This window comes from Rhipicephalus sanguineus, chromosome 2 (genome assembly GCF_013339695.2).
Source record: "Rhipicephalus sanguineus isolate Rsan-2018 chromosome 2, BIME_Rsan_1.4, whole genome shotgun sequence".
In the NCBI taxonomy this organism is placed as follows: Eukaryota; Metazoa; Arthropoda; class Arachnida; order Ixodida; family Ixodidae; genus Rhipicephalus; species Rhipicephalus sanguineus.
The window spans coordinates 125,090,801-125,234,979 of record NC_051177.1 but is presented as its reverse complement, the minus strand read 5'-3'; the positions used below and the strand labels follow the sequence as shown (position 1 = coordinate 125,234,979).

The following is a 144,179-nucleotide window of genomic DNA, read 5'->3' as shown; positions in this document are numbered from 1 at the left end:
AGTACTTGAAATTGAAACAAGAAATAAAAAGGTTCAGAGCACGGAGTCAAAAGAGGATGCACGACGGTGATATGAAATATTGGTAGGTTGCGCGGTGTTTTTTTTTTTTTGCCACATATTTTAATCCCTACGTTCATAAATCGACGTTTACTGACTCGTTCACGGTCGTCTGAAAGTACGCTGAACATAATTAGTGCAATCATGCTAACGCAGATAAATACAAAGATATCGCATCGAAAGTCGTAATAAGATTAATTTGCAATAAAATAGTGTAAATCACTTTTAACGGTCGACTCTTGATAGGGCGTAGTGGAATCACTGTACTAAAATGACACACAGGGTCCCTTATGCATTTGCCTAAGATGACTCGAAGGCGAAAGCCATCTTCTTTTCTTCAGTCCGTGTATTGTTCGTTCCCCGTTCCCCTCCGAATGCTTTCTCGACGTAACGTGGTTTTGCACTGCCTCCAGGATCGGAGGCGTTGCAAGCTTTCTAGACAACACGTGATTTTGCATTGCTTCCGTGATCGGCTCACCAATCACGGAAGCATTGCCAAGAGACGATGTTATGTGATGACGTCATCATATGACGTGACGTTATGACGTCACAAATTTTGGTGGTCTGTAGTGTCAGGATGACGTCATAAGGTGACGTCATCATGTGATGATTTTTTTTGCATCGCTAGTGTTGACACTGCCGACGCGGGACGCCGGCGGTCAATCATCGCGTTTGATGGGGAGTGTGTCTTTCACCTAAAAATATTCAATCTTGTTGCAGCGCGGTAAAGAATAGGCAACGTGCAGTGGAGTTTTCCAGTGTGACTGCAGTGTAAAAACGCACAGCCTAGCGGATAAAAAAAAAGCAATTTTGAGACTGGCCCGGACAAAAGAGAACTCGACGCGCGCATCTCGCCCTCTGCCTGAGCGGGCGAACTGCGGCCGGGCTAGAGGGGGGACGCGTGGGCTCGTCTGTTTTCTGCGTGCCCCTAGCGGCCAATGCCAGCGAACTTGGGACGGCGTCTGCGGCACGGTTGCCACTGACTTTCCAGTCAATGTCGCCGAACGACTAGCAAAAAGTCGCCAAAAGTCGCCATTTTCTTCAAATTTCGCCAAAAAAGTCGCCACTCTAGATATGTGTGGCATGCCGAGTAATAAAAATTGAAAATTGTGTGTAGCCCTGTAGAATACACTACCATCCATAACTCCTAAATTATACTGACGTTTTCCAATGTCAGTGGCATCGCCAGCTTTACCATGGGAGTGCTTGGGGCGTCTGGTTCTCCGACTAGCCGTGAGATGGGCTTGTTGGCGCAAGGATTACCAGCCGTTATGAATAGAACGCTCATGATATCCTTCCATCGCATTCAGCTCGTTGTAAAGGTGAGAGTGTGGTAAACGACGTGTGAAAAGCGCGACAGCGTTGTTCGTAGACAGCTTTGTGTCCCCATAAGTGAAATAAAAGCTTCAGTGAAGGTAATATGACAGACGTCTTAAAGGAACCAATCATTAGTGATTCTTATACCTTTTGAGTACGAACTATAGGATACCGGGCGCCCCTGCCCATTTCTTATAGTAACTTAAATGAAAGAATGTAAAATGGTATATCGCAATTGCTTTACTGCACATGCTCGCCGAGAACAGCAGTCAATAATTTTTTATTGCACACACGCCACGCAACCGCCTATCGGCCATAAATATCCCTAGGTACTTGACTCCGACGCACTTCCCGGTTATCACGGAAGGGACACTATTGGTAAATGTTGGAAGCCCAGGATAATTCGCCGTCATTTGGCGAAGAACTTCCTCCGAAATAGAGTTGTTTGTCGACGCCTTTTACCGCAAACGAAGGCCACATTTTATCCCTGAGATGGACTCCGAAAGGTCCAGCTTCATCTTATTGCGAAGTGCCGTGTTAGTCAAGGTTACATGAGAAAAGACTCTTTCCGCTTCGGCATTTGACATCGGAAGTGTCAGGATCCTGATGGCTCTAATGGCGAGCGCTGAGAGAGAGCATACACCAACAGCGTCCCTGAATGCTAGCGCCTCATACCGAAAGCTTGTGGTGGAATTAGTTTCAGTTGAAGCGAATACAGAGCGAAGCAGTCGCTACAAAAAACGCCAGGCCTGCGCGGAAAGCGCAGCACAGTCACAGCGAAAGCTGGAAGACCGGCATTTCTAGAGCCCGTTGCAAACTCTCTTGTGGCTACTAATAAAAGTACACCAGCAACGTATCCACTACGGCACCAATTTTTGTGAAGCTGGGAAGCACCCATCACGATATTATTCGTCATTCTGCGGAGTAGCGAGGTACCATCCTTGAGGCATTATGTGCACTTTGTTGATGCGACGGCTGATGACGATGAAGAATTATGGCTGAGTCCTTTGTAATGGGCTGGAATCTTTAAACGACCCACTAGTTACGTAATTCGCATTGTGTGACCCCCGGTCGTTATTTAAATCTTCCACCACGCTTTATAACATACGTTAACGTGAGAAAAATGGAGAGGGGGAAATAACTTTATTGAGACCCTGAGGAAGTGGATCATGAGAGCGTTATGGGCTTCCTTGGCAACCAGTAGAAGTGCACTTGCGAGGAACCCACTACGCTATAAATCATAATAATTTTTGAGAAGTAGGAAAGCAGCCACTATGCAATTTTTCGTCATTCTGTGGAGAACCGTGGCACCCGCTAAGCACCTCTAAGACATTATGTGCACTTTGTTGATGCTGTGGCTGATGACGATGAAGAATTATGGCAGAGCCCTTTTTAATGGGTTGGAAGCATTCAACAACCCACTCGTTGCGCAATTCGCATTGTGTGACGCCTGGTTACAGAATTCGCATTGTGTGACGCCTGGTTGATGTTTTACTCTACTACCACGCTACATAACATATGTTAACGTGGCCCGTTCCCGACATGAAGCCTGTATGGGGTCTTTTTGCGAAGCAGTTTCAAGCACCGGCATGGCTCTGAGGTAGAACACTAGGCTCCAACGCAGAGGGCCCATTCTCGAACCTCGTTCCATCCTGGAATTTTTATCTCGTTTTTTTTTTCTTATTTCGAGCGATAGTGGTTACGGACACCAGCGGCGGCGGCGGACAACTACGGCGCCAAAAACGGCCCTTGTTGTGATCTCATAACAGCTTTCGCTTTAAAAAGAGAGAGATGGCGTGCGCAGCCTTCCTTCAGATAAATCATACAATATGATTGCAGTGCAATCATACGTCCAATAATCGAACAACGTAATTACAAAGCAACAGAAATCACTTTATCGAAAGTACTGCGTGACCTTTACAGTGCCCGCACTACGCTTTCTGTGCGGTCAAACTTACACTACACATTCGCCTCGGTGCAGTTTCTGAAGGCTGCCCAGAAAAGCCGACTTCTTGGTCTGCCAGAAAAGTATGTTAATAACAAAAATAAACTCTACATACAGAAACAGGGGGGGGGGGTACTGCAGCAGTGGCGAAGTGGACAAGCTATTCATAAAAGTTTGAGCTATGATCGGAACACACGGCCTACCCGTCGTTTAGCCACTTCAGGAGCGAAACTTTAGTGAAGTTTAAAGCACCTAAAGAACTTAGTCCAACACCACCGTCTCGCGGCACGCGAAGCAATCCGCTGACTTACATTTTGTTGGGAGTTTGCTGGGGGAGGCGCCAGTACCCCCGGGATCTGGATTAATTGAGGCGATCCACACGAGAAACAGAATGGGCATACTGGATTACGTGTAAAGTGCGCCTTCTACTGGTGAGTCCAAAACCAAGAAAAAAAAAAAGAAAAAATGTCAATCATTCGTTAGGAAGACAATGAGCATAGAATGCACAACTCAGTGGAGACCTAAGCCGAAAATCGCCAAAAATTCGCCATGTCGCCATGCACAATTTTAGGTCACCGCGGGCTTCTCAAATTCGCCAACTTGGCGAAAAGTAGCCACTTGTGGCAACCCTGGACTGCGGGCAGCGCAACTCCGTCTGGCAAAATAGAGGAGGCGTGACCTCTAGTCAGTGGACGGTGCCTATAGCTATTACCAGCCAAAGGGGCCAATAGAATGGTGGGAAAGAGCTCTCTTTCCCCTCTTCCTGGACACATTAACCCATTTTTACTACTTTTTACCAAGCTGTACTGTAGGTGTCAAATAAAACATGAACAGTGGCGCGCGTTACCCAAGCATTAGCAACTGCGTAGCGCACGCCGTCCTGCCATCACCATTGACAGGCCTGCATACCCGATTAGGCAGCACTGCATGATTGAACGCACGAATCTGGCTCACGAGAAACAAACCGCATAAGCGTATCTATCTCAAATCATAAGGGTGCGAACTGTACCACGCGCACCACTGCTGGCGTTTCATTCGGAGCCGATAGTACGCGTAACAACTTTTAATGTGCATCTATATTTTATAACTCTCCCAATATACGCTAGTTGTCCTGAATAACCCGCTGGTCGATGAAGTTATATATTTTATTTTGCCCGCAAACGTTTTGAGTCCGCGTGAATACAACTGGGAGTGGAGTGTGAATTTTCGTTCAAGTGAAGTCTGTTTCCATAACGCTAAATTTTACGGATAAGCCGTAAAATTTATCGCGCTTCGATTCGAATTGGATTACTTCTGAGCATTTCTGATATGACATGACGTGTGCTTGGTATTTAGTCCAGTAAACAAATAACTAATTTATTACCTGCTACTCCGCCAAACATTTGCTGCGGGAATGTGCGGCAGGCGAAGTTGTGCAGAGAAAGCAGCTTGCAAGGTGTCGACACTGAGCTACGTAGCAACGTTACTAGAACAAACTCAGTTTCAAAGCTCCGTATCTCCGCCAGCGGAGGAGGGTGGTCCGAACGGCGGTCGCGAGAACTAGCGGTGCTGCAGTTCCGTCTTGCGCCACTATCGGTGCGTCTTCTGCTGCCACGGCATAACGCTGCGGTCCGCCGCGCAGTTGCTCGCGGCAACTGCGCGGCAACTTTCTTATTGTACTAATTAGGTGGATACTTAGGTGGATATGCATAAGGTCGTCTGTATGCTTTGGCCTGCGTGCGTTGTTCATTGATTGGCTAAGAATCGATGTTCGGTCTATATTGCCACGCCCACTTCTTGTTTTATTTTGATGTATTCGGGTTTGACCAGCAAGGACGGTTATCAACGCTCGACGCTGTCCGCGAAGCAATGTTCGAGAAGCTTCGCGATTGTAGTAGATCGTTTTGGTAAGATTGCGCGCCGCACGCGAATGTTCCAGGTTTATCGAGAGATAACGCCGCCACCAGCAATATCGCTGGAAAGTTCGATAGCGCCTGTATAAAAGCCGACGCGCTTGACCGCTTGTCAGTTGATCGGCGGTCGACGCTCTGTTCGCCGCGATCAGTGAATTGCTGTAGTTTGACTTTCAGTTTCCCGGCCACAAGTTCGACCAAATAAAGAGTTTCATCTCGGACCTGCTGACTGCTGCCTTCGTCGACGTCACGACCCTCGGACAATATTTGAGCTGTCTACATGTCGCGCTTAACTTCCAAGCATAGGAGTTTCTAAGCGAATGAGGATTTTCAGCGTAATTTTTATAACTACCACCACAATTTTAGCCGCTGCTGTATTATCTAGACCAATTAAGAACAACCCAACACGTTTGTAAAAGCCTTTATAGTGTACAAAGAAGCGCACTTACTCGAGATACAAAAACGTTCGAGAAAAACAGTACTTATGTTGTCTACAATTTATTCAAAAAAACTTTCTCGAAAAACATCACCAATGCTTCGCAATGTTCACAAGACACGTTTTCGCGACGGTTAAAGGGATACTGACCCAAAGTCGGAAAATTTTACGAGAAATCGGTAAATGAAATCTCAGCGTGCGATTACATCGAATGGATGTCGTCTCTGAGCAATTTTTTCAGCGGATAGTTCTATTTTCGGTGTCTCATCTTACTATGTGGCATCCTTCTACGGTGCCTTAAACAATTCGAACAGATCGGCCGTGATGTGAGCACCGAGCAGTTATTCGCGCGTACTCTGTCGCTAAAAGAGTCGTCAGTATTCAACTTCAGTTTTTCAACTTCACCGAGCAGATGTTCAATGCCCGCGGCACTTCTTACACTGTACGACAGCCGTTTGCGTTTCGTGCTGTAGCTGTTCATTACGCAGTTAAACGGCTCGTCAACTACAATTATCTTTCGCACAAGTACGTCTCCGTTCCCGAAGCAAAGTGTGAGTCTGGGCTAGTTGGTATTCCATTATTAAACTGCTCAGCGCAAAAAATTTGACACGGTACACATAGAAAAGACGAGGACCAGCGCTGGTCCTCGTCTTTTCTATGTGTACCGTGTCAAATGTTTAGGCTGAGCGGCCCGTTCCCGAGCCGGCGAGTGTAAAATACTGCGCACATCTTGTTCGATACCTCGTCGTAAATTCTCTCGAAAATCCACTGCTTTGAAGGCATAGCGACAGCTGACAACTGATCGAATGTCAGTGTGATGCAACTCTCAGTCTCGGTAGCGTATATAGGTAATCGCCTGCCTTTCGTTTTGCTGTTCTCTTTCTGGCGGCTCCTCCAAACTGTGTACTGGGCTTTCGCGGGACGCCGTGCGTTTTGGGGGGGATTTGCGCCTAAACCCCGAACATTTTGGCTTTGAAATGTGGGGTGGAAGTGCTGGGAACAAGCGCGGCACGGCACCGGGCGCGAGTTCCCACTTTCCCACTTCTTGTCACGCAACGACACGACGATAGTGCTTTACAATGTCGTCACTCTCAAAATAAACATCACAGACCTTGCATTTCGCAGTAAGTTTTCTATCTTTGCGCTGCAAAGCTTGAATGGCGTAGGGTCTTTTGGAGGTCCGAAGAAGTGCCGTGAGGCGGATCGAGTCGTCGTTGCGGTAGCCGCTCTTGCAGCCCGGCGCAAAGCAAGTCGGCGTACTGCACTGTGAATCTGTTCGCCCTCGTTACCCTTCGTACATCATGCACGTGTCTTCGTACAAGACGCTAAGCCTGGTCAAGAACAGTCGCAAAAATGACGAGCTAACAAAGCGCAGACGACGCTGTAACCCACGTGCGCTCGTACATCGGCGGCGCCGATCACAACAAGCGCCAGCCGCGGGAGCTAGACGTGACTGCAGCGCCACTAGTTCTCACGACCGCCACGCGGACCGCCTCTCCGGCGGAGCTTTTAAACTGAGGGCCGCGTCTCGTGCGCGCGGGTGGCAGGAGACGGTAGGTGGGGTAAAGCGTTCGGTTCACCCATATAGCCGCTTAAAACCGGCTTGACTTGGCTTGAAGTGTATAAGTAGGTGGCGGCAGAGTAGCGTTCAGGCTAGTTCAGGCCGCCGTTTATTTCTGCGTGGTGTGGTGGGTGTTGGCAGAGAAGGCACTACTGGTGTTGGTTTTGAGCGTGAACTGTGTGCGAACCGCCTCTGGCCGTGGTGTAACCGTGGGGACGTGGTCGCGTTGTGTAGAGTGTTGCAGAAAGTTATTCATGTGCAAGTCGTTGCCGCTTTTGTTTCTGCGATGTCCCCGTGTTCAGTGGACCGCCGCCAAATCTATAAGCAACGATAACGAGCGTGAGATAAAGGCCATGTGTTATGCGATTTGTGAATGTCTGTAATAATTGGTTCTTGATGGAAAGGAAGAACGGAGTGTCTAGCGTTACGTCTAGACGTAACTATAGGAGCCGTTGCAGTTACGCCTGGACGTAAGAATAATCCAGCGTGAGATTAGACGCGCCGAACCGATCGGCTCTAGTGGCGCAGCGGGCTAGTACGTGTCGTACTCAGATCTGCGAGGACGTTGGTTCGAACCTCGCTGTTGTCCTTCTCTCTTTTTTTTTTTAGTAAGTGCTCCACGGGCGCCGTAATATTTTTTGTTTAAGGAAATCGCCTTGGTGGCAGCGGTGGACGCCCCAGCCCACGTCGTCGGCGCTCCGTACTCTTGCTGTAGTGACACGAGCCACTCGAGCAAAACAGTGGAGCGACGACGGCGCACCGCGAAGCGACAGCGTCCCAGTGACACGAGCCAACCACTGAGACTGGCAAGATAATTATTAAACTTAAGTGCGCCTTGTGAATCACACGGTGGACGTAACTTTAGCAGCTGATTATGGCGCCCTGCGTCGTCTGCTAGCCACACCGTGTTCGCTAGTGTGCGAACGTCCTGCGCGCGTCCTCAGAGGGCAGCCTATTCCGTTGTGTTAGCACAGCATCAAATGCTTGTACGTATGTCTGCACGATATAAACAAGCATTTCAATTTCCAAGGCTTGTATGCAGACTAAAAAGTGAGGAGAAAGACACGCAAATTGGGCAAGTTGGTGAGGTTCCATGGTAAAAATATAAAGCAGCGCTTTTTTAAACACAAGACGAAGGAATGGAGGGACACATACGTCTCTTATTTCCTTCGTCTAGTGTTTAAAAAAGCGCTGTTTTATATTTTTATTAAGTGAGTGCATGCACGTGTCGGTATGGAGGTGTGAATGCAGAATTTTTGAAACACAATTATTATTTTATCTTATTTATTTAATACCCATAGCGCCCATACAGGCATTACAGTGGGGGGGAGGGGGTGTACAGAAGGACAAACATGAAAGTTGCAGGTACAAATGAAAATGTAGATTATTCTACGCCGACACAAACGTACACAGCTGCGTCGAACACAGCTATAGCATCAAAAATGTCGTATACATTGGGAAAACAATCTAAAATAAACAGAAAGCACAGTGATAATAGTTAATGGCAATGCGAACAGTAATTACAACAAAGCGCGGCAGTGGTAAATATATAGTACAGCACAAGATGCAAAGGAAGCACTAAAAGAAAACAACACAGTTTACAAATGGGATACAGTATAGATCATGGTGATTACCAGGCGTACGCATGATTTCTTTTAAGGCTCACTGGTCAAAAGATTCAATCATTTTTATTGCAGAAAAGAATGCGTAATTAGACGAAATTCCTACAATTGTGGAAGGAAATCGATTCCACTGACTGATAGTTCTGGGAAAAAAAGAGTTGCCGAAGGACGATGTTTATATTCTCTTATCTTGTGTTCGTGATCTTTGCGTGCTGATGTGTAGTGAGGCCGGTTAATGTATACGTCACGGGGAATTCGAGTATGAAAATAATATATGCGTAATAGCTTCAGTCGAAATGACGCTCTTCGGATGCTGCAGAGACTTCCATTTTAATATCGCCTTAGATTCCGTTGCACTAAACTGTCTGTCATACATGGGTATATTAAGCACATATCTTGCCGCCATGGACTGAACTTTTTCTAATCTTTCTTTGTTTGATGCTGTTGAAGGGTCCCACACGCAGCACGCGTATTCCAGCACTGATCTTACGTATGTTTTATATAATAACTCTCGGGTTTGCTGTGGAAATGCACGTGTATTTCGTCGCAAAAATCCCAAACTCCGACAAGCTTTACCTACAGTATAATCCACATGCCGACTCCATGATAAAGAGGGGCAAAAGTAAACGCCTAGGTATTTGTATTCGCACACCATTTTTACCAGTGAGCAGTTTATTGTGTATTCGAATTCACCTGGACTTTCTTTTTTCTGGTGAACCTCATGCACACCGTTTTTTAAGCTTCAGTTTCATTTCCCATCGCTCACACCATGCGTTTATCGCACATAAGTCGTTTTGGATCACTGATCAGTCGGTTTCAGAGGCAATTTTGCGGTATAATATGCAGTCGTCTGCAAATAGCCTAATATGATATTGTACGTTTTCGTTAATCTCATTGATATAAAGTAAGAAAAGAAGGGGTCCCAGAACCGATCCCTGCGGCACCCCTGACGTAACATCAGTTATTGCAGACTGTTCGCCGTTTCAACTACGCATTGTCGCCTCTCACGTAAATATTCAGCAACCCATGCAATAACTTGGGGATTAATGTCAAAGCTGGACAGTTTTTGTAGTAATAAATAGTGCGAAACGGTGTCGAACGCTTTCTGAAAGTCGAGGAAAATAAAATCAACCGAAGAGTTATCGTCCAGTGCTGCTGCTAAAACATGTGTGAACTCTACCAGAATTGTGTGGCGCACGATAGTTCATGTCAAAATCCGTGCTGGTTTGAGTTCAATAAAGAATTACTATCTATATGCTTAACAATGGCGGTATATAAAACGTGTTCAAGAATTTTGCAGCACACAGAAGTGAGTGAAATGGGGCGGTAGTTATTGATAACGTTGCGCGGGCCAGATTTATGTATAGGAGCAACCAATGCCATTTTCCAATCAGTCGGGAGAGAACTGTGTTTTAAGGACTTTTCGTAAATGACTGTTCGCAATCTCGTGAAGTGTTGGCGATTTAGAAATCCTTGTGATACCAAGCATGAACTATAGTCTGCAAAGGCCGGTTAGCAGTAAAAAAGACCTCAAGTCACGCACTTCTAGAGAGGTACACGGATTCATGCAAACAGAAAAGCAGAGTGCACAGAGTTCCACTTCAACTATAATTACACAGAAATACAGGCTTTTTTTTTTTTGTAGCCGCTACAGCAAGAAGTATATTGGTTCAGTCGCACAACACCATTTATATTGTAGTATGGGCAGAACACAACCTATATAAGCACGTAAAAATAAAGCAAGAAAAAAAAAACATCGAGCACAGTGGAAAACACGACTGTCGCCGAAGGCCAGTACCCCATTGATTGGCAGATTGCACTTCTCACACACGTAATAGGAACGTTAGGACGGCTTCGTGCATTAATGTGGCAATGGAGGGCGTATATACCACCATTGGGCTGTACTCAACGCGCTTTCTTGGATATGTGCAACACTTAATTGGATATGTGCCGCCGACCGCCCATCCATACTACACTGCTAACGCCGCGACGGTGAGCCCAACCTCGCACCAATGTGTTGCGAGTAGGCCTAGTAAGGCTGCACCAACATAACTGGACGGAAGGAGGCTTTCTAAAGACGACATTTATGTGTACACACGCCGGGCAGCTGTACCGATTGTTATTGTATGGACGTAACCCTAGTGGACGTGTGATACATCAACACGGGCACGCAAACTGTACTTACATCAAGTTCGATGGAGACCTGCAGTTATTTCACTTTTATTTCACTAACCGTGATTGCCTCAAACTGAGGTTGACCGCCTCAACGAAGCTAAGGAAAAGGCAGCACCCGAGACGATGGCTGAAGGCAGCGTGGCTCTGGCGGAGGCCGAAATTAACGTCTTCCTAAAGTGCGTCAGCTGGTCTGTCTCGACAACAGAGCTGCTGATACGCGAAACAGTCCGGCAAAACAAACCACGCACGTCTCAATACATAAGTGATGCTGGTAAATCGGTGATACGACAGTGATACTGAATGTATGGCCGCTTAATTCAGCGAGCGGCCGTGCTGAACGTTACAGTTACAGTGGATAGGTGTAAACGTCTAACCTTTCACACCGACCACAAGGTGACCACCCCTAACTTACGTCAAATATTCTCAGGGACAGTAGATTGCAAACAGCAAGGAGTTGTTTTAGTCTGCGCATAGGACGCGTAACCACGGAGGCAGAATTGCACCGTGGACAGTTACGTCTGGGCCAGGGGCGTAGCCAAGGGGGGGGGGGGGGTTGGGGGGGTTCAAACCCCCCCGAAATTTTTCAATTTTGCATGCGTATATACACACGCACACATACAAACGCACGCACGAACATACATAAAGTATGGTTGAACCCCCCCCCCCCCCGAAAAAAATTTCTGGCTACGCCCCTGGTCTGGGCGTAACGATTGCGACGGCTACAGTTACGTCTGGACGTAACCCTAGCCGCACCGTTAAATAAAAGTGATGGTTCAAGTACACTTCGCCCAAATGACTTTCCAACTGTAAGCGATCGATCCACGCAAAGCACGCACTTACCACACATACACGTACGCCACAGTACAAGCTGCGAGTCAGACAGACATTCACAAATCACGTAACTCATGGCCTTTATCTCATACTCGTACAGCTCGTTATCATATCTGATAGATTTGGCAATGGTCCACTGAACAGGGGGACATCGCAGGAACGAAAGCGGCAACGACTTGCTACGACTTCTACAACATACACAACGCGATCACGTCCCTACGGTCAGAGGTGGTTCTCGTTAATGCGCACAGTTCACGCTCAATATCAACACCAGTACAGTAGTGCGTAGTGCCGTGCCTCCCCTGCCAGCACCCACCACGCAAGCCACACAAACGGGCCACGCAGAGCACGCACTTACCACACATACACGTACGCCACAGTACAAGCTGTGCGTCAGACAGACACATTTCACAAATCACGTAACACATGGCCTTTATCTCATGCTCGTACAGCTCGTTATCATTGCTTATAGATTTGGCAGTGGTCCACTGAACCGGAGGACATCGCAACAAAAGCGGCAACGATTTGCTACGACTTCTACAACACAAAACAGTTCTCGTTAATGCACACAGTTCACGCTCAATATCAACATCAGTACAGTAGTGTGCCTCCTCTGCCAACACTCGCGACGCAAGCCACACAAACGGGCCTGAACTGCCTGAACGCTACTCTGCCGCCACCTACTTATACACTTCAAGCCAAGTCAAGCCGGTTTTAAGCGGCTATATGGGTGAACCGAACGCTTTGCCCACCTAACGTCTCCTTCCACCCGGTGGAAGGAGACACTGCCTAAACTGAGTTTGTTCTAGTATAGACCTTTTCACAGGAGCAGCCTCGAACCAGTCAGCTGCAGGGGTAGAGGGTGTAGAGGGTATGCTCTCAGTGTTGCCATCCTGCTTTGGGCTGCGCCACTGCCGTGTTTGTGTTGCTTTGGTACGCGTTTGTGTGACTGTGTTGTGCGCCCGTCTCCGATACGAAGTGATTACCATGGCAGAAAATTTACTGCATTCGCATAACAAGTCATCTGGCCATCACTGTGTCGTGTACGAGTGAACGAACAAGCAGCAGAAGAGCGATATTTTAGGTGCAATCGTGTATCCGCAGCACAGTACGCCACTCGATGAGTGCAAGTGTGGCATGAGTGCAAGTGTGGCATGTTCGCGCTGCATCGTTTTCTTTCGTCGCCTGAATTGCGGCAGCAGTGGGTGGCTTCAGTAAATCGGAAGAACTTCCGCGTGTCGCCATCGTCACGCCTCTCTTCCCGGTATTTCGTTGGCGGCAAGAAAACCGACGAGAACAACGTTCCCGTGCAGCACCAGGATAGGAGGGCACGCAAGCTACTGATGACTCACCTAGTAACTCGTAAGAATGTTATGGATTCGTACTTCATATCGTCCATAATATAGCGGCCGACACGGCTGCAAGCTCCACCTTGTCCGGTTACGCATGTGCAGCCTGCGAGCCGTACTTGACCGGAGGGCCTCGCGGCAACCCACGCGCGATGGGACCTACTGTTCACGGCTTGCGACGGTGTCGCATTCCCCTTCACCAGCACGACTTTTTCCTTCACATTGTGCTCCAGCGACTGACCCACCCAGCCATACTGCACGTAGTTGTGCGACCCCAGTGCCTCGTAGTTGCACACCTGGCAAAGGCCCCTCACATTCGCCTCAACGATATATCAACAATGTTCACTCGCCGTATTCCTGGCCAATCACACGTGTCCTCGACCTAGTCTTCGACGTCGTTGGGGTGAATGTAGGTCAAGGTACCTGTGAAGAAGAAGGATTATGCGGTGTTTACAGTTTACAGCTGACAAACTTACGCGTCGCGAGCGAGTATGCGCGGAGGTTGAAACTGATGAATGATCCGTAGACGTTTAGTACGCCAATAAAGAAACTCGGTAGACAGCTGCAAGAACATTCTAGTTACCGATTATTAACACTTCACGCCGTGATCGACCTTCTACTCCGCTTGTTGCTACTGCTGCCGACGACGAAGCAGACGCGGAGCTCATTCTTCGCCTTGCAAGCGCGAATGCGCGCCGCTGAACGGTTCAGACAGCGACGAATCGGTCAGTGGCAGCGACGATATCAAACAAAACAGTCTAAAGAAACGAAAAATCAGCAAACACACGCTTTAGCAGGGATCTCACCCCAACGGATAGCGCGCCGGTTCGAGTACGCGCAGCCCAAGATGGCGATTTCGCCAATCTTGCACGTTAGGCGGCGCGCATTTCAATATGGCGCCCCCCTGGCGTGAGAATTTGAAAAGGAGTATAGTGCCTGGAATATACTGGCCATAGAGTTTCCTAAAATGACCTAGAGGGAACTCTGGCGCTGCGATCGTTCAGCCACCATGGGAATGATGGGTAGTACACGGATTTGCCTAGTCTTCGTACTTGCGGGCTTCGAACGCACTTGTGGCTTTGTTTATTGCTGTGTTTTGGTTTTCTTTCGGATAAAAGAATGGATCGTTGTGAACTTCGTGACCAGATTTGAATCGGTGAGCCTAAAGAAGTTAAAGTGGTGAAGTGAAACTGCTGATTTTTGCTGAAGTTTGTTTTGCGACAAAGCGGATGCAGGCGACGCCGAGCCAAACGGAGCCGAAAGAACGAAGTTTAGACAAATCCGTGTACTACCCATGATTCCCATGCTGGCTGAAGCGCGATGCATTGCAGCTCCCATAGACACTAGCGCCAGAGTTCCCTCTAGTAAGTATTGTAAGAAACTCTATGATACTGGCTAGTGTGCTGAGCGCGCGCTTTGGCGTGGCCACCGCGCTGATGCCTTCCCACAGTCACCGCATGGCGGCGCTCCGACTCGCTAAGGTCCATCGCGCGTCGGCGGCTCCTGCGCTTGCGGCTGCGTAGCACGGCGCTTTCTGCTGCGAATACAGTGTTCTTCGTTCCTTTTAACACACTCGACAGAACACTCGATCGGAAGAAGGCAATCTTAGCGGCAAATTGCTGCCCGCAGAGAATCCTCGACTGGTTGGGCACTACAAAATGAAGGTTTCACACGTCCCTCACGGTCGTCTGCTAGCTTTCGCGATACTGTGCTTCACCACCAAAGCGAAGTAGAAAAGTCACAATTAATATACTACGATACACCCAACTTGCCAGTTGAAAACACTCAGCTAAGGATGACACGTTAGGTGCAAGCAATCGTGTCGTAAGGATGGCTCACGGCAATTTCGAGCGCGATCAAGTACGACTCGGATTCTTCGCTGCTACACGTGAACATTCGATGGCGATAGCAGGGTGCTTTGAAGGGCCAGTTAGTACATCTTATTCTGTTGAAAACAGCGCGAAGACTGGACGAAGGCTAAGCAACAGCGCTTATGTTGTTTGTTATCCTTAGCCTTCATCCCGTTTTCGCGCTGTTTTCAACGCAGCGATTTTACTTGAAGTCGATCCAGTCAATTGCAATTCGCACCGCTCAGTCGTGGTCATATTTTATATTAGCGGCGCGTCACACTCGGTATGATGCACCATCATGGACTTGCAGAGTGTAATATGCGCCGAGGTAGTCGGATCGGTGGCTACGATAATTCTCACGAGCAGATATTTGACTCGAAGCAGGTCGACAGTAATCGTAAATTCCAGTGTAACGCTGGTATTACACAAATACACTAATATTTCTTGCAGACATTATGACACTAGTTTTTGCACATTGTTCGCTTTCACAAACAGGATGAATATTGCACACCCAGTGCTGCAGATATCAGCATAGGCCTCATACTCTCGGATCGGTTGTTTCGATGTTTCTTCAGTTCAGTTGTGGCTACTGCATTGTTGTATCTACATGAGCAAGTCTGTAGTTAACAGAGCATCGTTTATACGCAAATGTAGGGTGGGGTAGGGTCACTTTCACTGTTCTGCGTTTTCCATGCAGCATGGCATCCGTATTTTCTAGACCGCATGCCATGAACACAAGCCAGTCTGAATAGGATTCACTACTCATGCATTTTATCTGAAAGGTACTACTCACTTCACAAAAAAAAAACACAAAAAAAACATTACGAATGTGTCTGGAGCTTAAATTTCATTTTAACAGAAGGTAACATAAGTCCAAAGAAACCGAACAGGGGTCATTAGTCAAGATCGACGTCTCAATTAGATAATTTCATTAGTCTAGCATTGTGATTAGCTGAAATATTGCCTGAAAAAATCAAGTGCGAGGCACCTTTGTGAATATGGGCTTTTGTTTTTAACCGCAATGAACTAACAGTTTAAGGCGGCATGAGACTTCCTTTGATAAAAAAAATTCAATTTTGGGATTTCAGAATTACCTGATACAACATTTATTTATCTTTCAGAAAATATATCGCATTTGGGTACTCGCAGTTTCAAAAAGAATTTTAGGTGCTTTTTCTTTGACACATTGACAGGTAATGCTCGCGTACCCCTACATTATTTCTGCGTTTTTCTCAAAAGAACATTTTTGTAGTTTCTGTACCTCTTTCTTGAGAACTATTGGGCTTAGAAAACAAAAATTTCCACGTGGTAACTAATGGCATTTACATAACTGGCACTAGAAGCAGTAGCCTATGCGTATTTGTATTTTTAGTACAAAAAATCAGTCATAAGTGGCAATTTTCATAAATCAACAAACGTAAGAAAACATAAATCTAGTTTTTGTTGTACGCTCACAATTTTAGTTCCACTTCTGTAAAGCGTTAGTAGCTACCTTTATGCAAAATTGCAATGGTCTGCAGTTGGCAGATCTTATTTAAAAGTACACTAGTAGAAAAACAAACACAAATAAAAGAATACTAAACAATTTCAAACCATTTTTGAGCTTTAATGCAACCTGCGTCCACCTTAAGATACCTCGCAAATTTTAGTCATAGCTTTCATTACCACTGCTGTACAGCCAAGCTTTGAAACTCACTTTCGAAGTTTCACCCCACCTTAATAACTGAGAATATAATCTGACTTTCACTATGAAAAATCCCACTGTTCCACAACTTAACCATCAACTTATCAAACATAAATAATGTTCAAAACACGCAACGCACACATAAATGTAAACAAACGCTCAACAGAAGAGACACAATACAAATAGTCATAATACCAGTTCTTAAATCAGCAAAATACAGTGAAAAATGTTAAACGGGCAGCGAAATACTCAAACAACTGCTTAATACAAACATATTAGTGAAAAACCCCATCTGTATTTCAACAGAAAATGTGATAGCCACTCCGACACAGCGGAACGAAGCATGTTTTCTGCCTGCATTGATGCTTCTCCCGTTGCATCATTACTGTTTGCAGTTCTCATTTACTCGTGCGTACACAAAGGACAGCGCGAACACGATAAAAGCAGCGCAGACGTCACTAAGACAAATTCGGACACGAGGCACTAAAACCCTAAAACTGCGGAGGCCAAACCGGCGCGCGGCCTACACCTTTGCGACAAGCGTCGCCGCCTGCCGGCGAAAGTTGGAAGGCATCACCGGCCCTGCCACCTCCTCCCATAGGAAACCCCCTCCGCTCAGCACACTAGCCAGTATATTCTAGGCACTATAGTTCTAGTAACGTTGCTACGTAGTGTGGGTCCGGCCATTTGGAGGCTCACAGGGTAGAGCACGCCTGTCTCGCACCCAGGCTGCTGGCGAGCCGAGCGGATACTCTCGCACCCAGACGCCGGGCTGACCGGGCTGCCGAGGCGCGCGCGGTCTGCACCAAGTAAACAGGGCAAGCTGCAGTTCTGAGGCTTTAAAGTGCGAAAAAGTACCCGTTCACGCCGCTTCAGCGTGTAAGAGCTCGTCTGGGCACTACTGCGTTGTCTTTGGATGCCAAAACAAGCAGCGCAACAAGAGGATATTAGCGTTGTCTGCGACGATTACGACGCGCCACGGAAATAGTGCCGGTGTGGTGTTTTCAGCTTCGCCGCGAGTGGATAACTGTGATTCAAGCAAAAAAACTAGGAGCCCAGTGAAAATGCTCGAGTAAGTACACTAATTGCGTGTATTCTGCAGTGTGATGCCCACTTATTTCATTTTGTGAACCTAATTTGCGTGACACGCAGCTGGGTTGAAGGCAGGCGCGAGCTTTGTGTGGGGGTGCACTTCATACCTTTGGGCGTTTCCTTTGACGAAAGTCTCGTGCAAGGTAGTGCTTTCAAGCACAAGCAATCAGCATGCTTTACCACTTTCACCGTAGTATTAAGCTTTAGTGATTTGATGGCATCCACGCCTTGGAGATTTCGTCTTCAAAATGTAATAAATGGCACGGTGCTCCTCAACAGCTGGTCAGAATTTCGTGCTTTCATTGCAGTGTTTGATGTCCCCAAATTTATTTGGACACGAGGCATCCAGCTGCACATAATACATATATTGGCACGTAAGTAAACAGTAGTCGCGCCAGTGTCCTTTACGTCGCAGGCGTAGCTAACCGGCATAACTAAGAGTAGCACAGTTTCGCTTGTAAAGCATCATCGTTACAAGAATAAAATCGCGCAGGTAGCTTCCAAATGGGATCGCTGAACGATACTGCAGGTTATACTCTCTGATAGCACGCTTTTGTGAGCAAGACGCATCATTGTAAGAGCGCTCGTGAAACAAAAATTACGTTCCGCGAAACTACCCGTAAAGCGTACTCTAATTATTACGCGATGCATGCTGAAATGATCACATTCCACAAAACTTTGTGCACAACTTGTAATATGGCGCAACAAAACATCGTTTCACTCTTTCGCGAGCTGCACTGCAATTACGATTCACGCGTACCACAGCGAGAACGTTTTTTTTACAAATGTAACAGCGTACGTATCTGACGAGGTTGCTTCCGCAGCCCACTCAGCACGTACTGTATACATTGTGGACTTGCATGAGCAAGATGTTCTTGATGTTCCAATAAAATCAGCGAAAAGTCCAGGCTAGAAAAGACGCCAAACACACTCTCCGACGGGCTAAGTTTCGGGAGTTTCACGTTTGCTCTGTGTAGCGTCTGCTGGCGTGGCAGCCCGCGCATGTTTTTCGTCGCGTGTGCGATAGATGGCGCGACACGCGATGCAAATATGGCGAGGCGCATGGAATTCTCTGTGTTCTGGTTTATAGCGTCTCTGTATATGCTCCCTAGGGTATTTGCTCCCGCAGGGAGCAAATACCTTAGGGAGCATATACACTGTCACGCGCGTTTATAAGCTTTATTTTGATGTATTCGTGTTTCAGCCACAAGAACTGTTAGCAATGCTGGTCGCAGACCGCGCCGCAATGCTCGAGAAGCTTCGCGATTATTTGAGACCATTCTGTTAAGATTACGCGCAAGACGCGAATAGTCAAGCTTATTCGAGAGCTTACGCGAGCACCAGCGATAACGTTGGAATGTTCGATGACTGCTTTACAAAAGACGACGCACTCCCCCAATGATCACATTGTTCGACGGCCGACGACTGTTCACGCCGCTTTCAGTTTACAGTGTGAATCGCTTGCACGTTGCACTTTCATTTTCCGGGAAAAAGTTCGCCCAATTAAACAGTTTAGTCTTGAACACGCCGACTGCTTCCTTTGTCACGGTCACGACCACGTAACAACATACGGGGACTCTATTCGCGCCACCCTCGAACCTCTTTTAGATTTTGTCAGAACGCATGTTATTTCACCAGTTAAAGATCCTGCTCCTAGCATCGCACTGTGCACTAGCAACGCAATTATTCCCATTCCCATTACTCGTATTCGGGCGAAAATGCATCCCATAAACAAAATATACAATCAATCAATCAATCAATCAATCAATCAATCAATCAATCAATCAATCAATCAATCAATCAATCAATCAATCAATCAATCAATTAAACACGTTAGTAAGTAATTAATTAATTATTTACCCACTGTGCAAATAAACTTACACCTTGAGCAACATTTCATAGTTTGTATTTTTGTAATTTCTCATGTACAACTGCAGTAAATATACTCCTATCTGAAGTGTATCAACAGGTCTTTATTCAACATGACATGTGCTTAGGGCAATGCGTGGTTATCATGCGCGGTCACATACTCACATGCACATGGGCCGAAGTGGGGGAAAAAGCGCTCCTCTTCAAGGATGATGATACATTCATCGCCAAACGCTTCCCTCTTTATTTCGTCTCGGATTCTGGCCTTAAGATATATCGCGTCTCGATCACCTGTCCTTGGCTAAAGCTCCTCGCAATGACACTGTCTGTACGTGCCGCACCACATCAAGCGCCTTCGTCTCTTCGCTCGTGTTGAAAGTGCCATGGGTAATTCTTTTTTTTTTTGCGAATACATTCCGGCGTTCGCCACATATGACCGCTTTAAGACGACGAAGGTCGTGTGGTTTATTCCTTTGCTGCTTGCAATATGAAATGTGGGCACAATATTTCTGGGCGTTTTCAAAAAGGCCGTTCAATTTCTCAAGGATGTCAATGTAGCGCGTTTATATTATAAGGTACGAGCCCAAGTGACAATACCAACATGCAAACTGTGCCAGAATAAATCCAGTATGCTCAATGAGCGAATAAAAAAAACAATTATCGTGTACCTGAACGTATTATAGACACAACGGCAACGACCACGTGGTATGATAGTACTATAAGTATCAGTGTAGAAATAAATCGTGCTGAGTGTTATAAAACAGTTCTGCGAAGAAAGAAATGTGTCTTTAATGCCCAATTATTGGAGACATTAACCGGTGGGAAGTCTTCCAAAACCACCTTACGTTTACGGCCTCCCTTCCCCTTTTCGAAAACTTCTTTTGACATTTCACTCATACGTATACGTTACATGCATACAAGCACACGCAGGTGAAAAGTGTAAAACCTCCCTCCCTCCCCGCCTCTTAATCCCAAATCCTGGCACCCTCTAAAACAATTTCTATGCCATTCCAGTAATTCTATACGTTTCCTAACGGTAGCCTATAGAGTCCATATCTTTTCCATGTACTTGCCACGCATTTCCGTAAGAATGTTACGAAAACATGAAATTATTGGAATATTGTGTGCACGATTAGCAATGCCGACGACACAGCTATGTTAATAATAGCTATGTTAACGAAATCGTTTGATTACACCGCCAGCATACTGTGAAAAGATTGTGTCGAATTCGATACTACAAATGAAACAGTCAGCGAACGGTTTCAAGCGTGTATCCATATCCTAAAAAGCGCACTGACGGGCCCTGCAGTCGCCGTCACGGCGTCACATGAGCAGTAACGTCACGAACGACGTCATACCACCGCTAAACTTTGAATAAAAGGGAAACGTTCTGCCTGGTGTGGCATAAGTATCGCTATTTTGTCACTGTCAGTGGCTGGCCCGTGTCACTGGGAAGGTCAGCAACCTTTGTCGTGCAGCTTCGCGGTTCTCACGGTTTTTCCAACGTCGCTGCTGCTATAATCAGAGTCTTCAGTGACGTCTTGCTCTACTGATGACGTCATGCGTAACGTTTCTGCTAAGGTCACGGGACATGGACCAGAAGTTCCGTTACTGCGCTTTTAAGGCTACGGAAACGCGTGGTTTTCTACTCCGACGGCAAAAAGAAATATGCGCGGCACTGCTTTCTGTCGCCATTCAGCGGCTTTTATTAATTCTTGGGGTCTTACCTCCCAAAACCACGATATGATTATGAGGGACGCCGTCGGAAAGGGCTCCCGTGTAATATCGACCATCTGGGGTTCTTTAATGTGCACCTAAATCTAAGTGCTGATGTGGTTGGGGGTCTGCCCATAGGACCGGGGAGCAGCCAGGCCTCAGGGAGAAGTGGAGTTCAGGAGCCAAAGCTGATTACAAGAACGTTTATTTACATGATGATTTGGTGGCGTGTGGTAGCGTGCTTGGAGCGTCTCGACGCTCGCGTTATAAAGCCTGGGCCTTCCCAGGATTCCCAGTTGGAGAAAACAATTGAGTCCAGAGCAGTCCAATCAACAAGTTGTCTTCATCTGCGCCCCCTAAAGGAAAAGTAACGCACCGCCTCCTTCCCACACCGGGAAAGAGAGAAGCGGCGCGCGCGGCGCAGTCTTTCCTTGCCTCGATAGCGTCGCCCGCGCAGGTGACGGCCAGCTGCCGGTCGGGTCACAAAGCCACAATGACACCACGTAGTGTGGGAAAGGTGCCCGATGATGCTGAACAATCAGTGCACAAGTGAATGCCTATTCCGAGCAGCCATGACTGCAAATAGTTCATTTCCAGGCCATAAAACCGCCAAACTCAGCCAAGTGTGTCCAAAACGCTTGACGAGGTGCACTGACAGTCTTGAAGGGTTCAGGACACAACTGCAGTGTTGTCGCCGCATCTTGTTCACTTAGGGCAACGTTGAGGGCGAAGAAAGCAGGGCAGATGCCGCTATACCATTCCGACGGCCCAGCGGCGCCAAGCCGTGAAAGCCGATCATAACAGCGCACTTGCCTCAAGCGTTTCGCCTCTATCGAAATGGGGCCGCCGCGGCCGGGATTCGATCCCGCGGCTTTCGGGCCAGCACTCGAAGACCATATCCCCTAGACCACCGCTCCGGTGTCCAGCGCCTTCGAAAGAATCGTGGAGCTCCTTCCGAACAATTCAGTTTTGCAATATTCGCCGTCGTTTCGTTGCGCTCCTTGGATAGGCGCCAGTACAACTGCTGTCACCTTGAGCGGTTCTCAAGCTTTCCGCTCCGCTATCAATAGCAGAGAACCGCAAGCGCAATGATTATCATGACGATTAAATGAACTTTCTTTCTTGCCTTTGCTTAGCCTTTTTTTTTCCTTTTGGTGCATCACGCCATCGTCGTCTTTTTTTTCTAACCGTCGCTGCACCGGGGCCACCTCCTCATCCCCAACTTCTCACTCGTTATTTTTTAACGTTCTTCTTTGACCTAATGTCCACGTTAAATGAGATCACAGGCGCTGAACATTGTTGCCACGCTAAGAAAAATGCACTCGCAGCGACATTTCGAAATTTCAGAGCGTGACGATAATTAGTCGCATTTAGGTATCGTGGTGCAGAAATTTTGCCGATAATCACAAGGAAAGTAGCGTCAAAACAAGTACTCATGATTTTGTATATAGTGCGTTCCCGCATCCTGTTGTCAATATAGCGCCTGACAAGAGAGAAATTTTGCAATGAAGGGAAGGTGGGAAATATTACTGGTAAACAAGAACAAAATCAATTCCAGTTCCACGCCGTGAAAACCGACGTAAATCCACTCACATATACACTCGCGAGTGTATGTGAGTTGCAAGCGAAGTCACGGGCGTAAACATGATCAAAATCATCATCATGATCATATTAATTTCGAGCACCCCTATCATCATCATTTCGTGTTATTTATCTATTTATTCCCCCTCCCCCTGGTCACACGTGAACTGCGTGACGCGTACTACTACTACTACTACTACTACTACTACTACTACTACTACTACTACTAATAATAATAATAATAATAATAATAATAATAATAATAATAATAATAATAATAATAAGAAGAAGAAGAAGAAGAAGAAGAAGAAGAAGAAGAATAAAGCGGCGGCACAAGGTATACTAAGACAGTTTCGCTGCATAAAAAAACTGCACCGTTTTTTCTGAAAAAAAGACAGAGAGAATTATAATAAAACAAAATGTTGCCAGGGATCCTTCGAATATTCTCAGTGGTTGCTTGCATGCAACTATATAATTGACCGAAATGAGGAGTCCTGGCCATTGTTATCGATTTGTGGGTAGTTAACGCAGTGATTTTCTTTTTAAATATTACTATTTTGGGAATGAACTAACAGAAACGTGGAAAGAGCACTAAGTGAAGACTAGTCTGTGTTTTGGCAATGTATTGGCGGTAGGGGTGTGCGAATATTCGTCGAATATTACATTCGAAATATTCGTATTCGATTCGAAAATCGTGTATTCGAAAAGTTTCGAATATTCGATAACGTCGAATATTCGAAAAATTCGAATATGCGATTCGATTATCATGCATAAAATAACTCGTCTTCCACATTCCTGCTGCGTTCGTATAGCTAAAAATGTTGCCGAGAGGAGCGATAAATATCGTAAGTACACGGAGGCACGATATCTGCTTGCGACGAGCTCCCCAATACGTATGATTTGTTGCTGGCGCATCTCCGACGTGCAGCGCTGTTGGCGATCATGTGACCGTACATTTTCAATATTATGCGGCCGTAACGTGCCGCACTACCACTCGTTCACTATGCGGGACCACTTCTGAAGAAAGACAGTGACCCATGTGACTGGTGGCGGACTGTAGACGCCTTCAGATACCCCAGTCTGGCAAAGCTTTGCCCCATGTAACTCCCTATACCAGCCACTTTTGTTCCAAGCGAGCGTGCCTTTTAGGGGCGAAGCTCCTTAAGGCGGCACCCGTTCGTCCCTCGTAGTCGTAGTAGTAGTCGTAGTGCGTAACCATTCTTACGCTTTGACCTCCAAGGTGGTGCCGGTGGGAGACTTTTCCTGTGCGTTGTTGAACAATAAAAAATTCGCAGCGTGCGCGTTAACTAAAAGCCGAATTCTTCTGTCTCTCATTCCCCATTAGCAGCCATTGGCATGTTCCAGTAGGAAACGTTAGTAGAAGTAGAAGTGTAAGTGTTAGCTAAAAGCCGACTTCTTCTGTCTCTCATTCCCATTAGCAGCCATTGTTTACCTCCAAGGTAGTGCCTGGTGAGATTTCTCCTGTGCGTCATTAAACAATAAAAATTTTGTTCAAAACGCCGTTGATTGATGAAATAAACCAACGAAAGACGCCAGATGTTTTGTAAAAGCAAAACGAAAGAACGCCATATGTTTCTAAAGCAAAATGAAAAGACGCCAGCTGCTTAACGAAAGACGCCAGATGTTTTCTAAAGCAATGGTTTTCTAAACAATGAAAATTCACAGCGTACATGTAAAATTAAAGTGAGCTGCAAGTCGTCATAACTCATCGAACCTTTAGTATAAACGCGCCCGATCTCACGTCGGTGATGATGTACTGGGCAGAATTCACGGAAGATTCACGGTTTACCGATGAACCTCCGCAGCTTCGCCCACTCATCATCATTCACTCCGTGGATATTGCCGCGAGTCTTATATTTCATGAGTGTAAGCTTCACCCACAAATACTGTGGGCAACGCGCTGCGCAGGCCTCGCCGTGATGTGTAGGAAGCTTCGCGATTGTTTTGGAACAATCTGTTAAGATTGCGCGCCGCACGAGAATGTTCCAGCTTTGTCGAGAGATAACGCCGCCACCAGCGATATCGCTGGAAAGTTCGATAGCGCCTGTATAAAAGCCGACGCGCTTGACTGCTTGTCAGTTGATCGACGGACGACGCCCTGTTCGCCGCTATCATTGTACAGCGTGTATTGCTGTAGTTCTAGTTCTCATTTTCCCGGCCACAAGTTCGGCCAAATAAACAGTTTCAATCTGCAAACGCCGTCTACTGTCTCCGTCGACGTCACGACCACGTGACATCTGGTGGAGGTGCTGCTTCATGATCCGGACACCACCGCGGAGCGCAGACCCAAGCCCAAGCCGCGAAGAAGACGACTCTAAGGACAACACGAATCCTCGAACCAGCCGCCGGCAGAAGGGACTACAGCCAGAGTACGGGCTCCTTCCCGAAAACGCCAGGCAGCCGAAGACCGTCACATCAACCGCCGAGACGATGACTGACGCAGTGCCCCCTACGGCGATCGTGATGCAGCCACCCAGGGAGCCGCCGACGTTCCGTGGTTCGCCATGTGAAGACCCCGAGACTTGGCTCGAGACCTTTGAAAGGGTCTCAACATTTAATAACTGGAACTACGAGGACAAGCTGCGCCACGTATACTTCTGCCTAGAAGACGCCGCGAGGACGTGGTTCGAGAACCGAGAATCCGCCCTACAAACATGGGATCTCTTTCGGACGACGTTCCTAAGCACGTTCACGAGCGTGGTCCGCAAGGAACGGGCCGCGGCTATGCTGGAGACCCGTGTGCAGCTGCTCAATGAAAATATTGCCATTTACACGGAAGAGATGAATCGCCTGTTTCGACACGCCGACCCAAGTATGCCCGAAGAGAAGAAAGTGAGGTTCCTCATGCGGGGTGTCAAACAGGAACTCTTCGCTGGATTGATAAGGAACCCGCCGAAGACGGTCGCTGAATTCGCATCGGAGGCTTCCACGATCGAGAAAACGCTTGAGATGCGAACGCGGCAATACAACCGCAGCTTCTCGGCTACAAGCTACGCCGACGTTCAAGCCCTAGGACCCGCCGACCTGCGTGAGACGATTCGAGCAATCGTGCAAGAGGAGTTGCGAAAAATTCTACCTCCGTCGCAACCTCAAGTGGAGTCCATCGCCGACGTCGTGCGCCAGGAGATCCAGCATTCACTCGGCGCGCCTCAGCTAGCAGAGCCGCAGCCGCCAGCTATTAGCTATGCTGCTGCAGCCCGCCGTCATGCTCCTCCTCCACGCCCCCGCCAAGACGCCACACCGCCGCAGTACCGTCGCCAGATGCCGCCGCCGCCACCGACGCCCTACCGACCAGCTGTCGGCCAGCGCAACACAATGAGGAAGACCGATGTCTGGCGTGCCCCCGACAACCGCCCGCTCTGCTACCACTGCGGAGAGGCCGGCCACACGTACCGCCGCTGCCAGTACCGACAGATGGGACTACGCGGATTCGCTATCAACGCGCCGCGCCCGCAGCCAGGCGAACGGCCGCGCGACATCAACGACTACCTCACCGGAACACAGTGGCAAGAACGACGACCTTCCCGCTCGCCGTCGCCCGGCCGCTACATGTCACCGCACCGCCGGCCGTACACTGGCCCAAACCGGGGCCGGTCGCCTAGCCCGTATCCGGAAAACTAAGGGCAGCAACCGATGGAGGTGCGGTTGCTGAACGACGAAATGCTGAAGATCCTCCGCCGTCGACGACGACGCCGCGACGAAGTTCCTAGCCCCCGCCGCACGCCGAACGACGTCCTGAAGACGAAACTTTGCGACCGGAAGCAGACCTGACGACGCAACGCGGAAGCAGCGGTGCAAACCGACGCAGCCGTGACCCGACGCCGCGACGTAACCGCAACGCAAGACGGCGGACTAGCGACCTCGACGTTCTGATCGACGGCCACAACGTCACCGCTCTCGTCGATACTGGAGCCGACTATTCCGTCATCAGTGGGCCGTTCGCAGCACAGTTGAGGAAAGTTAGGACTGCTTGGGAAGGCCCCGAGATCCGGACCGCTGGAGGCCACCTGATAACGCCGATTGGTGTCTGCACGGCACGAGTCACCATCAATAACCGGACTTATCCTGCGAGCTTTGTAATTCTACAAAACTGCTCCAGGGATGTGATACTGGGAATGGACTTCCTAAGTGACTACGGCGCCGTCATCGACCTGAGGTCTGAGTCGATAACACTGAACTCAGACAAAGCGCTCCCGCCCCACGCGATGCCAGGCAACCATGCATTGAATGTGATAGAAGAGCAGGTGACCATTCCGCCGCGCTCCAGCGTCATTATTTCCGTCGGCACCGAAAAACCTGCGAACCTTGAAGGCGTCATCGAGGGCGATCAGCACCTACTCCTGAACCGTCAAATTTGCGTCGCACGAGGTATAGCCGAGCTGCGTGACGGTAAAGCAAAAGTAGTGCTGATAAACTTCAGCCACGAATATAGGCACCTCAACTTCGGTACGACGGTTGCCTACATCGACGAATGTGTAGCCGCCAGCGATGCTTTCGCCCTCTTCGATGCTGCCGAACCTGCTTCGACGAATAGAGGTCCCGAACCGGATTTTGACATCAACCCGAGCCTTCCGAAGGCCAAACAAGACCAGCTCAAAACCCTGCTCTTGCAATACAAGGACTGTTTCTCGTCGTCATTGCGGGTCCGACAAACGCCCCTTGCGAAGCACCGCATTATAACAGAAGAAAATTCTCGACCACTCCGTCAGAGCCCATACAGAGTTTCTACTCGAGAGCGCGACGCGATAAAGAAACAAGTCGACGAGATGCTATGCGACAACATCATCCAGCCGTCCAAGAGTCCGTGGGCGTCACCCGCGGTGTTAGTGAAGAAGAAGGACGGGACACTGCGCTTCTGCGTTGATTACCGGCGCCTGAACAAAATCACGAAGAAGGACGTGTACCCCCTCCCACGAATAGACGACACCCTGGATCGACTTCACAACGCGACGCACTTTTCGTCGATGGACTTCAAGACCGGCTACTGGCAAATCGAAGTCGACGAGAGAGACCAAGAAAAGACTGCCTTTATAACACCCGACGGCCTCTTTGAGTTCAAGGTCATGATTTTTGGTCTTTGCTCGGCACCTGCGACGTTCCAGCGTGTCATGGACACCGTACTGGCCGGATTGAAGTGGCAGACGTGCCTTGTGTATTTGGACGACGTCGTCGTGTTTTCCTCGACCTTCGACGAGCATCTCCGGCGGCTTGAGGCAGTACTTCAAGCAATCAAGGCCTCTGGACTGACCCTGAAGCCAGAAAAGTGCAGATTCGCGTATGACGAGCTCTTGTTTCTGGGTCATGTGATCAGCAAGTCTGGAGTGCGCCCAGACCCGCGGAAAACAGCTGCCATCGCCGACTTTGCGCCACCCACCGACAAGAAGGCCGTGCGCCGATTTCTCGGCCTATGTGCCTATTACCGACGCTTCGTCAAAAACTTTTCACGGATCGCCGAACCACTGACGCTTCTAACGAAGAATAACGTGGAATTCAGGTGGGAAACGGCGCAAGTGCAAGCCTTTCAAGAACTTAAACGACGCCTGCAGACGCCACCCATACTTGCGCATTTCGACGATTGCGCCGATACGGAAATACACACCGACGCAAGCAGCGTAGGACTCGGTGCCGTCCTTGTGCAAAAGACTGACGGGCTTGAAAGGGTTATCAGTTATGCTTGCCGGTCACTATCCAAGGCAGAAGCAAACTATTCGACAACAGAAAAGGAATGCCTTGCCATTCTCTGGGCTACGTCAAAGTTTCGCCCCTACCTCTATGGCAGGCCCTTCAAAGTTGTCAGTGATCATCACGCCTTATGTTGGCTAGCTAACTTGAAGGACCCTTCAGGTCGTCTCGCACGATGGAGTCTGAGGCTTCAAGAATTCGATATTACCGTCGTGTACAAGTCTGGACGAAAACACTCTGACGCCGACTGCCTGTCTCGTGCCCCTGTCGACACGCCACCGCAAGACGACGACGATGACTGCTTCCTCGCAACTATAAGTGCCGACGACTTCGCCGAAAGGCAACGGGCCGACGCGGAACTGGGGGGCCTTATTGAGTACCTCGAGTGCAAGACCGCCGTGGTTCCGAAGGTATTCAAGCGAGGACTGCCGTCGTTTTTCTTACGGAACGGCGTTCTCCTGAAGAAGAACTTCTCGCCACTTCGAACCGACTACCTTCTCGTCGTGCCCTCATCATTGCGACCAGAAGTCCTTCAGGCCCTACACGACTACCCGACGGCTGGACACCTCGGTGTTTCCCGAACGCTCGCCAGAGTACAGGAAAAATACTACTGGCCACGCCTTGCTGCCGACGTCGCCCACTACGTTAGGACTTGCCGAGATTGCCAGCGACGGAAGACACCGCCGACTAGGCCAGCGGGACTTCTGCAGCCAATCGATCCACCTCACCGGCCGTTCCAGCAAATCGGGATGGACCTACTGGGGCCGTTCCCGACGTCGACTTCCGGCAACAGGTGGATCGTCGTAGCGACTGACTACCTGACCCGCTACGCCGAGACAAAGGCCTTGCCCAAAGGGAGTGCCGCCGAGGTAGCCAAGTTCTTCGTGGAGAACATCGTCTTGCGTCATGGTGCCCCAGAGGTCCTCATCACAGACAGAGGTGCCGCCTTTACTGCGGACTTAACTCAGGCGATCTTGAAGTACAGCGACACGAGCCACCGCCGCACCACCGCCTACCACCCGCAGACCAATGGCCTCACCGAGCGTCTAAATAAGACCATCGCCGACATGCTCGCCATGTACGTCGACGTTGAGCACAAGACGCGGGACGCCGTCCTTCCGTATGTGACCTTCGCTTACAACACGGCCGTCCAAGAAACGACGCAGATGACGCCGTACAAGTTGGTCTAGGGAAGGAGCCCGGCGACGACGCTCGACGCCATGTTACCCAACGTCACCGATGAAGAAAATGTCGACGCCGCCGCTTACTTACAACGTGCCGAAGAAGCTCGACAGCTGGCCCGCCTGCGCATCAAGACCCAGCAGCACACCGACAGCCGCCGCTACAATCTTCGACGACGCTTCGTCGAGTACCAGCCCGGCGACCGTGTCTGGGTCTGGACGCCAATACGACGACGCGGACTGAGCGAGAAGCTTCTTCGACGATACTTCGGACCGTATAGGGTACTTCGACGTCTCGGCGTACTCGACTACGAGGTTGTCCCCGACGGCATCACGAACTCCCAGAGGCGCCGAGCTCGACCGGAGGTCGTGCATGTGGTGCGCCTTAAACCGTACTATGCTCGTTAGCGCACCTGAGGACTCTAATGTTTGCTTTCTTTATTAGTTTTCTTTAGTATTGCATGTATCCATGTTCTGTTTTTAAGCATTGGGACGATGCTTTTTCAGAGGGGGGCATTGCCGCGAGTCTCATATTTCATGAGTGTAAGCTTCACCCACAAATACTGTGGGCAACGCGCTGCGCAGGCCTCGCCGTGATGTGTAGGAAGCTTCGCGATTGTTTTGGAACAATCTGTTAAGATTGCGCGCCGCACGAGAATGTTCCAGCTTTGTCGAGAGATAACGCCGCCACCAGCGATATCGCTGGAAAGTTCGATAGCGCCTGTATAAAAGCCGACGCGCTTGACTGCTTGTCAGTTGATCGACGGACGACGCCCTGTTCGCCGCTATCATTGTACAGCGTGTATTGCTGTAGTTCTAGTTCTCATTTTCCCGGCCACAAGTTCGGCCAAATAAACAGTTTCAATCTGCAAACGCCGTCTGCTGTCTCCGTTGACGTCACGACCACGTGACAATATGCTGTGATTTTTCGATACCGTGAAGGCTCAGCATCTTGCTCAAATCGAAGTATTGTAGCTGCGCAGCGGCCGTCTTCTAGCGCTACCACCTTGCTTTGTTCTACCAACGCGTTGGTGGATGTGCGAGCTGCGTGTTTCTAATTAGCGCACCTGGTATGAAAGACTTCCACATGAATTGCGCCTGCTTCCTGCTCCGCAATGAACGCTCCAGGTTGTCAATAATTCTTAGCGATAAATATGCGCTGTTTTTTAGTGGCAGAAGGGGGGGGGGGTTGTCTCTGTTAGAAGGGAGCGCCTGCTGCCTGATCATGTGGAGCAACTCATATTTCTTCATGATAACATGTAGTCATTACTTTCATTGTGCCGTGATATTTGCTAGTGTTGTGATGTGCATTGTGCTAGCCTGGACATTGTGTTCTGGAGATAGCAGTTTATGCTGTGTTGCCAGTCAGGCTGTTAATGTTTTTTTTTTCAAATAGCTACATGTTAAATAAAATATTGTTACTGTGGAGGCATTCTTCCTTTGATATTCGACATTCGATTCGATATTCGAAGGTGGATATTCGTATTCGATTCGTATTCGAAAAATTTGATATTCGCACACCCCTAATTGGCGGTAACATTCTGTGCAAGGCGCATTGCGACGAGGGAGTATTTCTGTTTTGCTTCGAACATGTGTTGGTGTCCCAAGATTGCATCGAGGTAAGCTTTCGGGAATTGTATACGCACCGGAATTAAACTGCTATGAGCGCCACACTGGTGCTCTGACGTGATCAAGTGTTGTCGAACAAGGACTGTCAATAAAGCGAACGTTTGGGCAATGGGACCTACCTTCGTAAGAACCAGACAAATTCAGGTTTCGCTGTCGAAACATTGCTTCCAGCTCCAGCTCCAGCGACATGCTTTGTTCGGTCGCACTAGGCAACTATACTCGGTTACAACCTAAGAAAATAAATTATGGTAGCTTCGCACTAATAATAATAATATCTGGGGTTTAACGTCCCCAAACCACGATATGATTATGACAGACGCCGTAGTGGAGGGCTCCGGAAATTTCGACCACCTGGGGTTCCTTAACGTGCACGTAAACCTAAGTACACGGGCCTCAAACATTTTTGCCTCCATCGAAAATGCAGCCGCCGCGGTGGATATTCGATCCCGCGACCTCCAGGTCAGCAGTAGAGTGCCATAACCACTAGACCACCGCGGCGGGGCAATGGCAGCTCGCACTAGCGGTGCCAAGCCTGAAGGAAGTGCGGAGCTGGGCAACCTTCTCTGTTTCTTTTAAATGCGAATGCATTTCTTAGTCGGGCTATGTGAGGCATCCGGCGTTGTCCGCGGCGCCCTCTCCCATAGCAACAGCTGCGGGCGCGCGCGCTTATCCTCGCCCCTAGCAACTGGAGCATGTGGTGCGAGAGAGTGTGGGAGAGGGTAGGTGCAGCGCTTTGCCGCTCCTTCTCTCGCCGTTCGCTCTCTCTCCTCCCTGCGCCCCCCTCTCCCGTCCGCTCGCGCCTCACTGTCGACCGTTCGCTGGCTGGGCGCCTCTCAAGGCGATGGCAGAAGTCGGTGAAGGCGAATGTCTGACGCCAACGGTACCCTCTCTCGGCGCAAGAAATGCATTCGCATTTCCTCACGATTCCCTTCGGGGAGGTGGGGGCAATTTTTTATGTTTTTATTTCTCTCTTCTCTTTCTCTCTCTCTCTGTTTGTTTGTCACTCTCTCTTTGTTTCTCTTTATTTCTCTCTTTTTGATCTTTTTGTCTTGCTCTGTATTTTTTTCTCTCTCTCTCCTTCGTGTCTGTTTCTTTGTATATCTTTCTCTCTCTTTCTCTGTCTTCTATCTTTCTATCTCTTTTTCGTGTCTGTTTCTTTCTATCTATTTCTGTCGCTATGTTTTTTTCTGTATCTTTATCTTTTCATGTCTTTAGTTGCTTTATTTCTCTCTATTTTCCTGTTCCTTTTTCGTCCTATCGCTTCCTTTCTCTCTGTTTTTCTCTTTCTTTTCTGTCTCTTTTTCGCGTGTTCGTTTTCGTTTGACACTGCCACACGCTGTACACGGTAGTAGGGCTCGCCCAATTCCTGTGGTGCACGCCCACTTGAGGAGTTTTCTGGTGGCATCGCACAAACTACGGTGAGCTACAACAGCTTCGCTCTTAAAATGTCAGCTCCTCCCACGGCCGTCGCTGTCCCTCCCGCAGAGAATTTGCATAAACGCTCCATCCAATCGCGCTTACTTATTTGCGTGACGTCGAGCACTTCTCCAGTGCTTCCGATGGTTGACCGTTAGTCACGTTTGAGTTGTGCACGCCGCCGCCAGAGAACCGTGGAGTCAACGATGCCCGAAAACATAGGCGTGGTGCGAGTCCCTTGCACGTGCGGCAGGATGAGACGACATGATGGGAGGACGAAGCTGTGGTTCTGCCGACAGAGCTGACATTTTAATAGTTTGTAACGGAGTATAGAAGGTGTCGTGCTTCGATTATGGTACCCTTGGTTGATGGGGTTTAACGTCCCCACGCGACTCAGCGACTCAGGTTATGAAGCTCAACCTAGCGGAGAGCTCAGGAAACGGCGGCTCGAGTACGAAGGCAGCGGGGAAGACCACGGCCTCCGGAATGCCGTCGTTTGGTTTTGTAGCAGCTCGGTTAAGAGAAGCACAGCATTGCAGAGACACAGTGATGACCGCGCACCGCGTTCGCCGAGCCGTCCGTGTCTTCGTCTCGCTGGCGGAAAATGGTGGGAACGGGGGAGAAAGGACAGCGGCTTCGGAAGTGGTGCAGGGAGGACGCAACGTAGTTTCCGTCATGGTCACGACACCGACTCGGCTACGCTCCTGGCATGGTCTTCAAGTCGCCCTTTCGGCTGCGCTCCGAAGGCTCCTGGAGAAAACCTCTCAGCGATCCTCCTCCTGCCCTCAAGTATTATGTCTAGACTAACGAAATGTATGTGGTGCTACTAAGAACAGGGAGGAAAAAAAAGCGAAAGAAGCTTGGACAGGGCGCCAGAATCGTCTTCTTTCGTTTTTTTTAATCCTTGTTCATAGTTACGCCACAAATGTTTGGTTAAGCTATGCACCAGCTCGCCCGACGTCATACTCTGCTAAACCATATCTGAAATATCACACAATTCTAAGCTTCAATGCTCATTATTTGGTCGAAGGGACGTTGCTGACGAATTAAGAGACTATTAGTGCATACCTCGTATGCCTGTTTGTTTTTAGATGCGTAGCAGCTCTTTGACTAGCCTGTGTAACGCTGTCCGTCCGTCCGCACAAACGCGAGGCAACGCACTTCCCTCGGCGCAGGTGTTGGAGCGGTGCCAAGTAGGTCACGCCGCAGCTGGGCGTTGACGTCACGCACCCCTCGCACGCTGCCCTCGCAGGTGCGCGCGTACGTCACTCTCTCCCTCACCCGCCGGAGCGCCGCAGCTGCCGGCTGCCTCCCGTGTGTGCGTTTCAAACAAACGTTTACACCAGTAAACGCTACACGGAGTTTCGCTTCAAACGAATATTCCAGCGCTCACTGCGGCACCCGCGTTAGCGCCGTTCAACCCGTGACGCCACCCGTGCGCAACGCTGCTGCTTCGCATCCTATCAGCGTTCCCTTCGAGGAGATGGTCCAATTTTTATTATCAGTATTATTTTGCAGTTTATGTATGGTTTTTGTCTTCTCTCGTAAGGGAGTATTAGTTTATATTTTAAAAATATGCAAATGATTCAGAGCAATTTCTACTCTATATTATGGGAGAGATGCATGCTCTCGTCCCGGCTATGCTACAAGGGGGAGTGCATGTTTCAGGGTATGTGAGATGATTCCTCATTTTTCTGGCCTATGTCACGGTACCTAAACAACACGAAAAGGTGACACCCATACATAGACCCGTACGAGCCGCTACTTTTATATTGAAGGAAAGAAGATGAATCTTAAGGGCTCGTTTTCTTTGTTAGACACAATATTAATGAGAACTAACAGACATTGGAAGCATGAATGTCCTGGAAAATTTTCTCCGAGACATCGCTGCTCAGCCAAACTTAATATTTTACGTAGTAACGACAAGCCTTTAACTGTTTATATTGTCACGTGGTCGTGACGTCGACGAAGGTAGCAGTCGGCGTGTCCAAGAGGAAACTTTTTATTTGGCCGAACTTGTGCTTGAGAAACGAAAGTCAAACTACAGGAATACACACTGTACACTGATAGCGGCGAACAGAGCGTCGGCCGTCGCGGGGCTCATCGCGGGGACGCGCCGTCTTTTATACATTATGCATCGAACTTTCTAGCCTTATCACTGGTGGTTGCGCAAGCTCTGGAATAATCTTGACTATTCGCGTCATGTGCGCAATCTTGACAAAAATGATCTATACTCGCGGAAAACTTTCTGTGGCAATGCAGCCAAGGCTACAGAGCCGAATCACGCCGTTTCGTCAGTGTCGCTGTGCAGCTCAAAGTAGTTCAACAAAAAAAAAGAACCTTTTTTGTGCGTAACCTCATTATTTGTAAGTGTGCCGTTATAATTTTTAGCTGCTAATTGATCATTCCAGAAAATTATTAGTGATATTATGATAAATAGCGTTATATGTTACATTTTTGGGTTTTTTTTTTTAGTTGCCGCGTTCCCCACTGGCGTCGCATTAGCTCTCTTCGTTCACCATCATCGCATCCTTCAGAAAAAAAAAATGGCCTCTGCGTCGCCTGTGCCTTCTTCCTCCAGTGGCTCGCCAATTGGCTCGCCGCATAGGATATTCAAAAAGCTTGAGTACCACAAGCTGTCGAAACAAACCAAGCAAGTGGTCTGCAACGTGTACGCCCAAGTGAGACTGATGCAACCGGGACTCTCCGTCGCTTCCGTGTTTCGTTCGGTTAGCCAGCTTACCGGCGTGCGCAAGCGTACTGTCGCACGGCTCAAGGCGGATGTTTTAAAGGGTACACTGAAGACCCCGAAGCGTAAAAGGCTTCGTTTCACCGCTGAATCACCAGCAAAAGTTACTGGAAAGACAAGAGTGCAGCGGTACGATAGTTTTAACCTGTCTGCTCTTCACCGGAAAGTACGTACGTACATCAGTACTACATTCGCAGCGAGGCGCCAACGGCAGAAAAGATCCTCAGCGAGGTAATCGGCGACATTGACATGGGGCTACCAAAGCAGCTGAGTGTCAGAACGATGCGCAAGCTTCTGAATGACATTGGATTTGCATTTCGGAAGCGAAAACGTAACTGTGCACTGCTGGAAAGGGGCGACATAATCGTGTGGCGGCGGAAATATCTGCGGACCATTTGAGAAATGCGAAAGGAGAAACGGTACGTACAGTTACTGCTTCGATTTGTTGGACAGAGATATAAATGTCAACGACTCCATTAAAACACAAATTCCGCATGTAAAAATTCAGAGTTGAAAGAGTAGGAAGAGGAAATAACAATGGAAGGTTCTCGTACCGCTAAATATTTAATTTTTAATTCACCCGTCCTCATACATGTTGCCGTTCATCTTGATTTGTATTTTTTATGGCTTGCTTCTGCATCTGTGGCTCTTATTTGTATTTTGCCTGTTATTCTGGTTAAACAAGCGAAGGCACAAGTACGTATCGACGTGTTCTAATGAAGTATGGATAGCTCTGAATAAAAGTATTTTGTTATTCATGTGAATAGGTACCTTCTGCTAGCATTTTTTTTTGTATTTTTCACTACCACCCACAAACTGCAAATATCGGCCTGCCCGGTCTCAATTGACCCCTCTCGTTAAAAACAGAAACCTGGCACATTTTTCCTTTGCTTTCGCAGGGCTATATACTACCTTGACGAGACTTTGGTGAATGCTGGGCACACTAAGGAAAAGGTGTGGGAGGACGCCACTGTGTCGTCGCGTGAGGACGCCTTCCGCAAGGGTCTCACAACTGGGCTTCGCGCACCGAGCGGCAAAGGTGGTCGGCTCATTGTCCTCCATGCTGGAAGCGAAAACGGCTTCGTGGACGGGGCATCTCTCGTTTTCCGGGCGAAAAAGAGTGTTACCAGTGGCTACCACAGTGAAATGGATGGCCCACGCTTTGAGAGATTGGTTCAATAAACAACTTTTACCAAACATTGAGCCACGGAGCGTAATTGTCGTGGACAATGCTCCATAACATATATAGTGTTCAGCTCAAAAAGTTGCCCTCGACGTCGTCGCGCAAGGCCGAGATTCAGTCTTGGTTGACTGAAAAAAACATCCCGTGGTCTAATGACCAGTTGAAGCCGCGCGCGAGCTCATTCAGCTTGTTAACCAAAACAAGCACCGTTTTTCTGGATACCGGATTGATGCCCTGGCCAAGGTTGCTGGTCATGACATTGTTCGGCTTCCAGCCCTATTGAAATGATAGGGAGCCAGGTTAAGGCGTATATTGCAGCCAACAACAGGTCGTTCACTCTTGCTGGAGTCGAAAAACTTCTGGACGAAGCCATTGCCCTTGTGACTCCAGAAAACTGGGCGCGCGACTGCGCTCATGTGGTGCTTCTTGAAGAGGAGGCCTGGGAGCAGGATGGTGCAATCGAAAGCACGTTTGACAGCATCATAATTACTCTGGGATCTGACTCCAGCAGCTGCAGTGACAGTAGCGACAGTGAATTGAGTGGTATAGAGGAACTCTGGTGAACCCGGTGTGCGCTGGCAAGTGTTGGCGGTAACGCGTTACAAGTAACCGCGTTACTGGTAACGCGTTACTTTTTTCAGTAACTAAGTAACGTATTCGTTACTATTTCGGAACTGTAGCGGGTAACGTACTTTCGTTACAGTTTTTCGGTAACCTGAGGTGTCACGTTACTCGTTACTTTCAATCTCAATTATACTCGCAGTCTTACACAAAATTCACTCGTCTTGTAGGAGTGCCTTCCTCAGAGCTCGTCCGGCGTTATTTTGCCACTGCGGCGGACGGCTGTCGGTCCACCAAGCATTGACAAATTGGCATCGTATGGGCGTGTCCTTTCTCGCGCGGGAGAAATCTCACGGGGGAGCGAATTGCCCAAATTTCATAAACGGATTTGCTATAATTTCGGCTACCTTGCTATCGAGGTTCAAGTTGTCGTTGATTGTCGATGAAGCGAAGTGTATGCGGTCCTTCTAACCGTCAAAAGCGAGCTGTCGAGATCTGCTCGGCTTGCGGACACGCAAGACTCGGTGTGAGCTCCAGCACAACCGAAGATGTCTTCTTCACAAATCCCTTCTGAACATAATTGCCAAATGAGGATGAGCGACTGTCTGCCTTTTTTGCCGCATGGCATCGCCATGAGCGGGCTCAAGGAAAACTCTCCGCGCCTTCACCAGCTCTTCCTGAAAGTTAGGGGCGTAGCCAGAATTCAATCACACTTTATATATGTTGGTGCGTGCGTTTTATGTGTAACGTGTATATATACGCAAGCAAAATTGAAATTTTTTGGGGGTGTTTGAACTCCCCCCACCCTGGCTACGCAAAGTGAATACAGGAGTACCATACAGTGCGTCCGTCGAGCTCCTATTTAGCGTAGGTGCGGACGTATTCGCTAATAAGCGAGTCAAGCTGTCCGATTGAAGCCTTGAAAGACAGCTGTTGCTTTTATTCAACGGTTTGTAGTTACATTAGAAAACTGTTCCTCTACTACTCTAGCACTGTCTATAAACTTCTGATTCAAAATTAGTTTTGCTTCTTGATATTTGCAGCTGCGCCTACGTTTCTGGTTATTGAACTCCTGAGCAAGCGAGGCTGACCTAGGAACACTATCATGTAAGCAGTCGCAATATTTGCGGCAATTGTACAAGTCAAATAAAAAAAAATCTTATGTGCGCAAATACTTTTCTCCAGATTTATGCCATTTAAGCATTCCTTTATTGCTACAAACTTTGCGCATTGATTTTGGTAGCAGAAGCACGCTGTCATAATTAGTGCAAGTTTGTTCAGTGATGTTCTCATTTCGGAGAGGGTTGATAATGAAATCGATATTACTTTGTGTTTATTGACCCATTCCGAAATACAGCTTCCCCGCGTTCCACAGAGTACGAAGCCATCACATGTAATTATACAGGCAACTTTAGGCACTATATACGGCATATTTGTGCCAATTATTGTCGTTTAATCATTATTTGGGGTTACATTTTTGTTTGGGCGACAACTTTAATGTGATATATAAATATGAGTTTTATAAAGCATCTAGTGTAGGTTCTGGGGGCAGAGACGCACTGATTAAGATTTCTGGCTATGGAGTAACGGTGGAAGTAACGTCCGTTGCTTTTTTTCGGTAACGGTAACGGACGCGTTAACTTTTTTTAGTGGTAACACAGGGCGGTAACGCGTTCCTTTTTCTTTAGCGTAACGAGTAACGTATTTAGTTATTTTTTTTCGGTATCGCATACAACACTGGCGCTGGCTCATGTGATGCTGATTGTTTGTGAGATGCTATGTATTCCTTTTAAATGCGAATGCATTTCTTAGTCGGGCTATGTGAGGCATCCGGCGTTGTCCGCGGCGCGCTCTCCCGTAGCAACAGCTGCGGGCGCGCGCGCTTATCCTCGCCCCTAGCAACCGGAGCATGTGGTGCGATAGAGTGTAGGAGAGGGTAGGCGCAGTGCTTCGCCGCTCCTTCTCTCGCCGTTCGCTCTCTCTCCTCCCTGCGCCCCACTCTCCTGTCCGCTCGCGCCTCACTCTCGACCGTTCGCTGGCTGGGCGCCTCTCAAGGCGATGGCAGAAGTCGGTGAAGGCGAATGTCTGACGGCAACGGTACCCTCTCCCGGTGCAAGAAATGCATTCGCATTTCCTCACGATTCCCTTCGGGGAGGTGGGGGCAATTTTTTGAGTCCCAACAGCTTGGAACTATGCTCTGTCATTCTAAAAAACAGGGCGTGCAAACAAGGACTCAGGAAGGAAGTCAAGACACCACAAACGACGACTAACAAGTGACGATGGACACTATCCGCTTACGTGATTCTGGTTGCATGCAGCGCCAAGCAATCATTTAGTATGTTTGTTGTCAGTTTGTGAATTAGTCTTTCGATTGTCAGTTGTGGGTGGCACTTGTACTTCACACATAAAACGGCAGCTCAGTAGTGCAAACAGTGCTGAGTGATGCATCACATATCTTGTTTCACTCGAAACAAATGGTGGCAACATATTGATTACAACCCAAGAGACTGTAAACAGCCTTTCCAAATAGCTGTTACGGGTGGATGAACTGACAAGACTAGATGAATTATAGCTCAAGAGCTGCGAGATGGAAGTGAATTCCAGAAATTCATTGTCTCATCATCTGTAACTGTTTCACTCATCTGGCAAAAAAATACCACCATCAGTTACACTTCGTACGTGGATAATAATTAGTATCCACTTGCTCAAGTTTTGTTTGTCTCTTCGATTGCACATGTTAATTGCTTAAGTAAATGGGCACGTTGAACACAAATGCCTTTTCAAGTGCGTTTTTACAGGGCCAAATGACGAGGTCTGGCTTTGATAGATCAAGGTGGCTTGAAAGAAGGTTTATTCCTGTGACTGGTGTGCATGTGTGTGTGCGTTACTAGTTGAGCGACTTTTAGATTTTAGCCAGCTGATTATGCAGGAAATATATAACAAAACACCTTGTTTTAGTTGCTGCAATTTTTCACGTGGCACAATTTATTCCTCCTGACAAATACTCGCCATGTCCGATTTAAAACTGTCTGCAACAGGCCGTGGGAGCCCTGTGTGTTCAAGGGGTTTCCTTGCTGGTTCAGGAATAGTGTGTTTGAATACCGGCCACAGCCACAAAAATCGAAATTGTAATGTGGAGGGAAGAGGTATGGTGTAATTACCAGGCTGAGTATGGTTCAGAATGTTGGCGTTGGACAAAGTTAGCTAATGAAATGTGCTTTACGATGTCAGGAACCAATTATTGCTGGCGAAATGGTAGGTGACCATTTATTTTTGAACTTTAGAACCAGCGCTAATTGTGTAGACGTTCAGAAAGCACGACATTTTACAGACGTGCAGGGGTTTACAAGCCTTCCTGTTCTAAGTGAGTAACCTAACAAGTGCAACATACGATTGCTATCCTGAGGTGTACATAAGCGGCGCCATGCGGTATCGTGAGAAATGACCGCATGCCCGTGCGGTTTTATTGAAGGAGACGGAAACGGGCAGCGGTTGGGATTGAGCACAGGATTCGTGGGTTCTGCAGCGGCGCGAGGTCACTGCTATACGTTTCCCGAGCCGCGGAGCGTGTGGGCAGTGGGCCACCGATGCCTTTTGATGCCGGCGTAACTCAACGCGATCCAACCTGAATTTCACTTCGCGCCGCAGGACGTGTGAGCTGCTCCTCGGTATACCGCGGCCGCGCTATGTAAGCATGCTACAGGCGTCAGTTTTCAGCTCTAGATGAGTTTACATATCAGTGCATGCCCTAAAAACTGCAGCGCTGAAAATATTCACGTCATTTCTGGACGACACAGAATGGCACAGACAAATTAAGCGTAGGGAACGAAACGCCAATATGCCTGCACGCTCGGTAATCGTGGTTCAATGCAATCAACCAAGGAGCACATGCGAAGAAATGAACTACAGGAAATACGCGTCTGTCACGCCAAAACTGAAACCGAAACAAGTTCATCGGGGACTACTTTGGCGAAGTAACACAGAGCAGTTAGCTCCGCCCCCTAGCTTTCCCTTCATTGCCACAGAAAGTTGTCCCCGAGTATAGTACGATCTGCAATGTTCCAGACATTCTGGCGCGGCCCGCGCAGGACAGTAATCACACGTGCAACGGACCAGTCACACAAACATAGCAAAAGAAGCGCGCCTGGCAATAAGCGCGGTGTTTACGTTAGCCGAGAAAAGGTACTTGCCGTTCGAGCGGAAACCAGCTAGCACGACCGCGTTTCACAACAGAAGAGCAGGCGCGCTGCGGTTCTGTGAACGGAGCTCACATTTTAATAGGTTGTAATGCTTCGATTACGGCACCCTTGGTTGATGGTGTTTAACGTCCCAAAGCGACTCAGGCGACGAGGCTCTACTTATAGTGGAGAGCTCCGGATATGTTCGACTACCTGCGATTCATTAACGTGCGCTGAAGTACACGGGCGTCTCTAGCGTTTCACCTTCCCAAAAATGATATCGCCGAGGCCGGGATAGAAACCGCGTCTTTTGGGTGAGCAGTCGAAACCTCGGAGATGTGGAGATAAGGAAGCTGCTGCGCTTGCAGCGTTCGCCATTATCCCAATCACCCACGTATGCACAGATGCCGTTAATTCCGATGTGACATGCAGTGCCGGCACTACGATCTATGTGGCTTCATTGCCTAAATTCACGAGAGCATTGTCATAACTAAGAGTGTGTGAAAAGCAAATTTTAGAACTGAATCGAATATGAATCCAACAGTGATTGCACGCAATCGAATAGGAATGGAAATTGAATACTGAGGGAATAGTTTTCAAATGATAAGGCAACCGTCTCTGAAGCAACCCTACAGTAGTAAAGTTACAATTATCAAAACAGCGCTACAATTCCACAACCTTTATCTAAAAAAAAAGTGTGTGTGTGTGTGTGTGTGTGTGTGTGTGTGTGTGTGTGTGTGTGTGTGTGTGTGTGTGTGTGTGTGTGTGTGTGTGCGCGCGCGCGCGCGGGGGGGGGGGGGGGGGCTTTCAGTGTACGCAGTGTGCACGATTTGGAACTGTACTTTTCATTTCCGGGGTAAGCTGCGTAACACACACACACACACGTTCTATTAGTGCTTCGGTTCTTGTGCTTCATTCTTCATTGTGCGCAGTGAGCAGTATTCGAATACAGGGGGAGGTAAGGCGCGAAGACAAACTGAGCGTTTCTCTTCTTCCTTTAACACGAAAGTGTTTTATGCCGGGGTCCACCGAGACTTTCATCAAGTATTTCCTTCACGGAGATACGTCAGCAAAATTCACACATCAGATGACAAAGAAAAAAAAAAACTGAAGAAAAATGTTCCGAAGACGGGAGTCGAACCCACGACCTCCCGGACCGGGACTGAGAGTGACGGGTGATCTAACCACTGCGCCACAATGACACATGCAGGAGTCCTTTTTTTAGTCGCAATCATTGTTTATTATTATTATTATTATTATTATTATTATTATTATTATTATTATTATTATTATTATTATTATTATTATTATTATTATTATTATTATTATTATTATTATTATTATTATTCCCATTACTTGCTACTTATTGTATATATAGAGAGAAATAGATGCAAAGGAAGACGCAGGGAGGTTAACCTGGTAGTAATAACCGGTTTGCTACCCTGCACAGGGGTGGGGAAATAAGGATCCGAAAGAGGAGAGAGAGGGGGGGATAGAATGAAAATAAAACAAAAAAATGCAGAAATGCACACGTACGCAGGACATTCCTATCAGAGGCGTTCTGATAGACCGGTTGAACGCAGAAAGCGCAGTAGCGCCTGCAAAGCCTTCTTATTTAACGTTAAGTCCTCTCGGTGACGCGGGATTCTTTCTTCCGAAAGAGTTCGGCCGTCCAATTTATCAAGCGCGTAGCAAAGCGACTGCCTCTGCGAACAGTTTTGTGGACAGTCACACAGAATATGCTGAATCGTTTCATCACTTGCGCAGTGGTCACAAGCTGCGGTTTCGGCCATTCCTATGCGGAACGCGTACGCATCGGTAAATACGACCCCCAACCATAACCTGCACAGAAGGGTAGTGTCACCTCGGCGAGGTCCTTGAGGAATTCGAAGGCTGAGAGTTGGGTCTATGGAATATAGTCGTGCGTGTTCGAAGTGTGGCTCGTTCCAATGCGACGTGGTGCGTTGGCGAGCAAGCACACGGAGCTTTCTTGCAGCGTAAGTTCTGAAGAGCGGTATTGAGTGATTGTTTCCAGTATGGCCGGTTCATTGCCGATAATCCCGCAGTGACTTGGAAGCCATTGAAAACGTTATTTCATGCCCTTTCTCAGTTAAATGGTGCGTCTGTTCTGCAATCTCACATACAAGTTGTTGGTGTGGGCCGCGTCGTAAAGGTGACAGAAGAGACTTCAGTGCCGCCTTGGAGTCACTGAACATAGTTAATTTTTGTGCCCGTTCATCACTAATGGAATGTAGTGCGACACGAAGCGCCGAGAGCTCTGCTGCCGTCGGTATCGTAAGCTGGCAGATGATATCTGCATTTGGACGTCCGCCGTAACACGCCTACAGTTGCGAGCGAGAATTCAAAGAGCGGCCACTCAAACTGCCCATTACCTCCGTAACAGAGGCTTGGAAGTTTCTTCCGAGAAGTGCGCCCTCGTTGCCTTTACACGCAAGCCTATGAATAACTACAGTGTAATAATCAATGGTCAATCTATACCATATATATTCTATCACACAAGTTTCTGGGTGTCATAGTTGACTGCAGAGACATATCATGGAGCCATCACGTGTCGTACCTAAAAAAAGCGGTCGATCGGTATCTTATGACGACTAAAACTGCGCTAAAAACACAAAGACAAAGACGAGGAAAACAGGACTCTGTCTTTGTGTTTTTAGCGCACTTTTAGTCGTCATAATGAATCTTAACCAACTAGCCCGACTTGGTGCTCTACGATCGGTATCTCTTATCTGTTAAAGTTTTTCGCAAGGAAGACTTGGAGAATGTCCCCGAGTGCCATGCTACAGCTGTACAGGGTACTTTTTCTCGTCTTCCTGCGGTACAGCTGGCCTGGATTAACCAACGCAAGCAAAACAAGCCAACGAAAGTTACAGAGTGTTCAGGCCCAGGCACTCCGGATTTGCCTAGGCTTGCCTCTTAGTTCATCGACGGTGGCTTCTATAGCGATCGTCAGAGACCATCTCATCAAGACGCACATTGACGTTGAAACACTCAGAACACATATAAAGCATCTGGGTCGGACTCCCCGCCACCACCTAGCCTCTTTACCAGCAGACAGACCAGGCACACCTTTTTGCCAAATGGTAACTGCGTATCGTGAGTTTTTACCAACATGCTTCATGGCCGCCGCGAGACCTTCGATTCCTGCATGGTGCCTGACTCAGCCCAACATCAGGCTAACAATACCTGGCATCCGGAAAAAAAGCGGATATGTCGTCACCTGCCCTTAAACAGCCCGCTTTACTCCTGCTATATGAGAAGTACCAAGGCTATGTACACGTACACACCGACGGCTCCGTTTTGCCAAACAGCTGAACTGCAGCTGTTGTGATACCGATCAAAGCCACAACAATCAAATACTGATTGTATAATGTTCTATTTGGATCACGATGCCGATATTTTATGAGCATGTATTTAAAATATCGCCATTTTTTGTTTCTTGCAAGTTATCTTCCTGTTTTAATGTTTATTTACAAGACCTTGGGTAGCGTGTTTTTTTTTAAAAAAAAGCTCAATGATCCAGTAACACGCCTAACAGGCTATATCACTTTGTTTTGCCCATGCATCTGGTATGCACTCAGCTGAGCGTGGCAGTATTGAAAATAAAATAAATAAATACTCACATGCTTTTACAAAGGAACGTTAAGGTTACTTTTAAGCGGCAAAAAATAACCACATTTAGTTCAACTGAGGTAACCTCATATACAGCTGTAACTACAGCCTTCGAGACATTTTGTGACTGTAGGTTGAAATACAATAGTAAGTATAGTATTCAGTGAGGTATTTTGTCACCAGCCTTGAAATAAAATTGAAGCATAAAAATGAAACAATGTTTTATGAATTTACGTTATCCTAAATACTACGGCGATGATAGCAGATTGATGACATTTTTACGTCGGTAACACTGAAGTTTTAAGGAAAACCACCTTCATTCAATAATCACACAGCGGCGACAGTCTCATGAAAGCTTGGTCGGCATGTATCTGGCTAATTTTATAATAAAAATAACAAAATTTACACCTCGCTTTTCTAACGCTTCGTTCTCTCGCGGTTCTGCGTCGTTGCTTATTAATCGTAAAATATTAAGAAAATATCCAGTATTTCGAATACTCACAATTCGACGCGATTACTGAATCGAATGGAACGCTATTCGATGCATCGTTCGAAATTTTCGAATGTTCGCACACCCCTGGTCATGACAGAGTTTGCTGACGACATTCTTCTCTTCAGCGGAAATCTACCAAAAGGTCACTAATGCGCAGTGTTGTATGCGTTACCGGAAAAAAGTAACTAAATACGTTACTCGTTACGCTATAAAAAAAGGAACGCGTTACCGGTAAAGCCATTACTTGTAACGTGTTACCGCCAACACTGCTAATGCGATGCGCTTCGCACACCCTTTGTAAGCGCAAAGTTTGCTCAGAACCCACACAATCGAGCACCTTAGTCACAGTGAGCGTGCAAATAACTTGCTGTAATGATCTTGCCAAACTTTAGACGTTCGTCTGTGGCGAGTGTTAATGGCTGATGAAGCTCACGACAGCTCAATTTTTCGATTCATGCGCGCCATTGTCAGAAATAGCAAGAGCACGCTCGTGATGCACGTGGAGGAAGCGATTGCTTCCCAATGAATGAGGCCGGGCGCCATTCGTTTAATCGTCACGAGAGAGCTTACGCACACATAATCGTAATCGCTGCTCTTACGGTTATGGCTCGTGCATCCATTTAAGGGGAAATGGGAGATTATGGATGACGCTGGTGAAGCCAGACCGAGAATTGTCGGTCCGGAGAATATTCGGCATTTATTTGACCAGGTAAGTTGTGATGTAATCTTCAAAACAAATATAAAAAGAGATATAGCGAACAATGTGATTAAAAAGGCGGGGATGTTAATTGAAGGCTTGCGGTCCTGCACTGGGGAATGGTAAGGAAAGATAGAAGGGTAAGATAGGAAGAAGTTGCAGAGGGCCCATAGCACATTGTTATGAGACCAGAACACGAAAGCGTTTCATTTAGATAGGTTGTCGTTAGGCATGAATGCTGCAAAGTGGTGTTACCGAGCTGTGTTATAAACGATGAGGCACTGCGAGAAGCCGGACTGCGTTAAAGAATGTTCAGTTCGTTGAGCGTAAATCATTTGCTATAGCTGCGTGTGAACTGCCCGGATCCCTGCGGGAATACGCGCCACACCCTCACTACCTGTCCGTGAACGCCTTTCTGCACGTACCACAGCTTTCCAACCGCTTCAATGACGAGTCCATGGAGCACGTCAATGTTACGCAGAAACATGTTCAGATATCCAATACATATCGTTGGTTTGCCTACATTGCCGAAGCCACAGCCACGCGGATCAGCGACGGTTGGTGTAAACCAGAACACCAAGGAAGGCATGGACGCAACTGACGCAGCTTGGCCTACATTGCCGAACTCGCAGCGACATGCAAATTCACAGTCCACATCGGCAACAGTGAACACTGAATCTCCGACTAACAGTTGCCTGAAGAGGACAGACCAATCATCATAGTCCTTCAGTCACTGTGAGACACACTTCGCGTGTTCGTGGGCAAGCTGAAATCGCCATACGCTAAGTCCGTACAACAGGTACTCGATGTTCTATGTCCAGTAATTGTGAGCCTTCAGTAGGCACCATGATATGACTGTCTACAGTGGAACGTGATATGCCTTAGATCATGAGTCCAGTACTACGGAACGCTGCAGTGTTGCTTAACCTCACGCGTCTTTTTCGTATGCTCACGACCCCTATCTCAAACCGGACGCGCGTCTGGTTTACCTTCCTGCCTCCCCTTCCTTTTCCTCCTTCTCCTCTCCGTGGCTGCCTGCCTTCTCCAGCTCTTCTCGAAACTGGTGACTTGGGAGTAGAGAGCAAACATTTTAATTCACGCTGGTCCCCTTATTCCTCCTCGTCAAGGGATCGCTTCGTCGACGAGCCTTCTGCCCACGTCGACATCAGACTCATCGTAGCTATGAATGCTACTGCGACACCACCTTAACAAAAGTTAACGGGCAACTAATACGACAGACCGTAGCGGTCTCTTGTCCCCCTCACGGTCCTCACCTAATCCGCAGCTGCAAGTTGCTGCGGGCGTATGCGTCGATCAGTTTCGGTGGGATAGGTCACGTGTTTTCCGGACACGGGTTTGGTGGAAGCCCGGCGAGCACGCGTTTTTGCCACCTTAGCCGAGTAACGTTTTTGCGTTAAAAATAAGGAGGGAGTTGCTCGAAATAGACACACACACAGAAACACACACACACTCACGCACGCAGACGCACACCCACACGCAAGCACACACGCGCGCGCACAGACGCTGGAGTGTCATAGTCGTCCCACGAGGTTACTTTATCTCACAAGATTCGCTTGTTCGCTGGATCAACGAGGCTATCTTATGATTAGCCTTCGCTTTTTGATGTGAGGACTGTACCTTCCGACACTACAAGTTTGCAGCAGAAACCTTCTGGCTTAGGCAGAAGCCTTGTAGGTGTTTTGGTTCTCTGTGTCAGGCTTTGTCGCAGTAAATTACTGGTATGCGGTGAAACAAACTGTAGTGTGGGGGACCACGTGCGTTTTGCAGTGAAGCAGATAGAGGTGGCAGATGGACATACTTTAATAGGCATTACATGATTATGCACGCGCGTACGCGCTGTATGAGGTCTTATTAGTAGCACGTATGTGCCTAATAAGATTACAGGCAGACCTTCCGAGATGTTTCTCATGGTACCTTTAGGGCAATGTTTTGCCTCTGTACGATATATATCAACCCATAACGAAGCACAGGGCACCTGGTTTTCCTATACAGGCGCCAACGCAGCTACCGCGGTCAAATTTCGAGCAACACATCGTCTATTAAGTGTACTGGTAGGCCTTAAGGGCTCTTTATGGTGTGTCTGGGATGGCGTAATGTCTTTGTTTAGCCCACATAGCGCGTCCTTTATACGAGGCCGTAAGAAAGCCTATTCTAGCGGACACAGTGAGCGTGTAATTAAGCAACGCGTACGCGAGGCTTCATTGCCATCTCAAATAGAGGGCACTCAAATGGAAAGACACAAGGGTTAAAATTACCAAAACCGCGTCACAAACAGAGTATCAGAGCTTCCAGTACAGCCCCTAAAGGTCTCGGCGTGACCTCGTAGTGTGGCCGAAGAAGACGCGTACAAAAGCATATTATGGAAGAACGCAAAGGTACTTTCGTTGCGGTCTCATACACCGGGCACGTGCAATGAAGGCAATAGAAGCACTTAGGTCGTCATAATCTGCTGAGAAATAGCGCCGAATGCCTGCCAGACGGGGATCTGCTGTTACTACAGAGCGTGCCGCGTCCGCACATGCATATTTCAGGAAGACGTAGTAGGCTTCACGTCATAAAGGTAGCGCTAAAACGAGTGAAATGCTAAACGATAACGGACTGAACACAGCAAGAGCGATTCCTATCGAATGAAGTTTTACTTCCGAAAGGTGTGTATATAGTGAAAAAAAAATAGAATTTGTGGTGTTCTTTTGTTTCCCTCATGTTATATTCTCTTCCTTTGTCTTTATCTCCTTGATAGCGCTATATTTTTGCATAAATCAATGCCAACTCGCGCTCATTTTAGCCTTCCTATTAATTTACCTGGTAAGGCACGTCACAGTGCCAGTATTCTCTTTTTGATGTGTGTTACTGCTTCAAATATATGCTTCACCGCAAAACATTGTAGGCTTCACTGCATCGTAACAGTGCACTGCACACAAGCGCTTAACTTCAACTAAACGTTTATTGCAAGACGTCAGAATATATAGGGTGAGGGGGGGGGGGGGGGGGAGAGAAGAAAAGACAGAGGAACGAAGAACTACCCACCAAAAGCCCACATGTCGTGCCACAGAATACTCATCCATTATTATCAACCAAGTAGCGATAGAGTCAGTATTTGATATTAAGCCAAAAGTATCACTCAGGTCTGTTCGAACAGCTGCAAAAAACTTGTGCAACAGCCTTCAGTTACCTTATTTGGCCAAACAAATATTGAAAACTGATAAATTGGGCTTAGGTATGGATTTTAGTTGCAAGACGCACAAGGATGGCATGCCGTTTCGAGTGATTATTTCGTAAAAGGGTTCTTGGTAGAAAAGTGTGGCCCTTTTTCGATAAGAAAAGCTAAATTCTCTGCAAATTAATGACCCGTTTCACAAAAAGAATTCTGAGCAGATTGATACTTTTTTAGTATCTAATGCCAATGTAGCGGTTGAAGCGTCGTCCATCGATGTGAAAGATTTGTACTATTCTTTACCTCATGATATGTTTCTTGAGTTTGTCGAACAGCGTATACTTGAACGTGGTGCAGTGACCTTTCACAACACTTGTGGTATGTCAGTGCGAGGTTTTTTGGATCTATGGGCTTTATGCTTAGAGTCTACACTTGTTAATTGGAATGCAAGCATCTACATACAAAAACAGGGTATTTGTATTGGTTCGGCTATTTCACCCGTACTTAGTGATATTTTCATGGCCCACATGGATCGAAAGATTGATCAGAAGCTGTTAGGAACTAAAGTTGTGAAAATCTTCAAGTTTGTGGATGATAACTTGATAATTTTGAAATGTGATGCAAATGAGTTTCACAGTTGTGCTGATGTGACCCTTGAAATGTTTTAGACGGTTTGCCAGCCTTTAAAACTTACACATGAAATGCCATGTGGTAACACTCTCAGGTTCCTTGATCGTTCATTAAAATTTCAGGGTGGCCATGTGTGTTGGCTTTATGAGCCCAGGAGCAGAAAGCCATTGTTGCCTTTCTCGCCTGCACATAATAAGGTAGTCAAAAGGTCTGTTGCACGTATGTGCCTTTTTAATTCCCTTAAGAAATCGCGTTTTCACCTCATGCAGAAGAGCTTCGAGTTTCACGGCTGCAGGCAGCAGGTTACCCGATAAGACTGGTTATGGCTGTCGCGGAATCACTCTATAGGGACCTAGAGAAACAAAATCGGCCGCGTGACGACGCTTCTCTGCAGCAGCGTAAGACGACTGTTGTTCCCTATATCCATGGTGTGGCACACAATCTTAAAAAGATTGGAAATAAGGTTGGTGTAAAAATGGTCATGTCTGCTCCAGAGGAACTATCGAAAATATGTAGCGAAACCTGTCCCGCGCTGAAAGAAAAGAAGGGTTGCAAGATTAAGCATCGTATGACTATGTTGGTTGTCCAAAGTCCGTTGTGTATATAGTACCCTTGTATTGGGGTCGCGTATAAGTCGGACAGACTGAAAGATGTATTAATGAGAGGGTAAAAGAACATCACAATAAAATGCAAAAAGCTATAGATGGGCACTTGGCTATTCACTGTAAAGAGTGTGGGTGCGTGCCGTATTTTGACAACACATGTGTTTTATATCGTGACAGGGATTTGTTAACCCGTTTGATTGTTGAAGCAGTTGAAATGACACGTGATGACTTTGAGTGTGTAAGCGCAGCATGTATCTCGCTCACGCGGAAAGAACTTTGTTTTTTGGATGGTGTGGTTGATAACAATGGATGAGCACTGTATGGCACGACATTTGGGCTTTTGGTGGGTTGTTCTTCATTCCTCTGTCTTTTTCTTTTCTCCCCCCCCCCCCCCCCCCCTATATATTCTGCGTTTTGCAATAAACGTTTAGTTGAAGTTAAGCGCTTGTGTCTTTCGTGTCCTCTTGTAAAAGTTGTGCGCTTCCTACCAAGATGGATCCATACCAACTTGTCCGATATAATTGTTTATTAATAAATTGACCGTCTTTTAGCACGCATGCCCTATGATGATGTGCAAGGTGATGGCATTTGCAAAACAAAAGACCTCCATGTTGATAGCACCAATTAAAAATACCGCATGGTTGCTTCTCGAAGCGACAACAAATTTAAACATAAAGTGAGCTGTATTACAAAGTGCCGTTCTAGAACATAAAAAAAACCCTCTTATCATGAGATAATGCTTGATAAACCTGGAGAGTCGCAGAGAAAAAAAAATACGAGGTTGGTGACGAAGTTCCCGTAGCAGCCTACTATGACGTAGTCATGTCAATTATAGCCTCGTCAACTCTGGCTCATATATAATTATTTATGGCTAAAGGGGAACTGCAGTGTGTTCTGAAGGAGCCAATCCCTGAATTCAGCAAATGTCGATAAATTCACCGCGCCTGAACGCCCCAAAGGCAAGAACACAAGCCTAAATCCATGACGTCACAATGACGTACCAACACTGCTGTTGCTACGTGCTTCAAACCAACGAAAACCTAAGTTTAACCTTGATATTATTATATACTTAACACCACTTACCGTGAAACTACCTAAGACACACTAATCCAGAAGACTGCTCTATCATTATAAAACTAGCGTTGTTCCGTTTTGAGTCCTTTTAGCTCTAATTCATCCATTTAGAAAAAAGCAGGCGATTCCTTGAAATTCATGTATTTATGCTGTCAATCGTGTACACCTTTTATGCCGCTGTATTTTGTTTAGAAAATTGATGCATATTGTGACATATAGGATAGCTATATAAACACCAGTTGTTAGTTAGGCGAAATGTAAAATAGTCACGCGCCTTAGTATAGTACAAAGCCACAAAGGGTTAACTCATGATACAATCTGGGGTTGCCCCTTTCCTGGGTGTGTCGCCTGATCATCTAACTAAACAGGCGGTTACAAAATCGTACAGTGAGAACTTAATGCGCAACATCATTCACAAAGGCACTGTTTATGACCCATTTCTTTCGCGGAAATCTGCAGATTGTAATTACCTTCATGATAGAAAAATTAATTATCCACTTGTATTTGCAAGATCTTAACCCTTCTGCACTGATTTTATTGAATCGTATGTCGACTACAATTTAGAACGCTATATTGATTCCATGTTAAGAAAACAATAAAGATGTTGGAAGCAGTCTCCTTTTCCGGCTGATGCTCGACTTACCTCAAACACTCGCTGGTGTGACAATCACTGGAAAGCTTGAGTGCAATACGTAACAGAAGGATAAAGCAAAATAGAAGATAGAGAAAAAGAAAAACGAAGGGTAAGGTCAGAGACGTTAACCAAGCATGGGCTTAGTTGGTCACCTTACGCTTACGTGTAGTGGGGGAACGGAGGATAATAGATAATATAAAGAATAAAGAAGAAGAGTAATGAATATAATACATCAATACTTAGTGTGAACACAACACGAACATGCGCTGGCAGTTCACAAACGCTCGAGAAGTCCGGTCGATATCACAATTTCGTGGTTTTGCGCATGTACGAAACCGTGGGCCAAGGTCCTGGGATCTTGTTTTCTGAAAGTAGTCTCGGATCAAGACGATAAAATTTATACTTCAAACCTATCACGTCCAACTCTGGAGAGCTTGGACAGCAACAGTGGGAGCGGTCAATGAAGCACGAAGCTTTTGCACCACGTTCACCGCCACGTCGCATAGGATCGCGCAGCTGAACGTAACTGCGCGACTTCAGGCGAAGCCTCTTCCGTGTTCTTAGAGCACACCCTCCTCACTAATTAAGTGAGACTGTCCTCTGAACACGTGAGACCAATGTTGGACACGCCCACGCATCCATTTTAACCGCAAATGCATCTGGTGAATTGTATCAGGACGTATCACACTGTACCAAACTTACTGTGCGGCAGTTCTGCCGATTGAATCGACAATACATAGCGCCGGCTGTGTACGTAATACTTCGTATATAGAAAACACGGAGCAAAGGACCTTGATATGGGGCGCTGTCACTAACGTCCGCGTGGATCACTCTGCCCGATTTTTATAAGTATACAGGTAAATCTGACATCTGTACTCTTCATGGGATATGTATATTACGTTTCAAATGTACCGATGCTATATGTAGACATCATTTTCTCATCACGCTTCGGACGGCAATTGGTCGGTTGTGGTTTGAACGTTGTTCTTTAGTAAAACGGATAAAAAGTCCCCCCAGCCCGCCCCCATTTGCTTTAGATACAACGAAGAACATTTCAAGGATGTTAATGCACAGCGAATTTCATTTGCTGATATTACTGAACCTCTTTTCAGAATTTAACAATGTACAAAATAAGATAGAGATTTCCCTAGATATTTGTAACACGCACTTGCCTTAGCCTTGAAGCTATGATTCCGTCAGTGGTCTTGCATGGAAGTAGCATTATGACATTAAAAAATACACGTTTGAAATTTACAAGCTATACAGCATACAGTAGTAAAACGGAATCGAGAATGTCATTTGGTTAATGTGCCTAATCATGTGTTATAAGAGAAGTAAGGTTTTACCAATGTCGCATTGCGGCCTTCAAGCGAGTGGAATTCTGGTAAGCGCTATTGAGGACAGCATAACCTGCCCATTAATTATTTTAATGTTCTTGAAACCCCATTTAACCACCTCAACTCCATCTCTTGTTCTGACTGCACCAAGCTTGTTGTTTCGCTACGAAGAACTGTTTTCGGGTTGGGCCCTTTTCAAGCTCCGTCGCCACTCCTTACTGTGTGTACTGCTTGATGACTGATGTATATGTTGGTGTTGCCGATATTACTATGTTAGTGAACGAGCACATTTTTTATAGTGAATCTTCTGCAACACCTTAAGGACATTTCAAACATGTTTAGGAAATAAATAAAAGTAACAAATGTGACTGAGCTGTCGGCGTTATTGACCAGCATTGGGTCTTGCAAAGGGAAACAGTTCAGTTGGTGAGGAATTCCATCAGTAATAAAAGCATTCTATTACAATTACTTTCCTTTTCAAATAATAGCCACTGATCTGTGTAGCATTCCATTAACTTCAGAATTACCTGCTGCAGCCACGCAATGATGTTGACAATTGACTTCGAATATGTAATAGAATCTGATTATGACACAAAGTTGACGCCAGATAAAAAAAAAGCAAGGGTTCAGTGATCAGTATTCCCTAGTAGCACCAAAGGTTGACGCAACGTTGGCGCCACATTGGAAAGTTGCTTCAATGTTGTGGTAACATTGCGTGCTACTAAGGGTTAAGGCGTGTTACTGTTTGTTTTATATTATAAGCCAAATGAGAAAACTGGTAAACTAGAAAGCATGCTTCTGTAGCAAGGATTGTAGAGGTACTCAGCTTTTTTTATTTTAGCACACCCCTGAATCAACCATCAACAACTTAATGAATAACAAGGAAACAACAACAATATGCGCATTTCCGGTCGGTATCACAGATATCAAAATATGACACCCTGTAATGCACATGATAGTTTCTGTCAGCATTATTTCATTGATCACATTTCCATCAATTAGCAAAACTACAACCGCCGGGCTTCGTCACGATAGAGAGGCCAGGCTAGAAGAGTCTCCTGAAATGTCTCCTCAATATCACTGAAATTATAAAATGTTTGTTGATAGTGCAGGAGTAATAAGGTATGCATATGAGTCTTTTTGTTCAAATCACACGAGCAATAGTTCAGAACATCCAGGATAAGAATGTGTTTTTAAAACTCATCAATTAATCCCAGTCCTACTGAAGATCTGATGTGTTCACAAGACGAATATGACCAAACAATACTTAAAAAAAAGAAAAACATTTGAGGCACTAACAACGCGATAGACAGCTAGATATACCTTCAACTGTGAATTTGACAGAAAAGTTCAGACACATTGGACCCTTGAATAGTTCTAGAAGTCATAACTTAGCGAACTGTTTGCTCCGGTCCGTTTCAGTATCTATATGGCATTCACCACAATTACGACGACAATGACACGTTGTTTAACGCTTCTTTCGTGTTCCTGACATGTTGCACATTGTGTGCGGATGGCCAGAGAGCTGACTAGAGGCACGGTCGAGCAGTCGTTCACTTCGGCGACGCCGGCGACTCTTCCCTGAGGCATGTTTCCCCGTGGTTCTCAGCTGCAGTCTTCAGCTGCGTGTGGCTCGAGTTGGGCTCGGAGATGTACTCCAGTTTCAGCGTCAGCTTGAACTTTCGGAACTCCGCAGCGAACGACAGGGTGAACGCTATGAACGTCAAGACGACCACCCACTCCGAAATCGTGCTGACTAGAATGCCTTCAGGATACTGAAATGAAAACATTGCGAATGGTATCAAATTCCGGTAACACCACGACAAGTGCAGATGTTTGCATAATGGCAGGATTGCCTTCTCGAAGACAAGGTCAATGCGAGGTACACAGAACAACACGCTGCGGTTGCTACTTTGACTGCTCTATGATAGCCTCATGTATATATATATATATATATATATATATATATATATATATATATATATATATATATATATATATCTTGTAACGTACAAGAGCAACTCAAGCGAACACGACCCAACGCAATTCCCTCTTTGTCCTTCTCTTTCACCAGACACTCCTTCATGCGCCAGTCACTGCGTTGGTATGATCCACTACATTGTATATAACACACACACACACACACACATATATATATATATATATATATACACACTCTACATACAAATTCATTCAAGCACGTGTTGCCGACCACAGGGAATCAAAAACAGAATTGGTTTTCTTGTCGTTTCTTTTTGGATGAGAATTCACTATATAATATTCATCTATGTCAGGCGTTATCAGTACTTTCCTTTTTTGTTTAGATAGCGTTTTGTATTGCTTCACCTAATTTTTTGTTCACGCATTTACGTTGTAACCGACTGTGTGACCAATCCCCCGTGTGGGTAGGAGGTAGTTTCTCTGGACAACAACCACAGCAACGACGGTCGACGTAAAGCAATCAAGGGAGAAAGACAGATACACATTTTAACTGCGTGTTAGATTTGGTTGCTCCTCCGGTTAGTTCCTCAAGGTGCCAGTCAATCAGCAACTTAAATAATTTATCAATTGCGGCAGAACGAGATGCACCACATTAGAACCTTCGGTAACGCTCTTTTCCGGAGATATACAAAAAAAAATGAAATGAAATAGTGTTTTCCTAATTGAACTCGCTATTTCTTCGCAATGTCTTTTTTGGGATCAGTTCAATCTGGCTATTTCCAGTGAACTAAGCAGTCCATTACGAGCGCGTGTTTGTGACGCCTCTTACTTCCCCCGTATAACACGCCCCTGTCGGTTGTGCATAAAGATGAATCCAATCGTGCTGGCAAAAGTGTTCTTAGCAAACAGAGAGAGAAATTATTTAATGAAATGCTGGAGATAGAACGTATTACATATAGTTGGCACGTAAACAAATTAGGCTAGCCATTCAAACTTATTTCTCGCATGACAGTGAGTATAGAAGTAAGACGTATTGGTCATCAGAAGAATTCAGAGTATGCAAAATACAAACTTTTACTGCTTAGTGTAGCCAAGTGTTTCCGTCATAAAAGCGACCCACGTTTGAACGCCATTTAGCTAATCATGTAGTGTGTGCGGGAATATAATACAATATTGTGTACTACAATTCAAACAATGTAAATTTCAATAAATTAATGGAATAATGATTAACGAGGTTTGACAACCTTATGGTACATCCTGGTTATAAGAGTTCTAAAAAGTTCAAGTTTAAAAAGGGCGCCTTCAGCATTTGAACGTGTACAGAGTGAGGAAGGTTGCGCCACCGCGGGAGCGAACGTCAAACGAAGTCGCGTAGCGGACGCCTCCGAGACTCAACAACGCGCTGGGGTTTCCCGCGGAGGCCGTTAGGGGACGTGAGTTCCGCCAACGTTCGTCTATAAACGCTTTCAGCGGAGCGGCACAGCTCTCGGAGGCCTTGCGAAAAGGCGGGGATAAGGTGTACGGGTGCTGCTGCCGACCGCGAACATTCAATTTGCCGTCTTCTATCGAGTCAACAAAACTTACCCCATCCGTGACCACCCTTTGGGCGCAAAAGTACCGCGGCCCGTATGGTACATCGTGCCCATTTTGCGACGCTCCAATCAGCGACGTAACTGTCACACACCTATTGTGGACATGCACGGGTCTACAATTAAGCCGTCGTCGTCACCTACGTGCAACAGGCCTCAGGCCTGGCCGACCACCCGACCTTGACCGCTGGATTAGTGGACCTCACCACCGCTCGTTACTGGACTTCATACACGAAGCAAATTTATATGTGTATTTCTGAATAAATATTATGCCTAAGGGCAGACTTTCGAAAAAAAAAAGTCACTGTACTGGATCCCGCGAGGCGGACGGTTGAATGGAATTATGTAACGTGAAAATGTTAGCGTAATACATTTGCGATTTTTTTTTAAAGTTGACATTACCGAAGGAGTTGTAGCGCAAATACAAAGATGGCTATACTGCTTGTTTGCTCTTGAATGGGCGGGACATACACGACATACAAATTTCCATATCAGGTACAAGTAAAAAATAACGTCACGACGCTTTGAAAAACGTGGTATACGCAACATACAGCCACATAATCACTCACATCCAAGTTAAAATAACAGCCCACCTTTCTTAAATAACTCCAAAAAATGCGAACAATTTTTGTCTATGAAAACTTCCTTGATGCAAGAGAAACTGCCCTTTCTCTGGCAGTACAATATACCTAAGCAAATGAATTAACTAGACCGTTTCCTGTGTTGGGTCATATAATATATGCCCAGCTTTACAAACCCCGCTTTAGTCCACACTTATTCCATTGCGCCCTGAATTAACGCATACAGCGTATATCGGCAGTCGATTACAATCACACACAGAATGTTCTCAATTTTATGAGGGCGTTATGCATCTATTATTGATGCTAAGTATGATACGACATAGAATTATTCATGCTCAGTGTAATATTGTGAAGTAGAATGCTTCATGTCTAGTCGTCTGATTTTATGCTGGCTGAATGCGCATAGTCGGTAGTTTTCTTTGAATTGAAACAGGGACTAACCCCCTAGATAATTGACTTGAGAGCTGCTTTTTCCATTACACAGTTATAGGTTCCTCGCCACTATTTCAGATAAATTCTCGTTCGTCAGGGGCTCACTTGTGGTCACTAAATGATATGAAACAAACACAGAAATGCTATATTTTTTCTTGGCTATGCTAGGGCGCGTACCGAGGGACCAAAATAAAGTTTATTAATCCATCCATGCATTATATTGCCGGCCAATGACAAAGTGATATGCTAATTGATGGCGCCATCTCAGCAACATCCTTTACATGCACAAAGCGACGTCCGTCAGTGAAATGGAGTGCGCCGTGATACCATTTCATTTATAATTTACAACAGCTCTCTTTTTCTCTTGCTGCCTCAATCGTTTGTAGTAACTGTATACATACTACTGGTATTTGGGTCATTCCACGCCAACTGTCCCAGCGAGGCGCTCGACAAAAATCAACTTCTCTAAAAAATCTGAAAAAAATTATGCACATATAGACATTAGTAATACAGTATTTTCCCAAAATAATTTGAGCGGCAAAAAAATTTTGGGCTTGTGAGCGCTATTTGAATTTCATGAAATCCTGGAAAACGAGGTACGAAAAAAAATTCGCTATAAATAGACCGTCCCGGGCATTCTTTCAACACTTGCTTTCTTGCGTTTTTCGAGCATCGTGATTTCATTTTAGGGCAGTTCCTTATAGGAGCTTTATATTTTTTACTCCTTAGCGCGTAGGTAAAATTGAGTAAATTGTCGTGTTTTCTAGAATTTTTTTGCCAAAGACAATTACTGATGAAATGCGGAAATTATTTTTAGAAAACTCTCCATAAAATGTACTATCTGCTAGATTTTTTATTTTGCCTGTGTACGGCCCATAGGCTCTAAAATTAAATCCTGAACTTAGCAAAAACGCGACATTGGCCTGTTGAGACGTCTGTAGAACTCTAAGGTGGTACAAGGAAAAATAAACAGAAAAACGCACACGATTGAGAATCATAAAGACTTTGTCCAGAGAAAGTTTAATCAAAGTAGTTGCTGTCTTTGTTGAGAAAAAAATTTTTGAAGTTTTGTCCCACCATTGCATTGTTTTGCTGTGGGGACAATAGAAAGCAATTGAATTTGCTGCATAAAAAAAGAGGCAGTGTATTATAGGCACATGATTTTCAGTTTCTTTGTTAGTACGTTATACTGTTCAATAAATATCAAGGTGATATAAATAGACCTAAAATATAACAATGCCATTGGCTTAGATGTGCCACAATTCCCCCAATAATGAATCGCGTTGCTTATTGCATTGCTTACGCACACCGGAGGCGGCGGCGGCGGCGGCGTGCAACTACGCCACAAAAGTAATCTGCTATTGTGATCTCATAGCAGTTGTAAAACTGCATTTTACCAGACTGACAAATCCTACTTTAACCAAAAATCTGCTGCCCTCACCCACCCAAATTAGGATATCAAAAATAGCTTGGCATATTCCGTCCGTATAGGGTCGCGGACGACGTACGGTCGCGGACGATGTCCCTTGCGGTATATATAGATGAACTTCGTATGGATCCGCTATAAACGTCCACACTCACCCCTCCTTACTCTTGTTTACATGAACGTTGAGACTTAACTTATATTGAAGCTCCTTGATTCTGAGAGCGCCATGCAATAAGTAACGCGATTCATTATTGGGAGAATTGTGGCATATCTAAGCCAATGGCATTGTTATATTTTACCTCTTTTTATTATCACCTTGATATGTAATCAACAATATAACGTACTAACAAATGAACGGAAAATAATGCGCTAATAATACACTGCATCTTTTTTTATGCAGCAAATTCAGTTGGTTTGTATTGTCCCCTCAGCAAAACAATGCAATAGTGGGACTGATGTTCAAAAATGTTTTTTCTCAACTAAAACAAAAACTATTTTGATTAAACTTTCTCTGGACAAAGTCTTTATGATTCTCAATCGTATGCGCTTTTCAGTTTATTTTTTCTTGGAACACCTTAGGGTACTACAGACGTCTCAACATAGGCCAATGTAGCGTTCCTGCCAAGTTCAGGATTTAATTGTAGAGCCTATGGGTCGAACACAAGCAAAATAAAAAATTAGCAGATAGTGCGTTTTATGGAGCGTTGTATAAAAATAATTGCTGCATTTCATCAATAATTGTCTTTTGTAAAAAAATTTCGAAAACACGACAATTTACTCAACTTACCTACATGCTAAGGAGTAAAAAAATATAAAGCTCCTATAAGGAACTGCCTTATAATGAAATCACGATGCTCGGAAAACGCAAAAAAGCAAGTGTTGAAACAATGCCTCGAACGGTAGATTTATAGCGAATTTTTTTTTCGTACCTGCTTTTCCAACATTTCGTGAAGTGCAAATGGCGCCCACGTGCCCAAAAATTTTTTGCCGCTCAAATTATTTTGGGAAAATACTGTATTACTAGTGTCTATATGAGTGTAATTTTCTCAGATTTTTTTAGAGAAATTGATTTTTGTCGAGCACCCAGACTGGGACAGTTGGCATGCAATGACCCATTTACGAAGATATATCGCCATTCTGAAGGCTGACTCAAATTCCTGCGTTACGTGAGGATAGTAACCGGCAAATTCTAACTGAGACAAAACTTCTGGACGTTTTCAGCAATGAAGAAAATGAACTTATAAATTTTTGTGGGGTAAACAGACTCAAAGCAAATCAAGACATCGCAGTTGCAGTTTTTATTCACACGCCTTGACTATAGTGGAAACGTATTACCCAGTAAAAAAATCAGCACACAAGCACTCCGTGTAGATGGTTAACCAACGAAGCTGAAACGTACGGCCCCGGTGTTTATCACTGGGTTTATCCCGACGGTCCATTGAAATCTTCCTCAATTATTGGTTACACGCCTGTCCAGAAATCTCAGTTGGTGTTTACTGCCCGTGTGTTCCCTTCTTAACATTTAGTGGACCGGTAGTGTGTAGTGTATTGGGATTCACCCAACTTCTGTGGCACATACGTTTTCGCCCGCGGACGACTTCTTAATTTTTTGCTAGACAATCAGTGATTAGTGGGGCTTGCCCTATTTCCATGGCACATTAGTGCACTCTAAGAAAAAAAGGTGTCATTTGACCCTCTTTTTATACATGTAAGAGTCACATGTCTGTCACTCCCTTTAGAGAGGCAAGTTGACGCTCTTTAGGAGAGTCATGCCCTGACTCTCTTTTAGAAAGTCGTGCGTTCCACGACTCTCCTAAAGAGGGTCAACGTGCCTCTCTAAGGGGAGTACTACACGTGTGACTCTCACATGATTAAAAAGAGAGTCACAGTTCTTAGAGTGTACGCGCTAGGAGTTTTCGAGTACGTAGGAAGGACGAATTCTGGTTTCGCAGCAATATACAGCTTCCCCGTAGAAGTTCCAATGATTTCTTTCGTACAGTTTCTTCTCGATGTATGCTCCGTCCACAACCTCTGAGAGTCATACATTCATACTTCGTGGAGATAACAAATTTAGCACAGACGCTGTTTGAGAAGAAACAACAGTAGAAATGCTCACCTTTCTGGGACCATTTGGAAGCGGTCCCAGCTCCTCCGCTTGTCCTAAAGGACAATACGCGATCGCTGAAAAGTGCAGAAAAGTAAGACATAAGCTAACATGAAATCATGAGTCGAGACATCAATACGTACCGTTAAATTACTAGTAAAAATAGCGACCAGAACACAAGCACACTTAATGGTAGTCTTTATTATTTAAAGGTAAAATTCAGTTGCATTTCTTAGAGCGAAATGGAATGTTCTGGAAAAGGATAAGACCTGCTCAACACGGCCAACAACTGGCCGCGAAAGGTCACTACTAGTGACAAAAGGCATCAGATATATTTTACTCTTCGCGGAAGGAGAAAGGAACATTTATTACAAGAGCGCATCCGTACAGCATGTTGAAATAGTCCTTACTGAACCCATGCATTTGTATAAAAAAATAAGAAGGCAACCCCTACTGAAAAATATCATAACGTGCTCATTAAACCCATCTGTATTGTCGCGGCGTAGTGCTTGCTCCTGTGACATAAATTTACTCGCACCCGCTGACCAGCTGCAATCAAACCACGAATTCCTTTCTGTTAAACCACATGGTCTACAACAACGCATTGAGGCTTTCCTAGACATCGTGCTAATTAATTATTGCTGGGGTTTTACGTGCTAAAACAGCCATATGATTATGAGACACATCGTAGCTCCGGAAATTTCGATCACCTGGGGTTTTCTAAACGTGTCACTAAATCTAAGTACATGGGCCTCTAGCACTTCCACATCCATCGAAAATGCAACGGCGGCGGCCGGAATCGAACCCGCGACCATCAGGTCAGCAGTCGAGCACCGTAACAACTGTACTACCGCGGCAGCTTCTAGACATCGAGATCCGCTAAGATGACTGCATGGGCGTCAATCTCCCGTAACTTAAAGTTATCCGTATACCATCTCCCTCTCATCAGCGTTACCTCTCGCAACGGAAATTTTTACTGACAAATTTCCACGGGTGACGTTTTCACGGCAATCCCCGTCTCATGGATGTTTCGTGACGTCCTCACTTCCTTTCAAACCGCGTCACAGCGCGAACCAAGAGCGACTTGCAAATCACGCGCGCCGCAATGCCAGAAGCAGCCAGCGTGGCGACGCGTCGTTTTCTGTCAAAAAAAAGCGCGTGGTCCTCGCGCGAAGACAGCGACCTCGTCGGTGCTGTACGCAACTGACATGCTGTCACCTCTGCGCGCTGCTGCCTTCATCAGAGAGGTGTTTGCAAACAGGGTCACACGCCTTCCGGCCCTGGCCATAACTTTTCTCTCTCACGGACGCCACAACGCAAAGTAAGGGCGATCTGTCTAACGCCTCCAAATGCGTATTTACATAGGAATCCACGGGCTTTAAAAGGGTCAAGTGAAAGGAAAGCTACTGTCGTACGGAGGACACAGCTAGGCCGAAGAGATCCATGTTTTTAGCTTTTCTTTTTTTTTTTCAGGCTTCAGAGAGAACGTGCTTCCTCTCGTGAATTTTTAGGGCAGGAATGTCTTCACGTCGACTTCACGCATGGCTGGGACACGTGCAGAGCCACAAGCGTAATATGCGATAAGCTGCTATTTACGTAACACTAGCGTTGATAAGAGGTGTGCTTTATAAAGAGGCGGGAGCTGAGAAGTACGTACGTAACACATGGACGGAGTGTCACTTGAGATCCAAATAGAATCGTGGAAAGAACCAGGAGCTTAGAGGACACTCTGTCTCCCTTTATGAGTCGACACGTCGACTTCGGCCGTTTTTTAACGCGATAGCGCTATAGAGCCCGTGTCGCAGAAATTCCTGTCTGGTTGTGAGCTTCCAGACAGGAATCGTCGGTTCTTGGTAGTGAGCGAAAATCGCAGTGGATGCACACAGTAAACATCAGGGGCTCGAGCCGCATTGGAAGCCAGGTATTCTGCGTGGCAGTCGGGTTTCCACCAGAGTGCCAGGCTATGTGCTTGAAACTACATCGGAAAAAAGCGCTGTACAGGCGTCATGCGGTGCGAGGAGTCATGTTAACACAGGTATTATGGCGTTGCAGAAGAGTACAATCGCATCAGGCGTCACAATAGGTCGCCAAACTCACTCACGAGTCGACTCACTCAGACTCACTGACACATATCGACTCTGAGTGATTCTGGATCAGTAATATATTGGTGAGTTTGAGTGCTAGTGAGTGTGGTTAATAAGAAGTTTAGTGAGCCTGAGTCCGAGTGCGTCCGGTTGAGAAAAATTTCGGTGATTGTGAGTCCGAGTGAGCCCTAAGCGTAAAATATATTTCGTGAGAAAGTGTGAGTGAGCTCCACTTTTTGTTCCCGACCTATGGTCTTATCTACTCAACTTCGGCATTGATATCAGCCTTATGTCGGCTCACGTTTATACCTGACGCCTACTCACACATACTTCAATGCACTAGTGTTTACACACCAGTTTAATATTCATTGAGCAGAGGCTTGAATTACGGAGGGTAGAAGGGAAGTAGTTGCCTTGCCTCACCTCCCCCCGTAAACTCTTACGGGGGAAGTTCTTGATAGAATCACCTTGTGTGAGTCGTGTCTTTCAATAAAAGTGTCCTTACTGTATTTCAACCACTGACAACTCGTATTTGAAAGTAAGAGCTCAAAAGGCGTCGCATAGAGCACCGATTATGTGAGATATTGGTGTTAAAAAGCATTGACACCATGGTCGGAAAAGCTAATTATACGCTAACGGACTCATGAGTTGACTCATCAGACTCGGGTCGATCCGTGAGCCTGAGTCTCAGTGAGTCCGGGTGATTGGTATATTGGTGAGTTTCAGTCCGAGTGAGTCCGGTAGAGAAAATTTTTAGTGACCCTCAGTCCGAGCGAGTCCGGTTGAGGAAAATTTGGGCGACCCTGAGTCCCTGTGAGATCTAGGCGCAAGATATATTTCTTAGTGAGTCTGAGTGAGCCCCACTTTCCTTACCGGCCTGTGGGCGTCACATGATGTGAATTGCGCGAAGAGTGGTTGGTTTGACGCCTAATCATTACATGGCCTCTCAGGCATAACTGATCATCACGATCAGCTACAGCGCCAACAAAGTGTGTAGCTACGTATGCGTGCTTGTTGCCTTGGAGAAGGGTATTGTCTTCTTCGCTACTTCGAAAAATGATGAATTATTCCGTAGTGAGCACTTCGCAACTCCACTTGCAGTGTGCAATCTAAGAAAGTTTAAAACGGTCATTGTTATGCGCACATAGGTTTCCTTCCTCGCGGCACGGTTATTGTGCACACGGAGAAGCGAAGCGTGGCAAGCGAATCACAAGGCGGTGCGAACGGGACTCAATTACGCTTTCGCTTTCCGCTCTTGAAGGCGAAGCTCAAGAGTCCTCCAACTTTTTTTCTCTGCAAGCTCTCGCCACTGTCACAATCAGATGCCGATTGGCTAACATATGACAATTTGTGAACAAACGAAAGAGAAAGCCCGCGCCGAGGAATCGAGCATTGAATATGTTACTCAAAAGTACTGAAAGGAAAGATCCAGTAAGCAGAATTACTGTATTGGTTTCAGAGATGCTTTGTTTTAACCTTGGAGAGGCACGTGTCCTTTCATATGCCACATTAGAGACCGTCTGTGATGGGAGTCCATCTACTGAAGCTCACGCCTTTTCTCTTCGCGCGCAAGTTGTGTAGGATACGTCAAGTAGTCAGTCAAGTGGGCATCCTGTAAGCGGTTTATATAGTGTCAAACGATGCTGGACAGTTATGCTGCGGCTGCAATTAACAGACACTCTAGACTGTATTAACGCCCTTAGCATAATTGTGCTGTCAGGCATCGACACGTATGCGCTTTGGTTAGGATATCGCCTTTGTCCTGCTGGTTGGCCGGTCATGGTACAGTCGCGCTCAATATGACTTGCAACACGGGAGCGCGTGGCCTCACGACGGCGCATTGCTTCCACTAGCCATTACTTCGATACCTAAACGCTGTTCTCGCACTTAGGTATAATCCCAAATAAGAAAATATCATTTGGTCATTGAAACAAAAAATGTTGAAGTCATGCGCAATATTTGAACTCGTGAGGCTACGCGCTCCCGTGTTGCAAGTCATATTGAGCGCGACTGTACATCAACGCTATGCTACAAAAGAACTCGCGCAACGCTGTCAGCTCTCTCAAATTTGACTAACCGTTTCACGAAAGATTCGATTCTCATAGATTCCTAAGTGAGCGTTGAATCTGCACAGTGTTGCGGATCTGGATGACACTTTTTTAGCCTCTATACATCAACACTGGCGAGCGAGACGACAGGCGTAATAGTAAGTTAGCAAGAAAACGGGTAGCTGCGAGTTTTTTTGTTTTTTTTTTCGACTATTAGCAAGGCATGTATCCCGATTGCCATGAATATAGCAAACTAATTCTGTCGTCATATTGCCACGTGCTCACTTTGACCTTGTGGTATTTGCCCTGTTTTAAATATGTTCTTCCCCTAGTGACACCGAGCCTTCGCGCCATACGGCGCTGGTGGCCTTGCGGCGGGAGTACTGCTTTCCATAACTCCCGAGCATAATTCCTGGCCGTACGGCCTACGTGACCATGGTGAAAGTAGAATCATGCTTTTTTTTTTTTTCCTAGATGGAAGCCACTTGCCTGTACATGCTGTGCATTACGCTATTACGCGCGCTATTCGAAGAAAAATCTCGACGAATACCTCCGGTATGATAACGCGAAGCCACTTTTCTCGGAACGAGCCGGGAGTCACAAACCCGTGTACTCGCTACGTGGTGTGTGGCAGGTGCAATTCGTCAAAAACGCGACAGCCAAGAGCGAGCTCACGTCTCGCGGTGACCTTGCGAGCACTCAGATGGATGCTGCAGATGCGGGTGTCAAGTCTCGTCGCTAACGGCAAACCACAATGGGAGCCACGCGAAGCTCGCGGTGTGGGAAACGCGCAACGCGGAAGGGAGTCCTTGGTTTAGCACATGCTTCGTCCGTGTGTACGGTTCCGTTTGCATAACGTGCCATAACCAGCGGCTGCTTGGCAGCGGGAAGCGAGCGCCTGATTTTCTATTGTTTTCTCAAGGTTAAGGAGCGAGCTAACAGTCGCTCTTCCAATTGCGTCAGCTTGAAGGCGGAAAAGCGAAAAAAGAAACCCACTTAAGTACAGGCGCGTTACTAAAATAGAGGTCGCGACAGACTACAGCGCAACGGCGAAGTATTGAAGCTACCGTGACACTCCCAATGACCTACGGTACGGGTAAGCGCTAGTTGTCGAAACAAAGAGGATATCTGCATAGAAATATGCACAATGTCGAAAGGATATTAAACCGGTAATGTGTAAATTGCTTGTTGGATCCACTATCGATTATGCCGCCATGGTACGGTCACGGACAATGTAACATAACAAAACTGGAAGAATCACTTCAAAAGAAAGCCCTACGTTCAATTTTTTTCGCAGGTTCGACCAGGTTCAACTTTGTCTGCACTCCCTGAACCGAGCTTGACGCCACCTTCTGTATGTCGCGACGTGGTATCACTAAAATTTTTGCACAGCATAACTAACATGTCTTGCTGCACCTCGGACATAGCTTGATTATCTTTCGCCAAGCCTTCATGGTATAACGCTTTTAAGACCGGCCTTTGTGCAACTACAATGCGTTTGGAGCGTTTTTGAGTTGCGAGGACGTTCTAATCGAATGAGAATTGTAAAATGACTGCACATTTATTAGTGTGCTTTTGTGGCGCTGCTTTGCGTCATCAGTGAGGCAGAATATGGTACGTTACTGTAATGCACGGGGTTAGAATAGGTTAGGTTACCGACGCTCCGCCTCCGCCGCGCAGCCTCCTCGCCGAACAAGGAGGCGCGCTTTGCATTTTTCCCGACAGGCTGCGCTGGGTGTATCGAGGCTAGAATGGCAAGGAATGGGAAGGAATAAGTAGCAAGGACAGCGTTGAAATTAGCAAGGGGCTGAAACAGGGATGTCCTTTGTCCCCGCTGTTATTCATGCTGTACATGGTGAGGATGGAAAAAGCGCTAGAAGGTAGCAACATTGGATTTAATTTGTCACACAAACAGGTCGGCACGATGGTTGAGCAGAAGCTTCCAGGTCTATTTTATGCTGATGATATTGTCTTATTTGCGGACAGTCAAGATGATATACAGCGACTGGCAGATATATGCGGAAGGGAATGTGAGGCTCTAGGACTAGGATTTAGTGCAACAAAATGTGGATTGATGGTATTCAATGATCACGAAGACCATGCGGTCTTAATACAGGGCCAAAAAATACCGAGGGTAAGCGAGTACAAGTACCTCGGAGTATGGGTAAATGAGGGGGATAGATATATGGAGGTACAAGAGAAATCATCGGTAGCAAAGGGAAAGAGGAATGCTGCAATTATGAAGCACAGATCTTTATGGGGATACAATAGGTACGAGGTGCTTCGAGGGCTGTGGAAGGGTGTGATGGTCCCTGGGCTTACATTTGGGAACTCAGTGGTGTGCATGAAGTCAGAGGTACAATCAGGAATAGATGTAAATCAAAGGACGGTGGGCCGCCTCGCGTTGGGCGCTCACGAGAAGACGACAAATGAGGCTGTAAAGGGTGATATGGGATGGACAGGCTTTGAAGTGAGGGAAGCTCAGAGCAAAATGAGATTCGAAGAGAGGCTGAGGAAAATGAAGAAGAGTAGATGGGCAGAGAAGGTTTTCAGGTATTTGTATAGAAAAAGCGTTGACACGCAGTGGAGAAAAAGAACTTGGAGGCTCACCAGTATATATACGGCTAGCAGTGCGGGCGATATGGCAACAAGGAGCATTAAACGGAAGATCAGAGAGGCGGAGAGGACTTATTTGTTGACAGCGATGGAAAAGAAGCCGGCTCTGAGTAGCTACCGAAAGGGAAAAAACGAAATAAGGAGGGAAAGGTTTTATGATAATTCAAGGGGAAGCGCTTTACTGTTTGAAGCAAGGTCGGGCTGCCTTAGAACGCGTAGTGATAAAGCGAGATTCAGTAACGAAGAAGAACAATGTACATGCTGCGGGGGAACTAAGGAAACGATGGAACATATACTGATTGAATGTGGCGATATTCACCCAGGTATACGTGTGGGCACGAGTCTACATGAAGCCTTGGGTTTTAGGGACAACAATGGAAAGCTGAACACGTCCGCGATAGAAATAAGTAAGAGACGGTTAGAGTATTGGTGGCAGAAAAGTAGAGATAAAATACAAAAATAAATAATGGGGAAAATAAGGTCATTCTGCCTTAAGAGGCAGGGAGATGGACCATGAATTTATATTTTTTTGGTATAACATAGATTTAATCAATGTAGATAAGGTATTAGGCCAACATGAAACAAGGAAGTCTTTTTTTTTCTTCGAGCCTGGTGGCAGACATGTCACCGCCCTGTTGTAAAGGGGACGCTCATAGCATACATCCATCCATCCATCCTTCAGGTCAGCCGCTTCAACGGGGGCCGTGTCGCTTACAAAGCTGCATTTGCGACACCTCTTAGCTGCTGGTCGTTCGTTTTTTATTAGGGTAACCGCACATATCCCTCTGATTTGAAATTAAATGCACAGCATCAAGAAAATTTAGTGGCGGTAGCCAACAGATGGGAACTCATAGGAAATATAGCTTCTGCGAACAGCGATAATGAGTTTACAGGTGAACACGAATTTCAAAAATATTTTAGCTCGTGCACAAATAAGTCCACCGTGGCAAATTGGGTGAGGTCGCCTTGACGAACTGGAATATTAATAATAATATCTGGTGTTTTCCGTCCCAAAACGACGATATGATTATGAGAGACGCCGTAGTGGAGGGCTCCGGAAATTTCGGCCATCTGGTGTTCTTTAACGTGCCGAGTACACAGGCCTCTACCATTCCGCCTCTACCGAAATGCGACCGCCGAGCACCTTAGCCACTGATCCACCGTGGCGGACCCGAACTAGTTTAGTCAAAAAGAGAAAGGTATTCCCTAAAAAAGGAAGCGGGGCGAGAGAGAGAGAGGGGGGGGGGGTGACATTTCACTAAATGATGGTTGTCAGAAGAAAGCAACACAACTGACAATGGTAGTTTAAAAATTCCTCTCATGGGTTGTGGATTCCAGCAGCCGCCGTTGCAACGTTACACGTGCTGGCTGGCGCGTGGTAATGAATGTTAATGTACGTTTAACGACCAATCCATCATGACTCACCATGTGCCATCCTGATTGTGCCTGTAGTGCTTCGTCACAGACATGCGGTTTGTTGCAGTAGCAGAAGTAAAACTAAGACGCGAGGGGGACTGGTGCACACAAACACTTGCCTGTTTATGTTCTTAAAGGATGTTGAAGCAATATTTTGCAAACATGCTAGAGAAAAGCACGCATATGACATGGCAATAGACTATGTCGGAGGAAATTGCACGTTATCATTTCCCTGTCACGAGTACAATGTCGATGTTATGTCGAAAGTGCTTCATTATTATGTTGTAGTCAGGATGGGGCAATACTGTAAGCAGCTGCGGAAGGTTGAAGCAGACAAAACGCAGAAGCTAGGAAAGCTTTCGAAGCTTGTCTAGTGTTTTGTGGCTTTTATCCTGTCAGTGCATGTTGTGCTGGTACAGATGATGCACTGTCGAATAAATAAAGTATTTTCTCTTTTGCTACCACCAACTGTCTTGAGTGCCATTCTACATTCTCTCTTCTCATTTAGCCGCACCATACAATACTCGAGCTAAGGCAGCTTTTTTAGGCAGAAATATGTAAAATTCATAGATTGTGCCAATACTGTGATTGCAGTCTATTTAGTTTGAATATATCAAAGCGCGGCTTCGTAGCCATCGGTCACAAGACCGATGGCAACGCCCACTACGCCCAAAAAGTACGCCCAATAAAGTGGGCTGTCGCCCACTTTACTGCACTCTATTTCAATCCTGTATTTTCCGAAGTGAGAGCGGCGCGTCAGGTGCTAGTGCACGCCCCGAAAGACCTAAATAGAGTTATTCTATTCCAGTACATTAAAGCATTCGTCTTCTCGCAAATGGTTACGGAATTCGCAAATAAGCGGTTCGTAGTAAAAGATTGTGCAGGGTCCCTTGATCTCATATGCGAAATGCCCCTTACGCATGATACCTGCTCTTTATATGAGGTTGACCGCAAATACATCAATTATTCTTTCGAGGGCAAATGAAGGGTGAAGTCAACCCGCATCACGCACGCAACTGCAGATTTACTCTTCTAGACAAAATGCGGGCGCGATCGCCTAGGCCACGGTGTTGCCGAGGCCGAAGGTGGTGTTTATGAGCCTCACGCCGCATGCCGAACCGTCACGTATAAAACACTACAAAGGCTTTATATTTAACTTATGTGTATGATATTAGAATACCACACAATCCTCACAGGACCTTGCGATATCGCTAAACACGCTAAAACACCGAACGTTAGGAGCGTCAAGTTTGCCCTGGGTATAGCCAGGCGGCCACCGTCCCGACCGGCCTGCGCGCGCCTCCTTTCGGCAAGAAAGGGAGAGAGGTCCCCGATTTCTCCACATTCCAACGCGCCGTCGCTCCACCTAAGCTATTCTGACACCGTGCTGTAATGTCAGCTTTCTGTCCTATTTAAGATCCCTGCCACCAAATGGCGCTCTCAACATTGTTTCTACCCTTAACCTTACCTCTCCTGCAAGCCAGTATTCCTAAAAGTGCGATACCTCTATGGACCGGCTATAATTCTCCATTATATGAAGTCGAAGTGTAGCTGTGAAGCTGTTCTTCGGTGATAGAGAAGTTTTTTAGTATAAGGCTTATGGCCAGACTCCTGTACTGACCCTCCAGCTCTCGAAACTACAGTTCACGCGAATGAAATAAATGTGAACATATTCATATGCCTCCTACGTGTTCAAGATCAAAGCTCAGAGGAGCTGCAGAGTGGCACACCGCTGCCAGCGAGTGCTGGAATAGCGCGAAGTTCTCATCTTTCTATGACGGAGCATTTCTATTTCGTAAAAAGAAAAGTAACGACAGCTTGACAGAAACAGCAGTCTTAATCTGTGCATAACAGCTCCGCATATACCAGATAATCAAAGGCGAGCGAATATCCCAAGTGCTTAACGAAATATGTTGTTCTTTGAAAACTTTCAACGCTTGTTTTTCATGTAAGTTGCTCTAATAAGCGCTGACAAAACAATGATTTGGAAGAAAGATTTAAAAACTCTATAGGTGCTACAGATTCCTCTGTCATATTGGGAGTATAGATGGAACATAGGAGGACTCAAGCACGAGTATGTTGGTTCATGATCTTGAGCAATGTTTTTAAGCGTGAAACAGACGAAGACGAAAGAGCGAGAACCAATAAGACACAGATGAGCGCTTGAGTGTGTCTTATTGTTTCTCGGTCTTTCGTCCTCGCCTGTTACGCGCTGAAAAAACTTGCTGAAGATGGAACACACCTGCGAGGCTAAGTTACTTAAGAGTTGTACATTTAAATCTTGTGCTACATCCGAAAACATGACGAAAGTACGCGATTTTCGCACACGGCCCTCAACAGCGTTCGGTTCAGTACGTTATAATTTCAGTACTGTTCGAATCAATCACACAACAATCTAGTCAAAATAAGACAGTGAATTCGCGGTGAGATGGAGACTTAAAAGTGACCAACAGTTACTGAACGAACTCCACAGTTGAGGCACTGTTTGACCAAGGGTACGTGTTAACATTCCATGTTTAAAGGTCCACCGACATGGAGCAAACTTTCCTGAGAACTTTCGACCTCAAGCGCCGGCAATGACTCGGCAGTGTGCCTTCGAGTAGTGTTGCCTAAATGTTTGCTCCGGAGTGACGCTTTCCTGGTTCGGATCCTCGTTGATCGCGCCAAGCCTGTCAGTCAAACACACGCACACAAAAGAATGTGATCGTTCTTCTTACTCAGGACTCCCGAAATTATGCCAACAGTGGCAATGAGGCACCGAGCGTAAAAGGAGGTTTTCCAGGCGCCGTAGTCGAGCAGGTAGTTGCACCAGGCGAGGATCCACATGAGGCTGATGCCGCTGGCGAACATGCCCACGGCTCCGACCATGTGTGGCACGAAGATGGGATACAGCTGCGATAAAAGAAGAATGCACTCAAGCAGAACGAATGCCACTTTAAACGAATGCTGAATGACAACACTTTGCCTGGTGAATCTTCAGACGAAGCGTTGTTCAAAAAGAACGGTTATACTCTAGTCAGTGGGATGTTACCGTAGCGCTGTTGTCGTCACAGGAAAATTATCACCGCCAGTAAACACCGCCACCTTCGAAGTAATAGAAAAAGAAAAGCGAGTGGCCACACAGACAAAGCTGAAACGACAGTTGGCAAAGTTCTCCAAATTAGCGTATCCTCCTCTAAAGTGTTCAATTTGTGCGGCATGGTACTTGAGTCTTTTTGCCGCGTTCTCCGTTTTGTGACATGCGTCCTCCTGTCTGGGTGGCCGTACGCTCTTGGAGTTTTGCACACTATCTTGATTGGTGTTTGCTGCCTATATGTATTCCAATCCGCATTTTTAGTGGATCAGCGTTGAGCGGTGGGGTTTGCTGAATTTGTGGAGAACATACGATTTTGGTGACGCGTTGGCAAAATACAGGGAGCCATCGCCATACACATCTTCGCTGTAAAATAAACAGTCTTATATTCGACGGGTCATAAAAAAAAAACGATTGTTCAAACTTTCTTCCGAAGTGCTTCAGACCAGGAAGGCCTATGGAGGTGCGCCAGAGAATCGCTCACCCAGGTGCCGTCTCTCCGCAGATGACCAACGGGGTTGATGGCCAAGAGCACCATGCCCGCTGAGCAACCGGCACCGGCCAGCGGTATTAGGCGGCTCAGCCATTTGACGTAGAAATCTTGGGTAGAGTTCTTCACAACCATGATCATGTAGCATAGACAGCAGCCGACCAGGACTAGAATAGGACAAGGCGCACAGACAAAGATGCCATTAGAGCGTAGAAAGGAGAAAACACGGTAGAAGACAGACAGGTAGAACACCAGGGCTGTATATATGCAGACTCGTACTTCATCGATTACATGTAATTGGTTACTTGTCAGTTAAGTGCCTGTACTTTTGTAATTGGCCGATTAGTTCTTTCTTTACTCGATAACGGTTACTGTAATTGCAATGGTATTTTTCTATAGTCAATTATTCAAGATCAAATACGGGCTGTAAAGAGGGTTCACGATGGCGCCCTAAGGCTCGGCCTAACGGTGCCGACGTGGACGCGGCCCGCCTCGGTCCGAAAAGACCGGGCTTCAGGACTCCTAATAAAGTTTTGTGACTGAATGAATGAATGAATTATTCGTAACTATTACTTGATTCGCAAGACATGTCAACAGGAGATGTCGATTTTAGCACTTCTGCTTGGCGCGGACAGAACATAGCATGCCCGCTGTCGTGAAACATGTTTCAAAAGGAAAACCTGTGCGTTCTGCGTTTGTTTCCTTATCTTAAACGGACACTAAAGAGAAAAACAATTTTTCTGACATTGGTAAATTACTCTCCCACAATTCCAAAATCCCCACGCTTGCCGCGAGAAGACGTTTGGTAAGCGAGAAAATGCGCGCAAGAAAAAAAAAAAAACGCCAGGCCTGCGCTGAAACCGCAGCACAGTCACAGCAAAAGCTGGAAGAGCGGCGTTTCTAGATCCCGTTGTCAGCTCTCTTGGGGCTACAATACAAGTACACTAGAAAGATAGCCACTACGCCATAAATCACAATTTGTGTGAAGTTGGGATGCACCTACTAAGCCATTATTCGTCATTCTGCGGAGAAGCGAGGCACCAGCCGCACGTCTGTAAGGCATTATGTGCAATTTGTTGACGCGACGACTGATGATGATGAAGATTTATGGCTCAGCCCTTTGTAATGGGTTGGAAGCTTTAAACGGCCCACCAGTTAAGTAATTTGCATTGGGTGATGCCCGGTTGCTATTTCCCTCTCCCGTCATGCTGTATAACATACGTTGCCGTGGGAGAGAGACGGGGTGGGGTGAAGAACTTTACTGAGACCCCAAGTAAATGGATCATGCGCTTATGGGATTCTTTGGCAACCAATACAAGTGCACTTGCGAGGAACCCACTACGCTCTAAATCATTGTAATTTTACTGAGACCCCGAGGAAATGGAACATCCGCTTATGGGCTTCCTTGGCAACCAATACAAGTGCACTTGCGAGAAACCCACTACGCTCTAAATCACTGTAATTTATCTGAGACCCCGAGGAAATGGATCATGCGCTTATGGGCTTCCTTGGCAACCACTACAAGTGCACTTGCGAGGAACCCACTAGGCTATGAATCATTGTAATGTTTGAGAAGTAGGGCAGCAGGCACTGGGACATTTTTCGTCATTCTACGAAGAGCCGTGGTACCTGCTAAACGCATGTAAGGCATTATGCGCACTTTGTTGATGCTGTGCCTGACGACGATGAAGAATTATGGCAGAGTCCTTTGTAATGGGTTGGAAGCATTCAACAACCTACTCATTGCGCAATTAGCATTGTGTGACGCCTGGTTACAGAATTCGCGTTGTGCGACGCGTTGCGCGACGTTTGGTGCTTATTTTACTCTCTACCACGCTATATTGCATATGCTAATGTGGTTCCTTCCCGACATGAACTGTGTATAGGACCTTTTTGCATAGCAGTTCCAAGCACCGGAATGGCTCAGAGGTTGAATACTGGCTCTTACGCAGAGGGCCCAGGTTCGAACCTCGTTCCATCCTGGAATTTTTTTCTTATTTCGTTTTTTTTTCTTATTTCGAGCGATAGTGGTTATGGACACCAGCGGCGGCGGCGGCGGCGGCGGCGGCGGCGGACAACTACGGCGCCAAAAACGGCCGGTGAAATGATCTCATAACAGCTTTCGCTGTAAAAGAAATCCGGGTGGTGACGCCATTTTGAAACTCGCGCACCAAACGCCGTGACGTCATAGATTTCGACGGTGCCTACTAGGTCCTACGTAGTTCGTAGTCAGTAAAAATGAAATACATTGTCCTCTGAGGAGGCCAGACACTTAGCATACCAAGTTTCAGGAAATTTCGTTGAGCCAATGTCGCCAAAATACGAAAAATATGCTTCGTCACGCGCGGAGATTTCGGCGCGAAATTTAAAAATGAAACTTTCACCTTCATTTCCTCCTCGGTTAGTGAACCTATGGCGGTTAAATTCATGACACTAGAGTTCTCAGAGCACAATTTATCAATCTAAGACGATTCATTGTTTAACTTTAGTGTGCCCTTAAAAGGCAAGTCACGCGGTCGGCATTGATCGCACTGTATTCGGCATCTCGCTGCGGTATCGATTTTTTCACCTACAAACTTTAGTCCACTGGCGAGGATGCTTTCATGCTTTTATACACGCGTTTAATTTTTGACATGGCATAGCGTAACACACTTTTTCTCTCTGCATCTTTCGTATCTTTAGGAAAATGGTAGCGCGCGTCCATAAATATTTTGTAAGAACGCGCGCCCACAAATTTATATATCGAGTAAGGCGATGCAATATGTATATCTAATAAGTGCATAGAATTGCCTTCCCTCGTCCCCGCTCACACCACCCGCAAGCTTCGATCATTATTATACATGTCTTCAGTCGGCCAACCCGGTTGCCACTCAAGCAAACACTATACACAGCAGTCCTACCGAGCGTCATCCCATATGCACATGAAAATGTGTGTCGCACATTGCACCTCCTTCTGGAGATCGTGCTTGTATCATGTATGTACCAGCTATACTAGCTGCATAGAAAGTTATACCTGAAGTTAAAGGGACACTAAAGAGCAAAACGATCTTTCTCATATAAGTAAAGTAACCTATCACGATACCAAAAACACCACAATTCCTGCGAGAAGAGGCTTAGTAAGCGAGAAAACGCGCAAAAACAAAATGTAGGTGGCGACGCCACCTTGAAGTTTCCGCACCATTCACCGTGACGTCACATGTTTTGACGGCGCCTACTAGGAACTACGTATTCCTAATTGGTAAAAATGAAGTACATTGTCCTTTGGGGGGGCCATAGACTTAACATATCACGTTTGGGGCAATTTTGTTGAGCCAATGGCGCCAAAATACGATAAATACACTTTGAAATTCGTGACGTCACGCGGGAAGATTTCGGCGCGAGATTTAAAAATGAGATTTTCAACTTGATTTTCTCCTTTCTTAAATGGCGAAATTAATGACATTAGAGTTCTCAGAGCACAATTTATCGATCTAAACCGATTGATTGTTTCTCTTTAGTGTCCCTTTAAGACACACGACTAAAAAGTAGCGTAGGCGGGCCACTGTATGTATTCGCCTAACGCAGATATTATTTACATAAGCAGCACTGGCTTATATATGTCAGCATTTACTACGCTATATCCTCGACCATGGCGTAGCTTTTGCATGTGAGTTGTTGCTAGAAAAGTGTGTTGCTGTGGTGTTTTGACTAAAATTTCTTCTTCCACTACCTTCTCCAGTCTCCCCCCCCCCCCCCCCCCGATGTCTGTAAGAGTGAAGAGCACAGATAACATCCACAATACATATTACATAATATACAACAGACACGGCTACGCACACCAAGAAGGGCACCATGAACTTACAGCAGAGTGAAACCAAGATCATAGAAAAAGAGAAGACGCTGCTTTGAGGAGGGTCCCCGCCGGCATCACTGAAAAAAAACAAAACAAAAAAAGGTGACAATTTCTTGGAATGTTATTGAGTTGTATGCACAGAAAGACACGTCCACACGTCGTAGCTACATTGTCATTCATCTAACTTTCTTAGTGCCAAGTTAAAAAGAATGTTCCCGTATGGTGTGTGTATGGTGTGTGTATGTATTCGCAGTGCCCGAGTAATGTAGTTAGTTGACTTCTGCTGCGCATGAGTGTTCTGATCACTGTTTATGTGCCGTAACACTGTTGTGCAAGTGCACTATAAGTTGTCTAATTAAGTGCTGTGACATTGTACTTTTTTTGTTGTTGTTGCCCCTCCTGCTTGGGCCTAAGCATAGGCCTGCAGAACCTGTAAATAATAAATAAATAAATAAATAAATAAATAGAAATAGCACATCGCGTGGCCTCAGAAATTCAAAAACAGCCATTGGTGGTTGTTCCTTCGTAAGATACTGTCGGATCCTGGAGATCAAAATTTCATATTTAATCTCCTTACGCTTCACGTCTGTCAAAACCGACAGACGCACACATTTATGTATTTATGTGTAACTTGAAATCGAGAGTTCGACGGAAACCCGTCTGGTTTATTATACTACAACTTGCAAAGAGGCATAATAAAATGCCTAATAAAATGCTCTGTTGGGCGCGTTGGTTCATTCTGTATTAGATCGGGCGCAAACGGACGGGACACAAGAAGACAAGACAACACAAGCGCTACATTACATTATATTACATTGCAAAGGTGCAAATTCATCACTGGCCAGTATAAAGTTCAATCGACGCGCAGCTATGCGAAACGTTGCTGCCTAGCTAAATGTAAATGTTTATTTAGACAACACGTCTGGACAGCTAAGCGGAAAATCATAAAGTTAAAAATTTTCTTTTTGTGCTGTTCCTTTCGTTCTGAGATTTGGTGTTGTATTGCAGTCTTTTTCCTAAAACAGACCGGAGATCACATGCACTTATAATTGCAGATGGCGAAAAAAGTAACTTGCATTTGTTTTAATATACGCGCACATCTGCACTTCCTACATCTATTTTGTTCGCATATAAAGCCACACAGTTTGCACAACTAACAGGCTTTTCACAGTTATGAGAAGAACGCCGTGATCAAATTCGTTCGCACAAACGTTATGTTTCGTTGTCCAAAAAGCGCGAGTCGGTAAAAATGGAGTTCGCCCAATGAGCCGCTTCATTTCGACCTGTTGTCCTCCAGCTTCCAAGAATGCATAAGTAAGTAACATTATTTATACAGGCAAGCGGAAGGATGTGTTTACCCTTGCACTCGCACCAAAACGTGTCAGCTGTTTGGCGGAACGGCGACCCAGGAAGAAGGGGGACCCGCCTAGTGGCTGTTACGGATATGACGCCAGCGAAATCATTTTCGTAATCGAGAATTCCGCCAGCCGATTGCGTTTCGCACCGCAGCAGATCACAGTTTGTTGGGGGTTGACGGGTAGACATCACTAGGGCGGTTCACTCCGGTTGAGTGCGGACTAGGGTCGCCTCGACGGGTTCCGCCGCGGCACGACCTTCGCTCGCACGTGACAGATCCGCCGCGCACCGGAGCTTAGCGCCTGTCAAATTAATCCGTCCCCGAAGCGGATCGCGTCGGTTGGTGCGTAAACAAACACGTGAGATGACACAGCGCGAATGAGAAGGAGAGAAGAGCGTAAGAAAGAAGGATATATAGAAGAGAGGAGCGAAGCGGTGAAAAGGAAGGAGTAGGGGCTGCGTGAGACTGGCGTGTTGCTGCTATTTTGAAGGAGAGCGTATGCATGTACATAGGTGTCGCCACTAGAGCCCCCCCCCCCCCCCCCTCCGCCCCTTCCATAATGGTCGAGTCTGAAAGAAAACAAGCTTTGCAATGGGTGCAAAAATGGAACTGAAAGAATGTCGTTCTTGTCCCAACGGCCTGCCTTCGGTCCCCGGCTTTTCAGGGGCAAAGGTAAAGGCTTCAATCAGAGAACATGGCCTTTAAAGCAATTCGCAGTTATTTTGACCCAAAAACAGAAGTTCTTTGAAGAAAAAAACTACGTTTTTTTATTTTAACAGCGAAACTGTTCTACTTCAAATTGTGATTACAGCGCGAAAGAAGACACGGGACAAAAGAGCAAGCTTGTTATAGCTCGGCGGAATGTGTCGTGACTGAAAATTATCATCATCACGAACCGGCACGGGCTCTCGTCATTGTGTTCTTCCTCTTCGTCCTCTTCTTCATGTTCTGCTTCGCTTCCAGGGCACGTGCGCCGCTTTGTCCGGCGTATAGCAAGAGGAAAGCAGAAAGCGAAGGAGAGAGTGAGGGTGACGAGGAGGGCGAAGAAAGAAAGAGAGAAAGAAACTGAGGGACAGACAGAAAGAAAGATATAAAGAAACAAAAACTCTTGGCGAAAAAAAATTCTCATGAGGCGGCGGTATTCAAACCCACGGAGCCACGATACCGAAGTGAGCGTCTTAAGCACTCAGAAATCCAGACACGCTGGCAGAACTTAGCATAAGCTTTGTACAGTATAGTATCGTATAGCAAAAGGGTAGAAAAGGAAAGTGAGGGCGATAAGAAGGGAAAGGATTAGGGGAGAGACTAAAGCATAAATATAAAGAATGGGAAAGAGAGAAATAGAGAGAAAGAAAGACAATGAACGATAGAAAGAGAAATAAAGATAAAGAAATAGAGATACAGAAAGAAATATAAATAAGCAGAGACAAACAAAGACAGAAAAAACAGAACAGAGAATAAAAATTGGGGAGGGGCGAAGCATGCAGTGTGCGCCGTTGTTTCCCACAGCAAAATATCTGCTAATGGGCAATGAGAGACAGAAGAAGAAGAAGAGAAGAAGGAGGAGAAAGGCCTCACCGAGGTAATTCCCCACATCGTTTTGAGAGAGAATTCCTTAATGAGGCACTAGTGGTGTCAAGGCTGAAACCCGTCATGTAGAGGAGGGTGCTTGAGCTCCACTAACGTTGTCGGAAAACTGCGTCGGAATGCAGCTTACCCTAAGGTGGTACTTCTTCTTCCCCACATGCCTGTTTCAATTCCCTACGGCATGTAGGGAAGGGTGTTACAGCGCCACTGACGGCGTCGACTATTCGTTGGGCTAACTGTTTCCTTCTTCATATTTAGTGGACCGGTGGCGAGTAAAGCACCATAACTTTGCAGATATGTTTCAAGAAGTGGGGTTTTACATAGACGACCTTACCGTAGCGATCCACGTTTGTGTCTCTTGCTTTGGATAAGAAACTTGACAGCCTTGGTAAATTTCGTCGGGGATTCTGACACCGCTGCTAAGCCAAACATAATGTTTTAGGCAGTAACGACGAAGCTTTAACTCATAAGATGCATAGCATAGACCGGTGGAGAGTAGTGGGATTTGCCCCATTTTTGTGGCGCCTACCCGTTTGTGATGGACCGTGACTACGACATGACACGCAGACAAGCCGAGACCCTAAGGTGCTTCGCCCCTAAAAAGAGAGCAGCTGGCACGAAGTCGCTAAAGGCGGGGTCACTGCACAGCTGGTGGGCACGTTTAAGCTTCTCTTGTTGACCATATGTACACAATACTTGGGCGAGCTTCTCTTGTTAACTACGTATTCAGAATACTTGGGCGGTGATTCAGCGCGCGCTAATTAATCATAATGACAATTTTCTACCTACGACACAGGGAAAACCTCGACCATAACAGCTCTGCTGTAGAACTTTGCTTTCTGGTGCTTTCCCTTTACAAGTCTTGTGCTTTGTTCATGCTCTCTACCGAGCAAAATTACATTTGTATAAAATTATGTATATTTTGCTTTTTTATGTGTCTCTGCAAAGGAACTGCATTTGCTGCGTAAAGTTAGGCCGTATATTATTTTACTCCTGTATGCTCATTGCAATATGTATTATTGAATTGCGCTGATGTACTATTACTATATCGTCGCTAGGACCCCAAATGAAGGGGCCTGCGGCTTCGCCGAGCTGTCTAAATGACAGCTTTTTTCGCCAGCCGCTTCGTATCATTACGTTGTGTTGGTGCGAAAATAAACGTCATTGTCAAGGTGGGAAGTAAATAGGTCTTGGAATGCAACATGGGCCCTTATCGTAAATAAATTTAGGCAGCCTCGCACTTGGGGTGCCAAGCAGGGAGGAGCTGGACGGCCTTCCTTGTTTTTGCTTATTTTTCTTTCTTTTTCGCCTTCATTCTTCCTCTCTTGCTTTAGTTTTCTCTCTTCTCTCTGTTTATTTATGTCTTTCTTGTCTCTGTTTATTTCTCTTTCTCTCTCTCTCTCTATTTCTCACTCGCTTCTTTTTTCTTTCTGTCTTTTTCTCTCTATACATATCTTTGCTAGTCTTTCTATGATTCTCTGCCTTTGTTTACCTCAATTTCTCTCTTTCTTCTTGTTTATATGCTATGTTTTACAGTCTCCCTTCCTTCTTTCCCTCCTCATCCCCCTCACATCTCTCCTCCTCCTCCTCACCTCCCTTTCCCACCCCTTTGCTGTATTATACTATACAAGGCTATGCTACGTTCTGCTAACGTGCCTGGATAGCCGAGGGGTTAAGACGCTCGCCTCGGGATCGTGGGTACGCGTGTTCGAATCACTCCGAGAAACTTTCTTCGCCAAGAATTTCTCTCTTTCTCTTTCTTTCTATCTCTTTCTCTCTGGACTCGTTCTCTCGCACATCGCAGTTATGGCATCCCACGCCGGACAAACCGGCGCCCGTGTTCTGGAAGCGAAGCAGAAGTTGAAGAAGAGGACGAACAGAGCGCGTGCCGGTTCATTCAAGATGGTGATCATTTCTGTTCATTCGTCACGGACCTCGCTGCCTTTCTCTCATGTTATTATCTCTCCCTCTCTCTCTATCGTCACGTACCAATGCTCGGCATAAACAACTCCGCTGTTAAATCCTGCATGACCGTAATCTTGAACTTTACTTAAACGATAACAGTGCAGGTCCGAATGAGTAAAGAATACTTGGCGCCCCGTTCAGATGATTAAGGGGGGGAGGGTTCCGCCCCACTGCTGCGCCCCCCACCTGCCTCCTCCCCCCCCCCCTGTGCGCACCCTATGCACATGGGTGACTACGTTCCACCACTCACGCGCGCAAGTGACGATACACGATACCGCGGTGCTTACTTACGTGCCTATGTTTAAAACATGCCTCGCGCGAGCAAGAGAGGAGGTAGATACATCGTTGCGCCTCGAGGCACACACCGCATGCTCCGTGATGTCGGCGATGCCACCGACCGCGGAATTACACGGAAGCTTGCCGTGCGACTCACGTGGTTTCGGCGACTCCGAAAAAAAAAAACCGTACACTTTCGCTCTCTTCCTATATTATAATTCTGATTTTGTTAGGCTGGGCTCGTGACCTTCCTTTCGCAGCAGCTATGACAGTTCTTGTGGTTTCTGAGCTTTCGCCCTCCACCACAGCGTCTGGCTCAGCTGCTTTCCAAACGATGTCCTTGTTCCTCGGAAGCACCCCTAGGTCACGTGCGCGCAATGAATCGCGCTCGTGGTTTGAGGTGACGATGTAGCGTGAATGTGACTCAGTGTCACGTGTTGTGCGGCAACAGCGTAGACTTGACGCCTAGATACACTGAGTCATCGCCACACCAACTTAGTGGGCGTAATCCGTTCCGTACAAGACGGCGGCTGGCAATGGTGCGCCGTAAAAGAAGAAAACGAAGTGAATAAGCCAAGCCTAAGTAGCAGCGGTAGACTTATTGCGAGGAAGTTTGAAAGCAGCGTAATTTGTCGCATGCCCTTGAAAAAAAAGAAAAAAGAAGAGTTCCTTCGTTAAGAAAACATTAATTTATTAATAAAACGTCGCCTACAATAGCTGCACAATTTAACTTGCACGTTACATGACATAGGCTGCTTAGAACGAGTAAACTCCTTGAAACAAGGTACAAGCTTTTTCGAGGACATCGTGATCACAGTCGTGACATACCGCATTTGAGCACTATGGTGATTGAAAATAGTAAGGGGCGCAGAGCCAACTCTCAGGAAAATAAATGTCTTCGTGTGGATTTGTTTTGTCTTATAGAGAGGTAGAACGAATTATAAACGACGAGAAAAATTGTTTCAGCAGAGTATTTCGTCGACTCGAAGAGGCAGCCTTAAAGCCGGAAAAACAGTTTAGCGACATGATGTCCAATATGTAAAACATGTGGCGCAGATGGCATATTCTTGGCATGATGATACGCTTATTCGGACAGACTGCCTTTTTTGGAAGATCCTGAACTTGCCTCGAACCTGACGCGGAAATGAAACGCCGTGTATCAAGCAAATGAATCGGCCAAACCGGTCAACTAAAAATTTAGCAAAATTCGGAGCACTTCTGCCACTCAGTATATAACAAAAGGAATAAGAAAGTCCATATTTTGCTGTCTTTTTATTGCTGCAACATTTAGTGTATACATGTATCGTCTCATAACTTGGTAAACATCTTGCGTAATATTAGAACGATCTTCCTCTTTTGCATTATATTAACGCGACAGCGTTAAAGAGCTCGTTTCGCAGAAATTCCGGTGTCGGCGTCGGTGTCGTTGCTTGTGAGCGAAAAATTATCGTCTTTTCCGTGGCCGAAAAATTGATGAAGATGCAAATAAAATAAATGATAAAACACTTCGGTTCGAGTGAGAACGGAACCCGGGCCATCCGCGTAGCAAGCAGGCGTTCTACCACAGAGCCACGACATTGCTTGAAACTGCTTCCGAAAAGAAAAAAAAAACACTATATGAATGTCATGTAGTGGCAGGAGTCTCCTTAACGCAAGTATTATTGCGTGGCAGAAGCGGCGTAGAATCGCGCCAGGCGTCAAAACATGTGAATTGCGCAAACGAGTGGTGTTTTATTTAAAGGCCCACCCATTAGGAAGCGCTCAGACATACTTAATCATCATCAGCTGCAAAAGCATCAACAAAGTGAGCAGCTGCGTAGGTTCGCGTGTTGCCTTACGGTCGTGTAGTGGCCCCTTCGCTGATTCGCAGAAAGGAAGAATTATGACGTAGTGGCCATTTAACTACTGTTCTTGCAGTATATATCATTCTACGATAGTTTTAAACGGCCAATGTCATGCACACAGTCGTTCGTTTCCTTACGGTGCGGCTGAGGCATGCACCGAGAACCGAAGGCACGTCGAGCAATTGAAAAGGCGATGCGCACGGGACCCGATTACGCTATCGCGTTCTACTCTTGAAGGCGAAGCTCAGGCGTCCTCCAAGCCTTTGTTTTCCTTTTCTCTCCAAGTCAGATTTCGGACCCACATTTCCCCATCCCAAGGCAGGGTAGCAGACTGCATACTCGTATCTGGTAACCCTCGCTGGCTTTCCTATTTCTGTCTATCTCTCTTGCAACTATTAACTCTGTCTTCATTTACCGTCAACTTAATTAAAAAAAACCGGGCCCGCTTTAACGCCGGCATTGGACACGGCCGTATGCGGGGGAGAACTAAAAAAATTGATCTAATTAAAAGAAAGACACCTCACAAAATACGGTCGTGAAGGTTCCGTTTTTTGTCTTTTTATTACCCAGCGTGTCCTCCACGTGCTCCTAAGGTAATCTAGATCGCGCGCGTGTTTTTCCAAACGTCGAAGGACGCCGTGTGCAGCGTTAGCAGCCGTGAATAAGGTCGCTCGCGGGAGTCCCCTAGGGGAATCGGTAGCTTGTATTCTTTTTATAGTAGCGCAGAACGTGACATATAGCAGTTCTTAAACAATATTTTGTCTTCGTTCTCGAATTCACCTTCACCTCCACCCCCTTTCACCGCCTTCCTTTTCGTTATCTTGCAAGTATTGAGTGAACTAAACCGAGCCTTGCAATGAAAGTCCTTCTTTAGACCACGGCCTCTCTTCGCAAAACTTTCCCTTAAGTATCCTTAAAGCATACGTCAGCCAATCACCATACTGTACGTAAAAATATAGAAGGCGGATAGGCAATAGTCAAGAACGCTTAAAATAGAAAAGTTGAACATTGATGCATTTCTATCGCTTTTGTGAAATAAAAAAAAACAGAAATAGGCGGAAAGAAAAAAAGAACAGCGAGCACACCGGATTCGCACCTGGTGTTGTTGCAGTCTCTTTTTCTTTCCTTGTCCGCATGTTTTTTTTTTCCTATTTTTTAGCTTAACCCTTTGAGACACGCACACAATTGTGTACACCAATTGTTTTTGCTATTTCTATCGACTAGGGGCTAAGAAAGAGCAAGCTACATTATTAAGCTTTGGGTGAATTGAACCTCCTGCATAATAAATTTGTCTACATTTAAATTGATTTTCACGTGTACCGCTTCATATGATCCCTTTGCTGAAGGCACTACCATGTTCGACGAATCGTTCGATGCGCAGCTTCCCGCGAGCCTCGTAAAAAGCATAATTTTTCTTTGCTCAAAATGGACATGACAGGAAACAAATTTGCACTATATTTCTAACCGGAAGTTTCAGTCTATGCAAAAACAGAGCATGAATAAGTTCAGAATAAACAGATATTTAATTACAATTTATTTGGGATTCATTACTGTAACAGACATAAATTAACCTATTTTGGCGTTATTTTTGTTGCAATGAAATACCGAGTGCTTTGAAATAACGTTGTATTGATTGGGCGTAGTCACCAACAGTTATTTCATAGGTGGCGTCTGAAAGGGTTAAAGGGGTCATGAACCACTTTTCCAAGTAATGATCTAATGGCCTCAGTATCGGAGTGTACTGCCTCCCGAATCGATTGCCGCAAAAATTTCTCGAATCCGTCAAGAATCAGCGGAGTTACGGGGGTTTGGCGCACGCTCCCAGCGCTTTCTCTCTTTTCTCGTGCCGGCGAGCGCACTGGAAGCTAGACAGGGAGGGATGGCATGGGGGAAAGAAGTTACGCCAGCGCGCGTCATGAAACGCGATCGCTCTCCCGCTGTGATTCGCTTGCGCGAGTGCGGCTACCGTGTACTGAGGAGTGCGGCGCCGGCAAGGGGCGGCACCCCGCGGCAAGAAGCGCATCTGATCCGAACGCCGCTCTCGATTTACGTCGGCTATCGGCCAATAAGCATGCTATGGGTCTTTCGACGTACAGCGGACCGACGCCCCGCCCAGCGACGAGAGTGAGAACCGGCCTCTGTTTGAAAAGAGGGTGCCTGGGGAAACGGCAACTTCGCGCTCCGCTTGTGGCCATTACGCGGCGCGCACGACTGTAATATTTGGCAGAGCAGTTCATAGCCGTGTCAGCTTTCCGCAGGATGTGTTTTTTCAATCAGCCCAAGGGGTGCTTCATGACCCCTTTAAGCGCTGGAAATGCATCAACGTGCAGTATTCTTACTAGCCCAGCTAACTGCTTAAAGTAGAAAAGCCTTATGAGTTTGGACGCAGAACTTGCTTCCTTTCTTACTTTCGTTCATAAAAAGCAGCATTCATTCATTCATTCATTCATTCATTCATTCATTCATTCATTCATTACAAATGTGTTGCGCCCAAGCTGTTCTCCTTGGCCCTCTGCGTTCTATAGGCAGGCCACGGCTGTTCCACTTTCAAGGGTACAGTCCAGCGATAAAAGCGGTGCAGCTGTACGCGACCTAATGAGTCCAAGGTCGAAAACTGTCAGAGCGCAAATCTCCCTGTACTCTTCTTTGTCGGCAACAACGTCTTGTGACAACTACAACTAAGAAAGTTTCAAACGTACTGCTCCGACTCTGAGTAATCACACAATGTTGTTGTTTCTTGAACCCATGGCAATAGTCCGACGCGTCCACACCTTTTCTGGGGAATTAGATTCTGCGCTCTTTAACGAACCACGACACGAGGCCTCGAGGAACGTCGTACGCCAACTAAATAAGGCATGAGATTGAGAAATAAACAAACGCCGCTGTCCTCTGTGACACCGCCTTGCACTTGACCGGTAGCGAAGAGTTTGCGATCTTATCCAAGAGGCCGAGTTCCGGTTGCGGCCTGTTAGACAGCATGCACGTTGAACCGAGATAACAAGCACACGCGACAGAGATTTATTTATTTTCTTCGCGTTCTGCGACGCTCTCGTTAACAGATAAAGCGAGAAACTACGCCACAGCATTTCGTCTGAACTGGGCGAGAGGTTGCTGGCCGAGCACTTGAGCTGCAACCATATCGCAGGAACTGTTTTCGCTTAAGCCGTTGTCAGCTCGGAACGAGGTCAGGGAGGGGAGCAGAGAAAGATAAGAGAAAGGCAAGGAGGGCAAGTACATCTGAGGCCAGTTTGGCTACAATAACAATATATTAAAAAATTAGGAGCCCTTCCTCTGCCGGGAAAATGGGACAAGCAAAGCTAGGCCTGACCAACTATTTTTTTTTTCTTTCTTTCTTTCCATCGCGTTGCGCAATGCTCGCTCCTAACTTGTCCTTCCTCCGTGCCCAGAATTGGACCTTCATCCACATGCTAAGCAGTGTCGCACTTCAGTTGTTACAGGCAACAACAACGGTCATGCTTTCATATCCAGGCAACAATGAAGTGGGGAAACGTGAGATGGCAAGGGACCCCGATAAAAGATCAGATTTCCGTACAAGAAAAGGCTGATCGCCGTCAAGCGCACGGTCTAGAGAGCACGAATTATTGGAACACGGAGCGTGCAAATATACACATGTGGCCATCGCACCTTCGAAGGCCACATTTTCGCATACGATGCCGCCACTGAAACCTGGTTATAAAAGCTTCGCTTAAAAATGTTTGACTTGGGTGTCGTGTGTGCCGCTATAGCACGGGGAAAGCGTCTATGACCACTTTCTTTGCTGTTATTTTAGATGCGAAGTATCTTGAGGCGGAGCTCAATCCGGTGGTGGTGGTGGTGGTGGTGTGCGGCGTGACCACCCTTACTGCGCAGGCGCATACCCTCCCCACACACTCCTCTCCACACCCCCTCACCATTCTCCCCTCCCCTCTCTCCACTCACCCTCTCCCCTTTCCCTCCCCCTTTCCCTCTCCCCTGTCCCTCTCCCATTTCCCTCTCCCCTCCCCCTCTCCCCTTCCCCTTTCCGCTCTTCTCTGAAACGCGGGCTAGACATGCCGAAATTCTCTCCTGCGCAAAGCCGCGATGAGCTCCTACGCTGCCCCCCCCTCTCGCCCGCCTGTCGACCGCGTTCCCCGCTCGCCCTGTGAGAATTAACGACCAGGCTAGACGGAAGATACGACGCGCGTAGCGTCCCTCTTCGCGTTCCACGACGCGAGGCCGGTAGCATGCCCAACGAACGCCAACGGAACGCGATCGTGCAAGTGCTCCGGCGTCGCATCGGCTCATGGTCCCCTTTAGCGGGAGATGGTGTACTTTTTATATGTCTCAACTTTGTATGTTTTTTGTTGTCGTTATTATGAAATATTCCACAAACAGCCGCTTCTTAAGTTTGCGCATCGTGGCGTACTGTGGAGTACTGAAGCTCGGGTGCTCAACGTTCCAGACGTGGCCGCACACGCGGAAGGCTGTGTGTACATTCCCCGCAGCTGCGACAGGTAGATTAAAAAGGCGAAAACACATGCAGTTGCTTGTCTGAGGAAAATCGCAGTTATGTACCACGTGTTTATCGTGCGTCCCCGCAAAGGTCCGTGGCTGAATTGGCACTCACGCTTCTCATAACAGCCGGCCGTCTACTATTTGCATCGCGTCGTGTCAAGGCCACCTACTTTGTATCTGCATCTGTTTGCCGACCGGCTCGCAGTTCTAAGAAGCGTTTACCTGCCCGTTTTAGAAAGACACTCTCCCACGCTGCGAGTTAGTTTCGCTGAATATTTTCGACAGAGCTCGGTTTCTCGCGTTCCCACGCTTCCTGAGAATTCTTGTCAGTGCCTATTGCTCTGAGCACTTCCTATTGGCAACGGGCCGTGTTTTTAAAGCGTTTGATATTGAAGTGAAGTATATCAAATGTGTAAGAAATGTACGCTTAAAAGTGTGAAAAAGTCCATTCAGTGAGATAACCATTGAATTAAGAAGATAGAAATTCGCTTACAAGGCTCAAACGAAGCATACTCTAGCATACTTTGTCCATGTCTTGAAAGCGAATTCCCATATTCGTAATTTAAGGGTTATCAGAATGCTTGTTGCTGGGCTTGTTAGTAACAATAGTAATAACAGACCTAGCGCCAAGAACATGACCACACCAAGGGCGCTTACGCAAGACAAGCGGTCACTTTCGACTATTTATTTCTAGCAGTCAGCGTAGCTTTTTCATGTTTACTGTACTTAAGAAGTAAAGAGTTTTGGTGGCGTTGGCATTAAGCCTGAAGTCTTGGTTCTGACGCTAAGTCCATCATTATTATTGCGCGTAGCCGAAGAGTGAAGGAGAGAAACAGATGGCGCAAGTTTCAACTATATTTATTCAAAAATCCGGTCGTAAAAGATATGTACGTGACAGTTGGCCTGCGCACTACACCCACTTGGCATGAAAAGTTCACCGACGATTACGATACTGCTTAATGCGAATTCTGAGCGCAGCTTCGTGTTGGGGCAACGCCAAGTGTGTTTGAAGTATTAACTATCCGCAGTTGCAGCAATGTAACATTCTTACATATTGCCACAGAAACTGCCAGCGCTCGAGTGCTACGCACACCACTCTGTGCGTCGCAGGCGTCGCGGACCAAGCGAAACACCGATAGCCCCGTTACGACAAGCGAAGCCTGCCGCATTGCACGTGCCAGCCCTTCATGCTCCGACCGAGGTGCTAGTGCGCGTGACGGAGGAAGAAAGCGAGGTTAAGAGGCCAGTGGCTTGTGATATCGACAGACTCCGCGTTCGCGCTCTTTCGTCCTCGTTCGCTCTGTCGGTTACGCGACAGACGCCAACGGCGACGCCGCTCTACGCAGGAATGGGCGCCTAAGAGCTGCGCTCTAAAAAAAATGCGAGTTCCTTGTCTGTCAACGGCAGGGACACGACACTGACAAGATCTTGAATGTTATCATACATATTGACTTGAGATGTATAATAAGCCTGGCTCATTAAGATATTCGGCTGTAACGGCGAAGCTAAGCTACAAGGTGCAGTTGCGCTCTTTGCAGCGCGCCGGCGGATGCCCGTTGGTTCTGTTCTGAACATTAGTGCAGTGCTCACTTAGTCGGTCACTAAGACAACACACGATATCCACCGTTACACCGGAGAGCGTGATTCCATAAACAACTGGCCGCTGATGGAATACGAGCCCATATCCTCAAACTTTGAGCATAACCATCTCTGTCAGGCTGGGGTGGCGGCGTGGGGGTCAAAGGAAAGCCAGGCGAAAACTTAGGGAGGGGAAGGGGCGCTGCCTCTGGCCTCTCACTGGCACCGCCCCTTGACCCAAATTCCTGTAGCCTTTCACTGGTGAGTTAGGTAAGCCTTTGGTTGACCCCATTTATGCATATAAAGACCAACATCAGCATTGGTTTCAATATCTTTTCACGAATTACATTGGTGCAATAAGCGGTTGTAAATACGAACTCACAATATACATCAGCTAAAGTGCTCATTATCTGCAGGGCGTGACAAACCGTCGAGCTAGCCTTCCGGCCGCTTTTTTCATTCGCATCTTTACGTCGTTGGAGCGTGTGAAAAAGTAAACTGAAAGCAAGCTAACCTGTGCGGTCCGACATGGCAATTTAATTTTCTAGAGTTTTACGCGCCAAAACAACGACATGATTGTGAGGCACGCTGCAGTGGGGTACTTGGGAATAATTTTGACCACCTGGGGCTTCTTGGCCTGTGCCAACAACATCAAGGATATATTTTGCAAACGAGTTCTGCGGAACCCCGCAAGGTGGCGGAAGGGTTCTGCAAGGGATAAAAGCACGAAGCGTCAAGGAAATCCATATCGATTTTTTTAAAAGGGAAAGCTTCTAGTTCAAAAAAAGAATTCGTCCGGTTCGGCATCCTGGTTAGCTCAATTTATAGATCGACCACTCCTGAAGGCAGTTGGTCCCGGGTTCGGTCTCCGGACCAGCGCGAGTTTTTCTTCGACGAAGAAGCTTTCCTTTCCGAGAAATCCGTATGGATTCCCTTGCGGCTTGGTGCTACAAACGGGTGGTTGTCAATTATCCTTTTCACAAGTATCCCTTTCATATAATATGGTATATGTATACATGCAGGGAGAGAGAGGGGGAAGGGAAGAGGGATAAGCGCTCACCTGATGTACGGCAGCCATGGTTCAACGTCGCCTCTGCTGACAGCTATGGCGTAGCTCGTTATTATACCGACCGCACCACACAGGAAGCCGAGGTATGAGATGTACTGGAGCTTTGTGATCACGATCTCCATGCTTGTTTTCCTTGTACACTTCAGATGTTTCCTGCGAAAGAAAATATTTCTTCAAATTCTGACGGTGCCTCGAACAAGAATCATATGGTTTTAAGCGCACCCTTTAACGAACGAAAACTCCGGAGCTTCCCCGTGTTAGATATAGATGCAGTGAAGGAAAGAAGATGGCTTTTTAAGGGCTCGTTTTTCTTTGTTAGACACAATATTAATGGGAACTAACCGACAATAATGATAAGGAAAGTATAGGGGATGTTATTTGTAATAATTGGGATATAAATGTGAAGAAAGTAAAGTGGACGAAAAGATAACTTGCCGCCGGCAGGGACCTGCCGGCGGCAAGTTATCTTTTCGCCCACTTTACTTTCTTCAAATTTATATCCCAATTATTACAAATAACATCCCCTATACTTTCCTTGGCATTATTGTCTGTTAGTTCCCATTAATATATAGATGCAGTGAGGATCACGCTTGCACATTGCACTGAACTACACTAGATTAGCGAAGGCGGGCGGGAAATGACAAAAATCGCTTACTAACGAAAGCATGTGAATACAGCACCGAATGTATGCTTGCATAAACGCAATTGGATGTAGCCGACCACCAGCGTGTAAGAATTTTAGTTTCACTAGCTACGACAGATTCCTTAATGTAAATGCCTCCAGAGAACTTCAGACTGCGCCTGCGAGCTAGTGCAATACGCCGTACTCGGAGCTTTTACGCACGCAAAACATCTACTCTCCTGTAAGAAATGGGGGTGAGTACATCTACAGCTGAATTTCGAGCACGCCCACTTCCCAAGATATACCATAACTGAGTCAGGGAGCTCCCAAACTCCCTAGCTCGCTGTCGCTCATCGTTTATGAAAGAAACGCCCTCACAGCGAGAACATATTAAGGTCTCAACATATAATCAACGTGAAAAAAAAAAAAGGAAAAAGAAGGCGCAATTCTCCTGCCCCTTGGCCCCGCCACGGTGGTCTAGTGGTTATGGCGCTCGACTGCTGACCCGAAGGTCGCGGGATCGAATCCCGGCCGCGGCAGCTGCATTTTCGATGGAGGCGAAAATGTTTGAGGCCCGTGTGCTTAGATTTAGGTGCACGTTAAAGAACCCCAGGTGGTCGAAATTTCCGGAGCCCTCCACTACGGCGTCTCTCATAATCAAATCGTGGTTTTGGGACGTTAAACCCCAGATATTATTATTATTATTATTATATTCTCCTGCCCCTTAATAACTGAACGTTTGAAAGATTTTCCTGGAGACGTCTGTTCAGGTATTGATTGATCTTGCATGTGTCTACTTGAGCGCAGTGGACATGCGATGTTAATCACCACTACTGAACACGGCTGAAGTACGCCACAATAAAGAAATTATGAAATAAATCAAAGGTAACTTCAACTAACAAAATACAAGTGTCATGTTTACAAAAACAAAAAAACATCACTTAAACTCTCGGCTGAATTAATGAAGGTTAACGCGTACGAACGCATTACAGTTTACCGGACGCTGCATATCTATCGTAGTTCACATGTCGAATATATTTTACGAACGCCTGTTACGTGTCAAAGCGAAGACTTGACCATAGAAAAGCCTTTAATTTAACGCAAGCTTTCGCTCCCTTCTTTTCGCCACGTAGTTCTTAAGGTAACCTCGAGACAAATTTTCAGCAATCCCTTTCACAAGTTTTCATTGTTCGATTATTTTTCTTCTTCATTGTACGGATTTTATTCAATCTCTATAGATTTAAAGTCCATCCTACGCTGCGGCGGACGTCTGTCCGCGATGCGGCGGTAGGCCAACGCTCTTCGACACTTCATGGGGGTGTGAACCGAAACTAGTAGGTTTAGATAAATTTATAAACCATAGCACAGACTTTAGCACGGAGCAGTAGGAGGCACACCTCTCAAGCTCGGACCAGGAGACCCACTTCGCGCTCATGTATCAGGTCCTCCAGGCGGCAAAAGCCAGTGGAGCCCCGGACCTGGGGCACCCCCTAGTAAGGTCTTGAATTACCCCTTTATTCGCTCCCCTAAAATAACGTTCCGTTCTTCTTCTTTTCTTCCTCGTTGTAGACTCGCGAAGCCCCCCCCCCCCCCCCCCCCCCCCCCCGCCGCTGTCGCCAGCTTTCGTCCCTCGGCTGGACGTATGAATCGACGCGGAGGTAATGATCCTTACGAAACGCGGGCCTTGATTCGCCTTGAATACAGCGGGAGAAGATCATTATTTCTGGGGCAGCGTAAGCGTGTTTCGTTTTGCCGCTTATTGCCGTCAGGTGCGTTATAGGCACGGTACGTAAATAGAATCTAGAAGCAATGTATTTCTGGCTCCATCTCTCCATGTTTATAGGCGCGTCTTGGAGAGCGGAGGTACCACGCCCATTTGCTTCACTCTGTAGGTTTTTTTTTTCTGCCTGATTGTCATTGAGCGAATCGCGAGAGATAAACCGTATATACACGGAAACCTCTTTATTAGAACGAGCTGAGATCCTGCTTTTCGAGCCTTACATGTCACTTCTCCATCACTCGCCTGGCGGGACGCATGATGTATTTGTTCGGCAGCTTCGAGTTTCAGCTGGATGGTGACGACGCTTTACAACGGATCGCCGAACCGATGAAGCAGAACGACGGGACGCTCCTTTCAGGGGCCTCCGCGACTCAAGGACGACAACGGCGTCACCAATGACGTCGCAAAACCGACAAACGGTACACACGCGGGTTCTTTGACATAGTGCCTGCGGGATCGCAAGTCATGCATCCAGCTTTATATTGCTTGAAACGGAGTAGCCGTAACATCGCCTCTGTATATATACTAAGGGCTCGTGCATGCTGCGACAACAACATACGCTTCTTCATTAAGATCGAGAAAGCGGTGGAATTCCCCGTGTTTTTCTAGAAACACAGCGTGACCTCTTTCTCAGGTCGCCGCTGCTGCCGCACTTTTAATTAACGGCGCCTTGCTGTGGTGCGACGATAATAATAATGATGTGTGGGTTTTACGCGCCAAAACCGCGATCTGATTGTGAGGCACGCCGTAGTGGAGAGCCCCGGAAACTTAGACTCTCTCGTGTTCTTTAACGTGCACTGACATGGCACAGTACCCCGGCCTCTGGCATTACGCTTTCATCGAAATGCGACCGCCATGGCTCGAATCGAACCTGCGACTTTAGGTCAGCATCCTAGTTGTGTAACCACTACACCACCGCGGCGGACGTGGGCCGAAGATGTGTAAGGAGCACTCACAGAGTCCTACCACAACAACACTCGCGTAATATTCGGTGTTATCCGTAACAGTGGTGCAAGCGCTTAGGGTAAGTCATCGAAGACTACCTGAAGGGCAATTCCAAATAATGCGCATCTGCGTAAGCTTCAGATGACGTTAGGTAATAAGTCTTCTGTAAGCTGCGCTCCGTTCCTGCATGCCAAGTTAGTTATTGACGAGTTCGTTCATCGTGGCACTGTAAATCATACGCTCCCTCCTAACCTTGCGTTCGTTGACACGTTCCTTCATGTTGCGCTGTCAGCTCTTTTACGGTCCTCCTACTTTCCTCCATCAAGCGGATCCAATTATCGTTGTCGCGTTGTAGACGCAGCTCTGACAGCTTCCCATTGCGAAGTCATGTAATCTCGGTCTTCAGTTTGCTTCTCTGCCTATAATGTTCACAACTTATACAGTCTTTCATATTCGCTTCAAGCTCCCTGAGATGGATGCACCATCGCCCAACGCATCTATTTCACCGGGAACATTCGAGCCACCTACATATTCCGCGGGATAAGAGACCGACGTCATTCTGGTTCTTTAGACTGCTAGCTGGTCACATAACTGAAGAAACCGTAATTGTTCGGTCACTCATCAGAATAACAAAGGCGTATGCTGGCCAAAACGTCCGCTCCGTTCATAATTGAATTAAATTCGGAGTGTTCGACGAAGAGGCTTCAACCTAAATTGAGCACGACGCAGCGAGCCGTAGAAAAGAAAACGATAGGGAAAACAGGAGACCACAGTGGATCAGGGAACAGGCGCGTGTTAATGACATCCTAGTCGAAATCGACAAGAAATGGGCAGGTAGCGCGTATATAGGCAAGATAACCGCTGGTCATTAAGAATAACAGACTGGATTCAAAGAGAAGGCAAGCGTGCGAAGGAAAGGTAGCAAGTTAAGCAGGTAGATGAGATTAAGACGTTGGCGGCCACGGTGCAGCAAGAACATGATCGGGTTAAATGGAGAAACATGGAAGAGGCATTCGCCCTGCAGCAGGCGTATAGTTAAGGTTATGACGATGATCATGAATCGAATTCAGAGTCAATTTCGCCTCTTGAAAAGACGTCGTCCTTTGACCGCGCATTAATAAAATATCTGTTTAGATTATAGCTTTACAAAGGCGCAAAAATACACTGACTGTTCAGCGTTTTCTGGTCTTATTTTTCACGAAATTCAACAAATTTTCCACCAGAGTCACTTCTTCATTGGGAATATCTTTCTTCTGGCAGTGCATAATATTCAAATTTTCGAATAATGGTCAGTCATCGCTGTTTTATCGACATTCGACTTGAGATTTGACTATTGGGAGTTGTAGTATACAGTGAAACTTCGGTGATACGAATCTCACGGGACCACCAAAAATATTCGTATCATCCGAAATTCGTATCACCAGAAAGCATGGAAAATTAGCATGCAACAAAAGAAAGCAGCAGTACATTTTCATTTATTGTTTTTCAGGGCCGCAGCAACGTCAGGAAGAACCCTGAATGATTGTCAGTTAAGTTTTTAGATGTCGGCAATTATACCAGCACTCATAAATATACGGTCCGTATAGTCGTATTCAATTGATGAACCAGGTGCGTTGTGAGCCGCGACAGCAGTAGCCCCTTTTAAATTTTAGTATGCTTTTGTGCATGACACCGGGGTACTGCAGCAAAAGTAACCAAAAAAAAGCGCTTTGACCCGATGGATCAAAGCCACAAAACTGCAGAACCACGGTCGTGTGTTCTGGTTTTGTTATCGCGTAGGTGTTGGGGATGTTTTTTGGGAGATTTACGACCGTGCCCGCACAAGTGTGACCTCAACGGTCGCGTATGTTGACGTTGTGAGGTCTGACTCCTTCGCCAAGACCGTCCTCGCCTTCTTTCGGTCCTTGTCCACCTTTAGAAAAGTGTTTTTCTTACTACGTGATTCTGACGATTTGACGGTGCGGCGCGTATGCCCACGCTTGCGTTCCCGCGCTCGCACGTGCTTGGCGCGTCTTCCGCGACAGCGCGGACAGCACCTCTTCGTTCCTGGGCGGTAGCGTACGTTCGTATGAAACGTCGCTGGGTGAAAATCGGTTCGCAACAACCGTACTCCATTACTCTGCAGGCCAATGGGCTTTGGCCGGGACCAACGAAAAATTCGTATCACCCGGAAATTCGTATGAGCAGTGATCATATCACCGAGGTTTCACTGTATTCCGTTCCATGAAATACCATAGGGATAGCGACTGTTGCAGTCTACTCAGACTAACGATTGACCAATGAAAGTGGAGGCTTCAGAATAACTTCGCTGCGCAGGATTCACTGTTTTTGCATGCGCCCGGGCAACAGCTGCAGAGCGAAGGCATCAACAACGCACTTCAATAAGTATGTAGTTGTTTCCATACTGTTAATTAGGGGTCATTAACTAATGAGCAGACATTGTATGCCCACGCACCACGCTGAGTTTTGATAGCGCGGCACATATTTGTTTAATTCATTACAACTAATTTATCCTTTACTATGCTGTATATTTTCATTCGCTTATGCTTTGTGCTTTTTGTTACATTAGAGGGAGCTGCTATCACGAACGGACGACTGAAACGCGCCTTTCCCGCGCTTTTTGTCCATAATGAAGTTTCTTACAAATTAGGTATTAAAAAGCGCGCTTCGTCGCACCCAGCCGACGCCTGCGTTTTTTATAATTTACAAAAGCAATTTGTAATTTCGCCATTGCCATCGTGCGTGGATTCCTTCAAAACAACGTGAAGTGTTGCAGTATATCGCCTAGCTTATTCAATGAAAAACAACTCTATTACCGTGGACGTGCTGACATCTGTCTCGTTGGTGTTGTTTTTATGGAACACAGAATACGATCAAATTTATATTCTAATTTATAATCTTCTCTGTTAAGGTTAATTCCGTGTGGGATTTATTGCATCAATTATCGACAACAAGTAGCTCTTGCCACATGGTCTCCATGGAAACCTGGGTAATTGGTATTAATCAAAATCTAGAGATAGTCGCTATTGGGTACGACTTTGTAACCTTGTTCGAATCGCTTATTCGTATCGGATTCGCATAAGAATTCTAGCTGTTACAAACCGCTTGATTTAAAAAAATATACCTCCTGGGTATTTTTTTTTTATTCAAAGTAATATGTTGCGGCTACTTTACAGTTATTTTTTACTTATCGGTGATCATCTCGTTCAATAAACGTGCTCTACGACTGTAGATGCGGCTGTTTAACACCGCGGTTTTATCCAGCACACGGGATAACAAAAATTGCAGGAACAACGAACGGAGATGTCATCATGCAGGAACTAAAGGTTACTGAAAATTTATATCGGAACATAAACAGTATAAAATTTTATTAGGAAGCCAATAGCGCACAGTGCGGGCATACATACAACACCGAGAAGTAATTTCACACTCTTTCTGAAGCTCTTTCTTTTTCGTGAGATACCTTTGTTTTTTGCATGTTTATCACTAGCAACTACCAAATCTGGGCTCGAAAAACCGCTGCGAGATAAATACAGTTTGCTTGAGGTATAAGCCTCGGGACGTGTCAGTGACGTCGCCTCGTTTTTATTCCTGAAGGAAATCGTAGCGGCTGGGAAGCCAGACCAAGCAGGAAGAACTTTAGTAAATGCGTCGCATGCAGACTCCTTTTTCAAGGTCTTCCTGCCTTCCTAAATATTTTTTTTTTTGTAAATTGAGCTGCTATGAAAAACGAGAAAAAAGAAAGACAAAATAAAAAAACGCACATGGGCTTCTAGAAGTCTGGATTGGAAGTGTGCACATGACTGCCTAGCCTGGTACGCTGATAAAAGGAAGTCGGCAACGCGAATTGACTATGCGTGTGTGTGTGGGTGTGTTTTAAGACCAAAGAGAGTTGTCTCTGCAAGGGAAAGCAAGCTCCAGCCCGCTACTCAGTAGAGGAAAGGGGGCAAACTGAGGTATAACATTGGTGACTAATTCTTATGATGATAATGATGATGATGATGATGATGATGATGATGATGATGATGATGATGATAAACCGATAGCATGCGGATATCACTGCTGAGACATGAAACGCAGCATGGTGTAGTAATAAGTTCAAACTAGATTACGTCCAACGACAATGCCGCCGATTTTGAGGGAAGCGAACGATCCCTATCATGGTAGTTCCGGACAGCTAGTTTTTGTTCCAAAGTGTGCGTTACATGCGGATAATGACTGTGCCGTTGTAGCACTGCCCCTCACCCCCCGCCCCCCACCCCCCTTGTGCCCGCTCGTTGTAGAATGACATACCGCTAACGCAAATCAAAGCACTTTCTCTTTAGGGTTCCTTCAATGTGGATGTATCGTACAACGACTGCCTACCTGCTTGAGGGGCTAGCGATAGAACTATGCGGCTGCATGCACCTACGTATGTCGTCAAGTCCATCGTTATTAAGTAAGCGCTTCCTCATAGCTTCAGTATTGTCGGGACATGAGATCTCACGTATTTCTCGTATTGTCGAGGCCTTCCCGCCCACAGCTTTGGACGGCGGTGCATAATAGGCAATTATACGTGCAAAGATGCCGCAGCCTCGTTGGTGGCCACACTACGTGCTCTCTCCAAACATTGAGGTGCGTGTCACCTGTGGTACGATAAAGACGGCCACGCCAATCGGGCATGGGGATGTTCCTGGTCGTGCCAAACTCTCGCCGTCATTGGCGACATAACAGGTGTTTCGGTGATGCATGAGTAAAGAGAAAAATAGGCACGAGGAAATTGCCAGCGGCAGCTTATGTTTATTATGAGGAAAGGAGAGCGCATAATTTCGCCTTTGGGTGACGGGAGAAATAAACGAGGTGCCGTGAGAGCATACTCAATGCGCGCAGCACATCTTGAGTCCCTCTGTTACCTCTTCTCCTCGTTCTTCTTATTCTTCTTACTCTAATATTGGAAGATCTGACGTGTTTTAGAAAGTACAACATCACACATGGTAACAGAGTCTTTTTCTACGATTCTCGTAAACACCGGTAGAAATTAACACGTACTTATGGCCATAGGTGTTTCGGAGGTTTCCTCATCGGGTGGGGGGGTGGGGAGGGGGGGTTCATCTAGCCCTCCCCCCCCCTTGCAATGTCAATGTAGGGGGCAGACCACCCGCATTAAGATCCCCTCCTACGAATGATGAAGAGAAACACTTAATTAACTTGTATTTATAACGTGTCCTTTTCTATTCTTTTTTTTTACTGTGAAGTTCGTTGTAACAGGTGAATCGCTATTTCATTCATTTTTTAACTACTACCGCAAGGTGACAGTTTATAAAGTATGACGGAATCACAGCGTTAGAAACACGATATAAATAAATCAACGTAGCTTCTTATCGTTACCATTTAACCTGAAGCTTGTACTTCACGCTATCGCGATTGTAGGTGAGAACTGACGAATAGAGAGAGATAATAAAACGAGAGAATGAGCAGGAATGAGGGCTTTATAGACAGGCTGACAGGAGTTTCGATAAGTGAACCATTCTTTGTCAAAGGCAGCTCGAAATTCTTGGCGTGTTAGCCTTGAAATGGTTAGTCACTGACGTCACGTCACGTGGTATCGCTGTTGTATACGCTACCAATTGAGAAAGCCCGTGATTCGCATTAACTCTCATTATTCTAATAGTTTATGTTCAAATATTCCTTATATTTCTGTACAGTTATCGAATGCAACAGTCTGAGTAAACATTGACTGATCGAGAGAAAGGGAGAGAAACAGCTTAAATAAACATAAAGCTGTCTGGTTACCGAAGGTGGAGCCCCCCGTTCAGGGCCCCACTGGCAAATGAGGCTTGCCGGGCCTGGTCAAGGGTCGCCATTCTGATCGAGATATTTATAATAAATGCACGCATCTTTTATATGAATGATGTGATTTACTATCCTAATGGGCCAAAAACAGCGCGCAGACGGACGGGACGAAGAAACGGATACACAGAACAAGCGCTGACTCTCAACTGTGATTTATTTGTCATATGGCGTGGCGCATTTTCCTATGCATTGAAAAACCTGCAAGTGTCAACAAAGTTTTAAAGAGATCAAGATTATAGGCAGAAGCAAGAATCAAACTGCGCGTGAGTTGATGGAAGCCTATTACATAAGAAAGAAAGGAGAAAGGTGTATCAGTGATACGTCGGTGACGTTGTATGGATCAGAAAAGAGATTGTTTGATAGCTGGATAGCCTAAGGTTGTGTTCAGACTGCGCATGTGTGTATGCTGTATATTTATTTCTGGGTTTGCGCTCAGTCTAATTTAGTTGGAAGTGCCGCCCGTCCTGTTGTTGTGTGCTTCTTTGCTTTGTGTATGTGCTCTTTCGCGGCTAAAAGTTGTCACTAAGAAAGTACCAACTAGGCCAACAAACAGTCTTGTTAAAACTCTAAAAACGTCTCTACGTTCAAACCACATTCAGTTTGGAATTTTTGCTCATCGTTGTTTTCTGTAATGCATTCCTTCACGCAATTCATTAGCTCCGGCTGTGGAAGGGAATAATACAAATCTACAACATCAACACTGAATGCAGTACATCCGTCAAACTTTCCACGGCGTAAATCTTCAACAATTACCTCCGAGTTCCTTATTATGAAGGGATCTTGCGCTACTAATTTTTCTACTTGCTTCTGCAGAAAGGCTGAAGCAACTACATGCCACGTGTCGTTCTCAGAGACGATAGCGTGAAAAGGCTGCTCCGGTTTGTGGGTCTCTATCGAGAAGAACGGTTCCAAACACAACGCCTGATCTTTCGCTACACTTCTAGACAGGCGTTCCAGATTCAATTCCTGCAAAAAGTGCTTTGCTCTTTCCTTAACATTTATCGGCTCTCCTGTCACTAAGCGGAAGTTTTCATTGGCGCTGCAGAGGCCTTCTCGGAAAACCGTCCCTCGGTCAAGAGCACAAAACACCCTTCCTTGTCCGCTATCATCATCTTTGACTTCTTTTCTCTCAAGGAATCAGAAAGAGGAAGTAGCCATATACTTCTCTTATCTTTCTCTTTAAGACTACGCATAATGACATCTGCAGATTCAGACACACCGCGACCGCTCATCGTCCGTCACATGTTTAGAAATAGTTCTCGCCAAGGCTACCTTTACGACGGTGCTGAGCCTCGGTTCCACGCAAAATTTTGGGCCGAGCTTGAGGATCTCCAGGTGCTGTTCCGGTATCGTTGCGCCGGTGAGGTTCAAGACCTTGCCCGCAGGAATTGTTCTCCTGTTCCGTTTTGATACTCGTGGCCTGGCAGTCGCCCAAAGAAACTCGGTCATAGAATCGCTGGTTCTGCACCACTGGCCAAATCTTCTTCTGCCGTCTCTTCTTCCACACTGTAGTTCGCAATTCGTCCTTAGGCAGTCCTTGAGCAGTCTCGTCTGGCACCATAATTCAGATCGCCAGATTCGGCACATCCCTTTTGTGCGTCCCACCAATGGGCGAATCCACCCCACACATGGCCAGTAGTTCCTCTGGGCATGTCTCATGGCGTAAGTGCCAAGACAACACTACACTCAGCCGTGGTTATTGTTGTCGCCAAGAAGGCTGGGTCTTGAAAACATACGTTAGGACGAGGAAGAGAAGCCCTTGTACAAGAAATAAACTCCAGCAAGACTGAAAGTTGCGCTATAGTTGGTGATACATAATGGGCAAAAAAACAGCGCGCAGACAATGGGACGAACAAAAGGATACACAGAACAAGTGCTGACTCTCAACTGTGATTTATTTGGCATATGCAGATTATTTATACACAAAATATGTATGAGCATAAAGAACATGCGCAAAGGAGCTGGCAAGGGACCATAACCAGGCAAAACAGAAAAGGCTTTTATACCGTGAAGAGACTGCGCTGGAGCGACAAAAGACCAAACAAACATACCACTGATTAAGTTTACTTCTTTTTCGTATAAAGAAACCGATGTTTGGCTGACGCAGGACTCTCCTTCTTTTTTTAATATAAAAAGCTTCCACAAGTTCCCGTGTCGTTTGATCACTGTGTCTTAAGAGCACTGTCGTATCACTCAGCAATGGCTTGCACCCACACGTGTTGCAGTGCGAAGGCAGGTTGGCATACGTGCAGGTCTTGGAAGGTTCCGAATGTTCTTTTAGCCGTACGTAGAGGCAGCGCCCTGTTTGCCCGATGTACACTTTTTTACAGCTTAAGGGTATTTTGTACACTACCGCTTGTGCACAGGGCATTGCTGCGTCCCTATGCTTCACACCACATTTAATTTCGCTAGACCTCAGTTTATCATGCTTTTTTTTTCACCATTTGGAACAATTTTCCTAACTTATTTTTGGCTGAAAATAGTACCTGAACATTGTAACGTGACGCCACATTTTTTAACCCTTGTGCCATTCTGTGCTTGTAGGGCACGGTGACACATTTTTTTTTGGCCGCTCTTTTTTTACACTTTTTTGTACCTTCTTAATCTGACGCACTAGTCCTTCGCAGACGGAAGTGATTACAGGAGTCGGGAAAGCGGCTGCCTGAAGGCGACCCTCCTGATCACTGAAGCTTTTTTCCCCCTGGTGCCTACACGACTTCTTAATCGCTGCCCCGAGGCTCAACGTAGCGATGCCCTTACTATTTTCAGCCAAATATAAATTAGCAAAATTGTGTCCAATGGTGAACAAAAAGCATGATAAATTGAGGTCTAGCCATATTAAATGTGGTGTGAAGCACAGGGACGAAGAAATGCCCTGTGCACAAGGGGTAGTGTACAAGATACCCTTAACCTGTAAAAAAGTGTGCATCGGGCAAACTGGGCGCTGACTCTATGTACGGCTAAACGAACATTCGGAACCTTCAAGACCTGCACGTATGCCAACCTGCCTTCGCACTGCAACACGTGCGGGTGCAAGCCATTGTTCAGTGATACGACAGTGCTCTGTAGACACAGTGATCAAGCGACACGGGAACTTGTGGAAGCTTTCTACATTAAAAAAAGAAGGAGAGTCCTGCGTCAGCCAAACATCGGTTTCTTTAAACGAAAAAGAAGTAAACTTAATCAGTGGTGTGTTTGTTCGATCTTTTGTCACTCCTGCGCAGTCCATTCACGGTATGAAAGCCTTTTCTATTTTGCCTTGTTATGGTTCCTTGCCAGCTCCTGTGCGCATGTTCTTTACGCTTATCGTTTGTGTATAGATAATCCACAGCCACTATAGTCCACTATAGTCCACTATAGCCACAGCGGATCCACAGCCACTATAGTCCTCCATAAAGAAAGCGACAGAATCCCAATAAAGAAGAGCGTACGGCAGGGAGACACGATCTCTCCAATGTTATTCACCGCGTGTTTACAGGAGGTTTTCAGGGCCCTAGATTGGGAAGAGTTAGGGATAAGAGTTAATGGAGAGTATCTCAGTAACCTACGATTCGCTGATGACATTGCATTGATGAGTAACGCGAGAGACGAATTGCAGCTCATGATTACTGAACTGGATACGGAAAGTAGAAGAGTAGGTCTTGAAATTAATATGCATAAAACTAAAGTAACGTGGAACAATCTTGGCAGAGAACAGCGCTTTGCGATAGGTGGCGAGACACTGGAAGTTGTAAAGGAGTACGTCTACTTAGGACAGGTAGTAACCGCGGAGCCGAACCATGAGAGTGAAATAACTAGAAGAATAAGGATGGGTTGGGGCTCATTCGGCAAGCATTATCAAATCATGAATGGTAATCTACCACTATCCCTCAAGAGGAAGGTATATAACAGCTGCATCTTACCGGTACTTACCTACGGAGCAGAAACCTGGAGACTTACAAAGAGGGTTCAACTTAAATTGAGGACGACGCAGCGAGCGATGGAAAGGAAAATGGTAGGTGTAACCTTAAGAGACAGGAAGAGAGCAGAGTGGGTCAGGGAACAAACGGGAGTTAAGGACATCATAGTTGAAATCAAGAAGAAGAAATGGGTATGGGCCGGGCACGTAGCACGTCGGCAGGATAACCGGTGGTCATTAAGGGTAACTGACTGGATTCCAAGAGATGGCAAACGCGTGAAGGGGGAGACAGAAAATTAGGTGGGTAGATGAGATTAAGAAGTTTGCAGGTATTACGTGGCAGCAGAAAGCACAGGACAGGGTTGATTGGCGGAACATGGGAGAGGCCTTTGCCCTGCAGTGGGCGTAGACAGGCTGATGATGATGATGAATCCGCATTTGCCAAATAAATCACAGTTGAGAGTCAGCGCTTGTTCTGTTTATCCTTTTCTTCGTCCCTTCCGTCTGCGCGCTGTTTTTTGCCCATTATGTATCACCAACTGGCCCAACTTTCAGTCTTGCTGCATTTACTATTCTGTCTTATGACAATTTTAGCATTTTATATTTTGTATTCTATGCTTTTTCTCCATTTGTCGATTTCCAGAAGTTATAATATGTCACTCTACACTGAATGCCTGTCCCACTTGTCAGGACCTCCTTGCTTGAGTGTTCAATAAATGAATGAAACGGTATTTAATCAGTTAATTTGCCATATCTCCTGGGGTGTTTTCTTTTGGGTATTTGGTAATGAGTGGCGAGGTGGCTGTTAAACGTTAATCTGCATGCATATTACTGTAGCTCTATTCGAACAGTGCATTGAGTACATGTGTGTCCTTCTACGACGGCCTCGTTCGGCTTACCGCCACTACCGCCCATATATAGCCGTTCGAAGAAAAAGAAAACGAACTGCAAAATAATTACGCGAACAACTGCCAGCGTCGTAAACCGAAAGATACAAACACCAGCCGCATGAAAGACGTCGATTACGAGTAGGCAGCTTACGGGGCCATGGATCGCACCGATAAAAAAGCACGCAGATCAGAGATAAACAAAGACCTTCGCGCCACCTATTTCACGAAATGAGTGCCTGCATTCTCAGTGCTTGTTGTCCTTTATCTATATATAGTTCAAGTTGATGATGGGAAGCACGCACAACGTTGCAATGTCGGCAGATCACCGTCAATGTCGCCAGGCCATTTCAAGGAGAGAATGAATAGATACATTTTCCTTTCGGTAAACTATGTTTTGCGATGACATCAGTGCAAGAAATTCTCAAATAAACGAAGGTCAAAACCACTGGTCGAAACAACTGGCCATGGACTGTAGCTGCAATAGAGAACAGGTTGACGTAACTTGCGGTTCTACTGTGTTAACACGTATCCTCGCCACCTTGTCGACCCGTCTCCCGCGCTTCGACAGCCGTGCTATCAACCCGTCCGATGACGCAAATGTAGAACACGTTGCAGCTTGTCACACGAGTGCTTATAAACGCGGCATGTAGCTTGTGCCAAGCGTTTACTGAAAATATGAGTTCTGGGGATTTACGAGAGAATTTCGCTAAGGGTGGTCAACCAAAGGTATCGAAGACTTACAAACACCACCGCAGCCAGAAGGGAAATTGGGGGGCTCCGGAAATGTTCACTTTTTATGTGCATATATACATGCACACATACAAACACACACACACGCTTATAGCGCGCAAAACATGCACACAACATACAGGAAGCTCGCTTATACGATAGAGAAAAGTCGAAATCCCATCCCCCACCACTTCCCGAAATACGATCCTGGCTACGTCCATAATTACAAACTATTAAAAAAAATTGACAATTGCGCCCATGCATATTGGACAACTTAGAACTTTCCAAGTATGTCTTCTTGCGTCACGAACTCGTAAGAGCAAGTACTTCAACACACGTATGATATGGCAGGATACTACATATTTTGCTGCTCTACATTCGCCAGCTTGATTAACGAAGGCGAGGTTAACACAAACGTTCTATAGGCATAGCTATTCGCGATAAGGTTTTCCAGCCCATCTTAATTTCGCACGTTTAATTAACCATGAATGCTAACTAACAGCGAAGGGTGCTCGCAAAAAAAAAAGCTTTATGAAATCCACAGTTCGCCGCAGTTCATCGGCCACTGCAATGTCAGCGATCTCTTTATACAAGGATGACGTCTACATAAGCTGGGACGAAGGTGAGCTGAAGGCTGAGGAGAAACGGTTGATATGGATTGGAGGTTGCTCGTTCACTGATCGAACAGCGATATCTATGAAGGCTCTCATTAGCTGCGGACAGCGTTACACTGCTGATCGGCGATGGAATCTGGCCTCTATACTACATATTTCTTAACGCTGTTTTTATGTGGAGCTCGCCATGACATTCGTCTTCAAAGCACATTGCACCTTCGTGCGTGAGCTTGAAACAAATAGAATCGCGGTGATTTCCCGCTGGGGATAATGCGGAGGCGTGCCTTCGTTATTACTGACCGCCGGTGCCGCGAGAGCTTCTGTCATGATTCGCCGATTTCAGGGGCTCGAATAGTTCGCACAAGAGGTGTGTATATACATATATATATATAAGATAAAGGCATGCCGGCCGGAAAATATAGGTCTCTTGAGGCCGCGGAATAACTGTTTTAAGCATTTTTTTTTCTATATGGCGATAACAGGCTAAAAAACCTTTATACTGAAGATGTTACCGAGAATTCTTTACCAATGTTCCAAAAATACCTGAAATTCTTATGCACTTGTATGTGCTTACATGCCTCTATGTTTCTTTGTATGCCCACCTTGCTATGATCTCCTCCCGAATCACAGTATCTATAAATAAATAAATAAATAAATAAATAAATAAATAAATAAATAAATAAATAAATAAATAAATAAATATGTAAATATGTAAATAAATAAATAAATAAATATGTAAATAAATAAATAAATAAATAAATAAATAAATCACTGGTACTCGCGATAACTAGAAGTATATAAAATAGTCTTACGTAACGCGAAGTCGGCGTGGTGAAAAGAGGCGGTGTACACCTCACGTACCGGTCAATATACTGAACGGCACTTCGCTGTAGTAGTATGTTTGCTGGGATTATAATCCAGTGAATATATTACAACAGCGAAGGCGACCGCTTAATCGAAAATTCATCTGACGAACTAGAGGACCGATGAAAGAACGCGTTGAATGCTGATCAAAATAAATCCAACAGAAGGTTGCTAAGTATTTCTATTAGTCCGGAGCATTACGGATCGCGTGGTTCCCTTCGCTATATATAGTAATACATTCGCTGCGATAACTGGCCGACACCTGCAACCCTTAACTCTTTCACAGACGACAACCGCGCACACGCTTCAGATGTAACCGACAATTCGCGATACTTTAGCAGAACAGTACTCTGATGACTCAACGCGAACGGCATCCCCTGCAGTATAAGAATTCAACGCGTAATAGATGATGCCTGGCGCGTTTCCAGCATACATTCACGAGACACCGGAGTTCTGAGGTATTCGTTTTCAGGGTAGCGGTAAAACTGTTCCTCTCCGCCGCGAGTTGCGCAATCAGTGCGTCGCAGAGAACTCTTCAGAGGAGGAATATAAAAGAGCAGGGGAGACGACTTACGAACAATGAAATTGTCGGCGCCCAAGCCAAAGAGCACTTTTCTTTCTGCTCAAGGCGAGCTAGGTGTTGCCATGGCTTTTGATGAAATTGCTCGAGGCCGTGAGGGTTACCACTAAGCCTTCTTTCCGCGAATATTGTTTCACGCAGACTTGAGCGCCATTTGTGGGACCGCGTAAAAACGAAGCTGAAGTTCATTTAGCATCAACAGAGAAGCGAGATGTCAGAAGGTGCAATAAATTCTACGTTAGTACGGATATATTCCTCGAACTTGTGACTCCGGAAACGCGAACAATCGGGCCACCTAAAGTCGAGAACTAGGCGTGTCGTAATGAGCGGACAAACATATCGCAGCAAAAGCGGGAAAATTCGTCCGTTATCTTTCTGTTTAGTACTATACATGCTCTGGAATGAAGTATGCCCTATTGCCTGGGCATGACAGAGCTTGCGTGGCCCATCCCAGGTGGCCGTTTTTCGCAGTGATACTTTTTTTCCGATGCTAAAAATCAGGCAATTGTGAGTGGCACGTAGCCAGTTTATTTATTTATTTATTTATTTATTTATTTATTTAGACACATACGCACATACGCTCATGTGGTTTTTTATGATGTGTCAAAACTTCTTTTTTTGTGTGTTTTTTCTATTGTGCATGTGTTGCGAACTTCGGGTACAGAGGCCCTTGTCAGGCGTATAAAATGCCTTTTGCCTCTGTTCCTTTTTCTTGTATTCCAAGAAAATAAAAGATACTACAACTACTACTACTACCAAAACCCCGATGGGTGGGGGGATAAAACAGCATACATCAATTGAAGACAAAAAGTCACAAAATGGGCATTGCGGGAACATCTCCGGGTAAATAAGTCCAGTGTTCAATTGTCGACGAAACAAAAAACTGTGTTTGAACACGTAAATTTAAGTTTGAGACATTGAAAGGTTTATTCTGTGCGAGCTACGAGTGCGGAAAGGATCAGCGAAGTTAATACATTTGTCTAAACAACTGACCCATGACGAGTGCACAAACTTTAAACTTTCAATATAGGGACGTGCTGACAAAGGGGTAAGGTTAAGACTAGAAAGGATAGAGGAAGGAGAAAAATAGTTGTAATATCTACAGTATATGAAGCGTGCGGATTTAGTCTGTACTCACTCAATTTATGGATATTAAAAAAATGGTGACTAAAAGTGGCATAATAGAGCCGAACGCATCGCTGCAGAGTCGCGGCCAAGAACGCCACTGATACGTCCCATACATCGTGATAACAGACCACTTCATCAGGCAGGTGAGGGTCTAACAATGACTAAATCAGTAAGTGCTTTTACTCACGATACTTTCGACACCACAACTCTTGATATCTCACTACGCCATGTTGAATGTACAACGTCAAGAAGCACTCATCAAGCTATAAAGGTATAGGTAGGGAAAAAGTAGCGGTGTGCTGAGCCAGGTGAGTGAACTCTGGACCGCTATTAGCTTTGCCTTCCCTTCAATTCTATCGTTCAGCATTCGACGTCAGCAGAAAACATCGATTACCCGGACGGAGCATCGCTCTCACAGCGGAAGTACGAAACAAAAATAGTATTAGAAGAGGCTTCGCTGCAAAATGTCGGTTTTGTCCATTGTCTATTTGAGATTCCATCAGAGAAGTTTAGTGATTGTTCAATAAGTGCGGTGAACTTTTCCTAGGAGTTTAATGCTTGCGCGATATAGTCTCCAATCACATTTGGTTTCATACCTACAGGATCTTGCAGTATACTAGCGAAGCAACTATCTTGAAGGCTCTATGAAAATTCTGTCTCGTGAATTCTTCGTTCTCTCTCCACCCTCTCTCCTTTGTCCCGTCTCGAGAAATAGACGCATGAGATGGGGTTAGTTGGTGTTCCACCTTTTCACACTGCACAGAATCTGAGAAATAACGCAAACGAGATAGGAAAGCGAGTGCTTTTTGCGCTAGTTTTCCTCCTATTGTTTGCTTCTATTGTTTGTTGCCGCGCTGGGCAACAACAAGTTTCATCGTGAGTCACAGGACATCGCTTCAGCGTTGCGGGTAAGCACGCAACGCAGCCATTACAAGGTTGGTAGACACGTACTTTTGCAAGTAGCGAGTCGGTACTTTTTTATTACGAGTAGCCCTTGTACGAAGTCGCCCATGTGAAGCGGTACTTTACGTAGCTTGTATTGTGTTACGTGGCGGCTGAGTTGTCTTACAACACTGTTGCGCTAAATATATAGATTTAAATGCTTAGACCCGTTAACTTCCAGAAAACTGACGCGTATAGCCTTCGAAACTGATCAGGCGCTGAAATGAAAAAAACGAAATCACGTTTACTGAACGTCTTTTGCTCGTATTCAGCTTACACAAGGCTACTTGTGTTTTCTTCAAGAGGTACTTAACTGACGTTTTGTAATATCACTAAATGCCTTATTTTTTAACATAGAGGTTGTAATTACAAAATGCAACATTGCTCACCGTGCGCAGCACGGCAGTTTGCGCTGTCTCGACATCCTTAAGCTCACCGCACGCTATAGTCAACCGACCTTACAAGAGCACACACTTTCCAAGTAGGGCATGACGGAGACGAACAGCTGGTCGCTCTCCGACAAAATAATTGTGCACTCTACACAGCCGGATGTGGGTCAGCACATGTACAGCAAGTGTTGTAGCACAGAACCTGACTGCTCTATTCAGTGTAGTACAAACATCAAAACGCGTTAAAGAGGAGACCAAACACATTCGCAAGAGAACACTTCAGTTCCACTTGAGGTTAAGTTATCAGCGTCCTTGTTCACACGATGTTACGTTAGACTACAGTGAGAGCATATTCGTACAACATTATAATGCTTACATAGATAAGTGAAAAACAGTGAAAAAGATTCAGGGAGAGGAATTAAAAGCTGCTTGACAGGATTCCTGACCCTAATAGTATGGGGACTCTGTAGTAAATGCACGCGGCTTCGACATCTATAAGGCTACCTGCAATGTTTGTAAAGAATACTTTGTTTCCAATGGTAATGCCGGGTCTGATGAAGCAACGCAGCACCGTGCAGCGTCCGTTCACGCACGTATGGGTCGTTCCTAACGAAAACGATGTGGATGTATTGTCCGCTTACCGGAATTATGCGAAGTGACGACGCCAACAGCTGAGTCACTTCGTCTGGCACGTTGACGCCTCCGGCAGAAAAAGAAACGCCCCGCCCGAGAGCAAAGCGTCAAAACGATGGCTTCTTCGGCGAAAAGAGAAGCTCCGCTTCCGGTAAACACTGGAGCACCTCACGGTGTCTCGCCCCGACGTGAACGACGGACGCACTCCGCGGCACCGCGGCGATACCACAGCGATATCTCACTTCGAAGTTAGTCTCACCAGAACGTCACGTCGATACATAAACGCGCGCCGAGTACACTCTCACAAACGCACAGACACAAGTACGCCGCAGTGGAAACAAAGAACGCGGCTAAAGAGGAGGCGAACCGATTTCACTGATATTCTCGGCTCCTACAAACACGCTCGCAGTAACGTGACAGGGGCCGACATTGTGGGCGAAGCGCCGGAAAACCAGTTTCTCTCGCGTAACTCACTGCAGGGACCGAACACACTCTCGCACACGTATAAAAACAGTGAAGGACAGCAACCCGTCGGTGGCCGGCCGGCCAGTAGAGAGCGCAACGCTGGCCCCAACACACGCATACACACGCACGCACTCACGCAATCTCAGCCGGCAATCGGAGCCGCGCGAACAACCCTCTCTTCTCGCCGCGCTCGAGGTGTCCTTGAACGCCGCTGGCAGCTCACAAACTTCGTATAAACGCCGGGCCTGTTGTTGGCCGCAACCGCGCTCGCCCGCTTCACTAGGCAAGACCCTTCAGGAGCTCCGAGGGCATTCTCCCCTTGAGCTCCTTGGCCCTAAATGCCATACGCGCGATTGGTGCACTAAGACACAACACATAGACAGACTGCTGCACATGCGCAGTGACGCCGCTCCTTCCGTGTTTACGCTCACGAAGAGCCGCTTATCTCCGACAACACTCTCTATAATTACCTGTACTTGTAACGACCATGAGCACACCCACGGGCGACGGTGTAATTCATGAATTCTGAAAACCTTAATCGACCGAGGAGTGATTTTGGTTGCGCCATATTAAGGCGAAAGCCTTAGATGCCTCATCAAACGCGGAGAGTGGCGAGCGGCGGCGCCAACGGCGTGAACACGAGTGAAGCAAGAAATCATCACTATGTGATAACGTCACAGTATGACTCCAAACGTCACAGGCCGACAAAATTTGTGAAGTCATCACGACGTCACTATAGCGCAGTGTTCGCGGTAACGCGTTACTTTTTTCGGTAATTTAGTAAGTACTCGTTACTATTTCGTAAATGTAACGGGTAACGTACTTACGTCAACATTTTTCGGTAACGTGACGTGCCACGTTAATCGTTACTTTTTATTCCAATTATTCCGGAAGTCTTACACAAAACTCCGTCTCGCAGGCGCCAGATTTAAGAGCTACACTTACGTCGCACCGGCAGACTGCTATCGGCCTGCAATCCGGTCCGGATCCCGAGAGCTGCTTCTCCGTAATGTTCTTTGTCAGGTATCGGCCTGCGCGATGTTGGCAATAGGAGTATCGTCTAATGCCTCCGTCGAGCGCCTGTTTACCGTAGCTATCGACGGATTCACTAAGAAGCGAGGCATGCTAGCAGTCCGACGACAGCTTAGTAATGTAGCTGTTGCTTAAGTTCTACATGCTGTAGTTGTCAGCAATTTGTCCCTGCAATACTATAGCGCTGTTTATCAGTTGTGTTTTCAAAATAAAACTTGATTCCATCTACTTCTAACTGCGGGTATATACGTATCTCGTTGTTGAATTCCTGAACGAGCGAGGCTGACCTTGAACGTCATGGCATGAACACTCGCAATATTCGCGGGAATAATACAGGTTAAAGGGGCAGAAATGATTTACGCTGCAAATATCTTTTTCAGGGACTATGCAATTTAAGGACGTCTTTATTCCTACAGGATCTACGCTTATGATTTGTACGTTAGTAAAAGCGCGCCTTCAGAATTACTGCAAATTTGTTGAGAGATCACCGATTTTTTTTCTTTCCGGAGAGCGTTGATGATGAAATCTCATTTTCTGTTTATGTCACTTGGAGATGTGTCACAAAGTTATATGCCATCACATCCGACTCTACGGTAAACATTAGGCCTCTATAACATTGCTAAAGTCCGGCACACTCGTGCAAAGTTTTCTAATTATATCAGTAATACGACTAAAATCGTTGTTTTTCTTAGAGATTTTATGTGAAATATCAATACGAGGTTTATTTAATTGCTATTCTGGTTCCTGCGGCGAGGGCTCACCGATTTAAATTTATGACCCTGGAGTCACGGCAGAAGTAACGTGCGTTACTTTTTTTCGATAACGTTAATGGTAACGTGTCATCTTTTTTTCTTTTTTTTTTTGCGGGTAACGTAGGGTGGTAACTCATTCCTTTCTTGTTAGCGTAACGAGTAACGTATTTAGTTGCTTTTTTTTCGGTAAGGCATACAACACTTCCATAGCGTCACAAAACGTGACGTCATCGTATGATATTATTGTTCGGTCATAGGTGGGCCGATCCCGGAGACACCGCAAAACCACGTGAGGTGCAGAAAGCTTTCAAGAGATGGGTAGGGGGGGGGGGGGTCAGTACAGTCGAATGAGAATAAGATGGCTTTCGCCTTCTAGTCGTCTTAGGCAAATGCAAAAGGAACCGTGTGAGTTCTTTCAGCTGAGCTGCTGAAGCTTTTCGCTGCGCCGGATAGTGCGAACAGAAATCAACCGGCACGCGCTCCCTTCGTGCTATTCATCTTCTGCTACGCTCCCACAACAACGTGCGCCTATTTGTCCGGCCGTGGAAGGCAATAACTATGAGGGGGCGAGTATGTTACGTCACTAAAAATCGCGTAACATCTCGTAACATCTCGTAAGAACTAGTCACGGGGCTCAAGTCGCGTTAACATCACGTAACGACCAGTCACGGGACTAAATCACACATGTATACGCACGCTCTAAAACCCCGTACGCTCTAAAACAAATACCTCCCAGAAGTCATTTTTCCTCCAGACTGCGCAAGACTGGAACGACCTTCCCGTCCACGTCGCCATGTCATCTCAGTTTGCCCAATTTAAAACTGCAGTAAAAAGCCATATTTTATCCTTGAAAATGTGATCTACTGCTGTTTTTCTATTTTTTTTTGTTATTGTTGGTGCTGTTCTTGCTTTTTTGCTTTCTTTTTATCTATCATGTTTTCTTGCCCACTCCTCATATAATGTCCCTCGGGACCCTTGAGGTACTAATAAACGAAACGATAACTAGTCACGCGACTAAAAATCCCGTAACATTACGCATTTAGTCAAGTGACTAAAATCACGAAACATCATGTAACAAATATTCAGGTGACTAAAAGTGAACATCGCGTAACAATCAGTCATGTGATTAAAACCACGTAATTTCACGTATCAGCTAGTCACGTGACATGTTCCCGCCATGGACCATGTAACTACTCAGTAACTAAAATCACGTAACAGCTAGTCGTGTGGCTAATCACGTAACAGCACGTAGCATCTAGTCACACGACTAAAATCACGTAACATCTCGTAACTAGTAGTCACGGGATTAAGATCACGTAACATCACGTAGCATCTAATCACGTGACTAAAATCGCGTAACATCACGTAATTTGTCACGTGATTAAAGATCACGTAACATCACGCAACGGCTAGTCACGGGCCTAAATTAACATAACAACTAATGACGTCACATGTTCCCGCCAAGAACCACGTGACAGTCACGTGACCAAAATCACATCACGTAGCAGCAAGTCACGTGACTGTTCCCCCAAAACCACGTGGCACTTGCGTAGTGTGGGGAAGTGACCGAAACTGGAGAAAGATAGCCAAGCCTAACCATACTTAGTGCTACCACGGCCGCTGGATAAAAAGCGCTTTATCCAGCGGCCGTGGTGCTACTAGCAAAAGCTTGGCGTCACGAAAAGTTATGTCTGGTCTCACACAATGGCTTTATACGCTTTTATACAGTGAGAGTGTAGTGTCGTTACCGATTGTCTCCTTCCTTTTCATTCTTTCACGCCCCCTTTCCCCTTCGCGAGTACAGGGCAGCCAACCGGAGTATATTCCTGGTTGACCTCCCTGTCTTTCCTCTTCCTTTCTCTCTCTCTCTCTCTAGAAAGAACTTAGAAATTCTTTATATAGTTCGAACACCAGATCCGCTGTTGGTTGCAGCTTTGCGCCACTAGTGCAAGATGTGCATTTTTTTTAACTTTCGTTTTAGTATTGTGCAGATTGCGGCAGCCCAGTAACTATGACGGTTCGCTGCTGCTCAACCTTAGATAACGTCGGCAAAGGCGGCGGCATTTCTGTCGGGGCGAGAGGTAAAAGCTTATGTGCGCGTCAAAGAAGCCCAGGTGGTAAAAATTATTCCGGATACTCGCACACATTATGTTTCAGAAACGGATCCAAGAAAAAAGAAAAACAAGGAAAAGGGGAAATAATGACTGGAGGAAAAAAAGAACGTTAACAGAAGAGCAGCAGCTTGAAATTTTGAAGCAACATGAGGGAGGACAACACAAGAACACAGACAGAGCTGTCCTTGCGTGTTCTTCTGTTTTTCCTGGTCCTTTTGCGCTCAATCGAGACTAAAGAAGAGTAAGAAAAGCAGGAAACTGAAACGAACGACACGGTGAGGTCACACAACGCACCACAGATGGCGCAACAACCGAGAAGTTTAGCAGTACATGGATCCTGGGCAACTTTGGAAGCGTTCGCTGGAAGCATGTATCCTTAACAAGCAGCTCGGCCATCTGTTTGCCTTCTAGAAGTCGTATCCCAATTCTGGCTTCCATATCGCTCATGTTGACTGTATACACACACACATATATTGCACATGGCATGAGTAGGTCACGCTGCACCTGGTACTCAAGATTATGTTTTTTTCCCAATCTAGCATGCGCAGTCATTGATAAGAACTCGAGTGTATACGTGTTTATTTATACGTCCAGGCACCAGTCTCCCGCCGGTTTGTGTTGGTTCACTCAGCAATTGATGAGATAGAGCTTTTGTCGCTCCTGAAACTTTTTTGCGCCGGTTTCAAGCCATATGACCATGAACAATAGTGCGCATAACAGCAGCGTACACAGTTGAGCGCAAGTGTGAGATTGGAAAGTCAGACTCTTCAATGTGCTCAACATGTAATTGGGGAGTGGGTCTAACCCCCCTCCCCCCAACCCCGACATTGTCCGTAAAAAATATTATACTATTAGGAAGGTTCCATCTCAGAACTAAGAATATAAAATTATTACAAAATAGTATTTTAGAAGTCTCAATTTACATAACGCGATTTTTATCCAAAGTAATTGCTGAAGAATAGGTGCTTTCCTTCAGGAAGTGTATGAACCACATTAACGCCCATTGTAAGAAACCTGGTTGCACTGATTGTAGTTCAGGAAAAGGTATTGCCTTCAAGCCGCTTAATATAAGAGAACGACAAGAAGGAGGATGAAACAAAAAAAACAAGGAACATAAGAACAATCTACGCTGGGAAACTGTTTTAGTTTTTCGTAGGTTATCATAATTGTGGTAGCGAACGAAAACAAGAAATCAAAAATTTTAAGTGGCACCCTCCTCTAAACTCACATTCAAACCAATTCTTAGAAATCATAAGCTGACCAGACTGATCCGTTGCATACTTCCCTGCATCTAACGAAGTCATTGCGACAGCTTTGGCTGTCCATTTGTTGTCTTCTGTTAGTACTAATTACTGTCGAGTCGCTAACGACTCCCAGTGACGTCTTGAACATACAAGGTGCTTCAAGAAATTTGCCCGAAAGCCCTCAAAAATACGAGAAATGGAATATTTGCTTGCTGCCTTCATAATGAGCTACTCTTTCTGTAGCGGCAGGCATCTTACAATGGCTAGAGACATCAATTACGGCACTAATTAAATAACTTGAGTTATTTATTTTTTTTAATTATATAGACAGGTGGTCGGGTCAAATGTGGCAAATGAAATCGTTCCTGTCAAGAGCCCATCGCCGCTTTGAACTTTAGAAAAAAAAAACGGCCTCTGGTAACTATTACTGAGTAACCTAATTCGACCAAATTCACCGGAAAAGTGGGGAACCTACGCCACTGATGAAGTCTGACTGCAATGCTGTCCTTTAAGCCGCTGTTTTCTTGAATTTTGTTCTCTCACACTCTTTTGAGAATATTCCTGCTGTGGGACGCATTCGGTGGCCCGGCCAAGCAACTCGTATGCCTCATCATTTGTTTCGCCGATTCTAGAACATTCCTCTCGTCTAAAAACCTGCAGATCAACTTAAATGTCCGATTGAGCAAAAATAATGAATGAAGAGTGCAAATCAGTCAGTGTGGAATGTAAAAAAAGCCAACCAGAAAAGTCCCCCTCACGATGAATGTCGATGCCATAGCTTTGAGCATGTAAGCAATGTTGTGACAAACCGCATTGCAAACGGTGAGTTGTGGCGTGTATGAGGCGTATCTGCAGCCGGGCTCCTCTTTCATGCGTCTCTCTGAACACACTGCGCCCTCTTGCGGTGCTGCTATTAGGTCCACGCGTGGCGCGCGTCTGCGTGCATATTCAGACAAGATTACTTGAATGCATGAAACAGCTCTTTGATTCCTCTCAGCACCGGAAAATTTTTAAAGCACCTTTTTATTTGAACGTTCCGCGTACCCAGTGATCCGAGGTGGTGCGAGCGAGGCTCACATCTGCAGCTTATTTCTAGAGGCTGAAGTTGGCGTCGACGAGCTCTTAACGAATGATCGAAGTCGGTGAAACGGTAGGTTTCATGAGCGATTCCCTCAGCAAAGCAGTCCTATGCCCTATGCATTAATCCATTAGCTGCCCAGTGAAAGAAACCGGTGGGAAACCGGTTAACTACACAATTAAATGAATGTGAGCTATTCTTAGGATATCAATCGCATGAAAACAACAAATTACAAAATATTAACCATAACTCTCGAGCGATGACCTATTCATCAGTGCATGAGGTAGGCGGCATTGGACTGGGACACGTGCTCATCCACTGAGGGTCGCCTACAATGTCGTCAAGGGCGATCGTTTGTTACGCTTGCCGCTCTTATCTTACTCCACTTTTTTTTATTCCTGTCCGAGACAAAGCCAAGGTTGACCTGAAGGGTTAAAACACGTACCGGTAAGCCTTGAGTGTTGTTGCGCTGTTGTCAAGTCATTGGCCTCCAAGGCTCGTTGTCCTCAGGGCAATGTGCAACGCGATCGGCGTTCGCTTACCCGTAACTACGTGCCCGTAACACGCACGGTATAAGTGAGGTCAGATGTAACTGCTGATTCTGCGTTTATTGCGCCTCCATGGAGGTATATTCATTCCACTGGAAGCAACGGGCTTCCGATGTGCACAATACTGATTCCATATAAAGTTTTTTTCCAGCTCTTGCACCATTCCGGGAGCGCCGTTCACGAGGATATGACTAATGATAAACGTACATAGGCTCGCAATCGAATTGACGTGACGAAGATATACGAGTTATATATAAGTTAAATAGTCTACTACACCAAGTTCCCAGAGAGTTATTAGGCTAGGGCATGCTTTAGCCCACGAATAAGTTCGAGCAGTCAGGTAAACACCAAATATTGCATAACTAAAAGAATTTTTTTTAATTCAATGGTGTTATGTCCTTGTCATAAGGCCACATGAGTCTGGGCCTTCGCGTTTTAAACCATTGGCTGTTGGGACGTGCCAAAAATTTTTGAAACGAAATCTTAGAAAATCACTAACGCTGTCCCATGTTGCACGCTCCACGTTGTCTACAGCATAGCACCCGGCAGATCACACGTACAATACCTGGTGCGAACAAATGGCAGTCAGACCGAGCTTAGACACTTCAAGTTGATTTCTTCCCTTTCTGCGAGAGCTCTGTATTCCAAGCTGGACGCCAATGTTGCACGGAATGAATAGTGGAACAACAGAATGTACCAAGGTGAAAGTTCCCTGTACGTGTCTGGCATTGAGATGCGGAAAAAAACATATTCTGTGAGTTTGGCAAGGGGACTCATGCCCCCAATGTTCGCACGCTTCCAGCGCATAATACGGCTTTATGCCAGATAACAAAACAAAGAGGACATACGCCATTATGCGTATTGAAATGTTGATCCTTGATGAAAGATAAATTTGTACGTGCATGCAGGGCTTTGACCCTCAAAACGGTTCAGACTTTCAAATGAACGACATTTAGGGAAGCAGGCGTTTTCACGTACGGTTGTAAAAAATAATCAAAAAGAAATACGAGGCATGAACGCGACTGGGTCGTAGAGACCGGCAAGCGGAGCCTGCCGGCCACCTCGCGGCCCCGCTGGACAGCCGTCGCCGAATTTGCTTGACGTTCTAGCGTTTAAATTACCAGTGTCTATTGGCGCCATTCTTAGGTAGATATGAACTTTGAATCACTTCTGGATCATACCTGCATCTACCCGTGACTGGAGGAAAGGTTTTCATGACGTACACGACATGATTCTCACGTTATTCATGTCGTGGCCAGACATTCATGTTCTCCATACCCTCATGCCCTCCTATGCCAACTTTGGTTAAGGAGGTGATCACAAGAGCACCCAGACGTAGGCGGATAGATAGATAGATAGATAGATAGATAGATAGATAGATAGATAGATAGATAGATAGATAGATAGATAGATAGATAGATAGATAGATAGATAGATAGATAGATAGATAGATAGATAGATAGATAGATAGATAGATAGATAGATAGATAGATAGATAGATAGATAGATAGATAGATAGATAGATAGATAGATAGATAGATAGATAGATAGATTCCTGCCTCAATTTCCTCGCTCTTCTTTCTTAGGCTTTGCTCGTTTAAGGGATAAAATAAGAGTCTGTTATTTCTACCGCATCCAGATTTTTTTTAGAAATCTTTGAAAGGAATCAGCAGAACATGAGGTGATGACTCAGTAGCTTCCTTCCAGAAAAACACACTTCGCTAGACGATTCTGTCTAAACTACTAAAGTGGGTAATGCCAATTGCGTTAGTGTTTCGTTCCTTCCGAACGAATATCTTCCGTTCCCTTCCTTCGTACGGACAAGTCCTCAGCACTCGTCTTGCGAGCCACAGTATCAGATGCGTACCCAGAAATTTTTTTGAGGGGGGGGGGGGTTCAACTATCCTGTTTTTACGTTCGCTGGTGCGTTTGTACGTGTGCGTGTACATATACACATGCAAAATCGAAAAATTTCGGGAGGAATTTCAACCCCCCCCCCCCTGGCTACGCCCCTGCACATTCTCTTGGTCGATTCCACGAAAGATCAAAAAAGTGTGTATATTCGATGTTTCCGATTTTCCTGATAATTTTGTATGTTGTGCACATATGACTGCACAGCACGAAATCGCAGTTCGTTTTCAAATACAAAATTTTTTCATAACAGCAAAATTCGACAAGTGTCGCCGGTTGACGACGACCAGTTTACGAAGAGTGCGTTTTCGTAAATTCGCGATCATGCTGGCAGCTACTGAAGCTATATATTACAAATATCTTTCTTTTTGGCGGAAGTAGAAGTAAAGAGGAAATAGCTCTTACGATTTCATGGAATTCTGAGCAAATTATGTATTTTTAAAAATTCACGAAAAACGCTGCGTTTTTGAAAATCAGTCAAATTTGGAACGCTATGGCTGCTTCTGTGAACATCTTTGCTTGTTCATATTTGCAGCATGAATAGGCCTCTATGTGAATAATGAACCTCTGCATTTGTATTTCTCTAATAATTTTCAAAGTAGTAAATTTTGATGCTCGAAACACCAAAGAGAGAAAAGTGCTCCTCGATTCAAAAATCTATAATAAAAAAAACCCAATCTCAATATTGTTCAAAGTCCCCCAAAATGTTCTCAAAGGACTGCAGAATGATATTATGAAAAAACATGTTGCATCATTTTGATTAGGACAAAAGCAGAAAATGTCAAACATTGTGTTTCCAGAGCGTGGTGGCTACTGCGTGAAGGACATCTCTAGTAACAAGAAAATACAGTAACACGTCTTTTTTCTTCTCTGAGCTTCGCTAAACAACAGTAATGATCTATTGTCGGAAAGTGGGAACTGTTTTGTAAAGAAAAAAAGATCGTTCCAATTAAATGCATTTGCGACACCACTTATATTCGTCGTCGACGGGCAGTACGGACATTTTCATTCCTCTGAATAATTTTTTTTAAGTAAATGCGCTTACCTATATAAAAGCAACGAAGCTAAACGCGAAATTTGTGTAGCTGAGTCGATCATGCATTGTAAGAATGTGAGAAATCGCAAATAGCGACAGTGGTGAACGGCGAGTACCGCAGTGCAACTTAAGCACAGCAGCCACACATTGTTTGCCAGGCTTTGTCGCTCTGCACGAGAAAATGCTGGGGTGTCGATTGCGTTGGTTACACGATACATTTTTCACCGCTCGTCGCTCTCACACCCGGTCTCTGGATCCGCACCGTGCGGATCGTGTGGCGGATCGAGTGGCCCGCGCTACATGCACTCGTGTAAACGGAGTAGCATGTGTTAGGCGGACAGGTGCAAAGGCCGGCGCGATAGACGCCCGCCTGAGCAGACGACAGCAACGAGCACGGCTGTGCCAGTCAGCCAAACACCACCTGAGATAGAAGTTAAGCATCCAAATTGTGCTTCACCTTGATGCGATCACTGTCCTACGCTCTGAAGGTGGCTACGGGTAGGCGTTATAGCCATGACCGAGATTTTGTACGGACTGTCTCATGGTGCACAAAAAGAAAATTCCGCTGGAGCGGAATTTTCGTTATGTAGAAGATATCGTATCAAGTCTCTTTTGCGGAGGGTCATGAAGTAGGATGCGCGCTCAATTCAAGAGGGAGACCAGATCTGCCAGCACTGCTTCAAGACATACAAGGAGATGCAAAACAAAGCAGATGCAATGCAAACAAAACGTGTTTTGTCCGTGGCCAAAACTGCTGCCACCAATCTTCACGTAATCGATTCTTTTTAAACTCTGCATTTATCACATAAGGTTTGACAACGTACACATTTGGGCCAACAAAAACCACACGTCTTGGCGACCGTTCTCCAGAAATTCATTTCCATTCATGAAGAGACCTTGGCTTTTATACCAATCTCTCAATTCTGGCACAGCACATCATCATAAGAGACGCATGGAGGGAATGCGTTCTTTAGCACTCAAGATATGAATTATACTCAACTGAAATAGATGAAAGAAAAGGAGGCTACAACTGAAAGTGCCTACTGTGGACTGAGGGATGTCTAACACTGGCGTGAAGTCGCAAACCACGCAAATGCATTTAATTGGAACGATCTTTTTTTTCTTTACAAAACAGTTCCCACTTTCCGACAATAGATCATTACTGTTGTTTAGCGAAGCTCAGAGAAGAAAAAAGACGTGTTACTGTATTTTCTTGTTCCTGGAGATGTCCTTCCCGCAGTAGCCACAACGCTCTGGAAACACAATGTTTGACATTTTCTGCTTTTGTCCTAATCAAAATGATGCAACATGCTTTTTCATAATATCATTCTGCAGTCCTTTGAGAACATTTTGGGGGACTTTGAACAAAATTGAGATTGGGTTTTTTTTATTATAGATTTTTTAATCGAGGAGCACTTTTCTCTTTTTGGTGTTTCGAGCATGAAAATTTACTACTTTGAAAATTATTAGAGAAATACAAATGCAGAGGTTCATTATTCACATAGAGGCCTATTCATGCTGCAAATATGAACAAGCTGAGATGTTCACAGAAGTAGCCATAGCGTCCCAAATTTGACTGATTTTCAAAAACGCAGCGTTCTTCGTGAATTTTTAAAAATACATAATTTGCTCAGAATTCCATGAAATCATACCAGCTATTTTCTCTTTACTTCTACTTCCGCCAAAAAGAAAGACATTTGTAATATATAGCTTAAGTAGCTGCCAGCATGATTGCGAATTTACGAAAACGCACTCTTCGTAAAATGGTCGTCGTCAACCGGCGACACTTGTCGAATTTTCCTGTTATGAAAAAATTTTTTATTTGAAAACGAACTGCGATTTCGTGCTGTGCAGTCATATGTGCACAACATACAAAATTATCAGGAAAATCGGAAACATCGAATATACAGACTTTTTTGATCTTTCGTGGAATCGACCTCTTCTTATTTTTGTGTTGTTATCAGTTGTCGAAACGTTTGACGTTTTTAGCGAATTGTTTCAGAGTGCCACGATTGGTAAGCAACAGTATTTTTTTGTGTGTGTGGAGTGTTTACAAAACCTGCTGCGTACGGCAGGAATTCTGTCTGAACGAGAGAGAATGCGGCGCAGCCCATTGGCAAATCAAGCTTGGTAGCGAGTTGGTTAACTTTCTCCGCCAAGTCTTCGGCTTCAGTTTCAGGCATGCTATGAATTTGCAAATTTTGTTTTATGCTGCACTGATTTAAAGCACTGAGCTCATTGCGTAGTTTTGCTATTCAACATTTGTCATTTCCTGGATCGAAAGCATGAACTCTTTTTTTGTAGGGCTTCGACTCGCGTGTCATGTTTATTTGAAGCTGCTGTGGGCTTATCACGTGCCCGACATATGTTGCACAGGCGTATCATTGTTGCTCACTGCATCTTTGAGACTAGATATCTGATGTACCTTCACTCTAATTAAAGCAAACTTTTTGCTTGTGCCCGTTAGTTACATTCTCAAGGAAATGGGCACATTGCTAACCTGCTGTCGAGCAGTGTCACCGCTTCGAGGCGCTGTTACGCGACATGCCTGACACTTCATACTGGTTTTCGCTTCCGCGCTCTACATACATAAGCTCACCACACAGCTGAGCACTTTCCCAGGTGATAGCGTAGTCCGCATGACACACATATCACGCACTCATCGCCTGCCAGTAATTCTTCAAGACCTGCTAGACACGAATCACCAGGGTCGATGCTAATCGCATATGAACCTATTGTGCAAATACAGAAATCATGAAAACGCTGTCACCCAGAAAGTACACCATTGCAGTGTTTTAATAATGTCGCGCGAGCGTTGGCCCCTGGACATGACAGCGCCTATTTCCTACGTGATGCGCAAGCGCAGAGTGCACACTCGTGCGCGAGTGCGGTCTGCTACGCTGTTTGGTTTAAGATGCATACAGACTATCAGCCTTATCTTTGCGATCATGTATTCAGAAAGCCGGTGTGACGCCGATAGTCGTATTGCCGATCTCGTTGCTTCTCGGCGATATTATAATAATAATAATATATGGGGTTTTGCATCCCAAAACCACGATATGATTATGAGAGACGCCGTAGTGGAGGGCTCCGGAAATTTCGACCATCTGGTGTTCTTTAACGTGCGCCTAAATCTAAGTACACGGGCCTCTACCATTGCGCCTCCATCGAAATGCGATCGCCGCGGCCGGGATCGTACCCGCGACCTTCGGGTCAGCAGCCGAGCACCGTAACCGCTATACCACCGCGGAGGACTCGCCGATATTAAAAAACTATCGTATCCTCGGGTCGACGCTCGCACAATATATTAAAAAGTTGCAAGGGTGTACATCATTGGTGTAGCCAGAAGTTTATATGGGGGGGGGGGGGGTGGAGGTGTCAACAATACTTTATTAATGCTCGTACATGCGTTTGTATGTGCGACTGTATAGATAAACATGCAAAATTCAACAATTTCGGGGGAGGGGTGGGATGTTAACACCCCCCCCCCCTCCCAATGGCTACTCCAGTGGTGTACACAGTAGTGCTCTAGTACGTGCGTTACGCAAAAACGCTAGCTGAGGCAGTAGGGGCAGCGGAAAAGAAGTTGGGGCATGTAAAACTGAATAGGATTTCAGAAAATAAACTGCGAACTGACCTGTAAAAGTGAGCAAAGCTTCTTAGATGCTGCTGCGTTCCCACCGCCGCCGCCGCTGCCGCCACTGCTTGAATGCGAGAAGCGATATGCAGTCGACGTTTATAGCTTATTAGAAGGGGGTGGAGACAGGCCACGTGGTGCTTTTGCGCTTCCAGACAGAAGAAGCAAGGTTGCCTGCAGTGACGCGGTATTTGACTCACCAGAAACATTGAGTCTGTTGATTTCTCGGTTTATAGTACAGACACAACAGGGATGCCAGCATTTAGACAGCGAGTCGTAATTCCGAGCTCAAAGAGGGGCTGACAGAAAAATTTTCAGTTGTCACTTCTTTGCGTCAAATGAAAGGCCAAGCCCCAAAGATTTGAAAAAAACATGTACTGGTAAGCATAAGTGCACCCTGACAAAATAATTGCAATATGTTTTTTAAAAGCTATAGTTTTGGTGCCTAGTGTACCCTCACGTCACAACACGGTATGAGCTTCTCGTCACGTGCTCGTGCAAGATATCGTGACATTGCTATGGCCGCTCCACTCCGTGGCTCCAGTGATGACGCACAAACGGCCATCTTGAATTTTTTGTGAGGCATAAGCGGCCATATTGGTTATTTTGGTAGCTGACGTCATCACAACTAGCCATTAGGAGCGTGACGCCACCAGAATTCACACTGTAGCCTGACGTAACGATAGCGTTGATGTCAGTAGGTGAGCAATGCGAAAATCAAATTTAATATCAAACTGAAATATCCTATCAACATTTACTGAGTTTCACACTTGCTTATAGCCGTCTCTGTATGCAGGAGATTTGTATGGCAGAAGAAACTCGGCCTTGAAAATTGGTGTGAGTACCCCTTTAAGCTTCAGTGGCCGCCACAAAAGTGAACAAACTTTTTTACGTGCTTATCCGCTGTACCCGCAGTCTCCACCGCTGCCCGAAGGATTTGTAACATCACTTCATCATGTTAACACGAAAAATCGCACAACTGAGGCACCTGTGATTGGTTGAACGCGTAAGTGGCTTGACGACCTAATCGAATGGCGAGGTACACTCTTAAAAAAAGTTCGTAAATGGTTAGTAAATGAATGTATTCACTAAATACAAGCGTGTTAGATGCGGAGCAATTTAGCGGCCCGGGCTGTCGTCTCATTTCGAATCATGTCGTCGCTTGGCGTCACGCTCAAAGTACTAAAATAGGAACTGTCTGGCGCGCACAAAGAAATAATGAATGAAAGTAAATAAGTTTTCCTTCCTAGGCTGGGGTTTGAACCTGTGTCCCACCAGTTCGAAAGCGAGCGCCTTGAACACTAGCCTACGCGTCCATGCTTGCACATTGTGAACTAAACTGAATCATACGATTGCGTTCTACCGACTATCCAAGAAGGAAAGAATAAGTTTACTGAACGTCGACGAAACCGTCGCCGTCACATTCCGTCGTCAAATCTCGAACAAACTCTACACACACTGCTGTGGAGCGGCAACGGGCCATCGGCATCCACACTTCCGGGTTTTGTCCGTTCGCCGCTAGGTGCTGAATCTATTCGATCTCGGGGCCAATAGCGTCGCCTTGCTGCTGTCCGTACTTCTTCATGGACTTATATGTTCATGTATATGTTCATGTACACGGATCGCGATAACGTTGACATCGCGTCGATGCCATACTGCACTTTCTTCGAACCCGATCTCCAATCGACGATATCGAACCGTTCAATACAGACGATAAAGACGGATTTAGAGCCGCACTGCGAACAAAGGTACTCCATTGGCGAATTCCACTGGTCGAACTGGAGCAAGTTTTCTTGCTCCGCGGTCGAGAAGCTGCGTTCCATTGGTCGATTAGGAGCAAGTTCTCGTATTCCACCGGCAGATTCGAAGCAACCCACTCCGCGACGGAGCGTTCCGCGTTGCTCCGTCTTGCAGAAGTGGATTTCGCCGGAACTCCGGCCACGCGATGCCGTCATTTGCCGTCATGCAACATGGTTGTCTTCAGCGCTTTTTGAGGCGGTGTCTGATCACCCTGTGCACTTGTTTACATTCCAAAAATGGCGTCGTTCAACTCTGCTAGACGAGCTGCTGGTCTGCTTGTTGCTCTAAGCGATAGCGAGTATATACGTACACAAAAAATATCTAAGATCGTCTGATTCTCCATTGTCGACACTTGCAGACCCAACGCTCCTAATGTTCTTTCAACTTGAAAACTGCCCTCGAGACGAGCACGACAAAGTGGCCCTAAAAATAGCTGTCCGACGCTCGCCTGGCTGTCGACCGCGTTCCGCCCTCGCCCTGTAAGAATTAACGTACAGGCTAGAGGGAAGACACGACGTGCGTACCGTTCCTCTACGCGTTCCACGACGCTTTGAATGTATGGATGCAGGTTACGGCGCGGGACTTCGCCCCAGCTTAAGAACCTGGCGAGCCAGCTCCTAATAAAATGATGGCTGATCCCTCCGTCATAGGAATAACACGAAAGTGAAACGTGTCGTCACAGAAGTAGTTTATTTTTTATAGTGCATTGGTGTATGAGAGCTTGTACAATGTCTACTGTTTGGCAGATATAGCACCGCTTGATGTGCACGCATCTCACTCACGTTGATGGCGTTTATTTTGCTGACATACTTCCGTGACGGAAATACGTCATGAAAGTCTTGGTGGACCCCGGCATAAAACACTTTCGTGTTAAAATTCTGCTCAGAACATACCGCATCCTTGCGGGCGCCGATTGCGGCTGCTGCCACGTGCACATACATACCAGCCAGTTATATGGCCAGCGGTCATAAACAATTATTATCATTTCGTGCAGAATTTGTCATCAGTGTCAAGTACGTGGCCCTTTCCTTTCAACTCATACCCACCATTCGTAAGCACGCCCAGCAGCAGCCGACACACAGCCGGAGAGATTTCCATGTGCTCGTCCATATTTGTCAGCGCAACACAAGAAAACAGTACCCTGCTTTCCGTGACTGCGTGGTCGAAATGCGCGCTTTACAGTGGCGACCGAAGTTGCCATGGAAACGTAGAGAGCGGAAGAAGAAATCGTTTCTGGAACCGGTTACGTGACGTATGATGGATGGATGGATGCTATGAGCGTCCCCTTTATAACGGAGCGGTGACATGTCTGCCACCAGGCTCGAAGAAAAAAAGAAAAAAAAAAGAAAAAAAACTTCCTTGTTTCATGTTGGCCTAATACCTTATCTACATTGATTAAATCTATGTTATTAAACCAGAAAAATATAAATTCACGGTCCATCTCTCTGCCTCTTAAGGCAGAATGACCTTATTTTTCCCCATTATTTATTTTTGTACTTTATCTCCACTTTTCTGCCACCAATACTCTAACCGTCTCTTGCTTATTTCTATCGTGGACGTGTTCAGCTTTCCATTGTTGTCCCTAAAACCCAAGGCTTCATGTAGACTCGTGTCCACACGTATACCTGGGTGAATATCGCCACATTCAATCAGTACATGTTCCATCGTTTCCTTAGTTCCCCCGCAGCATGTACATTGTTCTTCGTTACTGAATCTCGCTTTATAACTACGCGCTCTAAGGCAGCCCACCTTGCTTCAAACAGTAAAGCACTTCCCCTTGAATTATCATAAAACCTTTCCCTCCTTATTTCGTTTTTTCCCTTTCGGTAGTTACTCAGAGCCGGCTTCTTTTCCATCGCTGCCATCCAATAAGTCCTCTTCGCCTCTCTGACCTTCCGCTTAATGCTCCTTGTTGTATCGCCCGCACTGCTAGCCGTATATTTACTGGTGAGCCTCCTAGTTCTTTTTTCTCCACTGCGTGTCAACGCTTTTTCTATACAAATACCTGAAACCTTGTCTGCCCATCTACTCTTCATTTTCCTCAGCCTCTCTTCGAATCTCATTTTGCTCTGAGCTTCCCTCACTTCAAAGCCTGTCCATCCCATATCACCCTTTACAGCCTCATTTGTCGTCTTCCCGTGAGCGCCGAACGCGAGGCGGCCCACCATCCTTTGATTTACATCCATTCCTGATTGTACCTCTGACTTCATGCACACCACTGAGTTGCCAAATGTGAGCCCCGGGATCATCACACCCTTCCACAGCTCTCGAAGCACCTTGTACCTATTGTATCCCCATAAAGCTCTGTGCTTCATAATTGCAGCATTCCTCTTTCCCTTTGCTACCGATGCTTTCTCTTGTACCTCCATATATCTATCCCCCTCATTTACCCATACTCCGAGCTCCTTGTACTCGCTTACCCTCGGTATTTTTTGGCCCTGTATAAAGACCGCATGGTCTTCGTGATCATTGAATACCATCAATCCACATTTTGTTGCACTAAATCCTAGTCCTAGATCCTCACATTCCCTTCCGCATATATCTGCCAGTCGCTGTATATCATCTTGACTGTCTGCAAATAAGACAATATCATCAGCATAAAATCGACCTGGAAGCTTCTGCTCAACCATCGTGCCGACCTGTTTGTGTGACAAATTAAATCCAATGTTGCTACCTTCTAGCGCTTTTTCCATCCTCACCATGTACAGCAAAAATAACAGCGGGGACAAAGGACATCCCTGTCTCATCCCCTTGCTAATTTCAACGCTGTCCTTGCTACTTATTCCTTCCCATTCTATACAAACTGTATTATCTCGGTATATTTCCCTCAAAACCTGTATACAGTCGTCCCCTATGCCCACTTCTTTGCCCCGCCACGGTGGTCTGGTGGTTATGGCGCTCGGCTGCTGACCCGAAGGTCGCGGGATCGAATCCCGGCCGCGGCGGCTGCATTTTCGATGGAGGCGAAAATGTTTGAGGCCCGTGTACTTAGATTTAGGTGCACGTTAAAGAACTCCAGGTGGTCGAAATTTCCGGAGCCCTCCACTACGGCGTCTCTCATAATCATATCGTGGTTTTGGGACGTTAAACCCCAGATATTATTATTGTGCCCACTTCTTTCAATATATCCCACAAAATTTCCTGATTAACGTTGTCATACGCGCCGGTGATATCTAGATAAGCTACTTATAAGGGCCTGTTTTCCATTTTCGATACTTCTATACACTGGGTAAGAACAAACAGATTATCGTCTAACCGCCTGTCGATTCGAAATCCATTCTGAAGTTCTCCCAAAATATCATTTTGTTCTACCCACGCTTCTATTTTTAATTTTACTGCCTGCATCGCCAACCTGTATAGCACCGATGTAATGGTCAGCGGTCTATACGAGCGAATGTTATCCTTTTGTCCCCTGCCTTGGTAGATTAAGTTCATTCTACTTTTTCGCCAACTGTCTGGTATTTCCCTCTCTTGTGAGCACTTTTCTACGGCTTTCAGCAGTGCTTCTTTAGTGTTACGTCCGAGTTCGTTAATGAGGCTGACGGGAACCCCATCTAAGCCCGGAGTAGTGCGCTTAGGAATTTTTCCTTCGGCCTTCTTCCAATTGAAATTCTCTAGTACTACATCTACGTCGGTTGCACTCCTTTGCGTACTTTTACTCACCGGGGGAATGAATGCCCTGGGTGACCTTTTTAAACGAATCGGCTGTTATCTTTCGGATGTACCCTAGCGCTTCATACCCTTCCAATTGATTTTCTCCTTCATCTACCAAACGTTGTTGCATTGTGATAGACTTCCTACCCAGCGCTTTTAGGTGGCTCCAAAATAACCTAGGCGCGGCCTTCTTCTTTTCGCGAATCTCTGTCATCCAGCGTTCACTTTCACCTTTAATTTTTGCCTAGACTAATTTCTGCACAATGGATTTTCGCTCTAAATATATTTCCCATATTTGATTGACTTCGTCCTGTGGCGGCTTCTTTTTTGCCTGTCTGTGCTCCCGTGATGCCTCACGTCGCTTCTCGATCGCCTCCCGGATTTCTTTGTTTTACCAACTTTTGGCTTTCTCTTTCCTTTCCAACAAATAGTTTTCTTCTCTTTTTCCATTTCTTTCGTGATTACATGAGGCAGCTCACTATACTTCCAGTCTTTGCCTGGTAGTTCGTCTACTTTTTTCTCGGCTCTTGCGGCTATATTTGTTATTTGTTTGTCATTTAGATACAAGCTGGCAAACTTTGATTATAGGTTGTTATTTTCAGTTTTATATCAAATTTGTAATATTATGCGTTTATCACTACCCAAGCTGTTAATGCCTTCCTCGTCTATTTTCATCTCTCTAAACAACTTCTGGAGCGACCTCACGCGGAGCATTCACGTGTTCCACTGGCAAATTTGGCTTGGTGCAATCGAAGTGCTCGATCCAGGATTTCGGTGGCCGCTCCGGATCTCCCAGTGGAATTCGCCATATGTGTCGATAATTTAGTGTTGTAAATGACTTAGAACAAGTAGTGTAGAAGCGCAGGCAATGCTATTCGCAGCTGCTGTTGGAGCCAGATGTGCAACGTCCCCACTTCGCTTAAGTCATCCTGAGAAACCTCCGTGCTTGATCCGGTAATATTTCAGTGTTCGGCTGCCTATTCAAACAGCATTAAATGTAACCAAAGCAACGAGAAGTCCTGCAAAAAAGAATTAAGTTTCCATTTTATCCTTTAATCAAAGGACTGCAACGTAATTTAAATTTCCTGAATGGTGCCGTTTAAATGTTTGTTGCGAATTCCTCCCCACACAAGGGACAGGTTCCACCAACAAAAACTGGAGAGGGACGAAGCATGCAGTGTGCGCCGGTGTTTTCCACAGTAATATCGCTGTTAATGGGTAATGAGAGACAGCAGAAAAATTAGACGCAGAGACCCGCAGTCCGCTTTTAGTTAACGTGCACGCTGCGAATCTTTGTTGCTCAACTACGCACAAGAGAAATCTGCCACCGGCACTACATTACAGGTCAAGATCCAGTGCCTATATATACTCGCTAGTAGACGCTGCCTGCGAGGGCGTTGTCTCTCGCGGGCGAGGGCGCGTTCTCGTTCCTTGCGAGCTGGTAGTTCAGCGTTCGTCGCAGAGCGTTTTTATAGTCAACGCGCGCCGTTCGCTCTCTCTCGCCGCACGGCGAGCGCTGAGGCGATGGCGTCCTTTCTTGCGCTTAAACAAATGGAGCTGACGACGATGCACGCCGACACGCCGAGACACTAAGATGCTTCGCCCCTAAAATAAGGTGGTTTTCGCCTTCGAGTCGCCCCGCCACGGTGGTCTAGTGGTTATGGCGCTCGACTGCTGACCCGAAGGTCGCGGGATCGAATCCCGGCCGCGGCGGCTGCATTTTCGATGGAGGCGAAAATGTTTGAGGCCCGTGTACTTAGATTTAGGTGCACGTTAAAGAACCCCAGGTGGTCGAAATTTCCGGAGCCCTCCACTACGGCGTCTCTCATAATCATATGGTGGTTTTGGGACGTTAAACCCCAGATAATATTATCGCCTTCGAGTCATCTTTGGTGAATGCATAAGGGACCCTGTGCGTTTTTTTTACTACCTTCGCGGCATCTCGTTACTAGCAATTAGCTATTGAATGTAGTAAATACTGTCATTACTAACCAGGTAGGCTTTCTTTCAGTTTTTAACTAGGGAACTACTTTCATGTTTCCAGATGTTTCGTAGAAGGCTGTAGCGGATTAGTACGAAAGAAGTTTGTGGTCAGAATTATATTTCTTTCTACCGCCGACTGAGAGTAGAATTTCCGCAAGAAAAATTTCCGCTAGTTTGCCAAACATGTTTGTTAAATAGATGTCTGGAAATTATATTTTTTTAGCAGGCGTATTGTGTATTTGTGCCTTCATTGAGTAACTGAACGCATATGCTACACAAAACCAAATATACAAAAGCCGTGCCTATCACAACGTTAGAGAAATGCGTCGTCAACATGTAACACACAGGTGAACGGAAGTTCAGTTAGTAAAGACTACCACTTCTGCTGACCGTAGTATATTAAGCTGTGACTCTTTGCGCTATGCAAAATTTAGATACACTATAATTCCCTTGACTATGTTTACAGTTCAGTGCTACGCCATGTCACACATATATGCGAACAGTAATATATTCGAATCTGGGTCTGAAACATCAACTATTTTCTGAATTCTGTGTCAGCTCACCGGTAACGTGTGCTATCTCAAAGTAGGGTCATAAGTTCCCTTCAAGTTTCTTTTACATGTCGAGTGTGTAGGAGTTTGTGTTCTGTGTTTGAGTGCGTGTGCGTTCCCGTTTATGGTTATTTCATGTCTCTACGTTCATTGTCAGTTGAACATGTCATAATAATGTGTATTTATCATGATAATTGGATAAAGTAAATGGCGATGATCAATTTGTACAACAATACAATGCCGTGTCGTTTGGCTTTTAATATGTGATCTAATCATTTGTAATATAATCGACTTGCTGTGGCAAAGCAGACGGCGCAAGAAAGGCGTAAACTGATTGTTAGCAAATTGTAGTCGACGTAGTTTTAGGAACCGTACTAACAACTTCGTAATCATGCTCACGGTCGCTGGATAATCGAGCGGATGTGCCATACCAGTAACTTACTACTAACTTGGCATTGAGTTAGTTCTATTCACTAAACCCGCAGGTAGGGAATTTCACTACCCTGCATTATAATACCTTCACTAACTAAGAGGTTAGGGCTTTTTGTGACAAGTAAATGCTTAGTATTTAGCTAGTGATTACGCCGACCTTCTTTAAAAGTGTGTGATCTACAAGTGAGATGCTTAGAAGGAGACCAGGAATAGCGGGATGGTCCCACAGGCACAGAAAGCGGAGCTGGTGAGCCTGGCGGGAGGGTGATCGAGGATGGCCTTGACGAAGTATGTAGAGAAATTGACGTGTAGTGTCACATTGAAAGGTGGGGGATTCTAAATGACTTCATGCGATGACATGAACCCTAGACCCCTCAAGATTTCGCAAGGTGTAGGGCATGGGACTCGTAATGCAAGGGAACCACGACAGTGTCTACCTTCTTGGACGACCAGACCATTACCAGACCATGACTAGGGAATTCCGTTGACCTACTACATTACTCCGCCTCTACAGTTCCCTCATCTCCCGGAAAATAACTGTAGTGAATGACTTTGGTACGGAGGTAGTGCATATGAATAGTGTGTTCTTGTTTTCATAGCCCACGACACCCCACTATACAAGACGGTACAGGATTGCCACTTCAAGACATAGGCGACAGCAGAGCAGAGAAATGAAGCACAGGTGAAGCTCAGCTGCCAACACTAACATAACTGCAAGAAGCTTAAGACACGTCTATGATCCGCTGAATGTAACGAGCGGGCCGTCCGTTACTGTTCTAAGAGGCGCCGAGAGGCGGCGTGCAAGTCGAAGTTGGGACTGGTATTGGGAGTTGTCATCTCAGTTATCTTTCATTTTTCAAATTGAAGATAAACAGCGCAAACAAAGCGCGGGCACGAAAAGCAAACACACAGGAGAACTTCCAACTGAATATTATTGACATGAATGTGTCCTATAAGCATCTGCGGGAACACTTACAAAAACAACCGGAAAAATGCGCCGACACGAAAGCAGCAAAAACAGCATTAAAATCATAATGGCCTGCTTTTGCTGCTTTTGCTGCTTTTGCTGATTTCATGTGGGCGCATTCTTTTTTCCTCTTCCCGCAGATACTGTTCCCGCAGATACTTATATGACACATTCACATCAATAAAATTCAGTTGGAAGTGAGCGCTTGTCCGGTGTGCCTGCTTTTCGTGGCCGTGGTTTTTTTACGCTGTTTATCTTCAGTATGAATAACCAACTAGCCGAGTTAGCTACCTTGATGAGTAATTTTTCAAACCGAGTTTGTGCAGCACGAGTGGACAGGACAGAGCTCTGTGTGTAACACGGTGTGGTAAGCACACCGAGCTGCGCAGCAGGAGCGTCAGTGTCCTTTGCATGCAACGCTCACGTAACCAGGGCGAGGCAGATCGCTGGCTTGCGTCTGCTGCAGAGCTGTACGAGCGTATACTATTGATACTATAGAGACGAACGAGTAGACCATAAGCGACCGTACACCAGGCTTTGTCATTTCCGCAGGCAAATGCACTGCCAGTCCTTGACACTTACTGAGACTTTTTTAATCCACTCCGTGCAAGACGCTCTTGCACTGCCGGTGTCGGGACAGCTTTGTGCTAGCGGGGGTAGCACCGACGGCACTAACGTTTGTCGACCGCCTATAGAATTTCTACGACAGTATTGCCATTCCTTCACCATTAATAATGTAACACGTTGCCTCACACATGAAGTCAAAGATGGTCAGGGTCTTGGTGAATAGGTCACGTGCAGTAATGCTCTGTCATCTGAAGCGCTAGCGAGACCAGGAAAAGGGGGATGGGGAGGTTAACATCACCTGCCCGAAAATTTTCAATTTTGCGTGCGTATGTATACACGCACACGCGCAAACGCACGCACGGACTTACAGAAGGTATGGATTGTTCTGTAAGATATACTGTTCGAGAGTGTCGGCCTGCCGCAAAGTCACGAGGGCAGACAAATCGTTTTCTCGCACTTCCGAGAATAACTCCTGCCGAGCGACAAGAATTCTTTTCCGAAGGTCACCGTGGCGCCAGTCTTTCTGTTTTGCCGAGCACCGAAGAAAAGCGCAAAAAGAGGGCTACAGAAACATTCAGGGTGTGATGCAAGTGGCATGCAACACATTGGGAAATGACTGAGGAACCTTGACAGCGGCAGGGCAAGTATCCTGCAGCGTAAACGAAGACGCGATACTGCGTCGCATTCTAGTGCCTTTTTTTGAGGTATAGTAATGAACTTTCAGTAAGTTCGGTGTCCCTATTTAAGCGATGCGGTCGGGATTACTTTTCTATTGACATAATAAAAGGAGATATTGGCGTACGCATGCAACTCTGGCTATACTCTCTCTTTATGGACATGTGGTAGAGTTTCACACTTCACATGAAACATAACGTGCAAATACGCTAAATTTTTGTAAAAGGAAGCGTGATGGACAGAGAGAAAGAGAGAGATATAAAACATATTTATTGGGTATATTTCAGTTCTAGACAATTAATACAACTGCACCCATTCGGTTCGCACTCTTGCTATTCAATTCGCACTTTCCAGTATCTATCTATCTATCTATCTATCTATCTATCTATCTATCTATCTATCTATCTATCTATCTATCTATCTATCTATCTATCTATCTATCTATCTATCTATCTATCTATCTATCTATCTATCTATCTATCTATCTATCTATCTATCTATCTATCTATCTATCTATCTATCTATCTATCTATCTATCTATCTATCTATCTATCTATCTATCTATCTATCTATTCATTTCTCTTTACGAAACTATACACCTACAAAATAAATGTTTGCTGTGCCCTCACCAAAGGTATCACCGTGGCGACGTAGGTCACACATGCAAGGTAATTCTGTATTCATCAAAAGCAGAAAGACTCAATTTGACTTGCCTCTTATAAACTATTTTATCCGAAGTCGCATGAGGAGCTAAATAAGGTATTTAAAATAACATTGACCAAAGGGCAAATTTCACATTAGACTAGCTAATTTTAAAGCAAACATGACACTCTCTGAGTATGTTAGCCATCACAATAAAAAATAAGTCGTTATTTTTTATATGTACAATAGGACAGCGTCTTGATCACACCCTTTTTTTATGTTATCTATTATCTATAGGCACGCGTCAGTATTAACATAGAACTCTTTCTTGATGACTGCAATATTCATCAGAACATTTCAAAAGTCCAGTAGTTATGTAGATTTCAGCAATGCGTCCAAAGACATATATCGGTATAGCAAACAAAATTGCCAATAACGCTCAATGCAACCAAGTCAGCTCTCCGAATATATCCAGCAAGCAAAGTAAATTCGTTTTCTTCATTAGTATCGGCTACGCCCAAGAAATGGCAGGTTATTACGCATCATACGTATTTCACTTTAACAATATAACAAGGTTTTCGAAACGTGTTTCATGCTACTTCACGAACGTTACACAGCTGTTTCTGCTGAAATAAGTGGCTGCCGATAGGCGCCTACAAAATAACTTGTTGTATAACTTATTTTATCCTTTTAGACCTACCCTATGATCAGAAACATGGCTTGGTCTTCAACAACTAAAAGCTTTATAAGTAAATCTGGAAAGCGTAGGCATAAATGCTTGTCAGGCTTGTCTGAAACAACTCCATTTTCTTATATGCTATATATTTGAACACAGCCAGAACCGTTGTGCTACCCAACCGCAGGAAACTATCTTGTCGCAAATTTTGTATAAAACCAACTTCACACAACTCAATAATAAATATCAATAATGTTGCTTCAATCAATCAATCAATCAATCAATCAATCAATCAATCAATCAATCAATCAATCAATCAATCAATCAATCAAATAGTCGAAATTAAGTGTCTGAGAAAGAAATAAAAATTACCATTGCGAGCTGAATATTCCAACACGTTCGATTGCTGACGAGTTGCAGACTCATTCTTATTGACAATTGATTGCACAGTGGAACAGCCTGCCCGGGTGCATATTCAGCAGTAAAAAGTAGTCGCAGGTCTCTATAGATAGGTGCAAATTATCTGCATTTCTCTAATAGTTGAGCAGAATCGCACTCCGGCCCCATTTGTCTTTAACTTCTATCAGTGTTGCTGAACATATTCATTGCCCCCTGTATTTCTGCTTCATTATTCGTTATTACCATACTATGTTTAATATTCTTGTTGCGTTGCTTTAAGGTTAAATAGTACTGTGCATAAGTACATTTTCGCGCTGACTCGTGTAGCCTTGCAAGCATGCCTCAGTTATATTTACCCCCTTTCTTGCAGTAAACCCCAATAAAGCCGGTGGTATGCAACAAATAAATAACAAATATAAATACGAGGAAAGTTTGCAGCATGATAATTTTTGTTTTCTCCCAACGCCGTAATGTTCTTTCGGGCAGTACAGGAAGTTTGCCGGCACGCAAACAACGCTTTGTTGGCGGCGCTCCTGCCTCGGCCCATAAACAATTCTTAGGAATCACATTCTACTTCTCAGTTGTGACAGTTGTTATTCTTTTGTCGGGGCCGAACCGGGTAAGAATACGTTGCTTACAAACAACGTTGTCCAACATGTACACATACAGTGCAATGGTCCTAGCGGAATACAACAGATCATGACATAACTGGTACCTGCTTCAATTTTTTTTTTCCTTTTGCGTTTTCTTTACGAGTTGCATTTGGTATTATCAATGATTTTGACAGTGTCTCAATATCATCATCATCATCATCATCATCATCAGCCTGTCTACGCCCACTGCAGGGCAAAGGCCTCTCCCATGTTCCGCCAATCAACCCGGTCCTGTGCTTTCTGCTGCCACGTAATACCTGCAAACTTCTTAATCTCATCTACCCACCTAATTTTCTGTCTCCCCCTCACGCGTTTGCCATCTCTTGGAATCCAGTCAGTTACCCTTAATGACCACCGGTTATCCTGCCGACGTGCTACGTGCCCGGCCCATATCCATTTATATATAAATATATGTTATTTTTAATATTTATTAATATTACTATTTTGCTTCGGCTGTTTTTTTGTTGTATGACATGTTCTAACTCTTGTTTACGTTATCCCTCTTTCCTTGACTTACTTTCATTGCAGTTTTTCATTATTATACTCGTTCTCATTGTTATTTGTACTGCATGCGTGCGCCGGGATTGTTCGTAGGGATGTTTTGATTGATTGATTGATTGATTGATTGATTGATTGATTGATTGATTGATTGATTGATTGATTGATTGATTGATTGATTGATTGATTGATTGATTGATTGATTGATTGATTGATTGATCTATACAGCGCGTTTGCGGCCGCACACCATGCCACACACCACTACGTCACGGACGCCATGTTTACTTGCGAAAACGGGGGTGCTCAAAAAGTGGCGATGTCTGAAAAATGGAAAGAAAAGGAAAGCATTCTTGCAATGGGAACATAAACTGTATTTTACCGATGACTTCCAGCAACTGCTTGAGCCTCATAATAAATAAAGCAGCATTTATTTAAGCAAGGCAAATGAGAAAACTATCAGTAAACTTAAGTACTATTTTTTGGCGTGGTAGCAGGCGCGCCTTTCGGTTCTGTAGCTTCCACAATGCTGTCAAGAAAAGTTGTCACCGAGTATAATACGCACTCATAAACCCGTGTTCCCTAACGCCAACAACCAACTAGGCCACCTCGGTCTTTTACTCCTTATAGGAAACTCACATGAATTCGCCTAAGACGATGCGAAGGCAAAAACCAGCTTCTTTTTCTTCTCAGTCGACGTATTGATCCGCCTCCGCCACCATCCGAAAGCTTCCTGCACCTAACGTGGCTTTGTACTGCCCCCGTGATCGGCCCTCCTTTGACTAAGCTACGAAGTCAGGTGATGACGTCATCATAGGACACCACGTTATGCGACGTCCTGATGACGTCACACTTTTCGGAAATCTGTGACGTCATGATGCGTTACATGGGGAGGTCATCACGTGATGATTTTTTTTTTTTGCATCACGCGCGTTGACGCCGCCGACGCGGGACGTCGACACCACCGACGGTCAATTTTCGCGTTTGATGAGGCATCTAAAGCTCTCGCCTTAATAGTGATGATTATAGCGATCATCATTCAGCAGGGCCTTTGAAAAGGAACAGGCGCATATCATTACGCCCACTCTTTAGAACTGCCTGATCACCATTAAAGAAACTTGAATATCCTCATACGCTGTACATTAACAAAGGGTGATGATGATGTATAAGATGATGATGATGCTGATGAAATGTGGCTAAGCCCTTCGGATAGGGCGGGCAAATCTAGTATGCACTAGTCAAAGAATTGGCAACAACAAAACAAAACGAGGCACTGCACATACACGCGCACACGCGCTACACTATCAGTCCGCAGTTAGTGCATACGTACACCAATTAGTCAGAATTAGCGCCACCTGCAGTACACATCGACAGGCGTACAATTGGTTTCTACCGTTCTATTCTCCCGCCAAAACTATTTCCTAGTCTTGATTCTCAGAGTGCGGACAACGCGATTGAGATGGCGCCACCGTGTAGCGAGAGCTGGCCTTCATAACAAGGTGGTCGATCCGGTAAAGGACATCAAGAGATGAAAGAGAAAAGATAAGCAAGTTGTTTTGCGTTTTTTGTTTTTCCTCGCCCCTTGTATGCCTCGCGCGTTTCGCCGCTTTCTTGCACGCTGTGGTGGTTCTTTGCGCCGCCGGTGTGTGCGAGGAAAGCGAAGGGAAAATTAATCAGGCAGGAAATGTTTGAGAAACGACGCCGATTTCTCGAGGCAATCAAGGCTGAATGTAAAAAAAAAGGAAAGGAAGAAATGGAGGGGAACGGAAAGCGCTAATGGGGGAGGGCGAGAAGCGTGAAAGCTCTCGAGGCGAAGTCGCAGCGCTCAGCTGCTTACCAAAGAGAGTTTCAAACGCTCCCGGCAAACTGCAATGCACCGGCGCATGCAGATAAGTACGCGATCTTGTGACACGCTCGAAGAACGTTATCAGTACGTGACTGTCCTAAACTAGATGACTTAAAGGAACCGATACTTAGGAAAATTGAGAAAACGACCTAAGTGAGAAATATGCTCCTTCCAATAGCCTTTTATGCAATAGTGTTGCACATATGCCACGTGTTCTGGCACGTGAGGTTGAACAGAACGAGTGAGATGTCTTGATGTTTCGGGCGTGATGTAAGTCGGAGATTTATTGATCAAAATCTTCATTTACGAGTTACGTTGATTACCTTATTTCTTAGCGAACTTGTGTTAGCTCAATTCGGTTGGGAAAGAAAATTTTAGCGGCAGACGAAATCTGTCAAACTCGTCTTTACGTTAAAATTTCTTAGTTTAATACGTTGAACTGAATCAGCTTTTGGCGAGAAAGTGAGCTTGTTTTTATCACTGCAAAAGTCAGGAAAGATAGCTAAATATACAGTTTAAACATAATTATTTGCTGTTTATTTGTTGATGGAACAAGCCGATTTTTTTGTTTTATTCTGCGCCAACTTGTCCTTGTGTCTGGCTTTGCCGTCTCTCATATTTCGTTTCACTAGAATTACATGCGAAAGCCACATAATGTAGCAAAAAACAACTAAAATATTTACGAGTTCGCGGAACGCCTTGCCTTTGTCATCTTGATGATTACCCGTCCTTATTAGGCGCTTTTAGCTGACCGTATTTCGCCTCCCGCTCCGCTCAGCCAGTCGGTGGTGGCGTCACTGCGCCTGCGCCAGACGGTCAGGCGCTGAGCGTGTGACCGGACCGTCGAGCGAGGGATCACGTGACACGAGGAGAAACAACCAAAATGGCAGCCTCTTGTGCCGCGAGTCCGCGCTGCTCGGAAAACAGCGGTTATTCGGCCAACACGCAAAACATGACGGCACTTCAGGATACACGAGGATCTGTGGCTTCTCCGAGAAGTCATCGCGGCCAATCCCTTTGAATATCCGCGCATGTGGGATGACGTTCTACGAAGCGTCGTTGCAGCGATACATCGAGAGCTGACACTTCGGGCCATGAAGGAGCGTCTCGAGCTGCTTCTTTGGTGTTTCCGTCAACAGGACTCCGCATACCTTCGCAAGTAAGCGATTTCATGTACAATAGTAACAATTTAGCTTTTAACCGCAGCCACTCTCCCGCCTATTCAGAAACGCTCTTTAGTTTGACTTGCCACAGGGCAACGCGCTGAACGCTGCCCCAGGGCACCGCGTTTGAAACGCGTTTGTGCTGCTTGAAAGCGGTGTCTGTTCAAGCGCTTCTGAATACGGGGGTAAGCGTCCATACTCCGTGAGCTCATCTGAGCTAACTCATACTTTGCATTGCTAGGTCTGGAACGGAAGAATTTTCAACAACTATAACGCCGGCCTTTCTCTGCTGCACTTGGTGATAGGACTCTGTTATTGCGTTGCATTGCCTTCGTGATTGGTGCACCGATCACAGAGGCAATGCAAATGGACGATGTTATTTGATGAATTCGTAATGTGACGTGATGTAATAGGACAACATAGTGACGCCAGAGAATTTGGCGATGTGTGATGTCATGTTGATGTTCTATTCTTGCGAAAAACTGCTAACGTTGTGTTGTTCTCATAAATGTTTTTCAGTGTTGTAGTGCTGGATGCATTCTCATGGCTGTGGGTTATGTGAGCATTACGTTTTAAAGACGATAGTCTTTCTTGGGGAACTTAAACGCAGAAATTTTGGTCTGCCTTTCTGTCTGTCTGTCTTTATGTTTGTCGGCACGTCCCTCGATTCAGCCACTCGGCCAAAGTTGAACCACTTGCCCAAGGGCCAGCCGTCTTGAACTGGTACGGCTGTTCATACTTGTGAACGTTGTCGATCAAAAAGTAAATATCATGCATATCTGAGGTGCAACATCACTAGGTAAGTATTTGGTGGCGTGTTCCTTTAATAGAAAATGCATACATACGTAATTTTAAGGACCCTAGTTTCTTAAGCTGCGCTGAAAATGCATAAGAATGGAAGCTTGAGCGAGTTGGTATGCGTTCATCTTTGTTGAAAATGCGACTGCGCTGAAATTTGCCTTCCTCCGTGCCCTTCGCACGAGCTCATTGTTGTGTTTCGGTTTCGGTTCTGTATTGCACTGTACGAATGCCATGGGTTGGTGTTGAAAAACTTTAGTTTTGAGAAGGCCAAGAAGGTGAAAAAAAATATTTAAAAAATGAAAAAGCAGCGTTGTGGGCGGCCTTCAGGCTGCCGGTTGTGGGCGCCGCTCTGGCGTTCCTGTTTTACCCAGGCGACGTGTAAATAAAAGAGTGTGTGGAGAGTACTCGTTGAGTGCGGACGTTTCTCTGCAAAGGTCTTCGCCTGCTGCTGCGCCGGGACTACCAGCACGCAACACAGCACTCATGTTTCCCGACGTATTGCCAGATGGCGTCCATATCTCACACAGCGCCTCTTCTATCGTCTTTACACGACATTTGCAGCGAAGCACGCAGATACGCGGCCAATTTTTTCTTCCCATTTCGTGGTGCCTGTTCGTAGCAGTGTTCAGAGAGTCGAAAGCACTCAATCTAAATTTATGGTTTTTGAAGCGCCGTGAGAAAGGGGGACGAGCAAGTGCGTAGACATTGTTCATTCTCACTTGCTTTTCTCAATGTTTGTCAAACTCAATATCAGCTTAATGCGTTATGCGCAAGCTAAATTTTCACACCAGCTCCACACAGGACGAGAAGTATGTTGTACCGGAAGTGATTTCCTCATTGCGAGATTTCATCGCTTATTTGCAATAGTGTTCCGCTGGGTAAGAATTTGTTTTTAATTTCACTGCATTGCCCTCTATTTTGCTGCAGAAAACCAGTCACCGGCATCACTCCTCTTGCGAATGACCGGAGATGAGGAACCTGAGCCACCAGTCCAAGGGAGTGGTGACACTGCAGTGCCGGTGGACAACAGACAAGATGAAACCACTGTGCAAGAGCCAGATGATGTCCAGGCATTTGTGCCGCACCGTCACCGTATCTGTACCCTTGTTCACAATAAAGAAAACAACACCTTTGCATCTCCGGGTTCACTCCCACTTTCAGTGATGTCATTGATCGAAGCAAATTAAGTCCAACTTCTGGAGCAGATAACACACCGCTTTGGAGCGGAAAATGAGCTTTTTCCAGCATTATTAATCCAATACCTTCGAATGTAAATATTTATTTCTGTAACAGAAGCAGCTGATCAGTTTTTAACGAAATGGAATACCCTTCTACCTGGATGCATGTGCACTTCAGGCAGAGAATGACGGGCCTGCTGTATCTCAGCAGTTAAGAAAATGGGTTCAAGAGTTTATAATCGTACTGCTCAGTGTAATTAACGCAATAAGTCACACAAGATGCTGTCGTTAAATAAGAACTGTAGTTGCACGAAGTATTATGCATAGTGCCTCTACTCCGAACAAAGCTACCCTTTGGGCTTTGTGGATTGTATCCG

The 144,179-nt window shown here is 45.8% G+C and overlaps 1 protein-coding gene across 1 annotated transcript; it reads right to left on the bottom strand.

The window, feature by feature from the left end:
* Nucleotides 1-54,665: 54,665 nt before the first annotated feature.
* LOC119383631 (DNA damage-regulated autophagy modulator protein 1) lies at nt 54,666-112,089 on the bottom strand. Its single transcript, XM_037651894.2, has 7 exons — nt 111,512-112,089; nt 91,649-91,810; nt 77,497-77,564; nt 73,650-73,822; nt 72,810-72,984; nt 61,941-62,005; nt 54,666-55,630 (listed from the first exon to the last, which is right to left on the bottom strand). Exons 2-7 carry the CDS (start codon nt 91,777-91,779, stop codon nt 55,409-55,411), a joined length of 834 nt encoding a protein of 277 aa, XP_037507822.1. The 5' UTR covers nt 91,780-91,810; nt 111,512-112,089; the 3' UTR covers nt 54,666-55,408.
* Nucleotides 112,090-144,179: the final 32,090 nt, after the last annotated feature.

Coding starts and splice junctions, on each gene's coding strand:
- LOC119383631 (XM_037651894.2), bottom strand. CDS start 91,779: ATGGAGATCGTGATCACAAAGCTCCAGTACATCTCATACCTCGGCTTC. Junction 62,006..72,809: donor CATAATTTCGGGAGTCCTGA/GTAAGAAGAACG, acceptor TGCACTTTTCAG/CGATCGCGTATTGTCCTTTA. Junction 55,631..61,940: donor TTCCAAATGGTCCCAGAAAG/GTGAGCATTTCT, acceptor TTTTCATTTCAG/TATCCTGAAGGCATTCTAGT.